At 37.3% G+C, this 144,179-nt stretch overlaps 5 protein-coding genes across 7 annotated transcripts; 3 read left to right on the plus strand and 2 right to left on the minus strand.

Annotated features, from left to right (window-relative positions):
• The first annotated feature begins 4,228 nt into the window (after positions 1–4,228).
• On the plus strand, positions 4,229–17,549 carry LOC592919 (DDB1- and CUL4-associated factor 5). Its single transcript, XM_792417.4, has 8 exons — positions 4,229–4,617; positions 7,633–7,813; positions 8,642–8,781; positions 9,541–9,670; positions 12,034–12,247; positions 13,358–13,424; positions 14,085–14,203; positions 14,766–17,549. The coding sequence occupies exons 1-8, from the start codon at positions 4,389–4,391 to the stop codon at positions 16,242–16,244; spliced, it is 2,559 nt and encodes an 852-aa protein (XP_797510.4). The 5' UTR covers positions 4,229–4,388; the 3' UTR covers positions 16,245–17,549.
• A 12,673-nt stretch (positions 17,550–30,222) lies between these two features.
• Positions 30,223–87,999, plus strand: LOC592971 (alpha-actinin). Of its 3 annotated transcripts, none has more exons than XM_003728008.3 (21): positions 30,223–30,506; positions 56,516–56,750; positions 57,570–57,656; positions 60,850–60,937; positions 65,901–65,979; positions 72,169–72,250; positions 73,196–73,281; positions 74,878–74,970; positions 75,525–75,602; positions 77,021–77,176; positions 77,728–77,804; positions 78,168–78,294; positions 78,809–78,900; positions 79,233–79,341; positions 80,029–80,169; positions 80,863–81,018; positions 81,454–81,538; positions 82,080–82,333; positions 82,915–83,061; positions 83,378–83,617; positions 84,504–84,859. In XM_003728008.3, exons 1-21 carry the CDS (start codon positions 30,393–30,395, stop codon positions 84,660–84,662), a joined length of 2,685 nt encoding a protein of 894 aa, XP_003728056.1. In that variant the 5' UTR covers positions 30,223–30,392; the 3' UTR covers positions 84,663–84,859. The 3 variants fall into 3 exon arrangements, with proteins under 3 accessions (XP_003728056.1, XP_011684038.1, XP_797562.1); XM_011685736.2 differs by lacking the exon at positions 30,223–30,506 and adding an exon at positions 35,475–35,733 and having other exon boundaries at positions 84,504–87,999; XM_792469.5 differs by lacking the exons at positions 30,223–30,506; positions 60,850–60,937 and adding exons at positions 35,475–35,733; positions 60,416–60,503.
• A 5,040-nt stretch (positions 88,000–93,039) lies between these two features.
• LOC100890135 lies at positions 93,040–102,122 on the minus strand. Its single transcript, XM_003728009.3, has 3 exons — positions 100,292–102,122; positions 96,015–96,191; positions 93,040–95,600 (listed from the first exon to the last, which is right to left on the minus strand). Exons 1-3 carry the CDS (start codon positions 101,147–101,149, stop codon positions 94,683–94,685), a joined length of 1,953 nt encoding a protein of 650 aa, XP_003728057.2. The 5' UTR covers positions 101,150–102,122; the 3' UTR covers positions 93,040–94,682.
• A 6,320-nt stretch (positions 102,123–108,442) lies between these two features.
• LOC754241 (SRA stem-loop-interacting RNA-binding protein, mitochondrial-like) lies at positions 108,443–112,970 on the plus strand. Its single transcript, XM_030998337.1, has 4 exons — positions 108,443–108,593; positions 110,057–110,115; positions 110,786–110,893; positions 112,150–112,970. The coding sequence occupies exons 1-4, from the start codon at positions 108,533–108,535 to the stop codon at positions 112,228–112,230; spliced, it is 309 nt and encodes a 102-aa protein (XP_030854197.1). The 5' UTR covers positions 108,443–108,532; the 3' UTR covers positions 112,231–112,970.
• A 4,087-nt stretch (positions 112,971–117,057) lies between these two features.
• Positions 117,058–135,013, minus strand: LOC590359 (SNW domain-containing protein 1). The gene is made up of 14 exons (XM_789965.5): positions 134,874–135,013; positions 130,290–130,350; positions 128,940–129,017; positions 126,973–127,137; positions 126,209–126,304; positions 125,460–125,566; positions 124,755–124,859; positions 122,982–123,051; positions 122,551–122,616; positions 121,586–121,702; positions 120,461–120,596; positions 118,871–119,094; positions 117,981–118,144; positions 117,058–117,486 (listed from the first exon to the last, which is right to left on the minus strand). Exons 1-14 carry the CDS (start codon positions 134,987–134,989, stop codon positions 117,273–117,275), a joined length of 1,719 nt encoding a protein of 572 aa, XP_795058.4. The 5' UTR covers positions 134,990–135,013; the 3' UTR covers positions 117,058–117,272.
• Between the last annotated feature and the right edge of the window lie 9,166 nt (positions 135,014–144,179).

Consider the following 144,179-nt stretch of genomic DNA (forward strand, 5'->3'; position numbering starts at 1 on the left):
AGAGGGCGGTATTCAATTTGATGACATCATCTGTGAACAACTCTCCATGCCTTTTGTACATAAAATTTTACAATTTTGTTGTTTTCTTCGTATTTATTTGTGTTCTAGATCCGACTTCATAACATGTGAAGTAGAATATCATTTTGCATTCTATATTTTGCTATTAGGGGAGTACATTATCTCAATCACAAGAAAGAAGGAAAAACATTAAATTTGATGTACAAAAGGCATGGAGAGTTGTCCACAGATGATGTCATCAAATTGAATACCGCCCTCTAGTGACTAGTAATTTCAAAAAGCTCTTACTTCCTTATTCCTTGACCGATTTTGTTCAAATTTTCACCGGTATTTTTCAAATATCTTAAACTTTACAATAAAAGTAACTTAGTATGAAGGTTTTGGTTTCCTTTAAGTATAATTATACTTGTATATTGACTATGTATACGTGTGGACTAGAGTACGGACATTCGGTGCGGCAGGCGGACTATTTAGTGTGCAGGCACAGACCCTAATTTGACACTTTATCAAAAAATCATTGTGCCTTGAGAGAAGTCTAGCCCAGCTACCTACTGGTTGTGTACAGTACATGGCCTATGGTAGTCTTATAGTGCAGACTCACTTTTACGACTGACCAGGGTTTGTGCTTGCAGACTACGGACTATTGGTGCGAGACCTTTTCCGCACAGATTGTCCGTCAGAAATTTGAGACGCGCACGGAAAGTATGATTTTTGTATACATATCAAAGTAATATTTAGCACATTTAAGCTCAGTGTGTGTAATATCGAGGATGGGAAGTGCAAGAATGTCTCGTGATTCAGCTTTGATGGCAGCCAATAATTTATTTTAATAATCATTCTATCTGGTTATCTTTAAAAATTAAAAATAAATTTCTCTGCGAATATCAAATCGTCACTAAAGTTATGTTCGGTCATTTTGGGGGTGTGATATGATTCGAGTCTTCGATTGCGTATTGTCATTCAATTCAATTCAATTCAAATAATTTTATTTCATAACTCGATCAAAACATGTTGGCATAACCCTGAACATCCGGTGGCTTTGCCCCCTGGACCCCATCTAGGGCCCTAAGGCGGTCCTCTGGATGCTAATCTGATGGAAATTTAATGCCGAAAACCTCCAAGCTTCTGGGGGCTCTTTTGTCCTCTTTGTGCATGGCTGATTGTCAACGAAACGGAGTTAAGTCTTTTGTCAAGTCTGTTCGTTGCTATGGCAGGCAACCAGTAAAAACCAATTCGTTTCATCAAATTATGGAAATGCAAGCATTAATTTAAACAAACAGAACTTTGTTATTCCTGATTGAGGTGTCGTATTAAAGGGCAGAAAATAAACTTTCTAGAAATGTGATTTTCTCTTTGAAATTCAGATAACGCCCGCCAAATGACTTTTTGGTACGTACCCTCTCTTCAATTTGTTTTTAATCACTCGTGCGTGAAATATGCATCATATGAGTAACCTCAAATGAAAGAGGAGGATCTAAGCTTTACAAATATGTGTCATTTATTAATTATAATTGTGATTAATTCTCGGTTTCGCTTTTTCTGGGACGCACTGTATAGTAGGCCTACTTGCGATATGGGCACTTGGTCATTTTCCTCGACAACATAAATATATTACGATTTATTTCGTGAACTTATAGTCAGCATCGTAGCTACCAGAGGCGGTTCTCCCGGGGGGCAGGGGGGGCACAGTGCCCCCCCACTTTTTCAGATAGCCCAAAAGTGCCCCTTTTTACATAGGAAAAGTGCCCCTTTTATTTTGTAAGAAGTGCCCCTTTTACATAGGAAAAGTGCCCCTTTTACTTTGACAAGTGCCCCTATTACTAAATAAAAGTGCCCCTTCCCCCCTTTTCACCTCTGACGAGTGCCCTTTTTATTTTTGACACGTGCCCCTTTTCCTTCGACATGTTCCCATTTTCCTTTGCAATAAGTGTCCATTTTCCATTCTCATAAATCTTGAAATTATCTTTAATAAGTGCCCTTTTTAATCTCTAGTAAGTGCCTCTTTTCAGGTACGAGAAGTGCCTCTTTTCAGGTACGAGAAGTGCCCCTTTTCACTTTTGATAAGTGCCCCCTTCACCTCTCTGATAATTGCCCTATTCAAAACTGAGAGGTGCTCCTTTTACTTTGACAACTGCCCCTTTTTTCCTTTGTAACCTTTTAACATGTGCCCCTTTTATTTTCTAATAAGTGCCCCTTTTCCTTATGATAAGTGCCCCCATTAAAAAGAGAGAGCTCCTTCCCCTTCTCATAACTACCGCTTTCCCTTTCTAATAAGTGCCCCTTTTCCTTATGATAAGTGCCCCCATTAAAAAGAGAGAGCTCCTTCCCCTTCTCATAACTACCGCTTTCCCTTTCTAATAAGTGCCCCTTTTCCTTATGATAAGTGCCCCCATTAAAAAGAAAAAGCTCCCTCCCCTTCTCATAACGGCCCTTTTTTAAAATTTGAACGGTGCCCCCTTTTCATTCAACAAATGCACATTTTCCTTTATTATAAGTGCCCCTTTTACATTTTCATAAGTGCCCCTTTTCATATCTGGTCAGTGCCTCTTTTCACCTCTGATAATTCCCTTTTTAATAATGATACGTGCCCCTTTTCCTTTCTAATAAGGGACCTGTCCCCTTTTCACCTCTTATAAATGCCCCTATCAAAATCTGATGGGTGCCCTTTTTCCGTCAACAAATGCCTATTTCCCATTTTCGTAAACGCCTCTTTTTCATCAGGTGAGTGCCTCTTTTCAGGTGAAAAAAATGCCTCATGTTCACCTCTTATAATTATCCTTTGTACTTTGACACGTGCTCCTTTTCTTTTCTAATAAGTGTCTTATCCCTTTCGATAATTGTCCCCTTTTCATGAAATCATTAAACATGCCCCTTATTTAAAGCGACTAAGAGCAATTTCCCCCAAAGTTCGCTCGCTGCGCTCGCTCGCATTTAAAGATGATATAATTATGTTAGTTATCAAAGGTCTTTTCAGTCTTCCGTTATGAGAATGTGCTTATAACCCCATCACGATTGGCTTTTTTCCTCTTTATAAGATGTAATTTTTCGCACTGCGACCTCGCAGATCTTTAAAATTTTTCTCGCTCGCTTCGCTCGCTCGTAAATGCATATTCAGACATCCCACCCAACTGTAAAGTATGATGCTTAAGCGATATCTTGTATGATGTATGAAGAGAAACAAATATTGAAATCATCCCTGATAATGTAATCACAATGCAGGGGTATGTACCAATGTCTAAAAAATTGTATATTTTCGCTTTGAGATTTCCCACTGTAGGTGCCCTTTTTTCTTCAGAAAGTGCCCTTTTTTGTTGGTGCCCCCCCACTTTGGAAGTCGCTCGACCGCCCCTGGTAGCTACACCCGTACAAATTAGTGCTCACCACCCACCTCCCCCACCCCCCCCCCACTTATTCGCCGGCTAATTCGCGGATAAACTTTTTCTCACGAAAAAAATTTAAGTGCTCATTACACCCCTCGCAATGACTCACTCTCACCTCTGGCTCAAAAGTGGCAACCCTTGACCCACCGGGTCTTGCCCTATAGACCCCATGCAATTTTAAGCTCGATACGCTCTACCTGATCATTAATAATATACTTTAGCCCCCCCCCCCCTACTACGCGAATATGAGATACCAGAGCAGCTCTCCTTCTGCTCCCGCCCCCCCCCCCAAAAAAAAATGTTTTTGCTCACATTGTCCTTCGCATCAGTTGCCCCCCCCCCTCCCCCGGTCATGAAAAGAAATCGCCTCCCATGATTATAATAATTATTGACATTGTTATTATTGTTATTATTATTATTAATTCTATTATTAATATAATTATTTTTGTTTGTTTTTTGTGTGAGTATTTTTGTTCTTAATTGTTGGTAATAAATCCATACTCTAGATAACACTTTAAGAGTGTTATCTAGAGTATGGATTTATTCGTTTAAAAAAATCACACATTACTATGTTTATTTATTTTTTCATTATTATCATCATCATCATCATCATCATCCTCATGACCTCATCATCATCATCATCATCATCGGGAGAGAGGGGGTACGTGTACACCCCCACCGATCGTTCAGTGTCCCTCCCCCTGGCCTGAACTTCAAAGAAGCTCCTCCATTGATCTATGTAGTATACTGTCTTTGCATGCAATACCCGCTGGTTCTGTGTCGCGTTGCGCTGGCTCGGCGCGCGCGCGCTGCGCTGAATGCATGCTTCGTATATACTGGTACTCGTAAATAAACAAGAAACTTCGCTCCAGCATTGGAAAACGCAATTCAAGGACTGGAGTCTAGCATTGAGTGAAATTCTTTGTAAGACAAGCTGAGTAGTACCTACAGGACTTAATTCTCTCCTACTTACTGAGAAGTAAGGAAATAATGGAGGGATTTAACAAACACATCCTCAATGGAAAGGTGCCAGAGTTGCCACGAATGATATCTCATCGACAGCAGAATGGCTACACCAGTTTGCCGAGAATTATGTTAAATAGGCGCATCAATACATTGCACAGAAAAGAGCCCTTCTACCGACTGGATTTGTTGGGGCACTATGGCTGTGTCAATGCCATTGAGTTCAGCAACAGGGGTGGAGATTATTTAGCATCAGGTTAGAAAATTACAGTAGTAGTCAAAATAAGTCGTGGTATTGATAATTGTATGAAGGGGTGACCAAAGTTCGCGCACATTTTAGAACATATTACAAAATGTGATATTCGATCTATGATTTCTCACATTCTACACAACTTTATTTATTTCAAGTATTACCAAATGGACGGCAAAGTTTTTTACTACAGATTGGTTCAAAAAGAAAAATTTACCGTCGAAGGATTTCGGAGATATCGCGATCTAAAAATTCGATGTCCGATCGTGCGTGCGCGCTGCATCTAAAAAAGTCGTAAAAACAATGAGACCTAACTTCACGCACGGTGGTTTACAGTTGATTTATCAAAAAATGTGATCCATCAAAAATAAGGTAATAGGTCTATCATAATTTGCAAGACAAGATATCGTACAATCAGTTAGTACCACTCTTTACTTACAATTTTGAGGATTTCTGATCTCAAAATGAAGATTTCCAGACCCTTAATCGGTAAGTTGATAATTTTTCGGAATGGACGCAAATAACTGCAAAATTTGCCGATCTTTTGTCAATATTTTCACAATTTCGCAACCAATTCTAAAGAAAATTTCGTTTCTGGGTAATTTTATGACCCTCTTTCCATTGGTGATATCAGATTTTCGAAATCTTACCGACTTTTTGAGAAAGCGAACTTTGGTCACGCGCGAACTTTGGTCACACCGCCATACCCATTTCATGAATATAAATGTGGAGGTGTAGATCTACATACAGTAGTATTCCGATTGTAGATAGGATTTCCTAAACTAATGTCAACAATGAATAGGTCTAGGTAGTCTAGTTGAACTTGAAGTTTTGCTGAGACGAAAGAATGCAATGAATTGAGATGTCACAGTTGAGTTGTGTGATGTGTGGTACTGAATGAAATGGGGAGGTAATCGTATTATCTGTTAAAAACAGTATTATCTGTTAGAAACACTAACAAATACTTGCTTGAAAGACCACATTTAGAATACTGTTCATGTGTATGGAAAGAACTCTCAAAGAGAGATGCAAGAAAGTTTGAGTCTGTTCAAAGAACAGCTAGCTACCAATTCCAAGTTTTTGAAGTGAGGTCATTTCCATATTCTGAAAGACTTTGAAAGCATATTATAGGAATTCCATCACTGGAGTATAGGCATGAATGAGCAGATATACCGTAGTTCAGGTTTTTAAGTTGTTGAATGATTTGGGAGACTACGATCCAGCTGCACTCTTTGTTCTTAACGATCAAATCACTCAAGTACACAAGTTTAAGTTCTATAAGAGGAGATGTCGCACAAGCAAAAATGTTCCATTCTTTTAGTTTTAGTCAAAGGGCAGTTGTTTCTTAGAATGTCCTTCTGTTGAGGCATCATCAGTCAATGTTTTCAAGTCCAAGCTCAATGACCAAGTACTGGAAGCAGAACTCTAGAAGTGAAATAAGTTTGAAATAAATTTTTGCAAAAAATATGCATGTCTATTTTAGTAAGTCAGATGCTTGGTGCTTGGGATCACCTTTGTGGCACTGCATTGAATACTCTCAACCATTCTCTGTTCTCCAAGTGTATGGGGTGACCATACTGCTCAAATGGCAGATTGGTCAAATTAGACCTTCGTATAGTAGGTTGAACGTTACTATGTCTAGGTATGAGAATGACCTTCAAATAACTCCAAGCAGTCTGTTTGTCGTGGAGATAGTTTGTGAGATGTGTTCATTAATATTCAGATGATAGTATACAAGTACAAATATATCCTTAACAACCTTTGTATCTGTCAGTGAAATATGTTCATCTTGTTTTCTAATGACACATTTATGGTTTGAGGCCGAGAGTGAACGCCTAGCTTTAAGTAATGTGCACGTGTACGGGTGGAACTTCTTAGATCATCTGCCATTTATAACCCAGTCTTGCAAATTGTCTAGGTCTTGTCTGTGCACCTTGTTTTCTCAGTCACGACGGATTTATGGTTCGAGGCCTAGAGTGAAGGCCTAACTATAAGTACTATGCACTTGTACGGGTGGAACTTCAACGATCATCTGCCATTAGCCCAGTCTTGCAAATTGTCTAGGTCTTGTCTGAGTCTGTCTCATCATCATTTTGAGTATTAGTTAAAGAACTAAATATGTACACAAGTTGATAGTGATTGCTTTATGTAACCTCCATATTAAAAAAGAAAAGAAGATGGAAAGAAAAAAAGATGGAAAGAAAATGAGGAAAAGAAGAAGACAGGGACGAGGAAACTATGAGTTAATTTTACTCGGCTTAGTCTCACCAGATTCAAGATGAAATGTAAATAATTTAAATTGAATCATACACCAGTGTGTCTTTTCTTTCGATTAGCAAACATAATTTTATTATTAGACTTTCTAAAGTAAAGAAGAGCCACCGGATGATTAAGTGTTATCCATGTTGAAATAATTTGAAAAATTGAACTTCACAACTTGATATCAAAACAAACTCATCCCTACTAATTCTTGCTCCTTGAACGTAACTCTCACTAAAATCCAGATTTCTAACAACTTGGTGGGTAGATAATGCATGCAAGAACTGAAATAGTGTGTTTACTACTGCTTAAAGGAATCGTTTAACAATGTTAAATCTGAGATACACGGTCCTACATGTTACCAGTGTATGTGATATGGTGTAATATTGAAGCCCTAAAAAAATTGCGCTTCAAAATGATCAAGAAGTGCCTCAAAAAAGTAAAAATCTTTGAGTGACCGGTTTTACCATACTCGTTTTCCCCAATAGAATGTAGTGTTATGAAAACCGTTCAGTGAACAGTTTTCAAAATTTGTAATTCCAATCATTAATATCTTGATAATCAGACAGGCAATCGGCTTGTAAAAGAGTTCCTGGCTGACCTAAAGGTTTATAATTATCATTGCAGCATGAGCTAAATCAAGGATTATTTCTAAAGGATCTAAGACTAAGTTACTGGATCCCTTTAATGTGTATAGTGATCTTTAAATTAGTTTGAATTTATGAATGTTATTTATGCTGTATATGATAATTTTTTTCTCAGGTGGTGATGACAGACGTATTCTTCTGTGGAATGTGGACGAAGCTCTCCATTCTAAATATGAACCAAGAATCATGAAAGGCGAGCACCATTCAAACATATTCTGCTTGGCTTTTGATAATGAAAATGGGAAGATTTACTCAGGAGGCAATGATGATCAAGTCATAGTCCATGATGCCAGACGGTAAGCTCTCCATTTTTTTTTTTTTTTTGGGGGGGGGGATGGGATGAGGGGATACGTCGCCAGACTGTCGATCACAAGGTCAAGTCACGCCACAGCACTAATGATCTTTGGCAAGACATTGACCTACATTTGCCACACTCAACCCAGGTGATGTACTTGGGTACCTGGCAGGAATTAATTCCTTGAAATGCTGGAGTGCCGGAATGGCAGCTAGGCTCAAGCCGGGGTAACAATAAATTCGCCTCAGAATAGAATTTCTAGATAGACAGCGCTATAGAAATGCCTATTATTATTATAATGTGACACTGGTCGACTCTGGCAGCCCAGTGTTTGTTCCATTAGTTGACTGGACCAGGTAAAGAGTGCAGTACACTAGCAGTAAATATTGGTTATTTTTTCTAGCATTACATGATGCTCTGGGGAAGAAGAAATGTAAAAACAGGCAGTTGTTGGACACATGCTCTGGTGATGCGTGCTCTGGTGATGCGTGCTCTGGCAACAATTGCTCCTCATTAATGGTGTACATGTACACCAAATTCTAAATCAATCCTGAACCTACAGTCAACACTACGGCATACCTAATTCTAGCCCATCCCTAACTGTAAATCTAACCTAACACCCAGTTATAACCCTAATCCCTCCCTAACCTTTGAACCCCTAACCCTTACCCTAAATGTGTATGTTTGATGAAATAAAGTCAGGAGCAATTGTTACTGGAGCATATTGCCTGTTGAAGGCCAGAAGGGTGTTAAGGCCTGCTCCTATACTTCTAGTAACCAAGTAAATGAGTAAATTTGATTGGATTGTTTTTTATTTTCTCTCTCTCAGAGGAGATGCATTAGATGTGTTCTTACATGAGGATGCTGTGTATGGATTAGCAGTAGATCCAAGGAATGATAATATCTATGCCAGCGCCTGTGCAGATGGAAGGGTTCTTCTCTGGGACATTCGAGCACCAAGTCATCAAGGTAATATATTTTAGAGTTATCAAACTTAATATAGAAAAGGTTAGCGTCTGGTAAAGATGAACATCTGTGAGTTTCTTCATTTTTCTGTGTCCTTTTGGAAGACAGTAGATATGTCTCCTTAAAACTCAAAAGGATTGATTACTCTCAAAAATGTTTGGACCAGACACTTCTGTGAAGTCCCATATACCCAATTCTGTGTGCTGTATTGTCCAAGAGATCTTCAGCAGTCGAGTTCCTTTCATTTCAACATTTCAAAATTGTATCTGAAATACATGATCAACCTTTTCCAATCATGGCTTCCAGATGGTTTCTTTTACAATGTAATCACACGATCAGTACTAAACTTTTATGTTTAATCGCAATTTGCTGTGAAATCAATAATACAAATCAGAGTAAGAGATTGATGAAAGTGAACAAAATCAGACAAACAACAAGCAGAAAACAGGACAGTAAGGCCAGACTGTAATCTCTGTTGTTTTCTTGCTCCTATTTATACTTGGGATGTTTGGACTGAAATTGCATCTATAAAAAGCAAAAAGGTAACAAATGCAAGTTTGAATATTTTAATTTCGATGCTCAAACGCTGTAATGGCAGCCATGTTAATACCAGGGTATTAATGATAGAGCTTCAAAAGTGGCAATGTGCCAGACATGACGGCTATACAAAACTCCACTATTATTATAGTGGTAGTAATATCATATTTTTTGTTTTTGTTGTGTCTATTTTTGTTCTTCACCCATTACCGTTTGTTATTACAGAACCATTTGTGCTAGCCAACTATGTGACAGCATTCCATGCAGTTGTGTATCACCCTCAAGAGCCTAGGTTTCTAGCTACGGCCAATGCCAAAGAAGGCATTGCTCTGTGGGATGTCAGAGCACCTAAAAGGTAATCATTTTCCCGTAAAGCCAGATTTTGAAATGTCATATTTTGATTATATTAGGGTCAACGATGTCGTCATAACAAACTCAAATAAGAAAGACACAGAATTAACACTACTCATCGATGCTTGCACAGATGTCTCTTAGCTAAAGCTTTATGTGAATGCAGCCGGATTCTTATAGACATTCAAGCAATGGGTTGTCCTAAGTTTTATTTGTTATGACAATTAACATTGTTTTACTAACATAAAAGATTAAATCCATAATACCACCCCTGGACATTAGGGCTCTGCATGATTAAAAAGTTGTGATTGATTCTAATTGATAGCCACTTTAAATCAATAGCAACTATTTTCCAAAGAGATATGAGATACAGTAGTAAATTGTTACTGGTAATTGAATTGAGGACTTGCAATCGCAACTCTTTATAAGACAGGGCCCAAGTTTTCAATAATCTGGAATCTGGCATCAGACAAGTACACTTGTACATTACATGCTGGACAATTGCTCTGTAGTCATTTTCTAATACCATCTGAACTCTCAAGTTCAAATCTGGACACAACGCTATACATTAAGCTAACCCTAAAGTTGAAGGTCAAGACCAGTATTGGAAACGCCCCAATTTCAAAAAATGAAATGGAAGCTCTTATTACCAATCATGTGAAAGAATATGTTTTGAATATTACATGATGATAAAAATTTTGACGGAAAACCGCCTACTAATTGATATATTTGGTAAATTAGTGTATCTCTCGCCTGTTGAGAGATATGAAATGCATGTGTCGCGCACGTGTGTGTAGTCCCATATACATCTTTCTGTGTACAGTGCTTCTAACTTTATGAAGACTTGGCCAAATTTCTTATCATTTTGATGATTCCAGAACCTTGCAGTACATCTATGCTAGATGATCAACCTTTTCTGATCGATTTCACAACGTTTCTTTCACAATGCAATCGCTTGACCAGAATTCAACTTCATCTTTAACCTAACCCTAAACTTAAAGGCTCATAGTAGTGGGTTCTCTAGGGATTGGACACCATTCATTCAGGTGTTTACCCATTAAAAGGCGTTGTCAATCACCGAGAATGGACTTCACTTTTACGACGAAAACAGGTCTTGTGTAATGCATTGTGCCCTGAACCTACCGCCATTAGGAATTCTCATCATGATAAAACTTCTCTCACACTTGAGATGTGAAGGCAAGCTGGAGTACTTTCTAGTGGGACAATGGGTTTGCTGCCTGGGAGACAGGTTCACACATGAATTTTTAATTCAACCAAATCTGGTGTCAGCAAATATTTATGCAGTACACATGGACACTGACTACTATGTGGCTTAAATCCAATCATATCCTTATCTAAAGTCATATCTTTGATCAAATAAAGCTGGGAGCAAATGTTGTTGGAGCCTATGTTGGGTCACCAGGTCACACCTGAATTTGCATGTTTTCCCCTCTTAAAGGTAAAGACCAGTTATGGTCATGCGATTGCGTTGTGAAAGAAACGTTGTGGAATCGATCAGAAAAGGTTGATCATCTAGCATATAAGTATTGGTGTTACTGCAAGGTTCTGGAATCATCAAAATGATAAGAAATATGGCCCAGTCTTCGTAAAGTTACAAGCACTGTACACAGAAAGATGTATATGGGACTATATGCACACGTGCACGACACATGCGTTTATCTCTCACAGACCATGTAGATAAACTAATTTACCAAATATATAAATTAGTAGGCGGTTTCCCGGCAAAATTGTTATCATCATGTATTAGTCAAAACATATTCTTTCACATGATTGGTAATAAGAGCTTCCATTTCATTTTTTGAAATTGGGGCGTTTCCAATACTGGTCTTTACCTCTAAACTCGAATATTCAACTATGTGATCATAGTAACCCTATCTTGAATCATTAACTATTGATTACTTGAGGTATTCACTTTAAATCATATCAGCCTTAACACTTAAAGCCACACTGTCCTACTTGTAGCTACTTGCTCCCTGTATATAGAAACCAATGCCTAATCAGTGACCATTGGTCCCCCATGATCCTCTTTTTCTTATGTCATTTGAGAGCTGAGTTGATGAGATGATCACCTGCACAGTGACCTTGCAGGGTGCTCTAATCCCTCCTTTAAACTAGTACCGGTAAGCTTTAAGTCAGTATAACTATAAACTATGTTATATTTTATGTTAGTAAAAGTATATTATTTGTCATGACAATGATAGCTGTCTATTCTGCACAGTTTCAATTTGTTTTGACAACTATTAAACATACTTTTACTAACATAAAAGCTAAGACATTTTATAGAACAGCCTTTGGATTCAGAATGATAAATTGTCTTCTCTTCTTTTAATTTATTTATATTCTCAGTTGCCTTTTAAGATACGGAAGTGCCTACACCCAGATGAACGCAATGAGTGTGCGTTTCAATCAAAGTGGTAGCCAGCTACTTGCGTTGCGTAGAAGGTTACCAGCAGTTCTTTATGATATCCATAGTTCCGTGCCATCTGTAGAGTTCAACCATGATGGTTATTATAACTCTTGTACTATGAAGAGCTGTTGCTTTGGAGGTGACAAGGATCAGGTTAGTTTCCGCACGTAGGTGTTACACGTGTGTCACTACAAGTGCAGGTCACCGTTGTTAGAATTAACATTGCAGTTATTCTTTTAATATTATTTTCTACTTGACATTTGTTTAATATTTCACTTGGGAATAACAAAATTCACAACAGCTTAGTATTACTAGTATCTTTCTTTTTATCATCTAAAATCAAAGAAAGTTGACAATTTTTTTTGAGGGCTTACCAAAACTGTACATGACCTTTAAGCTTTTGTTCAAAATCAGGTTTAACAACAAAGGAAGTCAGTGTGACGTCTAAGCTTTCCGTTCTTAAATGTGATCTTAGACGTAGGGTCAGGTTCAACAGAATTAGTATGGACCAAAGTATTTTTTTTTAATGTGGGCAAGTACAAGCTATTTTGTCCCATGTGTTACAGACCACATCTAAGTTTTCAGTATAACAGATACCTGTGTAAGGCTAACAGCCTTTCTAGAGCTTGAATCAGACAAAACATCACATGAAATGATATTGTTATGTCCATTTATGTTCACATTTCCTTGGACTTGCCTTTATAAGGGTTTTCCTGCAAATTTCATGTGAAATTGAACCATCTATCATATTTCAGATTATTTTTGTTTTGCTTTTACTTGGCTTCATTTGTTTTGGCTTTTGGGTTTCTTTAAAAAAAAATGATACTGGACAATTTTGTGCCAAATGCTTTGTATTTGATATGATTATAGAGGGTAGTGCGCTCTTGATGTTTTCTATGTCTGCGTGGCAGAATGAACAGCATCAGACTCATGTTTTGTTTTTCTCTTACCCATAAAAATTTAATTTTAATATTAATTTGATTTCTGTGATTTATCTATTTGTAGCATTATGGTGTTATGGATTATTATTATTATTATTTTTGTTTTGTTTTGTTTTTTGTTTTGTTTGGGTGGGGTGGGGGGGTTGAAAGACTGACCATTCTAATTGATGAACTACAATCAGGATTGAGTTTTCTTCAACTAGGTTGTTCATCATTAAAGTGTGATTGTAACTACCGGTATGATGATTTTAGATAATTGACCAAAACATAGACCAAGGTACTTGTTATATTTAACAGGGATATTTTGTTTTGTGTTTTTCAGTTTGTCTTATCTGGTTCAGATGATTTCAACCTTTATATTTGGAGGGTTCCAGATCCATGTGAAGGAAGTAAGTTTTATTCATTTATTTATTCATATATATATATTTTTACAGGATACACAAGATTAGTATGTTACTTGAAAATGAGACATTGATTTCATGATGACATGATTTGTATTTGTACATTAGATATTGATATGATATTGATATGATATGATATGATATGATATGATATTTTACAGGATGAGAGGTTGACACTTTGCTCTCCATAAATCAATAAATATATAAACTGACTCAACTTTGTCACGACCTTTGCATGTTAAGAACCCACTAGACTATTCATATAAGAGTAAGGGGAAACCCGAGTGCAGTGGCCCACCTGCACATCCCCAATCAGTTCTACCGGGAGGAGAGACCCGAGGGTGATTCAGTTCGCCTTTCCCCTCCCAGGCACAGGCGATACCAAATACTTAATTATAAGAGTTTATGCCTGATTACAGTTAGTTTGATTTTGAGAATACTGGCCTTTGCATATAATTTGTGAAAATTATCATTCACTGAAAATATAAAATACTCACAATATCACCATGAAATGTGTCTCTCACTTCAAGTCTCTTGAAGTGCCATTGTCACCATCTCAAATAAATAATACCTATGGCTATGTCCATATTGAGCTATGAATCTTTAATTTTTTTTCTTACAATGTTGATCTTTGATCCCCTCTCACAGTTCAACAAGTGAATCAAGCATTTCAGGTTTTGAAAGGACATCGTCAGATCGTCAATCAAGTCAGGTTTAGCTCACGAAGTTTCCTCATTGCATCATCTGGAGTGGAAAAGGTCATCAAGGTATGTATCTATCAAACTTACCAGGAAAAAAAACTTATCTTGAAAACAGAATATATAATCAAAGTTTGCGCAGTAATAACTTTGGATAAAAAGTCCTGTCCTCTTCATGTCATGCCGCAAGAAAGATATGAAATTCAATTAATAGATATGATGAATACTTGATAAGATGATATTTCATATATTGTACATTGTGTGCCATTAATTTATAGGCATCTATTGTGATGTTCATAATATTCTTATTTCCAAATGGAAATTTCTTCTAGAAGGTCATTCCGTAAGAACTAATGTTTCCGATGTGTTGCAAATAATATGCTACCGGGTACTTATTTTTTTACTTCAATTGCCCACTCTTTGACAATTTATGAATGAAGTCTTTTGCCTTAAGAGCTTTGTTTCCACACAATGCTAAAAGAATAAACTGCCTGGAAGAGAAATACCGCAGGGTGCCCTCACTTGTCATTTAGTTACATATAAAGTATTTTTATTTTCCTGGTTTTTTTCTTCCAGTTTATGTCATGCCTGCATGAGGCTTTAATCCAGTGTTATTTCTTTATATTGGCAGCTTTGGAGTGCAACTAAGTTGCCTGGGATGTCTGACGGCAATGAATCTCCAAGAAAGATGTTCACCCGTCAGCAATACTTCAACCTGATGATTAGCTCAGGATCAGCTCTCTCACATGACTACTCGGACAAATCTAAAGATGAGGATCCAAGGATGCTGGCGTTCTTTGATTCCTTTATTCAGCGGGAGGTGGACCACAGTTTTAGTAGCGATTCCTCGGACAATAGTGCATTGAGCCCAGACAGCTTGTATCTCCACTTTGTACGTGATCATAGCGATGATGCAAACAGCTCTGACAGAGATGGCTTCGTCATGCCTTCATTGTTGCCTCCGGAACTTGGGATGATCAGTGACAGTGACAGTACTCACAATGCCCATCCTAGAAACGGTCGGTCAAATGCTGTCAAGGTGAAACCAAAGACTAATGGTGATGAGAGGAATGTGAGTACTAGTAGTGATACGGCTGGACTCAGTGTGGAAGGGGCATCGGTACAAAAGAGTGATAATCAAGAAAAGAGTAGGATAAGTACATCAGATGCTGTAGAGAAAGGTAGCACAAGTCAGGCTAGTCATGAATCCAGTGAGAGCAGAAGAAGAGGAAGACAAAGCAGGAGCTCTAGTGATTCCTCTAGTAGTAGTGATGAATCAGAGGACTTCTTGGTGATGAGATACCGCAGTCGTCTTCTGCGACGCATAATGCGTCAGAAGGGTAAGAAAGGGAAGGACGGTTCTTCGTCAGGTCAATCCATGGGCAATTCCCCATCACAGGTGGAAAAAGATAGACTATCCAGCTTACATCAGCGCTTGGCCTTCAGTCGTGTTATGAAAGAACGGATTACATTAGTGAGCGATAGTGATTCTAGCATGTCGGATGATAACGAACAGTTTCTTGCAATTGTTGGTCAGCTTAGACAAAGGACAGACTCTGCCCGGCAGCGAGCTGCCTCACTGCGCCGCCATAGGATGAGAGCTCTAGAGGAGATCTCTAGTTTAACAGGTGGTTTCAATAGATCAACAGCTTCCTCATCTCTGCCTTCATCCAGGAGTCCTCAGAGGGATTCTTCTACAGCTTCAAGCACAGTAATGAATAGATTAGCACCGTCCACCGCCTCCTCTCCTTCAAACTCACCCAAGAGAGTCACCAAGGGACGTGCTACCACCACAGGCTCCGTTGCATCCCGTGTTTCAAAAACCAATCCCAAACCAGCTTCCACTTCACAAAAAACCAAGAATAAACCACCAAAGTCAAAATCGAGTAAAAACTTAACAAACACAAACTTAGCAAGCACATCCAATGGAAGTAATCACTCTAATAATGTAGAAGCAGCTGGATGTAGCAAAGACAATGAAGCATCAAGTCATGCCAAAGATGGAAGTAAGAATGGTTTCAAGAAGTTCAAAGTGAACAGTTCTGGTAAAAAGAGACATTATCGCAGCACAAACTGTTACTCAAGACAGAAGGACAGTGATTCTGATTAGAAAGTCATCAAAGTATTACTGTAAGGTTCTTCATGATATTAGATACTTCATCCATTCTTGTATCTTTTGATAAACTGCTGGTCTTTTTTTGTTTTTGTTGGAGGAAATTATTAACGTGCCTTCATGGTCCTATTCCTATTACAAGCCATTGCAATTATATTGCACATGCAGGCTTCTTGAAAGCTGATTGAAATTTAGCCTTTGCAGCATCAATGAGACAGGGTTTGATTGTGAGGGGGGGGGGGGTCAATTTTTGTACAGCTTCGAAGTGAAACCCAATGCCTATTGGGGGTAAATATTTTCGAGGTCGATTTGATACATTCTAGCTGTACACATTTTTTTTTTTTTTTTTTTTTATGATTGGTACTCTTTAAAGCTAATCTCAAGCTCTGGTATGGGAATCATAATTATGTCGAGGGAACATGGCTATAATTCATTCTGGATTGTTTATCCTGCAGTAGATTGATTGTTTGAACCAATAAAATAAAAACAACCTCATGAAAGCTTGCTAGAAATCAACTTCAATAAAAACCACAACTCTCATTTGCACATAGCACATGGTGTCGGGCCTACTTACCTTGATTTCCTTATCCTTCTATGCTCATTACTCAGCCCCTATACATTTTATACCAAAATCGTTTGGCACATGTCATTTATTTGTAACCTGAACATTCAGTATAACTTTTGCTGGATTCTGTAAGAAAATTTGTTTATATCATTAGCAGAACTCAAGCTTATCTTTAAACATGAAGTGCAGTCTAGCCCCTAGTGCATACCTGCCAACCCTTCCAAATAATCCGGAATATTCTGATTTTCTGGATTTTTAGGACCTAAAAATTTGGAATATTCCGATTTAAAAAAATATATATATTTTTGGGGCGCTAAAGCCAAACTAAGCTTTTTTATCATGTGCCGCAATTTGAGAGTTCACATACTGCGTGCGTTTAATGGCTGCATTATCGAGTGCTAGCGAATTTGTATTCGCTTTTTTTGTACAGCTTTACTGCGTATTGCCAATTACACTGCTGCTGCATGTGCGAACGCGTACTAAGGGTACAGATTTCTAATTTTCTAAGGCATTCCGTGCTAGAAATTCCTAATTCTTATTTTCAAATGTTGGCATTTAAGTTAGTGTTCTAACTGATATACGCTGGCTGGTCTTATTGTTTTGTGTACAAACACCTACCATTTTTTGTTGTTATTTTTTTTCTCAAATGTCCAGAACATTATAGAGTCAAAGGTCATTGTGTAGGGATATCCATACAAATGTTGTCCAGTGTACTAATTAGATAAGGAAATATAATTTTTTGTACACAACAACTTACCACTACTCAATTTTTTTTATACAGATTCTTTCAAATTTTGTATTGGAAATATGACAGACGTAAAAATGAAAATTAAAGATTGTATTTTTATTGTAGGGAGGGTTATGCTTTCAATGTTAATAATCATCTGGATTTATATAGCACTTAATACTAAATACTGTCTCTAAGCACTTTACAGGTATTATTACACTGGTCATCGGATTATTCATGCACAATGTGCACCATCTCCACTCCGTGGGGAGTATTCCTACCATATGGTCACCGTGAGGGCATATGGCAATTACTAACACAAAGGCTTTCATCATCCTACCAGGTCCCCATTTCTCTCTTGGGTATGGAGTGGCAAATGTAGATAAATGCCTTGCCAAAGGACATAATGCTGTGTCGAGATCGAACCTCCGACCTTTGCATTTCAAGTCAAGTGCTTAAACCACTCTACTGTTACACCTCTGGTGTTATGTTAAAGATAAAGTTGAATGCTGGTCACAGAATTACATTGGGGAAAAACTGTGGAAACAATTGGAATAGGTTGCTTATGTAGTACATAGGGATCTTTGGTTACTGTTAGGTTTTGGAATCATCAAATTAATATTAGAGATTTATTCTTTCTTGCTGAAATGAAAATCACATGCACTGTACCCATAAATGGGTATGTGGGACTATGCACATGTACCATAAATGTTTGGTCTAAACCTTTCAGCTATTTCTTGTCATATTTCGAAGGGCAGTCTTTCTTTTTAAAGGCATCGTTTAACAATGTTAAATCTGAAATGCACGGCCCTACGAGTTATCAGTGTCTGTGATATGGTGTAATATTGAAGCCCTAAAAAAATTGTGCTCCAAAATGATCATGAAGTGCCTCAAAAAAGTAAAATTCTTTGAGTGACCGGTTTTACCATACCATACTCATTTTTCCCCAATAGACTGTAGTGTTATGAAAACAGTTAGGAAAACGCAAAATTTTGTTTAGATTTCCAATCATAAATATCTTGATAATCAGACAGGCTTGTAAAAGTCATGGGGTTCCTGACTGATATAAAAGTTTATAATTATCATTGCAGCATGTGCTAAGTCCAGGATTTTGTTTCAGAATCTGAGACAAAGTTACTGGATCCCTTTAAAGGTCCTTTTTCTACGATGTTCTTCCATACTGACATTAAAAGTCTGAGTTAGCTCACAACTTATCTTTCATCTTTACTAGAATTTCACCATCTCTTTAAATATTTTTATGATTCTTGTTCATTTCTCCTCTACAGGAGCATTTTTTTTTTTGAAATATATTTGTACTGCATAGACAGCATAGTAATGAATTCTTACTTTTTATTATGAGTAATGAGATTTAAATGGGGTTTCTCTGCCCAAAACTTAACACTGAAATATCAAAATACAAAATAGTTGTTTTCTACTTAATATAGTGAGGTTACGGTACACAGATACCTCTAACAAGGAAATGGTGTTCACCTTTTTCAAAATGCAGATTTCTAAGTAAAATGTCATGCTAAAAATGATGCCATTGAGTGATTTTTGAACATTGGCACCCAAGCTGCTCAAGTTTTATGTTTTAGGGACTCACCAGTGGTATGCATTTCAGAACAAATATTTTGGCTGAAAATGTTCCTTAAGTGTAGCAAACCCACTATGAACAATACAATGAAATATGGTATACGTTAAGGCCCACACTATTAAGATATTGTTAATGTAATATTTGTTTGATATGATTTGTGCAGGAACAACTTTTTATAATTTGTTAGTTCAAAATAATTTTCACTTTAATACAGTGACCAATAGGCCATTTTCATAATTTAATCATTTTAAAAACATGTCTTTGTTCAGTACCACATTACGAATTATTTCATTCACTTGTTACTAACAATCGTATTCAATATTTAGAATGCATATCGCATACATTACATGTTGCTAGGTAGGGTAATCCATAATTTTTGTTCGACCTAGCAACAATTTGCAATTTGCGTTCTGGCTGTTGACATATATGATGTATATAGATGAATGCCATAACCCCTCGCTAGGCAGAACCTTAGCACAACATACTCAAATTTGTTTCACTTATTATATTGTCCATTTATATTATGATTATATTGATTAGCCATCAAGTTGGTTTTTTACCAATTACCAATGCAATATAATTTTTAATTTTTTATTTGGGGATTGTGTTCTTTTGTATGACTGCTCTGTTTTTTTTTCTTTGAAAATGATGAGAACTTTGGAATTTATCATACATGTTGCTTGCCCTGTGGTCTACTTAAAACTGCACATGTTGGTATCTTACGTTTGCAGTCAACTCCGCCATGGTTCGGGGGTAGTTCCGATGTCTTAAAAGAATGATGTAAAGATGAGCAATTTAAATGCTGGTCACAATATTGAGTGGTTTATTAAATACAATGGTTGAAATACAGAGAAAATGATGTCCACCTTTCCTGTTCAAGACTTTTTTGAACATTCTAATTTGTTACTCTTATCTCAAAATCCAGTTTCGTTATCCATGATGTACCATGAAGAAAAAAAAAACACCTGTTTCATTATGAAAATAGGGAAATGATATTAATGTTTGCATTCTCCCAGTTTGATGTATCCGAATTGCCAAGATGAGTAATTCCCCCTATTAAAATGTCTACTTTTTAAATTCTTACATGTAGCTGTCTCTTCTTTATCGTTTTCCTTATTTTCTGATTATATTTGTGCCGATAGTCTAAATTGACAATTAATAAAGAGAAAGTGCAGAGAATAGGTATTATCAGGCACGTAGCCACACGGGGGGGGGGGCACGTGCCCCCCAATTTTTGTCTCGCCTGCGTAGCAAAAAGCGAGACATAGGCGCCGCTTTTCCGGTGACGGCGGCGGCGACGGCGACGGCGACGGCGACGGCGTCAACATCAAAAACTTAACCTAAGGTTAAGTTTTTGAATTTTTGGTATAATTTTTAAAGTATAAGTTCTTAGTCAATGAAACTTTGACTATAGGGTAATCAAGTATCCCCAATCATGTGAGTAGAATTTCAGATCACAAAGTCAAGGTCAAAGGTCATTTCAGGTCAACAGACTTGGACTATGTTGTAGCATCATCATCGAAAACTTAACCTAAGGTTAAGTTTTTGAATTTTTGATATAATTTTGAAAGTATAAGTTCTTAGTCAATGAAACTTGAACTATAGGGTTATCAAGTCTCCCCAATCATGTGAGTAGAATTTCAGGTCACTAAGTTAAGGTCAAAGGCCATTTAAGGTCAACAAACTTAGACTTTGTTGTGGCATCAACATTAAGATTTTCAAAATGCTTCTTCTTCGTTATTTTTCAACCGATTTTGATTCTGATTGTTTCATATGATAGGGCTAGGAGGGGATTTAAAATTTCTACACAGAATCGTGAAATTCATTATCTATGCTAATTTATGCAAATTTATTCGAAATCACAAAAAAGGCTTCTTCTCCTTCATTTCTCAACAGATTTTGATTTGGTTTGCTTTATATCGTAGAGCTAACTTTGGTACACTAAACTTTTACACAGAATTTTGAAATTGTTCTCCATTAATTAATTATGGTAATTTATGCAAATTTATTCCAAAAATAACAAAAATTGCTTCTTTTCCCTCATTTCTTGACCGATTTTGCCTTATCTGGTAGATTTAAATTTGGAACAATAAACTTCTACACAGAATTGTGAGATTTTGCTCCATTGATTATTTATGGTACTTTATGCAAATGAAATGGAATTACAGTGTATGTCCCTTCCAGGGCATCAAATTTCTATTTTTTGACCAGTTCAAAAGTGTACCACATAAAATTTACGATATTTGTTGTTGTGAGATGCGGATGAGCGCTACGTCATTGACGTTCTGGTTTATCATATTGAATTGCGTTATGCAGGCGAGACCGCCGAGAGCGTTTCCCTTGTTTTCCAAGATTGGTTGAACTTTTTTAGCCCTTTTTTTTTACCTTGATCGATTACATGTATGTGCCCCCCCCCCCCGCAAAAAAAACAAAAAAAACATCAAACTCTGGCTACGTGCCTGGGTATTATTAAAGGGGAAGTCCACCTTAATAACTGGTACTGAATTTTGTCATCAGTGAAACACAAATTGGGAACCCTGTGACCAGGCGCGGATCCGGGGGGGGGGGCCGAGCGGGCCTTGGCCCCCCCCCCCCCCAACCCCCGCGAAAAAAAAAAAAGGAGAGAGAGAGAAGGAAAGAAGGGAAAGGGAAAGAGGAAGAAGAAAAGAAAAGAGGGAAAGATCGGGGGGGGGGCAAAAGGACTTGCCTCCCAGGCTGTTGCCCCCCCCCCCCCCCCCCCCCATTCAAAAAATAAAAGAGAAGGAAGGAAAGGGAAAGAAAAAAGGAAAAGAGGAGATACAGGGAAGGAAAAAAGAGGAAGAAGAAAAAAAAAGAAGTGGGATATCAGTTGCAATTTTCCCGCCAACAACTTGTGGATCGGGGGCGGGGGGGGGGGGGCAAAAGGAAGGAAGAGAACGTAGGAAAAAAAACTGAATTTAGACAAAGATTAAGAGTCGATAACGACACAACAAATCGTCTTCTTTCTCTAATGATTTAATGAAACGTAAGCTTCCGCTTAGCGCGGGAGGGGGGAAACTAAATTCAGACGATTATTATTATTGGGAACGGTACAACAAATCGTCTTTTTTCTCTAATAATTTATTGAAATGTCAAAGCTTCCGCGTTTCGCTGAGGAGGGAGGGGGAAACTCGCCTCTCCCTGCACCCACCAACCCCCAATTACGTCACTGCTGGTCACCATTACGAACCAATATTTGGCTCGCATAATTTCAAATTTTGCCCCCCCCCCCCCTAAGAAAACCCTGGATCCGCGCCTGATGTATATACAACGGCAACAGTTTAAATATAAAATGTAAGTTCTTCTTACATAAATCATTGGTCTGGAAACAATTATTTGCCCATTGTTGTGTATTGTATTACATTTTCACTGACAATGAATTCACATTGTAATGCAATTTTCAAGTTTCCCAGGCTTATTTAGGAGAACAGAAGATTGATATTGTTAAGTTGTACGATAACATCACTCAGTTTGATTTGATTGGAGATATTATCTCATTAAAAACAGAGTAAAGGCTATACAGTATCAAACAAACCTACACCATTAAACTTCAAGCTCACTCACACATGATTTATTGCGATACTTTCAAGGCTAGTTATTATTTCAAGTTCGTGTACAAAGGGCAACAGCTTCAATATTAAACGTAATTAAATCATTGGTCTGGAAAATGTCATGCCCATTGTTGTATATTATACAACATTTTCCATAACGATGAATATACATTGTATAATCATAATGCAATTTTCAGGAAAACCATACTTGTCATTATTGTTATATTTGTTAAATATGATACTAAAGCAAATCGTTTCGCTTATCGATAAGATAAATAAATGTGAAGTACGTGTCAAATAATGAAATCATTACGTGCTATTTTTAACCGGACTAGACATTTGAAATGTATAAAAAAAATGTATACACTATTGACAGCAAGTAAGTTGTTTAAACAAAAAATTCAGAAATTGAACAACATTGCACATTTTAGTCTACACGGCATGCTCTACACCCTTAGTTGGACTGTAAACAGTTGTCTTCTTAAGTCTTCCATATAAATATAAATTTTAAGGAGGTCAATAATCATTATGAAAACACCACTTTCGTATTTGACACATCAATATATATTGTGCACACATGTAACAATGTGATAATATTTTTTCTTGGGGGGGGGGGGGCGGGAGGAGGGCAATCCAAAAAGGGACTGATATGTGAACATTAATATTGATAGGTCGCTTCACAAAAGTCATATTATCCATGTTTTCAGGCTTCCTAAACTAAGATTAGCAACATTATTAGGCCTACAAATTGCACATAATATGTGCTAATTGGATTGTAATGCTAATTTGGCAAATTATACTATACCCACATGAAATTAATGTGTCGTCTTTCAAAAGTGATTAACAATGATGCATTGCACCATTTTCAGGCTTTATAGATAAACAATGACAATGAAGTCCATAATTGAACATATCCTAATTAGCTCATTATGCTAATTATGATATTTAAGACAATTGCATTACTTAAAAATAAAAACTGGTGTCATAAATGAATTCCTCGTCATAGAAAACCCTTGAAAAGTCGTATTATCCATGTTTTCAGGCTTTCTGGATTGAGATTAGCAACATTATTACATATTGCACATATGATAATTAGATGATTATGCTAATTAGGCTATACAAAAAAGTTGCTCAAGGTTGCCCAAGGTTGCCAAGCTGGCAACCAAGCTGAATTTACTTCAATACCCATCTAGAACACGAATCAACAAAAAAACCTTGTACTTATAAACTTTTCCAGGTCAGGTACCGTCTACTGGACTATTTAATGAAACGTCATAGCTTCCGCGCTTTGCGGAGGAGGGAGGGGAAACTCGCCCCTCCCTACATCCCCCTGCATTATGTCACTGCTGGTCACCATTACGTACCAATATTTGGCTCGCATAATTTCAAATTTGGGCCCCCCCCCCCCTAAGAAATCCTGGATCCGCGCCTGCCTGTGACAGTTCTTGCGAGGTCCTCTTCAATTTGTTCTCTACAGAAATTGCATAATATTTCATTTTCTTATTAATTGGTGATGGAATAAATGTTTCATACAAGGGTAGCATAAAAAAATATTTGCAATAATTATGTATAGGGTGCATGAATGATCGAACATTTTCTTTCGGGAAAATAGACATGTCTGCATTTTTAGTACATGTACAAAGCAAATGGGAGGGAACCTCGCAAAATACATCACAGAGTTACCAATTTGTGTTTGATTGATCGCAACTCAACAATTCATAGCTTTCTAATGTTTATTCGAATTTTGCTCAAACTTTGACTGGTCTGTTCCTCTAATTTTCCAGCTTCTATTTAAATTTACTTAGTATCAGGGTGTACTTCAAGTGTAATGTTTAAAAGGAACGAAAAGAAGAAGGGAAAGGGTGATTTGCCTATTCTATACGATCGTTTTCGGTGTAAGATTCTGTCCGACTTTGCTGACATCTATCCCCGACAAGTAGGGAAAGATCACGTAAAGTTTCATACTATGTTAATTATTAAATATAGACTAGTTTAGGGACAACGCTACAACTTCTTTCATGTATTTTGAATTGCAAAATGCCCACATTTTATGTTTTAGGGCAGAGTTGTTCAATCTTTTATTTATAGTCACCGCACCCTTTTAAGAAATAAACAGATTCGCGTCATCTCAATCCCAAATTCATCACTGAAGATTCATTTTGCATCATTCTGGCACTCGCGTATATACGTCCACATTTTGCCTCTAAAAATTAAAAAAATATATGAGTGTAATGCACTTTTTTTTACAGAGGAAAAGTGCCCCTTTTACTTAGACATATGCCCCTATTAATTTGTAAAAGTGCCCCTTCCCCCTGCTTTTCACCTCTGTTAAGCGCACCTTCTATTTTGACATGTGCCCCTTTTCAAGTTTGATAAGTGCCCCTTCACCTCTGATAATGGTCCTATTCAAATCTGAGAGGTGCCCATCTTAATTTGTAAGAAGTGCCTCTTCCCCTTTAAATAACTACCCCCTTTTAAACTCGGATTATGTTTTCACATGTGCACCTTTCCCTTTACATGTAGGCCTATAATAAGTGCCCCTTTCCCTAATGATAAGTGCCCCCATTAAAAAAGAGCCCCTTACCCTTCTCATAAATGCCCTTTTTTTCTCTGTTGAGTGCCTTGTTTTGTAGGAGTCAGAAGTGTCCCATTTTCACCTCTGATAATTACACTTTGTCCTTTAATTGACACGTGCTCCTTTTCTCCTTTTCTAATAAGATTGTTATTCCTTCCGATCAGTGTCCCCTTTTCCTTTAAACGCTACCTTAATGTCAAGCAACTAAGAACAAGTTCCTCCAAAGCTCGCTTGTTCGCATTTATAGATGATATAGATCATATAATTATGTTACTTATCAAACGTCTTTCAGTCTTCCGTTATGAGAATATGCTTATAATCCCATCAGGATTGGGCTTTTTCCTCTTTATAAGTTGCAATTTTCGCATTGTGCGACCTCACAAATCTCGCTCGCAAATGAATTTTCAGACCATCACTCCCAACTGCAAAGTATGATGCTTAAGCAATATCTTGTATGTTATATAAAGAGAAACAATTATTGAAATCACCCCTGATGTTCGCAATGTAGGGGTAGATACCAATGTCTAAAAAAAAAAGAAGGTGTATTTTCGCTTTGAGATTTCCCTTTGTATAGGTGCCCTTTTTTGTTGGTGCCCCCCCCCCCCTCAACAAGTCACTCCGCCGCCCATGTATGTATTATAATAGCAAGAATAAAGCTATATTTACAGTAAATTTCAATAAATAAGATTTCTCTCAAAAACGTATAGATAATTGATAATAATAATTATGATAACTATAGGCATTTCTATAGCGCCGTCTATCTAGAAATTCTATTCAGAAGCGCACTTATTGTCCCGTCTTTAGCCTATAGCTGCCATTACAGCGCTCCAGCATTTCAATTTCATTTCATTTCAAGGAATTAATTCCTGCCAGGTACCCTTTTTCCTCACCTGGGCCGAGTGTGGCAAATGAAGATTAATGTCTTGCCAAAGGATATTAGTGCATTATCGGGGATCGAACCACGACCTTTAAATTTCAAGTCAAGTGCTAAAACCACTCGACTAAGACACTTCTACATGTCTTCTATATCTAATATAAGTTTAATAAAACAACCAACCCCTCCACCACGTTAATCTCTCCTATGCTTAAAAATACACACCGTTGAAGATTCCATTCATTATCACTAATTAAACCAGGATTCAGAAAGAACAATAATGAGATGCAAGGGTGGCTGAAAGAAGAAATAACTATTTCAATATTTTAAGGTTTTCTTAAGTTATCAAGTTATCCTGTAATGCCCTCAATGAATCAAGTTGAATATTTTCAATACCTTCACGGTAAAAATTTGCCGTTTACACAAACTGAACCAGATATTAAACATTTACTAAGAACAAATAACAATCAACAGCACAAAAATATATGTATAAGGGTGGGGGGGGGGGAATACCCAGTTTTCAAGTAGAACAAAGATTGAAACAGAAATGATTATTCAAATGAAGAGAACAAGGTCAGGATAAGGTCAGGAGTAGTTTAGATAATATTATAGTGCAACCAAGTTACACATTAGTATCTACTTTTGAGGCAACAATCAATGCAATTAAACATTACATTTTTTCATGACTGCTTCTTTTTCCACTGTCTTCTTCTTCGTTCGTTACAATTTGGGCTACAGATTTCCCCTCGGCTGAAGGTGTGAGAACATGAACACTCGCAAGACCAGACTTGACAATGCATCTTCATATTATTTGCGAGCTTTTGGAAGAATTTGATTTCTTACAGTTAAATCTTCTGCAATGGAGATTCATGACTCATTCATTTGTTTTTCTGTTTTGAATATTCTCTTTCATTTCGTGGTAAGATGTGAGTTTCACTATAATAATAATGATCTATGATTTGACTTCCTAACAGGTTGGTTCCCGGCTGTATGTAGATGATTCTTTCTGTTGTTAGGGATGTTTCCCGGTGCGATGCGATCGGTCAATATCCTTCTCTGGGTCCAGGGCAACACATCATTCATCTCTAATAATTTCTGTCATAATTTTGTTTGTGTTTTCTCCTTTCTTTCCTTCTTTTCCAAACGTTCTGATGCATGATCTACGAGAATACTGTTCCAGGCCGTTGAGGGCATTATCCAAGGCGGATATTTCCTTTGGTATGGCGCTTCCCGGGGGGCGTTATTTTTTTATGCGGCACAGATTGGGGTTAGTTGCGTGTTGAGCCTATGGGAAAATTTAGGGTTAGGGTTAGGGTTAAATCAAGACCTCTTTAAAAAAAAAAAACCCAATCTGTGCCGCAGAAGAAAATGACGCTTCCCGGGGGTATGTTATTGTAGGCTGAAGCTTCTAAATTTCCCCATACAATTGTATTCCTTTGTTGCTTTGCAGGCCAAAGACATCATCTTGCAATAATCTAGATAAAGGTCATTTGTACCAAAAAGGTAAAACCCACAGAGATGAATACTGGATAATTATGCGCTCATGAAAGTTATGTTACATCATGCACCAACGGTACACTCTATGATACGCAAGTGGAAGTATTCTTTTCAAGAGGGCAAACAAAAGGTATTCATGAAGCACATCTAGGACTTTGGCAGTTATTATTCTAAGATGCTCAAAGTGGAACTTCTCCATGTGTAAAAAATCTGTAGATATTTGGGGTCATTTTGTACCATACTCCCTTATGTTGCTAGCTGCTGTAGCTTTTCGGGTTTCTTTTCAATTGCATTGTTAACTGTATTGAATCAAGTAGACTTATCATTTCAGAATTCATCAGCAAGTCTTTCATCACCTGACTAGTTATGGCTGCTGTTTGTAATGTGTTTAACGAGGCGTCAGATCTAGAGATCTGTCATTTTAATTTGAATCACAAACGTTAAATTTGAATCACAATGATGTAAATTGGTTACACCAGAAATAGAGATTCTGTTCATAATAGTGGAAGAGCAACACAATCATGAACATGAACTTTATTGGAATCCCTTATGGCCCCGTAGGGGCAAATAGAGGCTTTAACGAACAAACAAACAAAAATAGAAAAACATGAATATAAAATCTAATTTTACAACATAATTAGTTATTATACATACGATTGTCGATAAGTTTGTTAACACTTTTTCCTTATATCTAGTTCAAAAAGATAGAGAAGGAAAAAATAGGAGTGATAAGAAAGTGAGATATCCTTTAAAAATATATAAATAGATCATATAGGCCTAAGTCAATAATACCCAAAAGATATTTTTCTTACCCTAGACAATGACTGTATAATAACTTCTTTATCATTCTATTAACATTAGTTTTGGAGGAAGGGGGCTGAGGGGAGAGCTAAGACTTAAATTCCACAATGATCATAGAGTAACCCACCAAAGTATTCGGCCGATCATAATAGTAACGAGGTAGAATTCAGCCCCGTGACTGAGTCTTAAAAAAGATGCATTCAAAGAGAGCATGAAAGGCATCACAAATCCTTTCACTTTTAAAGGGACTTTGTAACAATGTTAAGATGAGAGATAGGGGTGCTAAGGTAGTGACTTCAATGCTAGATGTACAATTAAAGATAATCTGAAAATTTGAGTGAAAACAGATAATTATTCATGGTACAAATTGGGAAAAACTGTTCTGATTGATTCCTTAATTCTCCCAACTATATTATTCTACTTCTATTCTGCTACTTGTCAAAGCCTGTTCAGCATCAAGACAAGGACAATTTAATTACATTTTAGGTGAATGTAAATTGTCACAAAGCAATAAAATGGCTCTACATTCCATTCCAGACAGTTAAGTGTTGACAGATTTTTATAGCCTGTTTTATGTATTTTTCTCATGGAAAAACGGTTGGGAAAATTCAAAAATGGTTGGGAGAATTTACTGTTAATCACTGTTAGAGGGTGCCTCACATCGACGCCTTCAAAGAAAACCATAGATATCTTTGTGGTTTGAGAATTTGTTCAGGATTTTTTTTCATGTCAGAGGGTTAGTATAGTAGAAGGAATATAGTAAGTAACATTTTATACAAAAATTAAGCAATTTTTTTCATCAACCTTCAACAATGTTACCGAGTCACTTTAAAACGTCGTGTACGAAATCTTTCATCTTTCTTTCTTTCATCTTTCATCTTTGGGGACCCCATTGGAAATAATCTCTCGAGCTTTCGTGGGTTATCCTGTTCAAGCTGACTTATTTTTGATCTGTTATTATTGTATATTGTTTTATGTTGGAAGTTTGTCGATTAAAAGTCAATCAATCAATCAATCAAAACTTAAATAACAAAATCTTCCTAGCCTCATCGGGAAAAGAGTATTGCCCAGTCTAAATTTTGTCAGAGTCGCCTGACCCAGTGTGGATAGGCACAGACAGAGAACTGACCACTGAGTGAACGTGTCTCTAGAGTCGCCAGTTCACATCTCACAGCACTCTCAAAATAAGTATTAATAATTCATGATGCAGGCAGCAACAACACCTGATTTATGACTACAACCACTCATTGCATAAAGCAGCGAATTATTGTTTAAAGGAAAATCACTATGTTTAATCGACAGACAACATTGCCAGTTTTGAGATAATGATCTCGCATTTCAAGCATTCATAACTTTCTCATTATTGGTCCGATTTTTTTCAAACTTTCGCCATTCGAATCTGTTTCTCTGATAAATGTATGCTTTCATTCACTTAAACTTATTACAAGGGTTAGAATGCCCTTTAATACTCGAGCATCCATTTTTGTTTCCCTCAAATGTACGGGTAGAACTCTGGAGAAGTTCGATTAGCTGCGAAAGCAGAATGGATCGAATCGGCGGGTAAATATTCCGTCGATTGGTTCCGGGTAACTAATCGTTCGTGACACCGGTAATCTTCACTACAGAACCTCATTAGCATACGGATTTTGATTGGCTTTTATAGCACAGGGGCGCGGTTGACTTATAATTATGCGCACTAGTACTACTACATGTAAACCGTACCCACCTGTTAATTTACTATACTAGAACAGTTCCAGTGACCGCCGTTGCGCGCGCAAAGAAGGTGGTACCGTGGTAGTATAAGGAAGCTAACAAGCTGTCTAGTATAGTACATACATTGGATTTGGATGTCGATGTTGTTCTGGTTACGGTTAACGAATTAACCAACCAATTTTCCGTAATCGTAGCCCGGTGGGGCGAAAATTACACACATTACGTGCAAAATGGCGGAATACGACAACGGCGAAAATAATGATGGTCGAGAATATATGAAGCAGGAAGAGGAGTGGGACCATAAAGGTCTTCTGGATCCGGATTGGGAAAGACAGCAAAAAAAGGTATGGTAATTGGTAGGCGTTTTCTTAATCCGCGCACAGCCACTGATTGTAACATAACACCGAACCGTGCCGGTGAACTCACCTATCGTGATCGTGGCGTGGGTAGAAAAGTTACTTCTGTTTTGATAGAATTGCAAGTTACGTATTGCTGATAAGATACCCTCCTACACGCCTATTTACCGTACCGGTAGCCTTATTTTAGACCTCTACATGTGTAATTAAGTAACAAATATACGGATACAGTAGACAGTCTAGTTTCAATTATTAATTAAGTTTAGATCTAGGCCTAGATACAAGTTTGACCCTTTTTTTTTTTTACTCTGGTAGGTCTAGATTCTAGCTACCGCTTTGGTCAGGGAGCTCAGCTCCTCCTTTGCCAAAATCGGCACTTGATCTTGACCGTCTCGACGGCAAGCGGTGTCGGGGGATTTCCCCGGAGTGAAGATCTAGGCAGTGCAGTGTCAGTAGAAAACTAATACACTCGCACGTATCCAAGGTTAATCTAGGCCTATATAGGTCTAGTCAACAGTCTTCAATTTTGGAGTTTTGTGAACTGCTCACAAACTTCTCAATCTAGGTAACTTCTTCCTTCTTCACTTTATCTGCTCTTATCAGAGATCTGCGGCTACCATGAGTGACTATGACTGTTACATGAGTTCTCGTTCAGACATTATGCATCAAAACTGCAGCATTTTTTTTAATGATGATGTGAAATGTAATACACTTCACATTTTTGTATCTTTTAACACAGAGCTCAGTGAATATTAGACAGAAATAACCGTCTGATATGGGTCATTTCTTTAATAAAACTGACATTTGTTGACATTCCCCTCTATAATCGGAGGTCTAGTGGAGCCAGACGTAGTCTCAGTGGAACAACCGACGATATAGCGAGACTGAAGCTTTTGGTCTAAGTGAATATGTGCAAGTCCGTTGTATGCTGTTACCATTCATTTACACATTTTTAAAAAAAATGCAACAATGTCTTTTTGCCATTTCTTTTGCTTTTAATCTCGCCATATTCAAGATTCAAGATAATTTATTTTCTGATTTAAAATACAGAAATTCTTCCTCCACTGGCGAGTGACGTACATATACAAGCAACATAAACGATATATGCACTCGAGGATACAAAGAACATACAACAATAATAGTAACAATAATAGCAATAACAAAACTGGCATTAAAAATTGAATCCCAACAATTGCAACCATGCACAGAATGCATGAAATAAATGAGCATGAGGAAAAAATGAGACAAGAACAAATAAGAGAGAGAGAGATGAGTCAAATGGAGTAGAGAAGAAAGAGGAAATGTGAGGGAGAGAGAGAAGGTGAAAGAAAACGAAGAGCTCTTGGAGGGAAGAGGTAAAATAGAGTACATGCTTTAACAGTGACTGTTCATGGTAAATAAAGACAAACAACGAGTCATGGACATTGCAAGCTAGAGATGGACCTTGTGATGTTGAATATTGTATAATTTATTCTCTCGTTTATTATGTGACCAAGGCTTAGGATGTGCAAGTTGTGTAGGTGTTGATGTCTCCCTCCTTCAGCTATATTGGTAATTTTGTTTCAAGAAACTGGCATGTGTTCAGTTTGCGACATCCCATTAAAACACTTTTTAGTAAATGCGTTTCAATGAGATGTCGGTGAACTTGTACTTTTGAGGGTTTCGTAAAATGATGCCCAAGATCCCACCCGCAAGCCCGTCCATATGTGGGGCTGTGTTAAAGAATCATAATAATACAATATTTTGTAGACATATATTTACACAATTTCTTTATGAAATAAATAATAGATCATTTCATCAGCAACCAAGAAACAAAGAAATTTATGAAAATGTCAAGGAGAGATAAAACTGAAAGGTTACATCTCAGATTTGCTAATTTGATTGATTACAAATTTAAAATTTCATAACTTTATTAATTTTTGTCAGATATTCCACAAACTTTCACTGATCTGTTTCTCTAATTTTGTAGATATGAATAAATTAAAAAAAAAAGAAGATAAATATTCAACCACCATAAGGTCAGGCGTTTCAGGATGACTTTCCCTCAAAAATTCCTATTTCACACAACAGAAAGGTCTAGACTAAAGTAAGGAAATATATGTACTGTAGACTAGATAATATAGCAATTAAAGGATTGTTTGACCAATTTTGAATTATTTATATTTCATTCCACCTCCCTTTGATATACAATGTTGTAGGTGATTATTTTTAGATGCAAAAATATGATTAAGCAATAAGCAAGGAATGTCAGACAGACAGTCCACTGTTTGTATACTACTGGTACCGGTATGTTGACTTTCCTACCTAATTCTCAATAGGCCACTGATAATCCTTACACAATGGGGGCGTTACAGAATATAGACTGCTTGTATAGAAGCATACCGTTAGATGAAATCACAGAATATAGACTGCTTGTATAGAAGCATACCGTTAGATCAGATCACAGAATATAGACTGCTTGTATAGAAGCATACCGTTAGATGAAATCACAGAATATAGACTGCTTGTATAGAAGCATACCGTTAGATCAGATCACAGAATAAGCCAACGGCTTTTTATAAGTTTTTCCACCAGTTGTAAATGTTATTTGAATTTGTTGTAACGGTTTTTCAAATCGTCTTTTCCGGAATGTAAATGGGCCTAGGTTAAAGAAGGCGCTCTATCCTATTGTAGTAAGTCACTCGAGTACAGCAGCTGGGTGTTTCCTAGATATTCTTTGTATGTGCTATGCCTCGTTCAGGAAGTGGTAGTGCCTTTACCAGTTTAAAAATCACTTCATTTTTGACGATGTACTTTAAATAATGTACATATGTATAAGGCAGTCATATAGTTTTCAGTTCAAATTACTGATGTATAATCATTTTGTGAAAGAGTTACCAATCTTTCTATTATTAACAAAAAGGTTTGTAGACATCCCATTCATAAAACTAAAAGGGATGTTAAGACTTGCGACAGTTTTGTTAATTCTGTGAATTATGGTAAGCTGTCTAAAGCTACCTCGCTCTTGATTCTCATTTTTGTTCTTATCATTATTAGTACCTGTAGTATTTTTTTAATTTTCGCAACCACAATATGTTCTAAAGTCTGTGCTAGTACAAGCAGATTTGAAGACCAAATTGTTAATGACAAATCATGCATTTAAATGAAATTGAAACCTTTGTCAAAGTTAATTGATTGAAACAATTATTTGAAGAAAAAAACTTTTTGAAAGATTTGAAATGCTTAAACTTGAATGAGGTTTAATAATCTTGTTACCAGACATGTTTTTAAGATGATCTTTGTCTTGTCAATAGTCTGTCAATGATTAGGTTATTTATTCAGGCAAATATATTTTGTCCAAGTACAACCTGAACTTATGCATGGTGGTTTTGTCCCGGTTTTGTCACATGAAGGTAGATATATATTCCTCATGATCATCCTTATAATATTGACCTGTGCAACTTCCCGACAATGGTCAGGCTGTGAACTGCAGCTGGCGCTATATCTAAAGTTCAAAACCATCATAGCGGACACAGAGCTAGAGAGATAGGTGTGACACCCGTGAGCGCTCTAACTAAAGTTAATTCATCTGGAGTCGCATCGTATTGCCTTTGACAATGAAATTGACCTGTGAATGTGCGACTTCCGGTGACTTAACTACTTACCTCTACCAGCTATCGTGCCTGAAGCCGCCAGCGCTAGCGTTCGCCATGTGGAGGAGCGACTCCGCCCACTCCTGATCTTGCATGTAATACTACCTACTCTTTCTTCACCGATCGCTTTACATGAATATGAATATAAATAAACATGTTTGATATGATAGAGAAAGTGCGTTCATAATAAAAATGAATTAAATTGTCACCATATGCTATTGTCTTCTGTCATTTGGGATTTTATCTTTTTTCTAAGGGGGGGGGGGTGAATTGGAGGAAAGGAAATTGATTAAAAGATCATATCCTTCTCATAGGATGGTACTCTTAGAGTTTGAAATAGATGGTTTTCTTTCGATACATAGTTGATAATAATTGATTTAGAGTTCTCCCGCCATTGGTCAACCCACTATAGTGTGAAATCTAAATTTCTAATTATATTAATTATGTGGAACTTTCTTACTGGAAGATGTGAGTTTTGTTAACGAAGACCAGGGCCGCATCGCTGGTTACACGACCAGCTAGCCTATCGTGCTAGCCGCATTCCTGCCGGGGTGTACTATGAAAGGTTCGGAATGCGAAGCCAGTACGGTTAATACACACACTTGGCTTACACGATAAAGCGGGCTTGCCAAATATGGCTCTTGAATTACATATTAACGGAGTGCGGTGAGGTTGGGAGAATTTATTGCCGTTCGGTTTGTTTATGCACTGATCGATGGAGTACTACATGCATGTAGAAGACGGACTCGTCCACTATAGTATTCCTATTTGTTTCCTCTATAGATTATTAATCGCTAGTGAAATAATCATTAGTTCAGTTATTTAAATTGTTAGACCACTCTCTTGTGAGAGATTTGGAGGTGCATGTAGACAATAACGTGGTGTGTAGTTAGTTAACAAAATTTACGCAGACTAGACCTATGACAAAAGCTTATAATTGTTTTTATCCTTTTATCAATCTATCCCCAAAACTTTCCCCTCTTACAACCGTCGATTTCGGCATACAATTTTTAGCTAAAAAGATGTGTTTCATATCTTTACTTATTTAAGGTACACCTTTTGAATTGAAAAAAATTGGCATTCATCGGATCAGCAAAGTTTAAACACAATTCACAGCTGAGGCTAAAATTTTATTTAGTTGACAATAATAAAATGGTAATGATTGTTTATATAGATCTCCGTAGAGGTCTACTTTAACCGGTACTAATATTTCGAAGATATTTTTATCTACGGAAGCCTACATCTGATCACTCGTAAATTCTCTTTACATACTTCCGGGTCACATGGTACATGTAGCGGGGCCGGGTCGACTTGAATACTTACTGTGTGACCTTTGGCAATCGAAAATCAACGACCGTCGACCGACCTGGTCCGCGCTCGTAGACGTAGGACGATCACCGAATTTTGTCCAAACTTTAGTTCTGTAGAGGGGAAATCTTGTAACCACCGGCAAAATGGCGTACTATGGCAATCAAGATGCCTATGCCTATGATGACGACGATGAAGACGATTATATGAAACAGGAGGACGAATGGAATCGTGATGAAGTTTTGGACCCAGCTTGGGAAAGACAACAGCGAAAGGTATGTACTAGGTGTACGCCCCGGGGACCTTCTCCGTGCATGCCCAGTGATAAGTCCGCTGAGTCATTGCAGCTGCAGTCTACGAATAATTGTTGACCGTGAAAAAGTATATATCAAAAATAAGAGTAGATCTATTCATATGCTTTCAAAATGTCTTCCTTATTTCAACACAAAACGGGAAAATTGTTTCATTGCCATTTTGACATGTACGCATAATTTTTCAGATATTCTTTGAAGTTGGAAGATAGTGAGTTATGAATGTTAGTTGTTACTCTTACTTATTTCGAACATAATTTTCAACTATTTGTAGTGCTTGTGGGACAAAGTTTTGGTTGATTTGAACAAGACTATGTTAAAGTAGAACTAAAAATAAGTAGATGTTAAACCTAGGAAGTCTACGAATGTATGGAACTTGGAAGTAGACTAGACTAATATAGTCTAGTCTGAGTTTAAATCGTGTAGTATGTACGATATAGCAATTGAACAGGGGTAGGGCACCCTAAATGTCTGATTAACATTATAACAAAGGATGAAAACACATTTTGGGAGCATCCTTATTGTGTGGTGACCAAATAAAACATCACTACATGTAGACTAGATCTAGGTCTACATGTATTGGAAAGTGATCAGCTCCTGAATTACAAACAGTGTTCTTTATCAAATGAACAAACCTCTGGAAATTATGTTTGATTGTCTTGTATTAAGTGTCAGGGCGTAACGGTAGAGGGCCGCAAATAATTATTAATACAATTGATATGTTTGTTTTAAGAGTATCATATATTGGATAAGTGATTTTTTTTGTAATGTGCTAAATTTCTGTGTGGAAACTTCAAGACCAAGTTGTGAGAAAGTTCATATCTGGTCAATTGCTTCTTACATATTTAGAAAATAACACAGTGTCTGTTAATAATTCTTTATTAGTGGTGGGCACATATTCCTATACAAGGTACATGTACATGCCAGGGTTACCTTGTACAATATAAGGCGATACTGGATAGATATGGGCTGCATTCAATAGGCAAGCTTACAATAAAAGTCTTTGCCAGTGTATACTCGCACTGTCACCAGGCGTGCGTCATTCCATCACACTCATTGGTTTTCTCTTCATTCCCACTCCATATAATCTACACATAACTTGCGAGTGACATAATGAAGCAGGCCTGATGTGGTAGTGCATTAGCGCCTAAAATTCAATGTTAAATTCTAATGAGCAATGTTGCCACCTACCAGAGAACAATTATCAAACTTGAACGGCCCCTTGATATTGGACCGCTAACGATTGGAACATCTTATTTTTTTAAGAGGAGGGTTTTTTTGAAAATTATTTTACTGGTCACCCATGCACAGTTTTTCGATGATAATGGATTGGAATGGAATTCTTTTATTCTTAAAACTGCACAAATTTTAAATAATTTTGCTGAATTTTTATTAAGAAAGTATTAGGGCAGACGCGTAATCTTCTACAACATTACTTGTAATTAAGCTATGTACAAGTTTGCTCCTGGAAATATTTTTTCGCAGTCTACAAATGGTTCTGAAATTTGAGCGCAAGCTAAGGTATGACAGGCATGACAGGTATAGCTGATAAGCTATACATACCATACCTTTACAGTAAAGCTTATCTACTATATTTCGCTTTGCTTACCGATTTGATTGCCATTCTAACGTCAATTAGAATTGCCCTGGTAGCTGAAAAAAGTTCTTTGAACCTTTTGTTTCCCCAGCTGGGAAACCCCTCACACAATCCCCTACGTATACAGTATATGACCATGCCCATGTGAATACTTTTTTTTTGTCTGCCAGACATGAATATCAGTTCTTCCCCAAGGAAGGACTGAAAAGCTGTGGTAATTTACCAATAAGTTACCTTTTGCTCACACTTTGCGGCCCTGATCAGAGGCAGACAGCAGCACTCTCCTCGGGAGCAAGAGGGCTAACATTACCAAGGTCCCATCGCCGCCCCTCCCCCCTCCGATAAGGGAAATAAGATGGAGGAAAGCCCCAAATTAGTGCAGTAGTGTTGTTTCTCAAACCCAGGCCATCATCAGGTAAACCTAAGTCTATAGATTCCTCAGCAGCCGTTGGCTCGACAGCGGATGCATCCCTGATGCTCCAGCTGCGTTAATATCGGTCCTGCCTGCTGTGCCGGCATAAGCGAGATACACAACTAAAGAATACCCAATGTCCACTCCAATAAGCTCTAATCCTGCCGCTAAGCATGGCTACAAAAACCGAACAATTTTCCTTTGCAGGCACGGCAAACGACCCTGCTAAGGCAAAACCAGCAAAGTGTCTGGGGTGGGCAATTCTAAAGGACCCCGTAATCCAGCGCCAGGGAGGGGGCGGTCCTGCTCCCGCTGACTTGGCTGCTAGCAGACAATCCTGTAGCGCATACGGGAAAAAGCCTTTTCGTAATACCAAGAGAAGGACGAGATCACTGTCTGCACATAGTGTCTCGAGCAAGAAATTGGACTGATAATAACAGTTTTATCTCTCGGGGTCCGGCTGGATCAGGAAATAAAGAAAGCGTTACTAGTGATGTTTTCTATACAGAGAGACTGAAAACCGAGCAGTGAGCAAGTTGATGGAGTAGTTGCGGCTTAGTTAAGCCTCGGTCACAAATGCCATTACGAGCGATTGTCAGACCATGGATATATTCAGGAAGACCATGGAAAAATACGGAGGTTTGTAGGAACGCATCGTTCGTACGAACCTTTGTGACCGTAGCTTTACCGATTTAGTACTACCCTCTGTTGATGGCTGAACCCCCCTCTGCGGACTGGAATCTATAGCAAAGCAAAGCCCATATTTTGTCTTGACTCAGTGTTATCCGCCTGTGCTGAGAGAGCTTGCGCAGTAAAAATTGACACACCTGTGCAATCAAACCCTGAATATCCTGCTGCAATTCTGTTAACAAATCAGTCTTGTAGCCCCTCACATACCAGGAAAGGACATCTTGATGGTGCGTTTCCCATCAGAGTGGCAACTCAATCCAAATACTATCAGATAGATCTTCAAGGCTTCTGGCAATGGATGCCCTCTCAATATCTTGGAGAAATATCCTAGTGTACTTATGTTCCCCTATTCGTGCTTCATGAGTGCTACAGAAGGTTTAGGAAGACAAAGCAAACTTCCCATCGATGGGGCCATGGCGGCCAAAGTGGCCTTGGTTTCCAACTCTGCAGGACAATTGCCTCGCAGACGGGCCTTTCTTACAGAGCTGCCGGGCGATTCCAAACAAATTCCTCAGATCAACAAGAAGGAACTCATAGGATTTTAGACTGCAGTCTGTTTTTATTTGATGCAATGAGAGACTGGTTGGTCCATCCTCACCACGTGAAGGCAGAATTGCAGATTTTCTCATACACCTGTTTGAAAAGAACCTTGCTACCTCAACTATCAAAGGGTACAGATCAGCAATCTCAACCATCCATAAAGGTTTTCCAAGGTGGAGAAACAGTAAGTTCCTCCAAGCACCTTACACAAAGCTTAGAATCAAATATCTCTTTCTCTTTGGAGCCCACATAAAAGATGTTAGGTCCAGCCTGCATTTGGAGTCTTGCATGCCCTAACCTTTCCACCCTTTGAGCCCATGCATAGTAGCTCTTTCAGATCTAAAATTGAAAATTGTCTTTCTGCTAGCAGTAGCCTCTGGGACAAGATGTAGCTTTTTGCGTGCCCTCACAACGGGCCACATCCGTTTGAAAACTAATGTGGTAAGACTCGTCCCCCTTGCTAAGTTTATAGCAAAGAACTCCTCCTCGAGTGAGGTATCTTGTATTTTGAGTCAAACTATGGTGTCCAGTGCAGGCCCTGAAATGGTACTTGCACGAGACAAAGGTCATGCATGCACCTCAGTTCTGGTCTTTGTCAGTTCTCAATCCCCCATGGGTCAGTTTCTCCATATATCAGGCCATTAAGGCTGGAGATGACTAGACCATCCTACCCCATCATCTTCGAGCGAATTGCCGTTGTAGCCTTGCCTGTGCCCTCTTCCCGGGAACTTCTCTTAAAGACATTTTGAAGACCGTTTTACTGGCATAATCCTATCGCAGCTACTATATGAATATTCCGGTACGCTAATACAAAGTATCATATTATTACACCGGCTGTAGCTGAGCTGCCATTTAATAAGACGCTAAAGGAATTTCTTCCTACCTGTACCCATGTACTTCACCTGTGTTGAGAGTGACTTTGATAGGAGGAAATATTCACACAGGTATGGTCATGGGTTTGGGTTTGGGGTTTCCCAGCTGGGGCAACAAAGATTTAAAGAACTTTTTTTTTCTTCCTGCTACCGGGGCAATTCTAATTGGCATTTGAATTACAAATTATGAAATGGATTGGTAGTAAAGCTCACTCGTAGATAAGAAAAAAACATACTTAGCTTCTTAATGCCCTTGATAATGTCCATGATAAAGGGGAAGGGGGGGGGGGAGGGTTGAATCAACACTTACATGTTAAAGCATATGTATCCACTATCCATCCGCTTTATACATGGTATACTCAAAATTCAGGCATGGATAGGACTACCGGTAGGTCCATTTTGTATGATATCACTAAAGTCTTGTTGTTCAGTGGAGAAGGCCTAATTCACTGAACCTCACAACAGAGTGAATATGAGAGTTAAACTAGGCACCGGTATTCCTTATTGTTACTGTTGGCTTTCACCCTCCAAGGTTCTCTCAGGCTCAAAGCATGCTTTAATAGTGTGAAAGTCGATGCCAGGATGTAAATTCATTTCCATGATGTTCTTCTCTAACAGATGGGAGTAATATCAGTAGCGTAGCAGTGGTAAAATCATCATAGGACCCCCAGGCTTGTCAATGCATTCATCCAGCTTTAAGAAAAATCAGAAATTAATGAATGGTATTGGCCATTAGGAATGGAGAGGAGGGTAAACTCATTAGTAGCAGGAATTCTGCACAGATTCATCCAAAGCCTTGGGCTTTGTCCATGTACTCGCTATGAGATCCAACTTCTTTCTCTCTCTTATTAAGTGCTGCAATCAAATTTGCTTTTTGAAATTCAAGCTAGAATTGCATAAATTGTAAATTGCCCTAGGATTACTGCAGGGTCTATCTCTTTGTGCATCATTCTAGAGAAAGGGTACTGTAGGCTACTCTCTTTTCATTATCTAACAGAGCTATGCTAAGTGGGTTTTGTTGTAAACATGTTCTGGTTGAATTTGACATGGTCATCTCTTCTGTGTTTGGTTTTAGGTTAGATTAAGTTCCACAGTCAGTTCAGGGTGAAAGTTCAGAATTTGGTTTGTGTAGGTACTGGGATAGTGACCATTGGTATAGTTTTGTATCCAGATCTTACGCTCTTTTAAAATAAAGATATGTGTACATGGAGGCCTTTTTGTAGAATGGAGTTGTAGCACTGTAGGCCTAATTATGTACTGTATTTCTGTAAAGTATTTGGAAGGAGTGGCATTTAGGGTTTAGGAGGAATGTTTTGGTAGACAGAATAACATTAATGTCTTCCTGAACATTTATTAATGCTTTGCTGCTCCAAAATTATGTATAAGACAAACATGTACAGGATATGAGACTATTTTGTTGAAATGATTAACTAAAAAAGTTCACCTGATTTCCCCAACTGTTTTTGTGTTCTGTAGTAGGACCTACACACAGACAATCAATGTACCCTACCATGAAGAAAAAGTAATTTGAATTTTTGAATAATTCAGCCCTAAACTTGCGTTTCCCTCTCTTGGACACCCTGTATAAAAGTGGAATGTAAATGAAGGTCTGTTGATGATTTGGAATAAGAACCAATGGGTGTGTGTGTGTGTAGGTGGATATGAGAGCCTTCCCTTGGTGAAGCCATACTATGCAGGTCATGACCCCAGACAGGAATCTTAGGAAGTGAAATGTCAAAGAGGCATTGCTACCAAGTAAATAACACTCCCTGGACCCCCCCCTTTTATTTTTTCCCCCGGCCAGATAGCTAGAGCAAAAAAACATCCCTCTCTAGTCTCTACTGTGTTGCCCTGGCCCTTTGATGACATGCAGCCAGTTTGCAGTCCTGGCTTGGACTTTATCATTTCCGTTGAGCAAGTGGTTCATAACTAGCTAATTGATGGGAAAAAAAGAATGACTTGGATCACCGAGAGGAAATATTGGTGGTCACTGACCTAAAATGGTATCCAGTCAGTTGGTCGTCGAGGCATCCCAGATATTTAGTCTCGACGAGTCCATGTACGCACTTGGCATGTTCTTTCAATGTACTTGTGTGTTGTTAGACCGGGCAACCAGAGAAGGCTTCTGGAATGCCCCCGCTGAGCTAGCAAGTAGAAACTCAGCTAGAGCAGAGATAGGAAGGAGTAATATGAGAATGGGGTATAGTGTAGGTCCATATGGATCTCATTTTGAGGTTAGTTGTTAGGTTCACTCGAAAGTCTGTTAACTTAAAAGTTTAGGTCATGGTTTTAGACATGAACGTTATCTTGTAGGGACCCTGCGGACGCACCCTTTTACAAACAGTGAGCAATATTACTGTTAGCAAAATAACTACTAGTAGCATGGGGTCCTGAATCAAAGTTGCGTATATGTGCCTTGCGAAAGCAATTGATGTCACTTTGAGGTTATGCCAGCTTGTAGTGAAAGTGAATGCTTTCAAGGGTTGTAGTTTAAAACTTTGAATATTTATTATTTAATTTCCATTTGAACCCTCATCATTGTCCGTGGATTGTGTTTCTAACTTTTAGATTACACAAAATTAAAGTTTATAAAGTATGATACCTTGCAACCATACATGTAGCTACTGACTGTTGAGTGCTGGTGGCCATGCAGTTATATTGTGAAAGGAACTGTCTAGAAATTTAGTTATCTGAGTGGTTGATAGAAAGGAACTATTGTGTACTAAAATTGTCACACATATTAACAAATTGGTTAAACTAGTGTTGTAATCTAGAGCCTTTAAATCCCATCTTGGAACCATCCCGTTGGTGGCACACCCCGGGGCCTAGCCAGCTCACTACCATGTAGGTTTCCTGATCGTCACAGTTCACCTAAGTCTGCAAGTGCTGATTGAATTTACATCGAAGTCACTGTATACAATACAGTAACTGCCCTACAAATCCATTAAAAGTTTTAAGTAGAATTTATGTCATGAAGGATCAAATTTTTGTAGCTCAAAAGAGGGCGAATCCAGTGACAACATTTTCAATGCTTTAAAAATGCGTCCTTTCGATTTCATGTCTAGTCATTTTTATCACTCATTTAATTCATATATTTGTGAACGAACGTGAACACATCCCATCATGCTCAACATAATTGCATTAAAAATGAGTCTTAGAGCAACAAATAATACCATGTCCTCGACTAAAAACAAGGCAATATTACCACATTACTTGAGAGATATTTTATTTGTGCAAGCAACTCGAAAGTGTGTCAGGAAGTGTGTACTACATTGCCTGGATGTAATGTAGTTCACTGCTATTTTATATAGCTCCCTGCTTATAGGAATTACAGAGAAAGAAGAGCAACAGCGAATACGTAGATCAAGCTATCATTCCCTCATTAGATAAGTGGTGAAATCCTTCATTTCCACATGTAATTGAAAGAGAGTTATTTGTAGAAACAGCAAGATAAAAACACCCAACAGGTGCCCATGCCAGCTAGCATGGAGTATTAATCAACAATCAAATCATGGATTTCCTACACCTGCCTGTCGGGTTGCCATGGGAACTACAATTACTGTGATGTCAGAAGATCAAGCATCAAGCATTCATGCAAACTATTCAAAAGACGTTTATTATCAGCTATTTGTGACTAAGGCCATACATTCTACAGTAATACAATACTACTTCAGTTAAAGCCTGTCTTTTAATAGTCTCTTAGTGCATAGAGATGCAATGCATGCACTGTGGCCATCCCTATATTTGTATAAACGTCACTTTGTCTATTATGTTGGTAACTCGCCATGTTCAGACTAGCAAAATTCATTGTAAAGCTAGACGGAATCATTTAGCCATCGTATAACTTTTTTAAAATGTATATATTTTGCTTATATAATTATGAAGATGACTTGAACCTAACCTTTTGATATCATTCTTAGGCAAACCAAGATACAACACATGTACATGTATTTACCGGTATGTTCTTTTTATGCTTCCCCTCACCAAAGGTGGTGCCTGAGATATGTTTTTGGGTTGTCCGTCCGTCCCGCTTTCTCGTTAAAACAATATCTCAAGAACCACATGAGATATGAACTTCAAACTTGATGGTAGTATGTATCACCAAAAGAAGACAATCTGATTAGATTTGTGAGTAACTAGGTCAAAGGTCACAGAGGTCAACTTATGAATTTTCCAGGCATTGGCCTCTTTACTGCGATCTCCTAAGTAACCCTAGAGATATGAGGCTTAAACTTAATGATAATATACAACACCATAGAAAGACAATCTGATTAGATTTTTGAGTAACTAGGTCAAAGGTCACAGAGGTCAACTTATGACATTACAGGTTTTAGCCTTGCTTTGTGATATCTCAAGAACCACAAAAGATAGGCTTTTTGTTTTCATTGTGATACATGTGTATGTTATGAATAATTCCATCCATTTCCTATACTGACTTCAGGGCGTGGTCATTTAGGAGACGAGTCACAATTGTCTTGTTTTTCAATCAATTTTAAAATTGAAAACAAAATTTGAAGGCATGATCATAACTGACTTTTCCATATCTGCCTTACCAGAACTCAATGTTTACTGTAAGGAAACGAAAGACTTGAAAGTTTGTGATTGTGTGATGAGCTCATCTTTAAGGAAACGTTCATTGATTACTTCCTGACTCATGCACAGTTTATTGGGGAATCTCAAGTGAGTCACCATATGCAGTGTACAGTATGGAGGAAAGGGTTCTGGTAATGTGGCACATGCACTAACCTAATCATACTAGACATGAATCATGCATATTCAAAGCATCATAATTGATTTTGGATATTATAGTCTTTCTTAATCTGGTCATAAAAATTGGTCATTAAGGGAAAGAACAGATATGCCAGATTTCTGCCTGGATTTGGGCTTTGATACCTTTTTGTTTGAGGCATTTTCAGGCTTTTTATTTTCATTCTTCGTTGTCACTTTTCAGTCTATAATATTAAGTAAAATAAACTGATAGCCCTAAGAGAAACATGAACATGGTCCTTGTTCATTGTGTTATTAAAAGCATAGGAAAAGATACACCTCAGTAGTTCGGAGAGTGAATTATATTTTTGAACTTGTGTACCGGTATTTAATTATTTATCATTAACATTATGATTGGATTATCTTATTATTTCAAGAATTATCTAAACACTTCTACAGAAAACTATAAATCATGAAATAGACTTTGAATTGAGAATAGTGAATTAATTTTCTATTTTGAGTTTTCTATTTGGTATGAGTTCTCTCTCTCTCTCTCTCTCTCTCTCTCTCTCTCTTAAATACAGTTGACTATTTGTTTATTTATTATTCATATTTGTATTATCAAAAAATTAATTAAGTAATTCCCAGGTTCGCCCCAACATACACATGTGTGTCCCTATTCACTCTGTTTTTATGGTATCAGCTCTTCTTATGCCAGTAATTCTTTTATGATGTGTTAGAGATACATGTACATGTACAGTTGTACTCACTGTAGAATGAAAGGAGGAACTAGAAGAAAATGTACCCACTCGTTATATTTACTGTAATTAATAAACGTGCTTTCTAATATGAAGAGGGTGATAGAAACTATGACTTGATGTCTACAAAGATACAATAATGAAAATGTGCATGTTATGATGTGATTCAATTAATTACCTGCATGCTTGAAGCAATTAACACAAATATTGTACTGCAGTTTCAGTTTCTGTATGAACACTGTACATGTAGGCTGGAAGCTCATTCGTTGCTAATTAAAAAAGTGGAGATTTTTTTTCCTTCTAAATCTAAACTAAAATGATTTGAGTTGTTTTTCTTTCAAATATGTAATTCATTTTGTGAGACTGAATTATTTTATTTGTAGGACTTTTAATTTTGTTTTCACTTGAGAATATGATAGACTGCCATTTCTAAAAGTCAATTGTATAATATGTGAAATATCTGATAATTGTTTACTCCTTAATACTTCTTTTAAGCATTTAGGTTATATATCTTGCCATTGAAATAACATGCATCATTCAATGGAGTTCTCAGCAAGTGACGGTCACAGACCAGGCCTGGGAACTGTTTTGACTCGGGCCTAGTTTGCAGTACATACAGGTACTGTACAGTATGTAGGCTTAGAAAAGTTAGAAGAATGTGTACTCTTTTAACATCCAATTTGAAGTACATACATGTATGTAGGGACTATAACACAGATAAATCTTTCTCTATGTAATCTAAAAGAAATCAATGTGGGAATGAGTTTCAGTTACTTACATGTAATTGTACTTGTTTTATATTGATTTTTCAGATAGGACTGGCTCATTACCATTGAGCCCATGGTATAAGAAGAAGAGCATAGGCCAAGGCAATTTGAATGTGCTCATTCATGTCTGTGTATATGTACATGTTGCAATCGTTCATTTCATACTCTGATCCTTTGTTTGCATTGGCAAAGGAATGAAAGGAATGCAAGGCTATGATGGCATGTTGAAAGCACAGCATGGTAGAGGAATTATACTTCACTAAATCCCAAGGCGTGCTTTATTCAACTGTGACCAACCACAATGGGATGACACACCTTTGCCAAGCAATTGACAATCTCTATAGTTATAGCCTCTTCACACTGGGAAATTTATACAAAACTGGTTTAAAGAAACATCAAGTTACAGACTAGAGAAAAGCATCATGTATAGAAATATATGAAAGAAACTAGTTTTGACCTGGTCAGTTGACATAAAGGCTGGCCTGCCTGGCCAGTCATCAGTGCATGCTCACAATAACCCCCTTCCAGTTCTATGGTTTTTATAGGATAATATTCAGACTAGAACGGAATGTTGATTCTTTATCAAGTTTCTGTTCTAAACGAAGCTCAGTCTAATGAACTGTTCGCTATGAAATGTACAGTATTGTTATACAATTATTTTTTTATACTTCCAGACTAGGACAAAATTATATGTATCACATAGCTATACAATGAATTCAGACAGTCTAAACAGGGTCAGAATCATTGCATGAAGTCATTTGAATACAAGGGGTGGAAGAGACACAAAATGGCTGAATTTGCAATTCGTGATTAAACCCGGATGTTCTTCTATGAATGTTCTACTAGGCTACATGTACTTTTATGTGGGCATAATAATTAACTGGAGATTTTCTTACTGTCTGTGCAAGAGCAATGAACGTGTCTTATCTTGCCAATTGATTATTTATTTTGCACAACTGGGCAGGTGACAATATTCAAGTAGATAATAAGCATATTGAAGTATAGCTATGAAATGTAGGCCTGGATCTAGAAGCTCTTTACCAATTACGTCCATGTAGTACTAGTGGGAGGCCATGCTGTGTAGAGTGGCTGTAATGCATACTCCGTCTGCATTAGTACAAGCAATATGATTTTCTCATCACGTAATGGGAGAGGGCGACACAGACACGGTGTTAATTCAATAATGGGGCAACTAATAAGTGAAGTTGAAGAACATGATGAAAGCTCTGTTGAAAGATACACTCACTGTGCAGCACAAACCCTTGGTAGTCATTATGCATGTCACTTGTCAGTGTCTGCACTACATGTAATTGTAAGGATTGACGTATATAGGCTCTGCTCAAGGCTCTAGGAATCTAGAGTCTGTGCTTGCAGACAAGGTCCAAATACATGGTCTGACACATAAACCCTCGATTTGGATATTTTGGTGTTCTTTTTTAGTATTCTCTATATTGTTTTTGTCTTTCTTTTTTTTTGCCTGGTAGTGATGAATAGACTCATTCATAGTTGGTAAATGGTGCAGATATCCACTAATGTTTTAAATATGCTGAGAGGTGCCATTGCGCGGTTGAGAAATATCTCTAGCAAATTGATGTGGGTACTTCAGGAATAGCTTTTATTCCCCCAACCCCCCTTTTGAAAAGAATACTTCTCTCATTGTAGCATGGAATGCATGGTTGTTGTTGACTAATAAATATTGATTACAAACCTTCATGAGTGTGTATTCTAGTACTTGTCTCTTCTGGTACTTATATAAGGCTGATTCGTGTCTTGGATCTACATGTACCGGCTTGAATTTACAGCCTTGGTGATGTTATTCAACAAAGCTTCCTGCAAAACCAGAAACTTTACCAAAATGAACTTTGGTGTATTGTACAGTACATGACAGCCATTCTTGCAGCAGCAGCAAACTTTGTACCCTGGTAGTTGGAAGGAAAAAAAATCATTGTATTGTCAGCGGTTATTATTTTGCAGAAAAAAAAGTATAAAACTTTTTCGAAACTAAAATCGCTTTTTGCAAACTTTATGAAAGTTTTATGCACAGGAAAGTTTCTTGTTTTGCATTATCTGTCGATCAGTTTTGCTCTCTAGTAAAATGTTAGAATGCCTATTGCCAGGGTGTTTTAAAAGAACAGCTATGATACCTATCTGTGTTCACTTCAATAGGGACTACATGTAGGTCGACTCCCATTAGAGAACCCAACCTGCTGCGTTCACTGCTCTCATATTTGCTCAGCAGATAGAAGGAATTCTTTGTGTGGCTCAAAGGTTATTTACAGTGTGACATCCCTGGTATTCACTTACCCTGCCTGCCTGCATTCAGACAACCAGCTTTCAGCGTATAGCTAGCTATATATGCAAGTCTAAAAGCCTAACGATATTTCCCTAGTCTGAACTTTGTATCAAGAAATAACGAAACGTATAACGAAACGCTTGTTTGAGCATCATTTCGAGCAAAAACTCAAAGAATGATGGTCCTGCTCTAGTGTGAATATTTTATCGTTACCAAACATTGTATAACTAGGCGGGGCTTACGGTGAGCATGCACTGGTGATTGGCCAGCCATAATGTCAACTGAACTCGTCAAAATTAGTTTTTTCATACTATGTTGTTTCCTAGTCTGTATGCTCCTTTTGCTATACAAATACAATGATTCTTTATACGACATATATCATTATACAAATGTCATATAAATTTTATCTGGGCTGAACAGCCTATTAGTGGGACCATGGAGGTTCATGATAGGGCTGCTATCACTTAACACAACTGCTGCACACTATATCAATTGTTCATGCACACAATGTAATCTTTGTGTGACCTAAATCATCGGACTTGAATCTTATTATTTGGTAGATATCATTATTGACATCCTGAACACAAATGTTGAAAATATTTCTCCGATTTGGTTTATTTTTATTCTGCTAGAACAACTTTTTAGTGATACTTCTTTCACTATGACTGTTTTGATGGAATCAAAGTCCATTTTGATTGCAAAACAAAAATTTTTTTTTGGTTACATTTTGTCTGTGTGTGTTGATATTGATAACAAATTAGAAGTTTGAATGAAGTTCAGAATGGAGCTTGTATGTCAAATGGGAAAGGTTAGAAAATTGTATGAGCGACTATTTTCACTGTTTCATTTTTGTTATAACTGTGGATTATATTATAGAATCACAAATTTAACAATACAGAAATGTGCTGGCAGTACGATTCCATGACATTTGCTCCGGCGACAATTGCTCCGCTGTAAATTTCATACACTAATCGAATGGCTAACTTCAACCCTGGATTCAACACTATACCCTACCCTAAACCTAACCCTAAACCTAACATAAAACCCTATTGAAACCCTAACCCTAACCCTACATCTTAGACGAAATAAAGCCCGGAGCAATTGTCGCAGGAGCAAATGTCGTGTCACCGGCAGTACATATGGGAACATGTATTGTGATTAACCTGTATTGATTATCCTGAGAACAGCAACTTGTGAAAATGTCTGTATCTCTGTCGTCCACATTTAGTACATGTACATGTATGTGCGTATACAGTACTTAGAGCTGAATGTAGCTTTGGATTATACAATGGTTGCCGGAAACATTGAAATTTCTTCACATGATCAATACTGCAATTCAAATTAAATTTGCCATCAATGAAACCAGTACAAACTACGTTGTTTTTCCAATTATTTTAGATTTGAATTTCAGATAGGGGTATTGGGGCTTCTTCACCATGTTGTTTGCTGTTCTTGTTTGCATGTATTATCTGGGTCATAATCTTTAGACTGCTGTATTGACATAATAACCTGGTTGGGTTCAGGTTTACCTTGCTCATTGGTAGTGTCATCAAAGAGAAAGATATTCATTAGACCCATGAATTTACACAGCCAAAAATACATTGAAAAGCATGGAAATAAGGAGAGTCACATGACCACAAAACGGAATCATTCACCAATGATTCAAGAGCAAGCATTTACACTGCAAAATTCAAATTATTTTGAGGCATGAAACTCGTGAATGTGAACCGCTCGCAAAATTCACAAACATTTCATGCCTGCAAAAGTTTCTGGATTTACAGTGCAGAAGTGTAGCTACTGTATACATGTGTTAAATCCAATGAGACATTGATGTGATGAAGCCATGCATGGTAGAATGTTGTCATTTATTATCCCTTACAGACAGACTGTGGTAGCTAGCACACTGCAGTCTAACCTAGTATTCACCACCATCAACAGGAAGTGAAAGGTTTCCTCATCATGTGCCATCTATTTCAAGCTTGACAATGTTCAGTATGAATCATGCAACCTTGTCAACTCTACTGTCATGCAAGCCACTGGTGGATTGAGGAGGGGGAGGGGGGGGGGGGGGGGGGGGCAACATTACACCCTGCCCACATGAAACCCTAATGGCATACATAATGTACATGTATGTAGTGGTTCACACAAGTCCAAGAATGTAACCCCTCCCTTCTTTTGAGGTGATGTTTATTTTTATATTTTTTAGATTTTCAGAGTAAAAAGAAAAGCAACCCCAAAAAAGGTCATCTTTTCCTGATGCTGCACCCTTTTCTACTATGATGGCTGGCCAATCATTAGTGAGCACTCACGATAAGTCCCGCCCAGTTACTAGATGTTCTTACAATCAATACGACATTCAGACCACAGCAGGACCCTGATACTTTATTGAGTTTTTGTACGAAACAGTGCTTAAACAGGTTTCGCTTTACACCGTTTCTTTATACGACGTTCAGTCTAATTACTTATTGTATAGTAATACAACAAATGATGGTACAGTCTGAAAGCAGAATTAGTGCCTGCTGCTACTGTCTGTAACATGGCTGTACACTGTTTCACTTTTGGTGACACTACAGTACCGTACTCATGAAAATAACTACAACAACTCGGAAGTTGGAACCTCCCCATAATCTAGACTGTAAGAGCACCCTCAACATATCATCAAATGTGATCATTTTAGTAATGGTTCCCGCTGTGCATTTGTATTCAAGTGTGATAATAATAAGAATGTTATGCTTTTGATAGAACTCTCATTCAGTCTGTCTGCTCTTGCGTAGTCTGATATACGACTCACTTTGGGGTGAATGAGAGACTTGTTTATTATGTCTACTTCTAGTTTGCATAGAAATTTTCTGTAGAAGCTCTGAATGAGCATTCCAAAGATGAAGAGACTGAATTTAGATGGAGAACAGAAATTAATTCCCATGTAATGTATGATAATGAAGCTTAATTGCTTCTCTGGTAGTTACGCTCACACCTCAGCCACACTGCCAATCCGACTGCACTCTGAACAATTCTTGGCAATTCGGTTTAATAAATGTCATTTTTCATGCTATCTTTTGTAGCAATGCTTGACGACACAATACAAATGCTTACAAGTATTATTATTATTTTCATTGATTCTCTTGTTGATCTTTAATCGGTCTCGTCACTGTGACTAGGTTATTATTATGTTCAGTCATGGCTGAATGGAGAGGGCTGGGCATATTGATGTTGTGTACTAATTTAGTCATAGCAGGATGTGGTAGTAAAGAACTGATTCTAGCACTCTCCATGCTGCAATCCTTTGTGTCCATATATGGTAGTGCTCAGGCATGTACTTTGCATATAAATATGATAAATGACGCAATACAAAGTAGAGAAATACAAGTACTCAACATGCCATATATGTCAAGAGTCCTCTCAGATTTAGCAATATCATTAGGCCTATATAGCTGTCACATACATGTACATGTAGAATCAGTTTCTGTTGCATGTTTAGGGTTACGATGATTGTCTCACAACTGCTCATAAGAGCAATCTTATTTCATTTTCTCACAATTATTCAGTTCTAGTTAGTTATATTTACCCCAGCGTACAAGAAGTAACAAAGCAAGAAACGTTAACATTTCAATTTGAAAAAGGTCTAATGCGGAACACAACTGAAATGGTCCCATCCAATTACCCTAATCTAATCCATTTAACCTCTCTGTCAGTCCAAGGGTGCATAATGAATGGGATTTTGCCACTTTGCTCCAAGCTTAAAAGCTTTTAAATCAGTGACGTTTAACAGGATTTTGCTTTTAAACTGCTAAATGTACACACATAGATGTAGATATAGTCCTAACATAGCAGTCTTACATGCCAAATGGGTGGGAAGACATCTAATATGAAAGGGAAAATGTTTCAATCTCTGCCCCCCCCCCTCCTCTCCCCCTTTTGCCCTCTTCTCCCCCTTTTCCCCTCTCTCCCCTCTCTCCCCTCTCTCCCCTCTCTCCCCTCTCTCCCCTCGCTCTCCCTTCCCCTCCTCTCTCTCTTCCCTCCCCCTCCTCTCTCTCTCCCCTTCCCCTCTCCCCTCCTTATCTCTCTCCCCCTCCCTATCTATCTCCCCCTCCCTATCTCTCTCCCCCTCCCTATCTCTCTCCCCCTCCCTATCTCTTTTCCCTCCCCCTCTCTCTCCCTTTCCACCTCTCTTTCTCTCTCTCCTTTACTAGATAATAGATCCTAAATTGATACAGATATACTTGATATTAGATTAATACTGGTAGCTGATATCTTGATTCGTATACTGTAGAAATCTACACATGTAATTGTGCCCACTTGAAGGGTGGATGAAGCCTAGGCCTCCTGCTGCTTCATAGCCATATGATGCTGTTGTTTATGGATGCACTTCAGTGATAACCTTAGGCATGTGGTTTTGGTTTCTCCCCTCCCCCCCCCCCCCTATTTAGTAGGGTTACTGCATTTGAATGTGTCAACAAGGTTTATCCACATTATATTCAGACTAAATATAAGATTTCAGGTATTTCAAAAAATTTGCACTGAAATTTTGCAACTCAGAAGTGAAGATATATACAATTCACAAACTGAATTTCAATTTAATTCAAGATACCGTTTATGCTGTAGAAATAAATGGACATCATTTCAGATGACCTTTGCCATGGCTCTAAAATGGAGGTTGCGGAAGAAGTTTCGCAGTACAGGGGGTGTTCAGATATGGAAGTCAAAATATGACTTACCGACGATGAAGAAAGTTACCATAGGACCCCACACAGGACCAAAATGCTGATCAGACTATCAAAATTACAATGTTCATGAAGTAGGCATTAATTGTCAAAAATATCCACAACATTATTGTTTATGCAAAGAGTATGGGGTTGTGACTGAAGCCTTGCTTAAAGAATAACAATATGCTAAATGTTTGTATTACATTACATTGGGACAAGGCTACCAGGGAGGGATGTCAGATAACTTGATACCTTACCAGCATATTTAGGACAAGGGAAAAAGCAACTAGCCATGTTCACATTTTCAAGACTAGAGAAAAACTGTTTGAAGAATTAAAAGGCATTGCTAATGGAAAAAAAACGCAGAAACTCCACATTAATGAATTTCATGATTGTATCAGATTCGCAAAAGTTTTATGCCACAAAATAATTGAATAACAAATTGAATTTTAACTGACATAGCACTATGTATGTGTAGTTAATGATCAATAATAGGAACAAACCAATGCCTAGTGTGTGATCAATAGGAATACACCAAAGATGTGAATCCAGAGTAGCTATGTAATTACATCTTCTTCTTTTTCTGCGTGACTTCTCTTTATGTCTGCTCTGGTTAAAATACATGTACTGGTACACTAGAAATCAAAAGTTTTTTTTTAAATTGTGGTCTCATTCTATTCCTACTCTCTTATCACAATGTTCTAGTGTACAGTTCAAATTATATTGGTAACCACTATTTTTACTGCATTCTTCTTCGTAGATGAATTTCATAGAACACATTTAATTGCAATATACTGGATGTATTTGCTTGTAAGTAAAGAGGACTGTGAATAATTGATGTCGGCTTAATGATCATCATTCACAGTTGTACCATGGTTAGAGTTAATCAATAGGCTAAGCTGCTCAGTGCTTACTAAAAACGTAGAAAAACTGTGTACATGTACACGTAGGAGATTAAAACGAGCGCCATGTGAGATAATTTACATTTATTTATTCAGCTCGTATTAAAGATTTTGAATAAATTTCACCGATTCGGCTCATTAGCACGCGCGTGTGGAGCTGTGACTGCATATTTCAAACGTATAGTGACTGACTGTTGTTAACAGACACATGTAGCTAGGTAGAATTATTCATGAAGTTCTTATGCAATGTTCTATGAATAACACCTTGGCTATTTACATTTTCAATATGAATGATGAAAATGTTGAAATTGGACAAGTATGGAGGATAACAAGAAAAAATCAAAAATCTCTAGGAAGTCATCATTACAAATGTAGAGGGTTCATAGCTGCTTGTTCATATATAGCATTGTAAACCACCGCAAAAACCCTGGTTTTTAATGCGAAAATGAATGGCATCAGCGCTTAAGAAATACTTAGTAACCAAGCTCTGTGTTAGAAGATAAAAGAAATGTGAATCGTATTACACTTTACATCATTTAAAAACGCTTTTGCTTCTGAACAAGTCTTTACAGAACCAGCTTATGCACTTAGCAGTGGAAAGACTATGAAGTTCAACATCTGTGTATTGATGCATGTTAACAACTGCGAGCAAATCATTATGCAAATTGCCCATATTGTGACATCACTAGAGATAAGAACAATTTCATCAGTGTATTCAGCACTGTGTTTCTCTTGAAATGTGATCTTTTAATGTGCCTGTTGTGGTCGAATGGATACGTCGCCGGACTGTCGATCACAAGGTCCGCGGTTTGAGTCCCGCTGCCGCACTAATGTCCTTTGGCAAGACATTGATCTACAATTGCCACACTCCACCCAGGTGAAGTAAATGGGTACCTGGTAGGAATTTATTCCTTGAAACGCAGCGCGCGTAACAGCTGCACTGCTAAAGCCAGGGTAATTATGCTGCATTATTGTAGAGCGCTAGAGACTTCTGATAAAGTAAGTGTTAGGCGCTATATAAGCATTGATACTTATTATTATTCTCTTTATTGGTTTCACTGCTTTGAATACAAAAATTGCTTGTAGTTTTTGTTTAATTACTGCAATGTACAGGCATAGGTATGTATCCAAAGAAGTGCTAGTATACTTTCCCCATGAAACATTGTATCTTTCTACTACCAGTATAACTATATAAATGTAGTTGTAACTTCTCAGTCAAAGCTGTCAGAATTTTGTTTGTTTTATAACCAAGTGTAAAAGTTTGTGCCGTGTGGGAGCTCAATAAGTGACATTCCTTTCTCTGTAGTGATCTAGTGTGGGGTGAAAAGAACAATAGTTCCAAACAATGCATATAAGTCAGCCTATTGTGACAGGATGTTAGTGACAGTGAAGCTAAGCCAATATTTCCTGTGCTAGTCAGAGGAAAAGAAGCATTTCAGTTGTGAGGTGCCATGACGTGACTGAGAAAAAAACTAATCAGGGGAGAGAGAGATAGCCTTGTCAATGACCAGGAGAGACACAAATTATGACAAGGCTTTCCCTGCAGTGTCATTAGACTCAGCTGTAGAGCCTTGATTTGAGCATAATCTGTGTATTATTTTGAATAATGAGTGTGAAAGATTGTACTGACATGACCATTCTAAAAGAGTAAAACAAATACATTCTCACATGTATTGATATTTATGTTCTTCTGAATTCAGATTGCAGTCTGATATGCACTTTATGCGCTAGGCTTGCTTGACATTCATCATGAAATTGAAAATATTGAGAATATTTCTAGAAGGGGCGTGTTCTGGAAAGGGTCCTGTTTTTGTAAAAACATTTCCATGGTTATGTTACTGGTAACTAAATGGATGAATGCATACATTATGTTTCCGCATACTACTGAAACTATATATAATTGTAATGATATTTCCCTCTTTTGAAGAAAGAGCATGAATCACCACGTCCTTGTTATTCCCCTGTCCAAACATTGAAATTGTTAGTGGTTAAAACCAATTCTATATTTGTGAAGTATGGAATGCCAAGGTCAGACTCCATTGGGTGAAACCCAGCTTGAATTAGGAGTGAAAAATAAGTCATGTCTAACCGTGTTTAGAATGGCTTCATGTAGAAATATATTGTACCATGCTATTACACTGAATCTCTCGGGCCAATACTATGAATGGCACAATTAAAACCTTAGTGTCAGTACTCCTCTGTGAAGAGTTGTAGTATTTCCTTTAGCCATGCCCATTGAGATTTGACCCTTGATATATCCTTGTACAATATACTCATACATGTATATATATATTTCATATCAAATAACCAGGTTTCTGGTTGAAGTGATTATCCTGGAAGTTTATAAGGGAATTTTTTTCCTTAACAAATCATGGAATTTTATTTTTAATGTAATGGTGTGAACCTTGATAAATCACATCAAATAGAAACTGTTGAAATAGAATCTACATGTTTTTATCCACTATTACATCTCATCTTTTCTTGATATCTCTCTTTTGAATACAGACATTTACAGCATGGTGCAACTCCCACTTGAGGAAGGCCAATGCAAATATCGAAGAGATCTCATCAGACTTCTGCAATGGTCTCAAACTTATGATGCTCCTTGAGGTGATTTCAAGTGAAAAGCTCCCACCCCCAGAGCGTGGGAAAATGCGCTTCCACAAGATCGCCAATGTGAACAAGGCCCTGGACTTCATCACATCTAAAGGAGTGAGGCTTGTATCCATTGGTGCAGAAGGTATGGTTCCAAACTTTGATTTCTTTTGTATTCTACCCAAACTACTAGAACCAGCTCTGCTGTATTGCCATGTTGCACCAACTTGATTAGAATGCAATTATTACATGTATATAGTTCTGTACATTTGAAGATGACCACCCTCCCACCCGCCCGCCCCCCGTAGGTACAGGTAGAGTTCCATCTTTCCATAGGACCAGCAGCAAGGATGAGCAATTTTTTTTTTTTAACATTAGAGGGAGCTATAGCACATATTCTTGTTAACTGCTTTAACTCAACTGAAATAGCATTATCAGTCCCAACAATTAATTGAATTAGAAATTGAATAACCAAAATAGAATAGATGAGGGATCAGGTTTTAGGAGATGTTTATTGAATTTGTTATGAATCAGAGCAATTTTAAGCACCTGGGGCTGGAGGGGCATATTGCCATTGTCAGCTTTAATCAAATTTGGATGGTAGTAAAATCAATGAAAGAATTTAACTTTCCTCTACATCTTATTCAGTATAAAATAAATCCCTCTCTTTCTTTTCTATCTCCCCCTCCTATCAACTACTTTTATCTGGAACATTCTACGGTAATCTTATCAGTAGTAGTAGTTGTAGTAGTACTGAAATTTTGTATCATTAATTCTCTCTCTCTCTCTTTCTCCGTTCCTTTCCTTTCCTTTCCTTTCTTTTCATTTTTGTTTTCTTCCTTTCATTCCTATTTTCTTCCTTTCCTTTCATTCCTGTTTTCTTACTATATGCTTAGAAACATGGTGTTAAGTACTTTTTAGATGTTGCATACTATACCACATATTTTGATGTTTTCAATACCAGAAATCGTTGACATGAACCTGAAGATGATCTTGGGTATGATCTGGACCATCATTCTACGATTTGCCATCCAGGACATCTCAATAGAAGGTGAGAAAAGACATCCATCTCCCCCCCCCCCCCCCCTCCCACCCCTTCACCCTTCCCCTCCTGTGATACACTGTATCCATCAAAGTACAAATCTCTGTTCATAAATGATGTGCTAAACTGCCCAGAAACGCTTCAGCGACATGAAAACCATTTCACCTCTTGAATGAATCTCATATAAAGGTGAAACGAGCAGCAGTGTTCAACACTGCTTTTTCCCTCCCCCCCCCCCCTCCTTCCCCCTTTCTTTTTTGGCTAATTATGTATATATTTTTTTCTTCTAATTTGATTTTAGGAAGTTTTCCTCAACATTTTTGAACAGGGCTTTAGGAGATGATTATCTGTAACACAAACACCAATACATATTTATAGCTCTATTGTTTACATGAATTTCAAATGAAGAGAAATTAGTTAATAATATTGAATGAATTTAGATATTGATCTAAAAATCATGAAAAGAGATTATGCTATTTTGAATAAGTAAATTTTGTACCATTTACATGTTAACTCTCGTACCCTATGACGCCAAATTGTAAAGCGTCTTTGCATCAAGAAAAGTGAGATCATTTGACTTTCACTGTTACTTTCAAAAGCTATCTTTAAAGCTATCGTTAATAGGAAGGAGAAATCAATTTGTCTTTGCATGTCATTGCATGGTTTCTTCTGAAACTGGATACTAATTAAAACAATGATTTTATGGACTGTAGAACTGCTTGCATGTCATATATTACCCAATTAATGACCAAGTGAGACTTCTTGAAGATGACACCAAAGTTTCAGTAACCATTTAATATTATTAGCTCTTGAGAAGATAACTTTGGATGAAGAATGGGATATATATGACATGGGAAAGGAAATGCATCGACTCCGTTCTTTAAAGCATTAATAACACGTTAATATTTTTCAAAAGAAAGGAAAAACAAAGGGTACATAATATATACATGTATTGCCTTTCAAAAAATTTGTTTTAAATGGCACAATCTTTGCTATTGGTATTCACAGTATCAAATCAAAGAGTAATTTTCCCTGAAATACATTTTATTTTATAAAATGCATTTGTTAGTAATGTAAATGAATGGCATGATGTTTGTGTCATTGTAGACTTCTGTAATGTATGCTTGTTTGAAAAATATTAAGCTTTATTTTCTTCACAAACTTTTTCCAGGCTTGTATATTAAAATCATTATGATGTTTTCAACAATTATTTTTGCTTGCTTTCATACCCTGGAGAGAAAAAAAAATGAAAGGTCCATGTACTATTTGAAATCCATTTACAACCAGTGATTGACCTTTACTATTTGACCTTTTCCTTTTCATAAGTTGATAGTACCCCTGTCACACCAACCAGACTGACACCAGGGGGGTGTTTCACAAAGATTCTAAGTTGGACTTAAAAATTATGGAAAGCAGTTAGCATCTTTGAAAATATTTTGTAAAAGTTATTTTGAAAGGCATAAAATGTTGATTCAAATCATTCATATTTTCTATCATCAAGGAGATTTCATGTTCTTGGTGTGGAATTTATTAAAAAAAAAGTCTAAAATACTTGAATTTTTGCTTTTGAATATATTTCATTTTAAGGCTCCAATGGCTGTCCATAATTTTTAAGTCCAACTTAGTGTTAAGTTCTACTTAGGATCTTTGTGAAACACCCCCAGACCGATTAAAACGTTTCATTAGCCTGAAAATGGCCCCAAATGAGTTGGTTTGGAATGAGTGTGATGGTGTGGCTGAGGTATCACTCTTATGAGGAAGAGGCTGTATTTGTTGGTAGTTGTTTTAGTATTGCATGTTGCTCATATCTTACCCGTATCGTTCACACATTCATCTTATTACGCTTCCACAATATTATTTGTTTATATTATTTTCATCACCATCCACTTCCTATATTTTGAGAGATGGACATTAAAAAGAAAGAGGAGATCCCGATAGTTACATATGTTGGCGGACATTTAGAGTAGATCAAAGTTTTCACACATACACACAATGAGACCGTTGCAACTAAATTTGTTGTACTATTGCTGGTAATGCATTGTACCTTGACATAATTGTCAACTACATTTCAATTCATCTTAGCAAACCCTAGACATATCATGGTATCCTAATAGGAATTAAATGAACAGAGAAGACCATTTCATGTTTTACATGTTTGCAAAGATGTTCTAGAATTGTTAAATGTCTTGTATTGTGTGCTTGCCTAGGAGTACACTTTCTAGGGATCTGACTATTAAACTCTGCATTGACATTTTGATTGACCAAATTGGCACTTAAGTGCCCCAAAATTGCACCAAATATAGATGGCTTGATTGATGAATGCAATTCAAAGTTTTAACAAAAGTAAATAAAAATTGTCGCTTTAGACTAACCTTTGTGGTAGATCCTAAACATCCATTGGAGTGATGGGTTGATGTGTGAATCTAATCTTCTAACCTTGTGATCCGCGTTTCATTGACTAACCTATCTAGTCATCTTGACTAACCTATCTCAAATTGATTTCTCTCCGACAATTCTGTACTTGCCATCTTGTCTTGTAGTGGCTGTTACATTACAGCCATTTACTCTGGACAGGATATAGTCCACTTGTCAAGTCCATTTCTTTTATCTGACTAACTGTTCTAATGTGTCCTAGTCATCTTGACCAGGCAATCTTCTATTGATCTGACTAGTCTATCCTAGTCGGATCCTCTTTTCTGACCACTAGTCTCTTCTATCACACACAACCCATGCCCACTCTTGCCCCGTATGCTGCTCCCGCAATCTAGATCACTCTGCCAAGGAAGGCCTTTTGCTGTGGTGTCAGCGCAAGACTGCCCCCTACAGAAACGTCAACATCCAGAACTTCCACAATAGGTAAACAAATTGTTGCTGTAAACAACAATAGAAGTACATGAGTCAGGTAAACGGTATTGTTGTGTTATTAACATAAAACATTGTTTTTTCAGGTTTCTTTCTTTGTGAACATACCCACACAGCATACGCATCATATTTGTCAATCTCTCATTCTACTGCATGTCACCTTTTCTTACCTGTATGTGTTTTTAACCTCTCATCAAACCCCCATCCCATTTTTCATGCGGCATATTTTTTTTCTCCATTAGTACGCTGGCACAACTAGGAAAGTGCTTGATTAATGCATGGCATGGCTCGTTTGTTCCCTCAATGTTGGATTTTCAAGTTTGTGTTGTCTCTTGCACAGATAATACTGCAAAAGCTGGTCTCTTACTATGGTGTCAACGTAAGACCGCTCCCTACAACAACGTCAACATCAAGGACTTTCATATGAGGTGACTGAAACGATATCAAACAAAACAAAGCTATTTTTTAATCAGAACTTAAGCTCTAAAGAAAGAAAGAAAGTCTTCAGGATAGAATTTCTGCCACACAATGTTATTGCATATGTTTATTTGATATCCTGAATTAATCTTCTCAATTGAAATTCTATCAGTTCTGATTTTTAAATTTTGTTACTTTTTAATCAATCTTGATGAGAACACATTGACCATACACGCTGAACTCGCCCTCTCATGTGTTCCATAAGTCGTCTCTACCAACATCTATTGATCCTTATTTGCACATTGTGCAGTAAAAAATTAAAAATTATATAACTAAAGTGGCAAAATAAACCTTTGGGTGATATTGGTTCATGCAACTAATGTCCCGACACTTGTTTGATTTTATTTTGTCCCATTTTTAAAGGGTGGTTTACTGTGCCATGTGTAACTGAAGCCCTTCAGTGTTATCAACAATAGAACATGAACTAATAAAGACCACAACAGGTAGTGATGGTCCTTCACTTGCTCCAGTAACATTGTCCTAGAAATCCATGTAGTCAGACCATGATTTCTCTGTGTATAGATATGTAATGTTTCATAATAGGACTCATGTCTTACTTAGTTACTAGTCTTGTCAAAGTCGAGCTTGTTCCTGGTCCAGGGTAGTCCTGGAACTCATTTCAAAGAGAATTTTTGTTTTCCCTTTCATTCACCTAGGATTAGTTTTGACAAAAACATCATTATGATATTTATTTTCAATGACTTACATTTTCTGTAGTTACTAGCGAGAGATCTTTAGAATTTTGTTTATGGACAGAAGAAGTGGCATAATTTAAACAGAATTGTGATAAGTTTTACTCATGAAGTGTTTTCACAGTTGGTGCTCTTTACCCTGGTGAAGTAAGTGGGTACCTAGTAGGGAAAAATTCCTTGAAAGCTTCAGTGCCTTATGGTAACCCAACTGAATTTAGGTGAAAGGAGTGTAAGCATTATGTTTCTCAAGAAAGAAAACAACTTAATAAATCAAATTGTCATCATTACTACTATTATTTAGATTGTTATGGGTAGGAAAAACAAATTTTATATAGGTACAAGTCAATGTTCATAATGTCTTTTAGGAGTGTAAGCATAATGTTTCTCAAGAAAGAAAACAACTTAATAAATCAAATTGTCATCATTACTACTATTATCTAGATTGTTATGGGTAGGAAAAACAATTTTATATAGGTACAAGTCAAATGTTCATAATGTCTTTTAGGAGTGTAAGCATAATGATTCTCAAGAAAGAAAAAAACTTAATAAATCAAATTTTCATCATTACTACTATTTTCTAGATTGTTATTGATAATGTCTTGTAAAATGAATGTTGTTTATTCTAGATCCTTGCATCCTGTAATTTAATATGCGAGTGAATTTTTTTTTCTCTGACACTGAAGGGTAGGTCCAACCTTGACAGATAAAGATAACTAGAATTTTGAATTGTTCTCAAATTGGTTTCTTGCGGTCAATGTGGAAAAGGTATTGGATATTGTTCCTGTGATGTTACAGATCTTAGAAAATGATTTATATGATCATGAATTAGTGAGGTTGAGCCTACAACTTCTATCCAATACCCTTTTCATGTAAATGTTTTGACAACCAATATAGGAGTGATTTATTGTTCTAGTTATCATAATCATTGTGGATCAGGTTTGACCAGCCCTGGAACGCATGAAGCTTTGTTGTGATCGTTATGCAACGGATCGGTTTTGAAACCAGGCATACACATTCATATTAGGATTGACTAACGGAATGATCTGTCTCTTTACCATATCAAATATTCCCTCGTTATACTCTTTCATTCTCATGGCATGCCTATTTGTCAAATGAAAATATTTCTCAAAATTTTGCTGAAAAATCCATCAAATTTGGCATATTTATGGATATCGTGCATGAATATGACATTGTACATTTCATATAGACTGAACAGATCAGTATTGTATATTGTCATGCATAACTTTAGTAATAGCACTTTTTGTTAGATCAGGTAAATAATAACATTGGCTAAGTAAAATGCAATGTATTTCAATGATCACCCAACATTTCTACTACCAGGGTATTTTTATTTTCTATTTAATCATTTATTTTATTTTCGTTTTTAATTTGTTTTACTTTTTTGAGGGATAGGGGGTCTAGAAAGTCGATATTAAGCAAAGTACTATACATCAGCAAGTATTTATGATAGTCAAATTAGCCCTTTTGGGTGCATGCATGAAACATTCGTTTGCCATGTGTGGTTAAAGGAAACCTTACCCCAAGAAATAACTTTACTAACTGAAAAATTTATTGTATTCTTACCAATATATTTACAAGATTCCCCACCAAAGTGAATGAGAGAGGTATAATGCAAGAATAATGAGCATTTTCTTAGCACGACATGCATCGCCATTTTCTTGATATTGTGACAAATGTGAAGTAAATGTATATTCAAATTTGTGGATGCTTTCTTCCCAGGTGTGATGGTGATGAAGTATATCATTCACCTGTATTATCGTTTTTTTACTACAATTGTCAGAACCTATATTGCATAAATAGGTTAATGCTCTTCTCGGTGAAGCTTTTACATAAATAAGTTATCAACTGCTATAATATAAAATACTATATTATAAAAAAATTCAAATAAATTAGTTACAATTGTTATTGTGTTGTTATTGATTAAAAAAAGTCTTTCCACCTAAAGCATGGTGCATGATAATACATTTCTAACTGGTACGTCACATTATCAAGGAAATGGCTGCGCCCATTTATATATCTCATGTACAATTTGCTAAGGAGTATTGTACATCAAAGGATAGAAGTACATCCCATCTTCCACCATACCTACACTTATTCTTTGGGGTGAGGTTTCCTTTAAGCACCCATAAATTAGTTAACGATCAGCAAATGGTATGTAATTGGGGAAATAAAATCTAGGTTTATTGGACTTGGGAAGTTTATAGCCCATCTCAAATAGGGGCTAATTCCCTCAGAACTCAATAACTTCAATGATTAGGGTGTAAAAGAGGAACTATTCCTCAAAAAAAAAGTATTGTACATATATATATACATGTGTAAGCGTCCAGGTATAGGTAATGTAAGGGGAAGTCACATGTCACAGCTGATATACTAATGAAAGAAACCAAAGAAGGAAGGAAGGAAATGTGAGAAAACTTATCGACCTCTTGGAGCCAGAAAGTCATTTATCTCCTAAGAGATGATAGTCCAAAAGAACAATTCAAAAAAAAAAGTAATTTGTGTAATGCAAAAAATGAGGCATTAACTGTTAGGGAATAGAGTCCATGTTGGAACCATTGTAAATTGAGAAGGGAAAAACGACACTTCTTTGTTGGTATCATGTTTTAAGAGCCATGTTAAGAGCAGGAACTAGGAGAAGAAAGACTATCCAGAGGTACTGGTATGGGGCTCTCATACATCAATCATATTCTAGATTCAGTTCCTCCTGCAAGTCAAAGTCAAAGTCAGCCATCTTTTAACAAGATACCGGAAAATCATTGAAGCTATTATACTATGAATTGTTGGAACAAATATACAATTATCAACTAAATTGTTCATCTTCCTTCTTGGGGGGAGTGGGGATTTTTCGTAACTCAAGAATGAAAGGGGAATGGTTTAATAAGGGCCTTTGTTAAAAACTATTAGATGAAAGCTCTGATAAGTTGTAGTCTCAAGAAACATAAAGTGGGATTTGGTAAGGGTCCGAATAATTAAGTTTTTAACTGTACATGTAAAAGAAAACATGTGCTCTTAACCTCACATTGATGAAATAAAAACAATCAGACTTGGTAATAAAGGAAAAATGTAAGTTGTCTGTTAAACTGATAGATAAAGACACAGGATACATGTGGTCTGATGGGGGGGGGGGGGGGGCCTGTATGGGATTAAACTGAAGTATAAAAGTTGATGCCCTTCTGGTTTCAAACTGATGTATGTCTTCTGATATTTTCTGTTAGTGTAGCTGCTATGATATCTTGTAAGAAATATATACACATTTTATCTATGTGTTAACAGCATCCAAACTCAAAGCCATTATAGTAGTTTGTTTATCTTAGATATTCCTGTGTGGGCTACATATATGTTGATTGTCTACTCGACTCTTAATTCAAATTGAAGTGTACTTGCTTGTTTACTAAAAAGAATATCAAATTGATTATATTTTCTAGCAGAATAATAATTGTAGGACAATTTTTTCTTTTGAGTAATTCCTTCATACAAAACAATCTTTTTATATAAGCTTATATTGTTTGGTTTTGAAGAGCAAGCAACAGTGTTGTCACACATAAACAATTTCCTATTTTAGAGTATTAGCAACACTGCTAAAAATGGTGTTTGTGAAAGGCAATAAGAGGGATGTGAATAATGAAAAACTTTGTTTAAAAATCAATGTAGATTGTCATACATGTCATAAGTTTAATAATTGATTGAGAAAGCTATATGTGCAGTTATCAACTCTACAAAGTTTATTTCATATTTTACATTGAAATGTTTGTTTCAGTTTACTCACTTTCTTTTTATTCCATTTTCCCATTTATTTCCTCCTCATTTGGACTGTATCCAAAATGTCTATATTTCTTCTCTCTTTCGTCTCTTTTTCCCCCTCTTTTTGTCCCTCATTTCTCTTCCACTTCTCTCTCATCTTCTATGTCTCCTCCACTTCTGTGTCTGCCTCACTATCTCATTTCTTATGCCCTTTTTGCTACTCTTTCCTTATTCTTTTACTCATCATCTCTATCACCTTCTGTCCCAACCCCTCCCCACCCCTCCCCACCCCACCCCTCCCCACCCTCACCCACCCAACCCCTCCTCACCCCACTCCAACCCTTCCCCACCCCTCATCCACCCCACCCCTCCCCACCTCACTCCACCCCGCCCCACCTCACTCCACCCTGCCACACCCTCTATTGCTCCCATGATTGCCTGCCTGCCTGTCTGTCTACAGCTGGAAGGATGGCCTGGGTTTCTGTGCCCTGATCCATAGGCATCGCCCAGATCTTCTGGACTACAGCAAACTAAAGAAGGTATGTAGGATATCTGTCCCTCATCGGCCTAACTCTCTCTACAGCTCTCCTCTCCTACAAACTACAAGTCTGGCAACACTTCTCTCCTGTGAACTCTAATCATATCATGTCCCCAGGCTTTAGCTCCTGTTCAACTTATACTTTTTTTCCTTCAGTTTTCGTAACAATCTGAAGTGATGTACCCAAAATTTTACTCCAGTTCAACTCAGAGATTACGCTTGAAATCTGTTCTCTAACCAATGATTAAGAACTCGGTCAAACAATTTGTTGCTTTGATTAAAATAGGAAAAATCAGGGGAAAAAACCCAAACAATGAAATAGAAAGTATTAGGAAAATCGGCATACTTTTAAAAATTCTGCAAATTTTTCATGACATGAACATGACTTTGTAATTGAGACCAAAGGGCATATTTCCATAAGGACTTTATGATTTTACTTCTTCAAGTCATTCTGTGCTCAGAGGTAGCCCTTTGAAATGACTGTTAAGCAATTGTCCATGAAATGTTGGTATATGACTTTGGGTTTTACTGGTAAATTGTTTTGGGAAGGATCCTCCACTACTGATGGGATGGGATGGTATGGTTAGAGCTAAACAGTCTTTCCTCGATGTTGCCAATTTGGCACATTGTATAAGGAGAGTTTTATAATGAGAAGTATTGCTTGACTTGGTAGAGGGAGAGAAGAGCTCAAATTTGGCTGATCCACATCCTATCTCTACCACATTATCCTGCTTATGTTCCTGAACTACAGAGTGCAGCATCAAATTCATTCCATAGCTTATTAAGAGAGGCAGTTGTGACTCTACATACATCCTCAAAGGTCAATTCATGGAGCTCCAAATAGTTGCCTCCCACACACAATCTCTATGGGAGGCAACTGTTTCCGTGCCCTATGAGTTTGACTTCTTAAGGAAAGCAACTTCCATTGACGTATCTGTCTAGAGTTGTATTAATGGTCTGGCAATTCTATTCAAATAAGGGGAATTCCCCTGCTGCACTCTGCTTGGCTCTTGAATTTGTAAATCTCACATTGGTATCTCGGTTCTGTCATCTTTTGCTCTATTTTCCAGCTTTTATGGAGCTGAGAAATTCATGAAGCACAAACAACGATACACACCTCATGTTTGAGGTTTTTTTTTCATTTTCATCATGCTTTCATCATCTCAATGCTGCACATACATTTAATACTCTTTCAAATCTAATTGATTAACACGTTCATGGAGGGATATTTGTAGGAAATATGGCTAATACTTTCTTTCTCTGTCAAATCTATTGATTTACATTAAGATATATTTGGGGTCATTTAGGAATATGGCTAATATTTTCTGACTCATCATCCATAACTATTTTTTGGCAATTTGTTAATATAAATTGGAATCAGAATTCACAATTTTATAACTGTCCTCTAATCCATTAATCTGATTTTTACATAGTTTTCACATAGGGCTCAAACATACATACTGTAAAAAAAACAGGACCCTCTTTAAAAAAGGTTAATGTGGAGCTCTTCGTTAGTCATGAATTCATCATAGATATTAGGTTAAAAAGTGATGGTTGTCAGCCAAACTACATATGGTTTTATCAAAGTTTTAATCTTTAATACATTTTGAAGAAGAAGAAAAGAATACTTTTTCAATATCGACACTTTACAATATTATATATAACATCAAGGGAAAATGCAAATTTGCAAAATATCAACAAACTTAGCATGACAATGCATCAGTTTGCATGGCAGTCATATAATGTAATGTGTGTAATATAGCCTCCATTGTAATTGCATAAACCAATATATATTCTTGTTAGACCGTATAGGAAGCCTGTATGTTTCTTTCATTCTATGTTTCTGTCATTATACATACATTCATTTCATTTCTATTTTGACTTATGAGATACCAATGGGTTTATAGAAGGAGGATGTTATAGAGATAAGGTGTGTAGTGCCTGTATGATATGAAGCATGATGAGGCATGGACATCTTACTTGGTCGTCTTTAGGATGTGGAGTCCCATTCGTTATAACATTGGATGAAGGTAACATCCAGTATAGGTAACATACTTTGTCTTTCGTCTTTGAATACTATGAAGTTGCATGTAGGCCCTCTATACATAGGCCTTTGATTTATATATATACTTGTTTGATAATGGATGATATTCATCATATTTGGCCATCAACAAGAATTATTTGTATTTTTGGCTACCGTAATAATTATAAACAAATTTAAAGTATTGATCAAGGACATGGGAGAAAAAATCATAAAGTTTGTATGTTGCACATTTGCATTTTGTCCTAAACTTGAATTTCCTGAAAGGAAAAAAAAATGGGGAAGAAATGGAAGAAGGGTATGATGAGCTGGTACATGGAGTGCAGTTTTATTTGTGGTAGAAGATGAATGGTCCAAGATGTCTCTAGTCCTGTTCCCAACAGGTTCTTATGAGCTTATGAGTTGAATGAATATGTGGACTATAGCATGTTTGGAGCTCCTGTAGTCTACAGTTGCTGGGCCTGTTTGGAATGTCTGGAATTCAACATGCTCTAGCTGTGCTGTGCATTGCTATCACTGATCAATGCTGTACCCCATTATATGTGCATGTTGGCACATTTGTGTATATGTGTGTATGAGGTAGAGAGATCGTATTCATTGCCATTGATATTTCTAAAGCTATTTTTATATCTAACCCTCCCTGTCCATTGGGATCTATCGGTATGACAGACGCCGGTGTTAAAGGGTTTAGAACCTCCGGCATTAAGGAGTGCAAGATCGGTTACACAGGGAAGGGTATTAGAACCAGTGGTGTTAAGGTTAAGTTCAGTGTCCATTCCAAGAAGAGAGGGGTATTTCAAGCTCTGATGTTCAGGTTTTAGGGACCATTTTAAGAGGGGTTGGGCATTACAAGGGGAAGGAGTATTTGTACCGTTATTGGAGAAACATCTTGATCTTTGGTGTTTAAAGAGGTGGAACAAACAGGTTATTCAAAGTATTTTGATGGTCACCCCCCCCCCCCCCCCTACTGTAAATAATGTGTAGTCATGCAAGAAAGAAAGAGAAAAAAAAAGTCTTGATTGATAGACAATATCATGTATTGCATTCATACTGAAAAGAGTCCAATTATATAAGAAGAGGAAAGAAGGATACTCTTAGATTGGATCCACTGTATAACCCATTGAGCATGTAGAAGGCCCTGTCATTGTTGAAATTAATTGATGACATTGGTCTTTGAGTCAGATGCATGCCAAGATTTCCCAGAATAGCCAGGGCAGCCAGGGCATTCATTCACTGAATGTAAAGGTTAAAGTGGGATGGATTTGAGATGATAGCAGCTGCTAGAGTGTTAGTACACATGGCATGGTGAAGGTTAGTCTTCTCATGTGTCCTCTACATATACAAAGCCTATAATATGATAAATGATTTTTTTTTTTGATGGAGTTGGGGGGGGGGGGGGGTCATTGTTTTGAGTTAGCACCTTCCCCAGCTCCTATTGCCCCCTCCTAAGACACTTTTCCCACTTAGCCACTATGCTTCCTCATACATTGGGTCTCTTGAAAAGAAATCACTCTCCCAAGAATACAGATGGTGGTACATTTAATTCTCTCAATGGAGTAATAAGTGTTTAGAAAAATTGCATATTTGGCAGTTGTTGTTGGGTGGGGGTGGGGGGGGGGGGATCATATGGTTATTTGTAACAAATTATCTTGTACTTATATCTTTCCTTTTTGCTGCCAAATCTATGCATGGGCTTTAATTAAAGTAAAGAATTATCATTATCCACTGGTATCTATTAAGCGCAAAGACGTCTTTGAAACTGTTTGTTGTCAGTGATTAATATAATGGATAAAGAATGTTAGATCAAGTGTAATGATGAGGGGTACTGGGTGTTAGGCACTAGGGTCATGATGAGGGGTACTGGGTGTTAGGCACTAGGGTCATGATGAGGGGTACTGGGTGTTAGGCACTAGGGTCATGATGAGGGGTACTGGGTGTTAGGCACTAGGGTCATGATGAGGGGTACTGGGTGTTAGGCACTAGGGTCATGATGAGGGGTACTGAATGTTAGGCACTAGGGTCATGATGAGGGGTACTGGGTGTTAGGCACTAGGGTCATGATGAGGGGTACTGGGTGTTAGGCACTAGGGTAATGATGAGGGGTACTGGGTGTTAGGCACTAGGGTCATGATGAGGGGTACTGGGTGTTAGGCACTAGGGTCATGATGAGGGGTACTGAATGTTAGGCACTAGGGTCATGATGAGGGGTACTGGGTGTTAGGCACTAGGGTTATGATGAGGGGTACTGGGTGTTAGGCACTAGGGTCATGATGAGGGGTACTGGGTGTTAGGCACTAGGGTCATGATGAGGGGTACTGGGTTTTAGGCACTAGGGTTATGATGAGGGATACTGAATGTTAGGCACTAGGGTCATGATGAGGGGTACTGGGTGTTAGGCACTAGGGTCATGATGAGGGGTACTGGGTGTTAGGCACTAGGGTCATGATGAGGGGTACTGAATGTTAGGCACTAGGGTCATGATGAGGGGTACTGGGTGTTAGGCACTAGGGTCATGATGAGGGGTACTGGGTGTTAGGCACTAGGGTAATGATGAGGGGTACTGGGTGTTAGGCACTAGGGTCATGATGAGGGGTACTGGGTGTTAGGCACTAGGGTAATGATGAGGGGTACTGGGTGTTAGGCACTAGGGTCATGATGAGGGGTACTGGGTGTTAGGCACTAGGGTCATGATGAGGGGTACTGAATGTTAGGCACTAGGGTCATGATGAGGGGTACTGGGTGTTAGGCACTAGGGTTATGATGAGGGGTACTGGGTGTTAGGCACTAGGGTCATGATGAGGGGTACTGGGTGTTAGGCACTAGGGTCATGATGAGGGGTACTGGGTTTTAGGCACTAGGGTTATGATGAGGGATACTGAATGTTAGGCACTAGGGTCATGATGAGGGGTACTGGGTGTTAGGCACTAGGGTCATGATGAGGGGTACTGGGTGTTAGGCACTAGGGTCATGATGAGGGGTACTGAATGTTAGGCACTAGGGTCATGATGAGGGGTACTGGGTGTTAGGCACTAGGGTCATGATGAGGGGTACTGGGTGTTAGGCACTAGGGTAATGATGAGGGGTACTGGGTGTTAGGCACTAGGGTCATGATGAGGGGTACTGGGTGTTAGGTACTAGGGTCATGATGAGGGGTACTGAATGTTAGGCACTAGGGTTATGATGAGGGGTACTGGGTGTTAGGCACTAGGGTCATGATGAGGGGTACTGGGTGTAAGGCACTAGGGTCATGATGAGGGGTACTGGGTGTTAGGCACTAGGGTCATGATGAGGGGTACTGGGTGTTAGGCACTAGGGTCATGATGAGGGGTACTGGGTGTTAGGCACTAGGGTTATGTTACCATTCCTTGCATTCTTTATTGTGTTACCCGGTTACATTATGCACCAAGGAGCTACATCCCAAATCCAGGCTTCCTATTTCAGTGCATTCATCCATCAAGATTATTATTTTTGTGGGTTTAATATGGACTAAAAATATTGGCTTGATGAAGGTCTGAAGCAAACGACTAGATTATGTGTGTAGAATGTACTATTCCCTGGTGAAGTATGATGGGGAGGGCATGTTGTAAAAACAACATGGTAGGCATCGTTTGATTGGCCCTATGTGGTAAACTTGTGTTGTCCATGTCTGCCTTATGTGACAATTGTGTGTGGGCCATGTCTGCCCTTTATAGCAGTGGCATGATGAACATGTCTGCCATTTGCGGGCAATGTTGTGTTCAGCCCTATGTGGCAATTTTGTATGTGGCCCCTTGTGGGCAGTGCTGTTGGCCCTATATGACATGTTGTATGTGGCCCCTTGTGGGCAATGTTTTACGTGGTCCCTTTGTGGGCAATGTTGTGCGTGGCCCTTTGTGGGCAATGTTGTGCGTGGCCCTTTGTGGGCAATGTTGTGCGTGGCCCTTTGTGGGCAATGTTGTGCGTGGCTCTTTGTGGGCAATGTTGTGCGTGGCCCTTTGTGGGCAATGTTGTATGTGGTCCCTTTGTGGGCAATGTTGTGCGTGGCTCTTTGTGGGCAATGTTGTGCGTGGCCCTTTGTGGGCAATGTTGTGCGTGGCCCTTTGTGGGCAATGTTGTGCGTGGCTCTTTGTGGGCAATGTTGTGTTGACTATGTTTTTCCTACCCATATAGGATGACCCAGCCACCAACCTGGAGCTTGCCTTCTCTGTGGCCGAGAAGCACCTTGACATCCCCAGGATGTTGGATGCAGAGGGTGAGTTCTTTCATCAGTGCTTCCACATTTGCTCCGGCAACGATTCCTTGGTCTTTATTTCGTCAAAGGGAATTTCCGTTCAATGCGTCCCATACGACATATGACTTTTATCCATTTATTTCATCCAAAAATGTCTTGATGTGACATTTGACTAATTGTTCTTTTGGTTTCACTTCCATCTGTCAGTGGTTGTATCCTAAGATTTTGAATGAAATAAATCAGAAAAAACAATATCTCCCATACAGAACACATTGCATGGAATCGCCAAAAAGATACAGGGTTAGGGTTAGGGTTAGTGTTTGGTTTTAGGTTAGGGTTAGGTATAGTGTTCTATTGGGGGATGAAATTAATTCAAGTGGTATTGACCGTGGAGCATTTGTAGCCGGAGCTTGTGTTGTACAACCCTTTCATGGTCATCCTGATTAATGAAACAAACAAAAAAGACATTTGATTCTTATTATATATGAAATTAACAAGAATCCTACAGAGATCATACTATGAACAGACTTGATAAAGGGGAATAATTGTGTGTAAATGTGAGAATAGCTGTCGTGAGCAATTAGTGGAAGTGACTGGTTTCAAGGTAGTCTTACAAGCTATAGAGTCCAAACCATCTCGGGTGCATTTAAACTTGCAATACTCATTTCCTTACACAGTGGATATTTGATGCTGTTACCTGCATGGAAACTTAAACATACATGTTTTAAATAGTCATTTTGGTGGAAACAATTGTGAATTTATTGGGGTAGAGTAAATCCGATAAAATAAGACTATTGTACTTTGTTACAACAAATATTGGTTTCCAGTTCTTAACAAATTGATTCAACTTATCAGACATATAATTTCAAATAACTTGAACTTGCCATAAATGGGATGTCCGTCCCATGTTTTTGGTTTGTCTTGCAGCAGACTATATTGATGTGACTTTTCTTCTTTATTGTACAGACTTGATGAACACCGCAAGGCCTGATGACAAGTCCATCATGACGTATGTCTCTGCATATTACCATGCTTTCTCTGGGGCACAGAAGGTAAGCTGAAGTGTTTCAGACATTCTCATTCATACATGGCCTCATGGGATATAATTCCTGTTTTTGTGTACATATTTAGCAATATTGCTAGAGTACTGTTAATCCAGAGCAGTAGATTGTCATCTTTTCGTGACTTTATCTTTTGATCCAGAATGCTAGGAATTACACATAAGCAGAAAGACCAAAAATCACAATGTTTTAAATATGTTTCTAATGCAGTACATTTATAAGAACGATTAAATTGTCACTAATCATCAGTAAAGTCTGTAAATTGGCAATGTGATTTAGAATATAAAAATCACAATATATGGCCATTTTCTTTCACATTTATTTCTTTATTTCAAAATAAAAATGTTTTAATTTTGAAGAAGTAAAAAATATGATTAAGGGTTGCCAAAACTGATTAATTTAGAGAAAACTGAACTGCTATCAGTTAACCTGTACACAATATTTGAAGTTACTTCATAGAATGATGACATTGCAAACATGATTTTTAATGGTTTCATGATGATAGGACTCTATTATGTTTATTCATGCTAATAGATAATATTTTAATGCCTGAATAGTTCACCCCCCCCCCCCAAAAAAAAAAAAAATCACCCAGAAGTAGAGATTGAAGCAGTAAATCGTTAAAATTGGTGCATGTGAAATGGTCTATGCAATTCTTTAACTTCGTTCACACTCAAGGTGGTAAACTTTTAAAAACTGCGGAAGCAAAATAAGTCTATTTGACATGTAGATAAATGGCAAGTAGGGATGAAAATAAAGGCCACTAAGTTTCCTTTTCTGTGTCTTATCTACAGAAAAAGAAATGTAAAGCACACTATACTGACATTATTTGTACAGCGTTTAAAATGCATTTTTCTAGGAAGTTATGTTTACCGGTAATAGTTGTGTGAATGAGCTCTCTTTGAAGTTAGTGAAGGAAGATGCAGCACGTTAGTTGGCACCGATGTGAACGATGCACTGATGCTTAATGGTCCAAAAAAATTGTGATTAGGTTTTCACACCTATCTGCTCTTAGCTGCAGCTGATCACAAACTAATAACTCTCTGCATGTGGTATAATTGCAAGCAATACAAGTAATCCATTCCACCATCTACACTTCGGGATATAGCATCAAACAGTATTGCTCTCCTTGTGAAAGTGGATTATAAAGGAATTTCAAGATTAATTTATATTTACATTGAACCGAAGAAGATTTGGATACTAGACTTGATGAGAACCTATTTAGCCATTACAGGGAGTGTGTGATGCTCTCTATGTGAAATGTGGAGCATTTTATGTCCATTTTAAAGCAAAATTTATGTTCAAAATGTAAGTATTTGTTATTTGTCAGGACTTCAAATTGCCTCTGTGATGCCATACCCTCTGTTCAGAACAAGAAGAGCGTCAAATCAAAAGTATTTTAGATTAACGGCCTTCTGGCTCTGAACAGACGATACTGGTTTGTTGTACAGCCAACATGTGTGCATAGAATGGATCTAAACTAGGGACATTCTCTGAATGACATGAGATATTCTCCACCACTAACCACACCATTAGGGAGTAAATACCTGCAATGTCTTACTCTTTTTGATTGTGTTTGGGTTGCAGGCGGAGACAGCAGCTGGGCGTATCAACAAGGTTCTTGGTCTCAACATGGAGAATCAGCGTCTCATGGACGAGTATGAGAAACTAGCTAGTGATGTAAGTAGAAATGCTGCAGATGGAGACATGAACAAGTCTTGATTTAATCCATGACTCATTGAGAAAGATGATCTTCCTTGGCTGACCTTAGCTAAATCAGCTTTAATCGTTTTACGTACATGAGAGTTTTTGTTTTAGGCATTTGTACTTTACTTGGCCACATCAGGCAAGTAGGTGAATTCCCACACATTTCAGGTTCATCAAAATCAAAAATATTATTAGAATATGAACTGAACACATGTCCAGACTAATTGAAAATCAGTGTCTTATTAAAGCACTGTACTACTATTATGTATTATGAACATTCTGTTAATTGACATTGCTTGAAACTCATCAATGACTTTATCATACAGATACATGTTGTAAAGATAATATAAATAATGGATGATGTATTCATGGTCCACAAAGTGATATGTTTACTTTCCACAAGCATTCAGGAAATTGATATTGAACAGTGAAAGAGATGCATTATAACACACATGAACATTATTATGTATTAATTTTGTAATTGAATTTTGAATTGATTTTGTCTTGTTTTTGCTGTAATTGTTTAGTTGCTTGAATGGATCAGGAGAAAGAAACCTTGGCTGGAAGACAGGACTCTCCAAGAAAGCACTCTAGATGCGATGCAGGTTAGTTCTTTTATCTTCCTAACTCACTCCAGAAGGGGTGTCATGATCTAGTGGGTAAATCACTGGACTGTGGTTCCATTCCTGGTCATGACACTAGCGTCCTATGGCAGGGCACTCATCTATACTTGCCACTCTCCACCCTGGTGAGTTTAGTGGGTGTCCAGTAGGAAAATATTCCTTGAATGCCTAATCATGGTAGCACTGTATAATCCTGATAATAATTATTATATTTCTGTTTTTCCCCTCATATGACGTACGTGAAGGTGGATAAGCTCTCTACAAATTGTTTATATTGCATTCATAGATAGTTCTTTCATGTAAGATAAGGTTTTTAAAACTTTACAGTTGTATGTAGACTTTGAAGATAATGAAGGACATGTATATAGAAATAATCATGCGAATTGTTACATAAAACTGAAACATTGTTGTTACCATTGTTCATCTGCCGATTTGTTCCTCATTCTTATTACTTGTCCAATATGACATCGACTGGGTATGAATAATCTTTTGTTAAACTGTTTAGTTTGATGTTATTAAATTATGCCATGGTGTAGTGATGCAAGTATGTATTTAGAAATGTCCCCTAACATAAACTGTGTACTTCCTCTTACTATCCCTTTGATAGAGATGAAGAAAATTATTCATATAGCCCTTGGTCTTACAAACATTTCTACTGTGTCTTTGTATTCAATGGTAAAATTTGGGTCAAAAGATTAACATTTCTGTGAGCAGAATTCATCCCATAAGAGATGTAAACCTGTAATCCTATTTCCTGAGTATACTAACCATATATAGTTCAATCTTTTGATTCAGTTTATTGTAATAACTTAAGTTCTTCAGTGGTATCAAGTCTCTATGATATAGATTTGTCTGTAAATCATTCAGTTGTAGATGCATTGTGCTCTCAGTTTTCTAGTAAATACTGTATAAGCAGTTATTTTTGCAAATTTTGCAAATTACTTATTGATCACGAATCAAAAATCATCCAAAAATATTTTCAGCAAGTAATGACATATGTCAAAATCATTAAAGTAAGCCCATTGCATGTTGCACACAGCGTCTATATATAACAAGCCATCATTGGTTCATTCAGCTTAGATCGAGACCACACTGATCATAATGGGGAATTTCAATTGATTTTTTTAATTTATTTCTCCCAAAATTATTCTGATATTATAATGATTGTGATACTCAGTAATGAGTTCATGATCCATGGAAATAGAATGATTGTTATTGGAAAGTATATAATTGGAAGTGGTTGTGGCTTTACATTAATTTAGCAACTCACAAATTCGTCCTGGAACACTTGATCCGCAAAAATACCTTTACGCTAAAATATTGGCTTTATAAATACAGTAGTAGATGGCATAGTTGTAAACATGTGATAATTGTTTTCCATGTCATGATGTGATGAACAGAAAAAGCTTGATGAGTTCCGCACGTACCGTGGCAAAGAAAAGCCTCCCAAGACTGAAGACAAAGCCCGTCTGGAGACAAACTTCAACACACTTCAAACCAAACTTCAGCTCACCAACCGACCAGCGTATAGGCCAAGTGAAGGCAAACTTGTTTCGGTAAGCTTACATTTATTCTACTGGTTCTAAACTAGCAAAGGTTGATTTAGACATGTGATGATAAAGATGGGAAGGTTGATTTGGCCAGTAAAGATTCTTTGATAGATGTAAAACATTATTACATTTTTTCACGCAAAGCTTTACCAGCAAAAAATAGGAGATCACCCAAATGAATGAACCCTAATTTTATGTTTGCAACTAGGAGATCTTGGGAATTAAAGCAAGTCAGTTGGCCCATGCTGTTGTGTAAGGTATTAATCCTTAATTGCCTAGTCTCTTGAATATGGAGAAAAGCTGTAGGTCCCTTGGTTGTTTTCCTACTTCTTAATTTGTATTATCTACCTGCAATGCTGTCCCATGTACACATCTGTGTGGGTGGTTTTCATTGTATCAGGTTGTCAGCAAGTTGATGCTATTTTGTTTACAATCAGCTGGCCTTAATACCATAGCATATTAATACTTTATGATGTAAAATTACAATGACTTATGGATACATTCACTGCAAAGGGTTTAGTTATTTAAAATTTGTTTTAATTTATTTTCCAATTCAGGACATTGCCAAAGCCTGGAAGGGACTGGAAACCTCTGAGAAAGGCTTTGAAGATTGGCTGCTGGCTGAGATGAGGAGGTAATTACTGCACACATACATATGCAAACATAGCATATTGAGATAGAAAGTTGTGACATGCACTTGCATATATATGTACTTTACGGTCAATTCATGGAGCTGGGAGTAGTAACCTCCCACTTACTGCCTCTATGGGATGAACAAGCGCAACTTCCTGTGATGTACAATGTAATCATCTCAAAGATTCACAAATAGAAGTATGGAACCCCCTTTTCATTGTTGGTTCAAGGTTCCTAAGTTTGGCAGTGATAAGTTCTGTAAGTACTGTCGAAAGATGCTCCCTTCGAGGAAAGTTGAGATCCGATTTGGGCAAGGTTATTGAAGGAAACGCTGTTGTTAATATTCTCCATAATGTTATTTTAGATTGGAGAGACTGGATCATTTGGCCAAGAAATTCCGACACAAGTGTGATATCCATGAAGCTTGGGCTGCAGGCAAAGAAGAAATTCTTAGGGAAGACTTTTCAGGAATGAGACTTAATGATCTGAAGGTAAGCAACAAATTTCTCTTTATCCCACGTAATCATTCTCATATAGTTCTTTGTAATCCTTTAAAACAAGTTGGAGCCCTTTGTCGGCAAAGCAAAGCAAATTGCATGAATACAATAGTTCATAGAAAAAATGTGTTGGAAGAGCCTTTCTACAAGTGCAAGAACTCCATAACTGTTTGTTCAATAATTGATGGTTCGATTTCTATAGAGTAGTTGTGCTTGTTGTAGGCAAGTAGCTACATATTATTATGGGACAACAAGCATAATACCCGTGATCTGAAGCAAAATCAATACCATTAATATATTTTTGTTTTGGAAATTAATGGTTTATGTAACAAAATTTAAAAAATACTTTCTTGAAATTAAGCATTGTATTTGATATGTTGTACAATCTACAGTACAATTTAAATCTGTTGATTGATTACTTTCTTATTGTAATTGTTGATGATTAATACATTAAATTTCTCTTTATCTATTGAGTCACTTTCTGATTTGTGTTTAATTGTGATTGCAGGCTAAGTGTAGGAAACACGAAGCGTTTGAGAGTGACTTAGCAGCTCACCAGGATCGAGTCGAGCAGATTGCAGCCATCGCTCAGGAAATGAAGTAAATCTATATTTGATCTTCATCTTTCCATAATAATAATAATAATAATAATAATGATGATGATAGCCAGCACTTTATAGTTTACAATAGTACATTGTCCATAGTACAACTACCTCACAGTTTTACAAAATAAGTAATACCTGATATTGAAATTAAGCATTTTATTTTATTTGCTGTACAATGAACGGACTACGATACATGCTCTACATAGTACAACGCTATTACAGGGCTTACGAAATATAAAAAATACATGATATTGATAAATAAACACGTGTTGAATGGCTTTAATTAGTTTAGAAACTGATTTTGTTTTAAATTTTTTTTTTCCCCAGTGATTTGGAGTACCATGCTATCGGGCCTATCAACCAGCGATGTCAGACGATCTGTGACCAATGGGATACCTTGGGCTCCCTCTCCATGGGACGATCAGAAGCCCTTGCTGTATGTATCATGTGCACACACATTAATCATGTTCATGCGTGGGTATATAGTCGTTCGTGAAGGAGGCAACTTGGCGATCACTACATAACACTGATCCAACGGGTATTACGCTCCTGTGCGTATTTCCCTGTGCTGCCCTCTATATACCCACGCATGAGTAACTTTAATGTATGTTACTGCTTTATAACCTTTAGAAAAGCAGGAAATGCTTCGAGCCCGACTCAAACAGAGTAAAGTTTATACTTAAAGGTCATGTATAGACTTGGTAAACTCTCAGAATCATTTGCTTTTAAATGATAAATAGCAAGATACTAGCCAAATAAAGATGCTGTGAAGATTGTTCTCCTTAAATGGAATATTTAATAAATGCTAGGGATAAATTATATTATATATATATATAGCCTGGGACCTATCATAAATTGTGTGGTCAATCTGTGTTGTACACACATGTAAAAACTACGGAGAGTGAAGCACATTTGTTGTTAATTGATTAAAAATGTGATTTCTCTTTTTATTACATTATCATAATGTAGTACATCATCATTCTCTTTGATAAAGGAAGGAAGTTTGAGAATTTGTAAGCATGAATTTCTATTCGTCTTTGCTTGGTTTTATCTCTACATAAAGGGTTGCATTTTATTATGCACTCTCTAAATGTTACATTGTTACTATTTTTTCTTTGTACAGAAAGCGGTGATGATCCTGGAATCGATTGACTCCAGGCAGCTAGATTTTGCAAAGAAAGCAGCACCATTCAACAACTGGTTAGATGGAGCTAGGGAAGACTTGATGGATATGTTCATTGTTCATACACTGGAGGAAATCTCAGTAAGTTCTCATTCAAATACATGACGCCATGCTAAAAGACGTACTTGTTTTCCTTAACTCTTCTTTAACTCTCTCTTAGAAATTAAGTATGTCAAGCCCACTATGCTTCTTTCATTTTATTTTGGCACAGCAGATATTGTAGGTGGTTTGTCGCATCATGCATGAACATAGTGTTACAAGAATATGTGTTGTTTATCTGTAGATCACAGAAAAGGATACTAAAAAAAAATCAAATTGGCAGTACAATAGTTGTGAGAGATGTATATATTAATGCAAATGTAAAACTGGTATTCAGATAATTGATTTATTTGTGTCATTATAGTATCTGAATTTGAAAGTTTTAAGTAAATGATTGATACATCTGTATAGTTCTGTATTTGTATAATTCTGATATAGGTGTGGTAAATTACCATTAATTGTATATCCTTCAAATTAATTGGTATCTCCTTTAATCGGTTGTAACTTACGATTAATGTTACAAATTATTAAGATACGATGGATTGCAGCGAGACTTGAGATATATACATTTTTTACAATTGATGATAAGTCGATTTTTGTGCTCCATGGCCTTAATGTAAAACTGATACATAAATGTATTTGTATAATTTTAGTATATGATTTGAAACCTTTACGTAAAACAATTGTTATTTTTGTTCAGGTGTTTGAAAGTGTAAATATTTGCTTTGTTTGTAGGAATTGCTTGATGCTCATGAGGTTTTCAAGAATAATTTGGGAGCAGCTGAGGAGGAGTTCAACTCTTTGGCCGCACTGGCTAATGAGATCAACAAGACTATTGAGATGAATAACGTCGGCATCAAAGAGAACCCATACACAACCCTCACAGTACAAGTGAGTAGTCATAATAACAATCATGATTATGATCATGTATGAGCTAAAACATGAAGTACCATGGCACTTACAAAAGCACAGAATTTGAAGTAAACTATAAAATACATGGACTCGTTGTCACATTAAGGTACTGAGGGAAGATTATGTTATAAAGGAGTTTTTGAAAGCGGCAAAACGGATGGAAAGTGGGATGTTGTTCATGTTTTTGAAACAGCCAATGGTAAACGTTTTTATGTAGATAAGATCAATGATATGGGAATAACTACTGGTAGGTTATATTTGTCAGCTGTTGAGCAAAGATTACAAGCTGGTGTATATATTTGGAGATTGTTAATAAGGTATTCAGTCTTATAGCCCATGCACAATCTCTTTAGATTGTGAGAGACTAGATGGTGTGAACTAATCAATGTAATGATGTACTTTTATCTTCCTCAGGTTGTAGTTGAGAAATGGAGAGATCTATGTGAACTGGTGCCCAAGAGAGATGAGGCCTTGTCAAATGAGTTACGGAGACAACAATGTATCCTTTACAACAATCAAGTTTTATTCTCTTTTCTTGTTTCTGAGCATTGCTCATGCATATTGTCTAATGATTGAATCAGTGAACATTTGATTGGCCATGTTCAAATTCACCGCCACTTATTTTGTGATACCCCAACCAGAAACATCTTTTTCATGGTCGTTTTATTATTTTTCCCCTTCACCTTCTTTTGCTTCTTCATCTATCTTCACCTTCTTCTGCATACAGTGTTTCCAGCCATTTAGTCTTCAAACTTTTGCCCTGCAATTTGTTTTCAATGAATTCAAACTGGATTAAAGATGCTATAAGTAAATGTAATGTACAGACCACATTTTTGTAAAGTATTCTGAACAAAAGCCCACTAGCCCACTAGTGCTGTCTTTTATTATTATTTTGTTTCCTTTTCTTTTCTCTATTTGTCTTGAAGAGGTCAAAATCTGGGTTCTGTGATACTCATGCGCAGTTTTTAAACATGTAATCAGGTAGGATTGTATTTATAAATGGAGTATAGGTCGTTTTCCTTGACACTAGCCCTCTTTAGCCAATGAGCAGATGCGTGTACGATTTGCACAGTTGGCCAACCAAGTTGGTCCTTGGATTGAGAAGCAGATGGCTGCAACCATGAACATCGCCATCGGACTGAACGTGCCTCTAGAGAGCCAACTACACAAACTGCAAGACTATGAACACACTGTGCTGCAATATAAGAGTAATGTGGATGACCTGGAGAGTTGCAACAAGTCCGTACAAGAAGCCATGATCTTTGAGAACCCACACACACAATACACTATGGAGGTAAACAGAACCCCAACACAGACTTAGCTATTCCATCCTCTTGCCATCTGATTCTCAAAGAAACGGCCATTGTATTAGATATGGAAGAAAAAACAAACATCATCTCTCTGAATAATGATAAGAATACTAAGAAAAGTAATTTTAGTAATTGTAAGCTTTTCAGTCAAAATGAAAGCTGAATCGGCTTCAAACAATCACACTACTGGAACAAAATCGTTACAGTTCTGGTGCTCCAAGTTCCTCCAAGGAAGCTAGGATTCCCTTGAAATTTAGATTTTATCAATGAGCATAAATATTCATGATATGGCAAGTACACAAAGGCAGCTTTACTGACCCCACCCACAAGCATGCTAGTCTCCTCCTGACAGTCTTTGTTTCTGGTATGTGGAAAGCCTTGTCGAAAGACTTTATGATACAATATTGTCTGTTGAGAGCAACACGGGCGTTATTCACTCTGTGTTACAGCATATGAGTTAATGCCCTTCTTGCTCCTAACAGATGATGTGTTTCATTTCCGATTATTGTTTTCTAGTATTTCTAAAGGATGATTAATGTGGTTGATTGATGTTTATTTACTGCAGACGATACGCGTAGGATGGGAGCAGCTGCTTACAGCTATCAGGAGGTACATCAACGAGATCGAGAATAACATCCTGACTAGAGACACTAAGGGCATCACGGAGGAACAACTCAATGAGTTCAGAGCATCCTTCAATCACTTTGACAAGGTAGGTCTTATATAACAACCAATCTTGCATTGGTTGGAAAGTAAATTTGCTTGATTCATTTATTTGTTATAGTACTTGTGTGACTCCCCCCAGTTTTTGAGTGATCATAAATTTAGCAGTACAAAGATCTAGATATGTAACTGGTTATTGTCCCTGGGGGAGGGGGTAGTTTTCCTGGGTGTGATTGTCCAGGGGGTAATAGTCCTGATACGGTTGTATCCAATAATCTAATTTGAACCCTCATAGAATGCTATGGCTTGATGTATTGAGTAGAGGCATTGGTTGACAGGAAGCTTTTTGTTGTTGAATGTTTCAGAACCGTACCCAACGCCTGGAACCCCTCGAGTTCCGTTCATGCCTGGTGAGTTTAGGCTACGATCTGAGGGAGGACAAGAAGAGTGACATTGAGTTCCAGCGTATCATGGCTCTGGTGGATCCTAGCGGCACCGGCAAAGTGTCCTTCCAATCCTTCTTAGACTTCATGACTAGGGAAATGAGTGATGCAGACACCGTAGAACAGGTCGTCGATTCATTCAAGGTCTTGGCTAACGGCAAGGTGAGTTGCACAGCAAGTTTAATAATAATAATAATAATAATACATGAGATTTATATAGTGCCATTATCCATTCTAAGGAAATACTCAAGATGCTTCAAAATATTAGGGAACACATGACATCATGACAATGGAATCGTGTACATTTACTTGTGGTTTCCTTGTGGTGTGACATGGTTCATGCGTTTGACTCTCACTCAATCCAAGGGCCAAGAGTTCAAATTCTAGCCGGCACTATAGTCCTTTGGCAAGGTATTGATCCACATTTGCCACTCTTCACCCAGGTGTAAATGGGTACCCAACATGCTATGACCAGGATAATAATGTTGGAATGCTAGAAGCTTCATAGCATGAGTGACATGTGCACTATATAAGAAGCCACCTCTATCATTATTATTATAACCACTTTTTAGGCCAAGCTCTCTATGGGTTCTTGGAGATTGCTTTGTCCTATATCAGGGATGAGATTCCTCTGCTGATCAGCGCATTTCAAGACAGGGATAAACAAAAATACCTCTCTCATCCAAAGAATGTTACAGAGTCGCTTTAAGCAAGATGGGGTAACATATATTTCTCAAATGTATCATTTAAATGCAAGGAAAAAGTGTCCTTGACATAAATATATTCTAAAGTTTTCTGCAGAAAGACCCTCGTAAGGGGCCGCTGCCCTCTTAACCCCCGCCACCCCCATTTAATCTTCCTCCTTTTGTGGGAATTTCTCTGTCTCATCCCTGCTATATATACATCCATAGGTTTTAGACCGGAAATAAATTGCTGTGTGGAAGAGAAAAATCAAAGTATGATCAAGTAATTCCAAAAGAGTGATTGACTGGCATGTGATGTATCACTTGAAGCATGTATTACAAAGCTTTTGTGTTTGTGTTTGCAGGCTTATATCCTACCTGATGAGCTTCGTATGGAACTTCCTCCCGAGCAAGCAGAGTACTGCATCGCTCGTATGGCACCATTCAATGGTACTGGTGCTGCACCAGGTGCCCTAGACTACATGTCCTTCTCATCAGCTCTCTACGGCCAGAGTGAGCTTTAAACAACAAAACCGCTCGCCCTTTTAGCAGAATTTTATTTAGAAATTGTGAGAATTATGTAAGAGCAGATTAGAAAAATTATATATCTACCAACAAAAAAAAGTGGAAAAAAAATCTTCATGGAATATTTGATGTGACTGGCAACTTTTTTGTTATAAGCAATTAAAGTAGACATTTATTTTATTTTGTTCATTTTTTTTTTAAATCCTTTGTCAACATTTTGTCCTATGCTGTCTGTCTATCTGGATTTTTTTTTTTTTAATTATTAATTTTTTCTTTAGTTATTTTACTTAACTTTCTAACTTGGCCCCATGTAAGACCAATGCGCCCTTGTATGTTAACATGTTTAAGATGCATAGAGACTGGTCAACAGTTGTTTTTCCCTTTCAGTCTCTCTCTTTCTCTCTCTTTCAACTTGTGGATTGCTTTTGCCGTGCATTTTTCTTCGGTTTCCCAGAAAAGCTTGTTGTCTGTGAGGACCTATGCTGCAAGCAATTCAGCTACTTCCTAACAGATTAAATAAAGGAAAAGTGGTGGTTCAAAGAATCATTAGAAATCGGTATTTGGTTTGAGCTAAATAGTTGTACTTCATCATAGTTTGTTCTGTATTTCGTTGCTCTGTACTGTTGTTAATTGTAAATATATCCTCGTGTTGAAGCTTTTGCAGCATTCACGTCAATTTGCCCTCTAAAATTGTATATTGCAGTTGACATAGCAGCCAAAATTGAAGCGATCATGTAGAGCTTGAAAGAAACGCAAATAAAGATAAAGTAGTGTACCATTGAGATTATTGAGTAACTTCTGGTTGGTATGATATCTTTACCAAAATGCCACTGTCTGCTGTTAAATGCAGGTGCTTTGATCAAGTCCATACATGATTCAAACCAAACAGAAACCAATTTTGTGCCTTGCAGTAATGTTAGGTACGCTCACTCTATAAAGGCATATTTTCATAGATTTTTTGAGGTTTTGAAGAAAGGATTTTGGATGATGTCTGTCTATGTAATATACAGTTGTAATTGATGTGTTGTAGAAAGCAATAATTTAATCATGTGATTAGAGGTCTGTTTCCTTATGCAAAAATCAATTTAATTTTCATATCGTAGAGAAGAAACGGTTAAACAATTTTATAACATACATTTGTGTTAGGTTAAGTACAAACATTATGGTTTCAAATTGTTTTTTCTTTCTTTTTGAAAAAGCTTTTATACATGTCAAGCCAGAATACTTTTCAAGTGTTGATATTTGAAAGCCATCGCGCAAAGTGTGATGTGATACGTTAATGGTACTAACGGCCGGCAGCCAGTCATACATTCTTCAGCTCTATTTCATTCACACTATAACTCATTAGTACAATTAGTGATATGTATCATGTTTATTACCACAAGTTAAACCCTCAGAAAATATTCCTAATAATTTACTCAAGTTATTGTTTCAATCTCTGTTCTAAGCTTGTATCATCCTCACCAGGCTCGTGTCATTTCGAACCTTATATACTGGTTTATCTCTCAATATCGTTTTGTATATTTTCATATTTTCTTATGGTGTGAAGAACAAGCTATGTACAAAACATAAAATTTATCTAACAATTCAAGAAAAGTTGCACTTACGATCAGTTTATCCAGCTTTTTGACAAGGAATATGCTAAGATGCGTATATTATCTGGTTCATTGTAAATTGAAACCTTATTCTTTCAAGTGCACATTTGAAAGAGAGTCATTTTTAAGGTATGGTACTGAAATGTTTTATGCAGACCTTTAATTGTATAGTTATTTTTTTGTTATATGAACAGAGAAGATGAATGATGTCTATTTGTATTTAATGCTTCCAAGTCAGTTAAGTCAAAGTTGTGAATGTTTCAGCTCTTCTTTTGATCTTTATTTTGATTGTGGGTATATGTATGTATGGTTTTGAGCATAGTGGAATATGTGGAAGATTGTTACTGCAGTCCTTGTCTTAATACTCAGTTGTAGTACTTTTCATGTGCATTCATGAATTCACCTGTGTTGGTTAGTTTGATATGGATAGAGAGAAGAAGTAGTAGGTAAAATACAAGGGGATAAACCCGTAATTGGAATTGATCGAGCTTGTCACGTCGGAAAGCTTTTCATTTTCAAGGAGGGAGCAAGTCATCAAAAGAAAGCACACAATGATTCATCTTTCTTGCAAAGATATAAAGAAAATTGTAACCTTTGAGTATTGATGATGTTCAATTAGTTTTACCGAATAGCTGGAATGTGAGGATATCACTTTCATCAGCATTACAGATATTGAGGAAATAGATAGTACATGTGTGTAATGTGTTTGTTTGTTTGAGTACATGTATGTAAGGTGTTTGTCTGTTTGTAGGATATATACAATTAATTTTTTAAGACATTGGATTTATATTCTCTGCAAAGTTGTCCAATTTAACCATCCAATGTCCTCAATTTTCAAAGAACTAATGACAGATATTTCTTTTCTTAGTCTAATTATTAGTCATATTGTATCATTAGATGGACAATTTTCTTACTTTATCCACCTATTTGTGTGTACATAATACAAATCAATATTCATGTAACAGAGTTGATGTATTTTAGGGGTAAGTGGGAATAACCCAAGCAATGCACTAATTCACTATCCAAGTACTTTTCAAGGTGGTGGTTATTAGTTTGGTTTAGATTGGAATTATGGTAAAAATTGTCGCTTTTATTATTGTTTGCGTTTGTACATGTTAGTGTGGAGACAAAGTAGAAACATAGATGCTCATTATGTTGGTAGCCAAACATTTCTCCTTTTTCAAATTTTTTTCCTCAAATGATTAATTGAAATTTGCACCGAATGCAGGAAATTTATTAAAATTATCAAATTTTAAATTTTTGTGTTCAATTCAAAGTTTTAATGAATTTTACTTGCAACAGGTTATTACTTCTCAATCAAATTGTCGAATTTATGTAAAAAAAAAAAATCATAGAAAATTGTCTGTACTTCAAAATATTACAATGTCTCCTTAGTTAGCTTTTTGTATCTTAAACATATGATAACCATCAGATGAATTAGCCTCAATCCACCATTGTGGATTATTCTGTAAAACATAACTACCTAAGGAGAAGAAAAGGAACCTTTTTTAAAGTTGCAAACATTGAGATATTGGTGCATAGCTGTATTAAGTGCTATATGGGACGTACAAGAGAAAGAAAGAATGGCTTCAAGAAGAATCCACATGATCTTTAAACCAGTAACCAGTTATTAACGATATCAATGACTCTGACGAAAATTGATCTATGGGTGTTTCTTCTGTTGACGAGCCTCCTAGCCTATGCAATTTGGGAACATTAAAACATCTTGCAGTCCCCCTCATATCTCTTCTTTTGAGTTTTTCTTGTGAGTGTATTGTTTGATCAGGGAGGTGTGATGAAAAAGCAAATGTAATGCCATAGTCCCAACTCATGTAATCCCACTCTCTCTCAGCCCCCCCCCCTCTTTATTCTCTCTCTCTCTCTCTCTCTCTCTCTCTCTCTCTCTCTCTCTCACACACACACTCATACACATAACCTTTGTAGTTTACAATTCTTTCCTTATTCTCATTTCCTTGCTAAAAATATGTATGAAAAAAGGATGAAATACAAGAGGATTATTTTACAAATAATACACAGCAGTAAGGGCATTAGTAAGATTTACTCACAAGCCCACATCTCCACACCATACGGAAGAGAAAAATTCCGGACAAAAATGAGCTACAATTATTGTAAAAATTCTCAATTTGTACATGGGATGGAACGGGGGGTTAAGGAGTTTTTGTTATACACTTGCATGGCAGGATGATTCCAGGTGTGATGATTTTAAAGCCCCACTGTCCTACTTGTAGCTTCTTGCTCCCTCTATATAGAAAATTTCCCCAATCGGTTCCTGTTGGTCCCCCATGATCCTCTTTTTTTTTTATGTTAGTTGAGAGCTGAGTTAATGAGATAGCCACCTGTCAGTGACCTCGCTGTGTGGTCTAATCCCTTCTGGCCCAGTAGTATTGACGGTCTTTAATATAAAGATCTCCACCAAAGCTGGGGACTAGTTCCCTGAAGAGCTGGAGTAGAATATATGTAAGTCTGTTAAATGAAAAGAGGAAAAGTTCAAGGAAATAAGTAGAGTAGCATGATCCTGAAAATATAAAGGTAGACAGACTACACGGATCTCCGAAAGATTATACTCCACTCAAACTCACCCTACTGATCTTATCATACCATCGTAGAACGAATTTCTTGCATTGATTCTTAACGAAAATATAAAATAATTCTTTAGAAAAATATCGGAATAATATTTATTTCATATTGTATTTTGTATCTATGTCTCTTCCTTGTATCAGATTTCAAATGACAGTAAACTCTGACAGAGAAACAGAGCGGAATTATAATTATGCCTCTTCCCTCAGTTTATAAACAAAACAAAAAAATCAATAGATCTGTAGGCCTACCTGTCTATTACTCTTTCAAATATTCAGTAGGACTCCCCACTTCATATGGCAATCCTAACAGTTGTGTGATGTGAAATAATACATTTAGTCGTGAGTTACAGTCTTTCTGTGTCCATCTGAGAACAAAGCCAACATGATACGAATAATAATAAGAAGCTATTCATACTCAATTATTTCTCAGTGTTACCTTTCAACAATATATCTAGGTTTTAGTCTCAAGACTTAATACAAAGCCCCTACCCCTTGCCCCAATCGTGCCTGCTTTGCCCCTTTTCCACACTCCTCTCTAGGGGCCAAAGTAAGACCAATTACTTGCTTTGGTAATATATTGCAAGCACGGGTCTTGAAGAATAATCTTTTGGGGAGGTGGGGTTTCTGGTATTTATTTTTACAACTGCCTCACTTAAATTCATTTATAATCAAGAAGAATGAGGCTGTACATATTTTTTTTTTTTTTGGGGGGGGGGGAGGCAGGGGTTCATATGCAGGAAAATTTGCTTTGAGTAAACAATACGGTTGCAAACCTTTAATAAAATATAAACACAAGTATTAACAACTGCACACGTACCGATTGAAAACGTTAGCCTCTCAATCAGGCGCGAACGCAGGGGGGGGGGGGGGGGGGTACCCCCCACCTTTAACTTTTGTTATGTGTGTGTGTTTTGGGGGAAAACCCTCCCCTTCATTTTTTTTTTAATTTAAAAAATAATAATAATAATTTAAAAAAATGTGGTAATGGGTGACCCCAAAGAGCCGACCTGCGCCCCCCCAACGAAATTTGGGACACACACAAAAAAAATGTGCTCTTAAACCCCCCCCCCCCCCTTGAAAAAAATCCTGCGTACGCTACTGCTCTCAGTATTGTACATGTATTGTAATATCAATTGGATGTCGACATTTTAAATAATTTAGTATACTCATGGTATCAAAGTGAAGAGCAATATGACCACGAAAGGTGATCATAATAAGCGGTATAATGTTTATCCTCCAATGGTCTTAGTTTTCGGCCGAATGAAAAGAAAGAATAAAAGAGAAGGGGAAGATTACGTGTCTTCTATCCTCCCCCGGAGACATCAAGTCAATTAATTCAATAATCTTGGAGCCCCTGTAAACAGGTTGCAAAAACATCGTTTGACAACAAGAATGTCATTAATACTAATATTCTTCTAGTCGAGCAGAAGTAATATCGACGGCAACACTAGTAGGCATCAAAAGAGAGTTCATGGATGAAATAGATGCATGGTTGATGCCAGAGATTCTTTATTTTCATCATGCTTCTTCATTTTAGAGAGGGAGAGAGAGCAGGAGCGAGATAGCGAGAGAGGAAGAGAGAGAGAGAGAGAGACTAAACAAGATAATTTGAATTAGCAGTCACATTTTTTTGTCTTTGAGTAGTAAATGGTTAGAGATTCATTTTCAGTGTATAAAATAGTGACCAAATACTATTTGAAGAAAATGTGTTACGTTTGAAAATAGTTACTAAGCCTTAATAAAAAAAAAAAAAGAGGCCAATTTGATGTTCATTTTCACAGAGAGGGGGAGCCAGTGAAATTTCATACAATAGTGATAGGAAATTGAGTTATGTATGTCATTAAATTAGGTTTCTTATAATGATATGAAAATGTCTAAATACTAAACCAGTGTCGATCTGCTATCTTATTCTCAATTTCAATGGCTTAGCGTATAGGCCTATCCTCCCCCTTCTCCGTTTTCTCTTATATATATTCTCTGAGAGAGATGTATTTCGAAAACAACGTTTAATTAACGAGTGCTATTCTTTTTACAGCTATTACCATGAGTACTGACATGAATGCATACCTGTCAATATGATATTAAATGGACAAACATAATAGATGTGAAGCGGGCTGTTCATAATATTTGATACTATACCAAGCCCTGAACATTTTGATTCGTTTATTTGTAGTCAGCTAGCTAGTATAACTGTTTTTGAAGCGTGATCATGGTAGAAGAACATTCTACTAACAATGTTCGACAGTCCACAGTGAAGAGTTTATAGCATGGTGGCTGGATCAAGGTCTCTCGACTTTCATTTTTCATTCTTTTGTTGACCACCGTGGAGTGAATTCAGGTTAATAAGCCCTGTCAACCCCTGCCGTATGATTATCAACCTACGTCCTCAGTCCTCACCCAGACTGTCAGGCAATTATAAATATAGAGGGGGAAATAGAAGTCGGGGGCTACAAGCAATTCTTTTTGAAGTTGCAAGTACTTTTGCTGGTAATTTTGCATGTGATTGTCTCTAGGACTTTGAAAAGGATCTACTAAAATGAATGGTTCGAGCGATATTTCAGCGTAGCCCATTTTCTGTAAACATGTAATTTGGAGTCAATTAAATTTAGTCGCTTTGAATAGGAGCACATGCTATGGAGAAAGGCAAAGGGGAAGGGGCTCTTATTAAAAAGTAAAAGGGGCACTTATCAGTGGTGAAAAGGAGCAGTTATCAAAAGGGGAAGGGGTGCTTATTACAGAGTTTAAAGGGGCACTTGTCATATTAAAAGGGACACTTATCAGAGGTGAAAAGGGGCACTTATTAAAAGAGGACGGGAACCTTCTTACAGAGGAAACGGGGGCACTTATCAGAGGTGGTAATGGGCTCCTATTAGAATGTGAGACGAGCACGTATTAAAAAGAAACAAACAGGGGCACTTAACTGAGATAAAAGGTGGCACTTTTCCTATGTAAAAAGGGGCACTTTGGGGTTACTTGAAAAACTTGGTCATAAATTATAGATTATATTTTATATAATTATACCTTCTTTGTCACAAAATTGTCACAAAGAAGTTATTTTTGTATGTCCTTGGGTTATTTTCTTTGTGATGATTGTACCATTGTATGTCATCTCTATGTGTTTGAATAGAACGTGATATGTCATCACTGAAAGGTTTTCAGAAGTTTTAGAAGAGAAATGGTCAAGTTTGTTAATTTGTGGAATGATCAGCTCATTTATGGCGACTGGCATCGGTAGAAACGAAGTCAATACTCAAGTTTCTTTTGAGCAATTCGATAATTCTCGACTTTCAAACAGTGTTCGATATTAGCGATTGGTTATTACTGAGAATTTACAGGTGTATCATGGGTTGATAGTTACAATTAATTCAAAGAGAAATGAATCACCCGAGTGTAAATGGATAAAACCCAGTTGATTAGGGGTGCGTCGCTGCATGTAGGTGTTCTCTCTCTCTCTCTCTCTCTCTCACTCTCTCTCTCTCTCTCTCTCTCTCTCTCTCTCTCTCTTTCTGTCTATCTCTCTCTCTCTCTCTCCCCCTCTCTCTCTCTGGATTTACAACCCTTTTTGTCATTCTCAAACTTCACGATAGCCACGTATGTAATTTCCTAAAATAATATTAACATAATGCATACGTCTTTGTTACGTACCTCCTTACGAATAATTGTATTTCAATACTCAGAATTCTAACTGCATACATTACGTGTTTTTGGTCGGGCAAGCCACAATTTGTTTCCGACCTAGCAACAACTAACGTGTGTAATTTGCATCTGACCATTGATATACATAACTGGTGAATGTAATAGCTCGTGCCTGGTAAACGTTATAAACTTGACGTTTTGAAAACTGTCTATAATTAATATTTAACTTTGCCAGAAGTTTGGTAGCTTTTTATTTCTTGCTGATCACTCCTTGGTAGTATTAGTAGTATCTCTTTTTCCCGATACATTAAAATGAAAAGTACATAAATAATATGAATATATACAAAGAGTGCGACTAGATTGCCCATATTCAGCCGGGCCAGGCATGACATGGCTGGTCTTCCATGGTGTCCAAGAATATACAAACAGAAAAAAATTAAATGTAAACAATTAACAAAAAAAGTGAAACATAATTGAAGACAAACAAACACGCCATTCTATAAATGTGCATTTTATTTATTATGCATACTTCATTTTCATTAATCATTTAAATTTTTTAAAAATATAGAACTACTCTATAAAAATAAAATTAAACAAAAAAATATTTCCAATGGAAAATTTTGGAAAGTTATTCATTTATGGCACAAACTACATAATCTCATTTTCAAAAAGACTATTAACAATTTAATTAAGTTACAGTTCAATTGAATTTTATTATGTGACATACGTTTAACGAATTAGTTTAACTCTTACCTGTAATGAATCAAAATCAATACAAAATATAGCTTGTACAATTTAATTTCAAATCAAACATATCTTTAAAGTTTTATTTTATCTGATTAAATTTTAATTGGTTTAATTTATACAACTCAAACCGATCTATCTGAACTACTATAAAGAGGCAACTGATCCAAGTCAGTCCCAAATGACCACAAATCAATGGATCTTGCGATTAATTCAGTTCAAGTACCTCATTTCATATAAGAATGTGCCCTGATATATTTGAATTTAATTAGACCTTAATATATTACAATAAACTTAAAAGATATGTAATAATGGTTTGGTCCAATCTTTGCGACACAATGAACAGTACGTAACTATTGCTGGCACTATATATTACAACTGGCATGTTATAGTGTACAATAAAGGGCGTTGCAGGGATTTGCACGGTAAATATCTCAACAATTTAATCTACATTTGCCACTCTCCACCCAGGTGTAGTGAATGGGTACACAGTAGGAAAACATTCTTTGAATGATTGAGCGCCTGATCCGGCTCGGCTATAAAGCTGAAGTAACGATGATTACAGGGCCCGCGAGGAGAACAGTATGAACACTGAAGAGGCTACTCTGGGTAAACGAGACAATTTATTATTACTGTTATTGTTATTATTATCATTATAATTATCATTATTACTATTACTAATATTCCATTACTATTTACTGTAATACTATTTTAAGCTTAAATTTCCATTCCTGTAAATGGAGGGAGTATGGAGTCACAAGTTTCCTTATAATTTTGATGTCATTTTGATATATATATAACGTACAGATCTGTCTCTAACGAAGCGTCATTTCCATTGCGTTATTACCTGCGCTTATATAGAGCATAAGAAGAAAACTTGGTACATACACCTGTAATACAAAACATGTTCGCTCTGTTTATTGTTTATTCACCTCTTGTACGATGTTACCCTAACGGGGTGTGGCATAGACCGCATCATTTACTGACGGAGTCTTGCGTCAGTGACACCTCGTATGCATCGGGCCCATTGGAACGGTCATGTAATCAAGGTACTACGGCAGTCGTAATTACATCAACGTAACCTTATTTCTGACGCCTTGTACATGCAAATTACTAACCAGTCCTTACGAATAACGGTGGAAAATTAAAACATAAATGATCTCAATGCATCATTGCCTGTGCTAATCGAGCACGCGAAGGTTATTGAATTGGGAACATACACAGTCAAGTAATTGAAATGAATGTTGGCACTGTTCATTTCTTAAAATCCACTTTGAGTAGAGTGATACCTTGCAAGACAAGACGAAGAGCACTATAGAGTCCTACATCACTCAGCAAGTGACGCCTAGTATGCACCGCTGTCGTAATGGACAAACGAAATGAACGTCAAGAGAAATGGAACCCATTATTGCCTATAGTCTTGTACATTCGTTGGGATGATAGATCATAATGACTCTATAAAGACGAGTGGTTCAGCATCATGGCTCCATCTTACATTCTGATGTGGTAAGACAAAGTTTAGTCCAGAATCTTGAAAGGCCAGCTGCTCCTCTGAAAGATCCAGCTCCTGTCCCTGATACATGACACGAGACACGAGGCACTGACCCAGATTCACTCGCAATACACAGTCGCTGTTTATTGACACGTGTTGAAGCTGGGAACACCCGAAGAGGTTCAGATACCTGAGGAGGGGTGCGTGCTTAGGTACTGACACTGCCTTGGTGTTTCGACACTTCTCCAAGCTGAGATGCGTTATGTTCGGACACGCATTCAGCATACACTTGAGTGTGTAGTCTCCAATCATACATCGATACAAGATGAGGATAGATATACATGGAGATGACAGGACCATGGTCGCAATGGCACAATCAAACAGGCGAACCTTTCCTACAAATCTCGACGCTTGGATCACACATGACCTTAGGAAGACCCTCTCATCACTGCACATGTTGAACTCGAGTTCATCCAGACTTTCACATTGTACCAGTATGTTATGAAGAACGGGGCACCCTGTTAGGCAGATGTCTTTGAGCTGATCCGCAACTACAATGAGCTGCCTCAAAGACAACAGTTCCATCTCATCTTCCGTCTGGAGGTACTGCAGGGTTGGACACCGGATCGTGAGGACATCACTGCTAAAGCCATGTAAGAGACACACGATGCGGATACTGGGACATCTTTGCGAATCAAGCAGCAACTCTGGTGTTGAGACATTACCCATCAGTAGGGTAGCTATAGTGGGATTCTCTGACAACAGGTTGTAGAGGCTACGAGAGTCCAGGACGTCACAGTTACGAAGTTGTAATGTGGTGAGACGGTTACTCTGTACATTGATACTCCTCAAAACTCCAGCACCGTCTATCTACAAAGGACAGATTGAAAAATCAGATAGCTATATAAATAAATCATTAAACATGTCATCTTCTTGTGCATGATTTAACGGACAATATAATTATAACCTTAATTTTGACAGGACTGGTGTGAATAGTGAGATCATTTGGGTGTCAGTAGGAAATCTGAAGGGAAGGGAAATCTGATCGCCAAAACTGCAGAGATAAAAGAGATACGAATCACATTTTGACAAATTCCTCGTTTGACAGTTTTGCAATAACTTATTTTTGGCACAAATTATTCTTTCATGGTATATGATAATAGCATGGTGCCGATAAATACTTTCTACTTGTGGTGGTGATGCCGGTGATGGGGATGGTGGTGGTGTTATCTCTCATGGGCTAGTGTTTTTGGTTTAACTGTGTCGAATATAATTAAGACAAACCTCTAGAACCTTCAGCTTCCCAGCAAAGATCTCCACATGTTCGTTTGATTCAAGTCCATCATCTAAATGAAGCATACGCAGTGAAGGTGCAGTGATGCTGACGAAAAGCGCTGACCAGAGGTTGAAGAAAATGATTTTCTGAAGAGATGAGGAATGGATTCGCACACCATGTAGTCTCTATACCATGACGTTAAGGAGAAAGAGAGCGAAAGAGATTGTAGGGGAGGGGAGGAGGGATATATATAAATATGAAAGAGGGAGTGGAGGGGACAGGGATGTAAGATGGAGATGGGGAGGAGGGAGACAGAGACAGAGAGTGTTTGTGTGAAGATGAAAAGAATAAGATGTAATGGGTAGATTGACAGGATCGAAGTTAACCAAGGGGAAAAGAGAAAAGAGCACATTCAAAATAGAAACAGAGGAAGGTGAAATGGATATGTGAGTGAGAGAAAAAGAGAGAGATTATGTTATTATTTCTATATTGGTCAATTTAAAAAGTTTTAACGTTGATCTTGTCACTTAGTCCGTGCAAGTCTTTGTCCATTTGTGGGCGATGGGCCAGCACCACGCGTTAAGTTTCAAGAAGGGACAACATTAATCTAACAATAAGCTCCATTTTTACTGCAATAGGAGAATATTAAACACGGCATACATAATAATTGTATTTCACATGAATGTGCAATATTGTAAGCAACGTTTATTAAGAACGAAAGCCTTCAACAATCCTGATTGTTTGAAGTCAGCAATCGCGTGCGACCAGAATTACATGCAAACAACGGACAAGCTGCAATGTGTACACCACCTGGTTTGATCCTATTCGATCGTCGGCACACATATAGTTGGCGTTCTTTTTTCTTTATAATATATTTCCATGCGAACTTCCTTTTCCGAAAAAGTGATTTGCTGTTAGACTGACGTCAATAAGCCAAAACATTAATGTGTAATTATATCACGAGCATTTGTTTTTGTGGCGGCATTCTCTAGTGTAAACTGATCAACGGTGATGGATGTATATCATTCTTTATGCAGTATCAATCTATTCTGAATATAGAGGGGAGTATGAATAGCTTAATGACGGTATTTATTTCCCTACAATTTGGGGAAGCTTAAGTGTTCGTCATTGTTGAGACAGGGAGTGAGACACATTTGGCGATTTTATACCACACCTCCATGTACTGTCAAGATCGTGCTGAATATTTTTATTGAGGGCTATCGAATTTGCTTACTAAAAAAAATAAAAATTATCAAGCAAGGTCTGAGCTCGCACATTGAATATTATGCAATGGTGACTAATTGCCCACCTCTAACTAAGGCCTATACGAAGTTTCCTTCAAGCTGAAGTAAAGTGTGTTTCAAAATACCTTCCTTATTCCTTACATCAACTGCCGACAGAGCTAAGTGGAATGTACACAATTTAATCTGCTTTAACACGTTACGTGACCGAGTTCGGAGTATGATTAACATGAATCGCTATCGTGATGATTCACCGGGGTTTGGTTTCACAAAACCGTCACATAAGTACAAGTTCGACGGCATAAAACGCGTTTGATAAAATTAACACGTGTTTCAGTGGCATGTCGGTGAACATGTATTTATGACGGTTTCATGAAACGCTGCTCAAGTCACCAGATGATCATCACGGTGTAATCATAAAAGGGAATTATTTCACTGGGGTTTTGAGATTGCAAAATAATGTATCATCATCATAAACTACGGTTTTAAGATTGTGCAAGAAAAACATTTTTGTCGTTCTACCCAGGAGAGCCTCATCATCATCATTGATCATCTACCTGAGGGACTTGTAATGAGTATTATCCCAGCAACTGCTATGTACCCATTTACTCTTGGGTAGAGAGTGGCTAATGTAGATTAATGTCTCGCCAAAGTACGTTTGTGCCGGGCTGGGATTGGAACCCTTAACCCTGGAATTAAGCGTCAAGTTGATGATCCACTATCACACGACACCCTCAAATCCAATCTTCATTAGATATGAACGAAGTTTTGTTCACCCTGTTTTAAGACTTATAAGATTATATCATCATCTGACAGCACCTATAGATAGGAAGAAGGCTGGTGTTCCACTTGAGTTTTAAGATTGTAGAAGATTGCATCATGATAATGAAAAATAAATGTTTCACTCAGATTTTAAGAATTACCATTTTTCTTTGGACCCAATGTGTTTTTCACTAATACCGTTAAAATTCATTTGCATTTGCTGCTACCCGTAGGGTCCCCGGTTAGTTCCCAATTTACCACATAATCGTCACATAATCCGTATCGGCAACGCTTTCTTTTCTCAGCTTACCTTGAGCAGAGATAATTAAGAGGTTTTATTGGGTGGAGCAGGCGTACGAAAAACAAGTCTGAGGGATCTATTTATACCCATATTCCCTGAATCAACAAGCCAGCATCCCGCTCAATCTATCAATTGATCTCAAAGAGCAAACATTCTCCCTAGTCTACGATATCAAACACCTACTGTACGACATTCTCATTAGTCCGTCAAGTATCATTTATGTCATGAAGACAGAATGTGTTTGTGAAAATCACTCAACTGATAAAGCACTTCTGCAGCTGTTTGAGACTGATCGGGAACATAATGTTTGCCTGAAATTAAGGTAGATTTGCTGACAAATTAAGCAAGTGATTATTATCGTGCAAATGTATACCAATAATTTTACTGGTTCTTTTAAACATTTTCCTTGTTTATTTCTCGAACATGCATTACTTGTTAGATTTAAGATACTACACAAGTCATGTAGTCAAAATAGTTTTTATTTCATGATGAATAATAATAACCCTCTAAAATAATAGATACACACATAAATCTTTTCTGAAAGTAAATATGGAAAAAATATCATGGTATGTTGTTATAATTTGTTGGCCTCTATATTGGATCAGCAAACTGCACGTTTAGTTTTAGTTTTTTTCATCACTACTTCCTTGGTCCCAGTTTTTGTCGTTATATTACACAAGAACCATGTCGACATCATTCCAAATGACGCTAATGCAATCTAGATCTCAACTCCCGTAGACATTTATTCTCAAAATAAATGTCTTTCTCAGAATGTCTCGGTGGTAATTATAGCGTCTGTAATGGTAGACTATGTATACCCAGAAATAGACTATGACGTCAAATCCGCGGAAATAGCACCATGAAATACGTGGGCACAAGATGCTTTTACGTCAATCGAAACCGTGTGGGGGGGGGGGGGACACAAAAATGATATGCAGCCGCCTTGCTCGCGCGATAACAGAGAAACGTCTTATTCCTAGCTCAATATCAGAATACCAAAACCATCGCTGTTCATCAAAGATTGATCAACCTTATCTTATATCAAAATCAAGCGAAAAGAATGCATTATTTTGGCTAACTGCCTTTTAATGTATATTCTTCTAAATAACCCTATTTTTGTATCATCCATGTTTTCCCCCGAAATATGGCCTTCACATAAGCGGCATACGTATCACCTCGTTCTGATGCCTACGTAATTCTATTCTCATTTTCTTTCTTTTTCGCCATTACCTATCTTCTCTTCTCTTCACGCCTCGTCTCTCTTTCTCGACGTTAATAATCTACATTCACTAATAGCCATTTAATGTTGTCTTTTTGTGTTATTCTCTCCTATGTTTTTATTTAATTCTTAAGTTATGCTTAGCATAAGTCACGGCAGTATTATATACAAACAAAAATCATGTTCACTTATTATGACTTATGATCAGTTATTGTTGACACCTCTTTACGAGTGAAGGGATAATGGAAGACTGTTTAATGGTGGCTTTACTTGTAATAGGCCGATATTGAAGTTAATTAAGCCTCACCGACTCGCCGATTTAATTTAATTTCATTCATTTTAGTAGATAAACAGCGATAAGCATAATTCTAAGGAGATAATGTTAATAAGGCGTATATTAAAACGAGATGATGTGGCCTCGTGGATACGTCACCTGACAGTACTCTCGCGGTTTGCGGTTCGAGTCTCGCCATGGCAGTAATGTCCTTTGACAAGACAAGACATTCATTTACGTTTGCCACTCTCCACCCCGGTGTAGTATATAGGTACCTGGTAAGAATTTACTCATTGAATTTTTGGGGCAGCTGGGCTAAATTAAGCCAGAATAATAATGAGATTGTGTAGGCGCTCGTGAGGATCCTCTTGGATGAATATGTGCACATTATAAATATAGCTATTATCACTTTAATTGTAATTATCATAAGCCTAATTAATAGATCTGAAAACGGAACAAAGGAAAATTGATCTGCTGGCTATACATACCTCACAATTGGCCACAACCAGTTTCTTGAGCCTTGGTAGCGCATTGACAACAGCCCAGAGTTCATCCATCTCTAACGCGAGGAAGCTCAAGCTTAAGGATGTGATGGCTGCACCTCTGACACCTTCCTCAAGATGTCGGGTTAGTTGGTTACCACGTAACATCGCTTGCTCGCTGCGGATATCACTGATAGGCAAACCTGCATTGATCTTTAGCTTGCATCGTATCAGGTTCGGAAGAGCCTCAAGGAACACTTCAATGCCCTTGTAGGTGATCAACCAACACGCGTTCAAGGTCACGTCACGAAGGGCAGGGAAGTTACAAGCTGCTGCAATCAGATCTTCGTCGTTCAGCTCGAAGGCGCCATTGATCTGAAGTTCTTCAAGATTGATGAGAGGTGAAAAGGTATCTACTACACCACGGTTCCAAATGATGGGCAGTCTTAGCACTGTCAAGGATGCCAGATTAGGGATAAGAAGGAAGACCGATTCATAAACTCGTGTGCCAGGCATCCATGTCAACTTCTGAACATGGTTACCATAGACGGTAAATATGGTACAAAGAGTTGCGTAATGTTTCGGACGGTAGTCATCAGGCTCAATGTTGAGTTCTCGCCAGAGGGTTGAGGCTTCGAGGAGCACCTTGCGCCACTTACGACAAACTCCTGCAAAGAGTGGCAGGCCATCATTGACAGGATGCAGGAAACTAAATATCCGTACAAGAAGTTCCTCAGGCAACCGATGAAAGTGGCATCCCGCCTGTTCGACAGTAGGCACCTCATAATCAGAGAAACTAGACGACTCTGTGCGAGTTCGCTGCCGCACCATGGCGTTCTTGACAGCTGTCAACGTCACTTCCATCTCTGTTTACCCCTAACTATAGAGTCGCAGGAACGTGTTATCTGTGTGGATATATCATATCAGCTGCGGGTACAGTCAGCGAGAACACATGGCAGTTCTAGCTTGCGGCGTGCAATAATGGCCGATCTATGCATTCCATCACGTGGAAAGAGAGACTCATTTACATCTAACGTAGAAAGCAGCTGTACATGTATAGGTTACTTGACTCTCAGTTGCCAGTCGAAACATGCATGTGTTTTACAAACCATTGTTGAAATACATAGTCTGTCATGCTGATGTGTCTTTCCAAATGCCTCTTCAGATATAGGTCAAAGTATCACAGCAATTGGATGGGGAGGCAAAGCGGTGTTGCGTGCATGGGTAATGCTTGGTAAGGCATTACAATACGCCAACCACTTGCACGCCACCGGTCGAATGCTTGCACTAAGAGCTCCCGAGGAGAAGATGAAATACTGTCTCCATGGCAACGAGAGAATGACGTCAAATGCAGAGGACCATATGTTGAGTGTCTCACGCCTCTTTTGAATGGAGTGTTGTGTCGGATGTACTTTGAACTTCGCTCTAGATAAACCATCGTGTTTAAAGTGACACGTTTTGCTTTTATATTCGATTAAAACGTGATGTAATGTCGTGACTCAGAATTTGGTGTGATTCCTGTCTGTGCATACGGTATAACATTAACATATTTTTTGTTCTAAATTACATATCATTTTCTTTCGGTACAATCATCTATTATTTATGATTATAAACATGGAATATGCCATATTAGCCTAACACGTAAAGATAGAAGAATAAAGACGATGCAGCCTATACGTAAAAAGCTTCTATTAGGAAGCTAACTTACTGAGACTGGATAAAGAAAAACAATACACAATAAAGAACAGATCATGGATGAGAATGGCATTCTGATATATTCTGTCAAACCTTTGAGTCTTTTATGCCATTGTAATTATTTTGTACGACGGTAAAACTAACATCATTATCGTGATTATGGACTATCATAATGCGCTATATTATAAAAAGTCGTTACTACTACCACTATTTACATGTATAATTATTATATATATATATTATTATTACTACTATTTTTGCTGTTATTATTATCATTATCATTATTATTGATATCATTACTATTATTATTATCACCATCATCATTGACACGATCACAACTACTTTTGACAAATCAATTAGGCCTACCGTTCAAGATTCAAGATTTTATTGTCCATAATATAATACAGAAATTTGTTTTCCATTGGTATAACATGTAATACATAAAACATAAGACAAAAACATGGTGTCGTGTGTTGAAAGCCAGAAGGGCGTCAAGACTCTATAAGAAAAGGTCTATGATGGGTTAGGGCAATTTTGATGGCCTTGTATAATCATCTTTTGAAACGTGCGAACATTACGACGGGATTTACGTGAGAATGAGAAGGGCCGAGTAAACATTAGACTTCAAGCCTTTCTCATTCTCACCTGCCGTTTTACGTATTCCGAATATGATGTATTTATTTATTAATTGAAAATATCCCTCAGTATATTTTTCGAAAGAAGTTTCGAACGTGTTCATTATATTTCATGGTGAGACATGAAAATAAATTGGCAGAATCATGCATCAAACAAAATGAAATGCGGAGAACAAATTGAGGATACATAACAGGACACTTAAATTAATTAAGATGGAAGAATTTAAAGCATAAATTGCAGTCTCATAATTCTTATCAAAAAAATAAGAGACAACCAATTACCCGACGTTCAAAGTAGGATGGCATTAAGTCGTACATGACTGTGAACGAAATATGACAGAAGATATAAATCGTATATCACTATGAATATGTCGGACAAAGAAAGCGGACAAAATATACAGTTCCTCGGGTATTATGTAAAAAGGTGAATATGCATGTACACCTGTTCTACACATTTTTACATAATAGCAGTGAAGAGATGATCCTTTGTCTACCTGCGGAACTGTAAATTTTGTCCGCTTTCTTTGTCAGTCATATTCATAGTGTATGTATCATCACATGAACTTTGTTTCCGATGATCCATGTGCATAACGTTGTTTTAAATGAAGATTTGTTTTCCTTTGTAAAATGATTGTTTGAGGGAGGGGAGGGGGGAAATGGGAGTAGCAGTAAAATAACCTCCAATTTTTCTAATGTTATGTTATATAAGTGAATAACTATGTACAATTGACTTATAAATTATCTTTATGTACCTCAAGTTTACTTTCAATTGTTGCTCAGAAACTGTACTGCAAATGAGTTTTTGTTTAATTATATTTATGTATAAGCAATAAATATTGAAAACGTTTAATTATTTTTTTCAATTGTATTGTTGTATTACACATTTGGAGGAATAAAACAAAAGTACTATAAAAAATTTAAAAAATAAACACAAAAAATTTCCAATTTTAGAATAAGTCACTTGAAGATTAGAGTGGTCAACTTGTGTGACGTCATTTTTAGAGTTTCCAAATTTGAACTTCATTTTTTTCCGAAAGAGCATCAAAAATGATGTCCAAATGTCGAAGAAAAAAAAACTAATAAAATATGTAAAAGATAATACAAAGTTTTAGTATGGAGTCATGAATTTGGTTCAAAAGAACATATTGCAGGGGCGGATCTAGCTTTTTTGCTAAGGGGAGGATTTGACCCATTGACGCATGATGCGGAGGTAGCGGCGAGGCGGTTTTTTTTTTTTTTTTTTTTTTTTTGGGGGGGGGGGGGGTTGCTATTTTGAACCCCCGTAAGTGATCATTTCCAAGGAGGAGGGGGGGGGGTTAAACCCCCTACCCCCCCCCCGTAGATCCGCCACTGTATTGGAAGCATATGTGATCCTACAATATCATCGTTGAAATCGAGTCTAAAGTGATGAAATTGTGAATAATAAACTCTTTTTGTTGTATAAGTCCCTCTCAAGAATGATATTAATTTAGCTTCAAAACCATGTTTTTTGACTAAATTCGACCTATTTTCTATTGCCGTTTGGAAATTTTATATCAGAACTGCATATTCTGAGATTTTTATGGTCGCATCTTCCATTGTATGGCCGTAGGTGCCATTTTGAATATATCAGAAGTACCGATAAATTTGAGATTTTTTATTTCTCGAAATCTTAAGCATTTTATAGCTCAATTTTTTCTAATTTGTTTATTCTAACACTAAGTTTCAAAATGATAATGCAAATTTTAAATCTCATAATCCAAACCTGTTAAGATATTACCAATACTTTGTATTACCTTTAAGCGGGCTAGCGGATCCAGGATTTCCAATGGGGGGGGGGGGGGGCGGAAATGTGAAAATCGCGCAGTCCGTTATTTCAACTCAACATACCAATACTGACATCGTCATTATTAGAAGCACCGTATTTACCAGTACCTACAAGCGGGCACAATTTTTGAAAGGAGGCAGGCTCAGCTAGGTCACATCTCTTGTCCTATATCAACATTTCCTGATTTTAAGTTATGCTCGCGCGCAAAGCGAGTATAGGGGGTTATTTATCACCATAAGATACAAAAAATGCATAGCCGGTAATTTTTTAATTTTCGGGGAAAGAGAGGCTGCAACCTCATCTCGCATTAACTGCAGGTATTATGAAATGAAATTTGAATCCTTGTGGAGTATAGAAACAGCTCGTGTTACAACCATGATTTGGAATTCAGAACAATTAAACTCCTTTGGTACTATGTGTTTCATGACTGTCAAAATGTATGAAACACTTTCTTTATATCTGTACATAACATTCATGAATGACTTTATCACTCTCGTTTGCTTACAAAATACCAACGTGCTTATATTACTCCGTATTCCATACGAGTACAATATAATTACATAAATTTCTTTTTTTACAAACCACTATAAGAAGCAAAGCCGTCGACTCTTTTTCATTAATTGTTGGGGTCTGGGGATGACTTATCTTAGTTAAAAACGTATAGGATACACAGCCCAGATATTATCAGAGGCCACTGCCCAAGATACCATTCTGACCGAGACCCTATTCGAATCGTATTTCTTTAAAGGGAAAATATATGAAAAATCATGTGAGAGCACACAATTATGTTGGTAGAAATGAAAAGCAAAATACAGGATCTATCAAAGCTACTATAGTACACTTTCACTTCGAAGTATCTGCATGTTAATATTATGAGGGAATCTAAAATAAATACAAACATCTATTTCAATTACCTTCCAGTTGTCTTATAATGGAGAATATACTGTAGTAAATACTGAATATTGCTTGGCTGAAAGCTATCGTGACGACATGTAGCAGACGTATATAGTACACCCGAAGAATCAAAAGTGTTTTGAATTGATGCAAAATTCATATCATTGCGAAGGGGAAGCCTTACTGATCAAAATACAACTTCCCTCTTTAAAATAGGCCTATATGTTTGGGGCTCGCAGTAATCATCTCTCAAAAATGTTAATTTTGAGATCCAGATGTTCTGCCTTCAACGGTCCTCCGTATTGATAGAGCGTCAAGATTAATGACGTCACACGCGAAACACAGCTAGCCAAAAAATTGCATTTTACGCCTTTCAATGATATTTTTATGATTTTTCAGCAAATTATTCGTGTGTTTCAAGAGAAAATCTTTTCATCCATATATAATTTGTCCATAATTATCAGTTGTCGTGAATTTTCTTCGGGTGACTACTTTAACCAAGTCCTTTTCAGCGACCGTTTGTATTTGCTTTTACTGAAACAGACTAGGCAATTCTGGACAGGAGTTGCAAGGTTGCAAGAGTGCTATACTCAGCAAATAATTCAAAACCAGTTTGAGTAAAGCCCCGTTTGAATACAAGACGGTTTACCACGTCATGTCTGACCGGGTCTTGGAATTATGAATATGATATCTCGAGTAAACTGCGCCGCGATGCCATCGGCCATTTAACTTCAAAGGGCATTTGAGAGAAAATGTGTAATCCATGCTATAATCCTGCATACTTGCAATTTATAGGCCATCATGATTTGTGACTATAAGTTAGGGGGAAGAGAGAGAGTGGGGAATAGGAGCAGTGAAAATCACTAGATGATGATTTGGATGGCGGATTTTGCATAACAAGGAAAAGGGGCACTCACCTGAGAAGAATAGGGGCGCTTGTGAGAATGGAGAGGGGCACTTGTCAGGCGCGGATCCATGGGGGGGGGGGGCTGGTAAAAAAAAGTATACAAAAAAGACGGGCCCCTACCCCTGACCAATTAGAAAAATTAGAAAATCTTGGATCCGCCACTGGCACCAGTGGCGGATCCAGGGGGGGGGGCCGGCCCCCTCTCCCCTGGCAAAAAAAAGGAAGAAAAAAAGAAGGAAAAAAAATAGGAAAAAAAAAAAGGAAATAAAAGGGGAAAGATATCAAATGTATCAGAATATGCTCATCTGACCGTAATAAATACCTAAAACCCCTCAACTTCCGGTGGCTCTGCCCCCTGGACCCCACCTAGGGCCCTAAGGCGGACGGCTGGATGCTAATCTGACGGTAATTTAATGCTTAAAACCCCTGAGCTTCTGATGTCTCGGCCCCCTGGACCTCACGCCAATTAGTGTCCTGCCAGTGTCACAAATAAGGCATCAAAATATGTTCATCTGACCGTCATGAAATGCCTAAAACCCCTAAGTTTCCGCGGCTCCATCCCCCTCGACCCCACCAGGGGCCCTAAGGCAGGCCCCTGCATGCTTGTCTGACCGTTTCTGACTAAAATGCTGGGGGCTCCGCCCCCTAGACCCCACGCCAGTGTCACAAATAACGTATAAAATTATGCTCATCTGACAGTAATTTGATGTATAAATCCCCTGAGCTTCTTGGGGCTCCGCCCTCTGGTCCCAACACCAATTTGTGTCCTGCCAGTGTCACAAATAGATATAAAAATATGCTCATCTACACCGTTATTTATCGCCCAATACCCCTGAGCTTCCGGGGCTCCGCCCCCTTGACCCCACACCAATTCGTGACTTGTCAGTGTCACAAAATATGCTCATCTAATGATAATTTAATGTATAAAACCCCTGAGCTTCTTGGGGCTCCGCCCCTGGACCCCACGCCAATTTGTGTCCTGCCAGTGTCACAAATAGATATAAAAATATGCTCATCTGACCGTTATATTTTGCCCCAAACCCCTGAGCTTCCGGGGGCTTCGCCCCCTGGACCCCACGCAAATTCGTGACCTGCCATGCAGTGTCACAAATAAATTATAAAATATGCATATCCGACGTAATTTAATGTAAGGTAAAGAGCACATATTTATTTTTTTCTTCCTGAAAATCGGAAAATTATGCCGAACGATATTTCGTTCAGTGGAGGGGGGGGGGGGGGGGTAAGGTCAATCTTTTTCTCACCCTTTAGCCCTTTAAAAAAGTTTTTTTTTTTGTGTTTTTAAAAACTTTTGACAAAAAGTGAGGGGGGGGGTATCCTCCGATACCCACACATTAACACAAATTGAGGGGGGGGGGGGGGTTAACCCCAAAACCCCCCGTCTGCATACGCGCCTGGTCATCGCTCTATTTGCAAAGCTTCTACCAGGGATAACTCACATACCCTGCTTCTACTGAACTTTGGAACAAACTACCTTTAAATGTAAAAACACTGTCAAACTGTTAACCAATTATTCAAAATTGTTTTTGTTCATATTGATGTGTATTTCATATGTATTGTAATTTGTAGGCTTATTTGCACTTGTTTTGTTTTGTTTAATATGTTATTGATATATAAGCAGTCCAATCAGTCTATTTTGTTTGTTAAAGCGTTTAGAGACTTCGGCGCGGCGGTAAGCGCTTTATAAGCAACGTTTTTTAAAATTATTATTATTAATTAAATCCGTCTAAAGAAAACTAGAGGGTCAATGCTAATGATAATGCTAATGCGTATTGACCTTCAGCGCTGCACTACGTGCTAAGAGGCAGCAATTGCACACATGAATAGTCAACACACACAGTGCACACAAATGCACACTACGCGATGTACCGGTATATTTGACCGGAAAGTTATACTCACAAAAAAAACAAAAAAAAATTATTCTTTCTAACATTGATAAGTTTTAATAAAAATTCTGCTACTTAGGTGTCATCAATTGTCACTACAGTACCGATTTTGAGTGAAAGTAGTTAAGTTTTGTACAGTGGTGTTTGAAATGTTGAGAATTAATAGACCAATTTTTTAATACACAGCCAGGATAGTATTGCAGCTATGGTTCTAAACCATAGAGAGATATATATTTATTAAGTATAAATCTCTATTAAAACCCCATCCTTGATTCTCGGCACAGTCGTGTACTATGCATTTTCCTCTTTTTATTTGCTTATTTAACGACACCTTATCGTTACCCAATTTCGCAAACACGTTTTTGTTTGAACTTGAAGCTTATCGACAAGACAGAAATCTACAAAATGGCAGCAAGAAAGGGACTAGAAGTGTTTGTGTCTAGATTACCATGGACCATCGGTATCCGTAAGTTAATAGAAACTAAACTTAATCACCCCTTCCGCAATTCGCGCACCCGACGAACATTGCACAAAACAATCATAAAGGCAGTAGACCCTAGATCTAACTCGCACACATACATGTACTATGCAGGCCCGCCTGCGCAATTTTTTTTTACACGCTAGCCTGGCCATTTCTATGATAAACACCATGGAAACGACTAATATTAGTCTAGCAGCCTACATGCGAGGTGCATGATGATACACATGTAAATCATGCATGACAATCATCAGATAAAGACATCGCTGGCCCTTGTAAATGAGACGGTCGTCGCAGCCATCGGGCGATGGAATTCAAAAACTTAATTTATTTTAATTTAATTTAGGAACTTTACATTAATCTTGATCTAAGGAGACACGAACGAACGAACGTTCAGCTAGAGAGCAACTCTCATCATATCCCTGTAGCAACCAAAGTTAAACTGCTGTAGTGCGTGCCTATGTGTAGGCTTTACCACCAGCGCACTTCTACGAGTATTACGGCGAAACTGGCCAGGCTAGCGTGTAAAAAAAATATTCGCGGCCCGCCTAGGTGGATTACTATCCTGGCTGTGTATTGAAAGCTGTGCTTTTGATTCTCAACATGCACATTTCAAACACCACTGTACAAGACTCAACTGATTTCACTCAAAATCGGTACTGTAGTGACAATTGATGACACCTAAGTGGTCCTTGAGAAAAAAATCATGTAAAATCACGTGATTTTTACCTTTTTTGGGGTTGGGCCCCCCCCCCCCTGGCGCTCAAGGGGGGGGTGCAAATTGAAATTTTTTTGAGGATCAACAACAAAAAAAAAAATGTGCTCACTACCCCCCCCCCCCCCCCCCCCCCCCCCCCCCCCCCCCCCCCCCCCCCCCCCCCCCCCCTACTGAGCGAATTTTTGGCCGGCGCGTTTTTCAAATTTTCGGGATTTTAGGGATTTTCGGCAAAAAAAAAAAAAAGTTGGGCCCCCTCCCCTAAGAAATCCTGGATCCGCGCCTGGTCCTAAGTATACAATACAAATGCAGTCTAGATCTAGGCAATATTGTTGTGTGGTGTGTATATTGTCGGCCATCTTGTGATATAAGCCACTGGGGACCTAATCGAGCACCTACCTAAATTCACGGGCGCTAGTGTAGTTCCGTATCCATTTTTTTAGCAGCTTAATATCCATTCTTGGCAAAGGAGTTTTAGCCCAATTTTGTACTCATTTTAATCATAATCATATATCGCATTTTCCACCTGAATTTGGATCACATCACATTGGGCCCGTCTTCTTTTATTTCTTCAAAAAAGATTAAATTTACCTGTTTTGGGGGCCAGGGTGAGGGGCCAGAAGCTAGATCTGTAACTGGATTAATGTTGGCTGGGCTTGATGTGATATAGGGTTCTACAGAGAAGCAAAGATGGATGATGTTTCTAGTCTTTTCTTTTTCACTTTCTATCTTACAGAAGAGCTGCGATCCTACTTTACTCAGTTTGGGCCTGTGAGGAATTGCAGAATAGCTTTTGTAAGTATTTTTAAGTTACCGGTAATTATTTTCAAGGGATCTATGTATACTCCCTTATGTGTTGTGAAATACAAAAGTGCGATGTGCACTAGTTTATATTTTTCTTCAGCATTTTGAGGCAGTTTATGCCATTTAAGGTGAGAATGGCTATATTTCAACATAGGTTAATTATTTCTTATGCCACATTAACAATTTCCCTGTGCTGCATTCAATTGATCATAGGATATGGGTTAGGTACATGTATACCAAATGCTTCAAGATTAATTGTTTGCAGTACAAGCTTAATCTATACCATTGTTAAATGGGTTGTCAAGGATCTAATCCAGACCAGAAATGGGTCATTTTACAAAGCTGTTGTGTTGCACAAAGCAACCCAGGTGAACCTCGCCATCATCACAATTTTCTCGCGAGAAGGGTGTTGCCAATAGCTGCGCAGGTTGTAATCATGATGTCATAGTTTATGCTAGCTTTAACAGATTTGATTGGTTTTTAAAAAAAATTGCTGCCAGGCGGCACAAAATATGATTTGTACCACTACCTTTTTTTTTGTTTACTTCATAATTGCCATTCATTTATACACCAACAAATGTGGGTTTGCCGCTGCATATCTGAACAAGATCAATTGGAAACTAAGCTTGCCTTGTCTTCTCATCTTGTTGTTTTTGTTTAGGATGATTCCACAGGGTTCTCTAAAGGGTTTGGTTTTGTGAGCTTTGGTAATACATCAGGGATGCAATCTGCTCTCAAGAGAGAACAGCATCTCCTTGATGGACACAAGGTATGTGTGAGTCTACTTTATCAGCTCAATTCCAAGCATTACAGAATCATATTTCCAGAGAATTTTCTATTTTGAATAAAGAATGGACATTTTAATAAAAGTCTGTAAATTAATGATATGATCATGATGTATTTACATGTACCTATAAGGTACTTTAACAACATTTGGGTTTCCTTTCAACCATTTATCAAATTTATAAAATATAGAGTTTTATATAGGTTTGTTATGGAATGACATAGAAGGTCATTTTGTTCATTCTGCTACACAGCTGTTTAGATTTCAATATTTTGTTAATCTGATGAATCGTTGATAGGAAAGGCAACTGTTGTCAAAGTACATGTACTTCATAATGGTAGATTGTCTTAATAGAAGCAGAAAAATAAGGAACAGGCCAATGAAAGTATGAGCAAATTCCTATTAGAAATAAGAAAGTTATGAATTTCTGAAGTTGTGGTTAATCAAACACTAATTTGCTACTCTGTAAGTTACGTATCTTGCGAGCTCCTCTCCAAATTTGCTCTGTATATTCTTTGTTATTGATGACAGAATATATTTTTTCCATACAGGGGTTGAATAGAAACAAACATGTTTTTCGCAATAATTGTATTTAGATTGCATGTATGATTGACCATTTTCTTAATGGAAAATAAAATTTCTGACTATTTTTAGTACAGAAGGGAGTTTGCAAGATACGTCACAGAGTTGCCATCTTGTGTTTGATTCATCGCAACTTTTAAAATTGCATAACTTTCTAATCTTTAATCAGAAATTGCCCAAACTGTCACTGACCTGTTCCTCTCACTTCTCTGCTTCTATTAAAACCAACTTGATATTAGAGTGGACTTCCCCTTTAAGGAGTATGAAGAAAATAAATAATAAAATGAAACTGTGCACACAGAACTGAAGTCGGATTTGGGTTCATTGTGGGCCCTAGTTCATTGGAGCATGTTGATGCATCAAACAGTCTACTCACAAGTTAATTTTTTGTTTGTTAATTCAGAGAGTATTTCAGCTCGCAAATCTCTTACCAGAAGTAATATATGAGGCTCATATTTTGATTATAGTATTGCAACATGGAACTACTAACAAACAAAACAAAATATTGATTAGTTATCGGTACACTTAAAATGTTAAGCCAAAGAATACCGATTATGTATTTTCGTTTGGGGAGGGGGGGGGGGGGCGCCAATTAAATTTAAATTCAACTAAACCTTATACTGATATTTCTTTTATCTATGTTTTCTTGTTACTGCCAGGTGAATGTGCAAGCCAAGCAGAGCACCTCTCCAGCTGTGAAGAAACTACAAATATCAGAAGTGATGGAAAATGGACATTGATTTTAAGGAGATCATTGGATGAACTCATTTGAATATTTATGAGAAACTCATTTGAATATTTATGAAGAAACAGTGCTCAGATGCAAGGCCACGGCATCTTTCACTCCTTGAATCTTTCTTCCAGAATCATTTATAGACTTGAATACCTACCGTTATGAGACAGTGATATAACAAGGAACAAACTGCTTCTGAAATAGGGCCTCTTGCATAGATTTCAAGATTGAATAGAAGATGTGTGTAAAGATGAGTAAGTAGCATTTGAAACTCCGCCCATGATAATGATAATCCTCTTAACTTAAAAATTTACCTTGACCTCTAAAGCCCACAGCACACCATATGATCCTAATATTTGATTTCAAAACAAATGGCAATTGCAGTTAACTCTGCACAATTAAAATCTGTTGGAAATACAAAACTCAACTTGAGGAAAATTAACCCTGTCGAGTCTGTACACATTGCTCACCAAAATATCTTGTGAAAAGGGTATTTTTCGCTGGTTAGAGCAACTGACACATTTAGGGTGTCAAATGGGCAAAAAGGTTATGTTTGTTGAGTTTGATGAAAAGCATTTAGGATATCCCTTTTCTCATTCTTTTGTAATTGGTTAAATTGCATGAGGTTTGCATTGTATTTTTCTCTACAGTGATTTTCAGGTATTTCCAATAATATATTATTGTATTAATTGACATGTTTTTTGTCAGGTAACAGAAAATTAAATTACATGTTATTATCACACAAGAGTTCCACTTGTAATGTGTTCCTTTTTCTTGTCAGAATCTTTCTGTTCACCATATCTTAGTTTCAGCCAAATGGAAAGTCACAGGTATTCATTGCATAAATCTTCTAATTGTGCATTAATTGCTAAAGCATTTGTATGAACATGTGAAGCATTTTATGTACAAAATACTATAAATATTAACAAATCTCTACTCCTTATTCTTGCTGGATGAGAGGGCATGTGTTGAACAGACAGAAGACATTGAAACATAATCTGTTTACTTCTGTGTTAATGATTAGCAACAGTGTTTTAGCATGGACCTATTACGGATGGACATTTATCGTTTGGTTAACGAATTCATTGTGATTGTCTCCATCAATGTCTTCTCAATAACATTCCGTACATTTTTCTTCACTTTGATCTCATGAGGTCCACTGCCAATACGCCGGCACAGAATCAAGATAGTGATTTTACACATGTTAATCTACATGTGCAGAAGATAATAAATCGTTTAAATCATGGAAAATTGATTTGCAGTTTTGGTTAATAATCAGAAATTGTTCTGAATACAGTGTTTTTGTTTGAAAAACATGTTGATATTACCAGATAGAGTTCATATTTGGATTGTTTGCAATTTAAAATCCTGTTTCCCACAATTTCCTCATAATATTCCAGAGTTACAACGCAAAGGGCTTATAAAGATCATGGCCTTCTAATTGTTTTATAATGTCATTGGTGCGTGCGAATCAGTATTAATCAATTTCATATCACTAAAATCGTCTGCTTTTCAACTTTGCTGCTCCCCATTGGTAATGTTTTTATTTAAGACTCACTCTTACAGAGCACACCATCCAAGCAAAACCAAGAGAGGGAAACTGCTCCTTTTACAATGACCGAAAGAGCTTTACGCAGTCATTATTGTTAAAACAGCTGAATGTTCTCATTAAGATGAACATAATCAGAAGGCGGCGGATCTCATTGGATCAAAGAAAGAATCACATCGAATGTCCATCCGTAATAGGTCCATGGTTTTTAGTGAGGCCCAAGACCAATGCATTGACCAACAGCTATTGAAACATGGGGAAAACTCTTCTTTTCTGTGTGAGCCTTAATCTTTGTATGCTCTTTTACGGATAAAGGTTCACACAAAAAAAGACAAATCTACATAATGGGTGTTTCTATTCCAAACAATCTGTACTACACACTTCATGTTTTTTATTTGGAGGCCTTTTATGTTAAAGATAAACTCCAGTACTGGTAAAAAATAAAAAATAATTCTCACAGAATCAAACGAAACTTACACTGAATGTTCAAGATTACAAATAAATGACATATGCCAAACAATTTTGGAAGAAAATGTATACTGGCTGAGGAATGAGCATAGAAATACAAGGAAATCAAGGTAGTACTAGCCCCAACACCATGTGTGTTGTCCCATATATAGCTTTCTATGTGAGTGCTTGTTACTTTACCAAGACTCGGTCAAATTTATTATGATTTTGATGACTCCAGAACCTTGCAGTGCTCACCAATACTTTCATGCTACATGATCAACTGTTTCTGATCCTTTCCACACCTTTTCTTTCACAATGCAATCGCATTACCAGTACTCAAGTTTATCTTAAAGCTACAATTTGTGACGGCTTCATAACATAGCGTTATCACACAAAGCAACCAAACCATTTTAAACATTTCCTTGAAGAAGAAAAAAATGAACTTATTAATGCCTTGAAAATGCCATGAATTTTCCTGGAAAATGTCAAGGCTTTCAACCCTTGAGACCAAACACAAAAACAAGTTTTAAAATTTGCATATGTGGATTGTATGAAACACTTTATTTGTCTACATGTCTACAATGTACAAATAGCAATCTCACATTGTGCGTCTACATACATTGACATGCTGTCATTGATTCATTTACTTGAAAAACAGAAAAAATGAATAAAACATGATGAATGTGACTACATCTCCCCCATGACTCTGCTTATACTGTTTTGCATTGAATGGTCATATATAGTTCAAACAAAGATCAAAGTTCTTAATGTGGAGATTCTTGACCCATCACATGTACCTTATTACACCAATCTAATCCTTTCAAATCTTCAATTCCCCATGAGCAACTAATAAATTATCAACTGACCGTTTACCAATTTGTTGCCTCAATTTGTTCCAAAGATATCATCATTAGATGGCAGTATGGACAAAAGAACAAAATAAAACGCAAACCAAATGCCTCTTGCATTGCTTTTGTGGCAAGAGCATGTAAGTGAATTTAAATGGTAACAATAAAAACATATCTATGTCTTCAAGATAGATCCAATATACATGTTTACTTGCATGTTTCTCTTCATAAGCCCTGGTTACCAATTATTGAATTCACCTGAATAATAGCACCGCTATGGATGGAATTCGCTGTTCATACATTGATTGATTGTTGCTATGGAAAACTTATGTTGTCGCAGAAATTTGTTGTTAAAGAAGCATGTATGAAATTAGTAAACAGATCTATTGAGCAAAACCTGTATGCCAATTTTGTATCGTAATCATTTCAATGCATAAAAGTTTACGCAGAGCATTGGTGGGACATTGCACTTACAGCAAGTGGGTATTTACACATGTATGAATAAATTAGTTTAATTGTTCTTATCAAAAGCCTATTAACATGCATTGAAACTGGAAACACAAAACCCCTGTGGTGGCTTGAGGAGGCACTGCCCCCTCGACCCCTTGCCATTGTGAAGTCCAGGAAATTTTATTACTCTCTGTGGCATCTCTGATTTTAATTCAATTTGAAAATTGTGTAATCCTGGTAACCTTGAATACACTCCGGGCCATAACATGAAAATAGTGACTGGTATTCCCCCCCCCCCCCCTCCCACCAACAAACAAAAAAGGTCAGGGGCCTTAATATAATGGTATCAAAAATATGACACAGATCAAACTACTCTGTTCTAAAAAATTAAAAAAACTGGAAATACAAAGTGCTTGACAAAATATGAACTAATTTACAGAATTCTTCTGCACAAAATACAAAAAAGTCCCTAATAAATGAGTGTAGTAAGACAGTACACATGTCTATTTCATTCAATATAAAATTGGTTGTGAAAGATGGATTAAAATCATTATTCAGATTTCAAATAAAAACAGAAAGTAGTTTGAAATGATAGCAAATTATTGACGTTGAGAAATCAATCAGACGAATTTTGTAAATCACAATAATTTATGAATTCATCCACTCTTAAGTCTACTCTAAAAGAATACCCCCAAATTATTCGCTTTGATTTGGTTTCAATGTTAGGAGTGACAATGAACTGTGCAATATGACACCATAGGGCCAACTATTTGTTATTGACACTAATTTGACAAGACATTAAATTTACTTCTTGATTTCTGTACCCATCAAACAAATATGGATCTTGGCAGGATACAAAATGACATTTACCCAATGCCCTTATGACTACCACTTGGTAAGAATACTCCAAGGAGAGGAGATGGTGCACACAATGTGTATCATTAATTGTCACACACCATAGATTGAGAGAATATAATTTACTGATAAACAAAGCCATATCATCATTATTACATACCCGATGCTCAATAAATATTGGGGAACCTCATCATATAGAACACTTTTCTAACAAACTTCCATTATGACAAGATAATAAGCTGGTCACACATCTTGTCTTTTGTATTGAGCTCTGGTATAATGAGATTTCAACATAAGATAATTTCATTGGTCTTATGCATTTGGATATAACGACGTTCCACAACATTGTGTTTTCATAGGTCTGTGCAACAAGGTTTTCTTTGCAGTTCTGGTTTTGCTTGAGGACATAAATGAGCAACAGATTTACACGTTTAAAAATGTCAAAATAGCATGCACTTTTAAAAAACGGACAATTAAAAAATATCCAATAAAGATAAACATTACTGATTCATTCACATAAAGCCGTGGAAACTGTGGTGGTATTTTTTTTCAACATGTATATGAATGGCGATTGGCGTTTGGAAAGAAGTATCTGCGTATAACACAGGCCTGTAAGTGGAGTCTCTTATCTATGTTACTTCAATTTGTCACATCATACTTCTTCTTCATGGGGGGGGGGGGGGGGGGTAGTTAATCACGTCACATAGGAATGAGCAGGGCTTGTCACTTAGGCGCCCGGGACACATGGGCGAATTTAAGTCCGGACCCAAAAAACTTATTTTACAAAGGGCTTGTAAATACAGAATCTAAACAATTCAACCCCCCAAAAGAGGTAGCATGGAGCCCACGGAAGGTGGCTTCATAGGATTATAGAGGGAAGATTTATAGAATGTGAAGCTAGTAGTCCTTTCTTCTCTTGCTACTGCTGCTACTTCCCCTCTCATAATCATCTCTGTTCCTCTCATCTGCCTGCCTCTTATCTGCTTTCTTCACAGTCTTAAAGAAGTTATCCAGACCAAACACATCTTCTTCCTCTTCTCTCTCAAACTGGACGGGACCATCACGACGTCTAGAGCTGTCTGCTCCAGCAAACCCTTTGTCAGGAACAAACCTATAGGGATAAAACAGATGAAAAGTAAGGAACAGAAACCAACCTCTCAGGGAAACCACACTCTCTTCAATTTTATTGAATGAGCCATCATTTTTTATTCACATTGGCTATCTTTAATAATTCAAATAACGGATTTCACACTAGAAAAAGATTACATGAAAAATAAAGTGTCAACGTATAGTTTCTGATAACATTAACCCGGGTATGAGAGTAAAATCTTATACACTGTCCTTCAATTGTAGAGGTGTCATGGTCTAGTGGCTACGTCACTGGACTGTGGACCACGTTTTGAGTCCTGCAGTAGCGCTAATGTTGCAGCACTGATAAAGATACATTTTACTTTAGAGGAGCTATTTGGATTTGCTACAGGACAAGTAAGATTTTGTCGATGGTTTTAATGCATTCAATTTTTTTTTCACAGCTCTTTGTCAGTTTTCTAGAACAAACTCTCTCACCACTCCCAAGATTTTTTTCCACTTGCTATTATTACTTACTTTTTATTCTTGATTAGATTATCCAGGTCATCACCATAGACATCCTTGTCAGCATTCCTGCTGGGTCGGTAGAGGTTGCTAGCAACATTCTGATCTTTTCTCCAGGGTTCACTGTATACATTATAGCTCTCATCCTCTCCTCCTCCAAAGCCACTGTTCAATCCCTGGCAAATTGATAGAGGCAAAATAACAGCATTGTTACATCAATGTCAATCCATAAACAAACACAAAACAGACAAGGATTGTTACTCAAGAATAAGGTCCAGTTCTGGGTGAAGGTGAAACATTATTTGTGAGCTTATGACAGTTTGGAAGAATACTATTATAGAAGCTTCCACTAAAAATTGCTCTGCAATTAATTATAATAATAATAATAATGGTGGCTTCTTATAGCGCACATGTCTGTCATGTGGCGCTCCTGGCACTGCCCTGATTATTACCCTGGCTTTAGTCGAAATATCTTAAAATGGATCACACATTTTGTACTGTACACCCATACACATTTCTGTGTGCAGTGCAGTGCCTGTGATTTTTAGCAAGATTGAGTCAACTTCTTAACCAATTGATGATTCCAAAACATCAGTGTACACAAATTCTTAATAACTACATAATCAACCATTCTCAACCTTTCAAAACGCCATTGCATGAAGAGAACTCAATTATCTTTAAGTGTAACCTTATACTTACACACAATAAATAACTGAGAACTGTAAACGGTTTGGGGATTTGAATTCCATTTAATCTGGAAAATCTGTATATAACAAAGTCAAGACCATACAAATGTGCTCCTTGTTTCACGCTTCTTTCTCTGTAAAAGCTCTGTAAAGGATCTAAAGAGTATACCCAACAATATATAACAAAAGCCTAATTGTCATGACAACTGTTCTTACCTTTGACTGATTGAATAACCTTTGATCAAACTGTGCATCATCTGATCTGCCTGCTCCAGCGTTAGGTAGACCAAGGGCTATCTTCTCACTTACATCACGTTCTCTCTGTTTCTCTAGGCGTGATCTCTTATCAGGAGCTGCACGGGCAAAGTTCCTCTCCCTCTGTCTATCACGATGACGCTCGTCTCTTATCTTGTCTCGCTCTCTCACATCGTCATCATTGTCTGGAAGTAAAACATGGATAAAGACATCATCATAATCATCAACGGCATCATCACCATCATCATCTGGAAATAAAATCTTGAAAGAACATTACAAAGTAGATGGAATTTCGACTGCGCGCAGTCGAAAATGATGCCTCCATCATATAGCAATTTTACAGACCAAAACAGAAGCAATTTTTCAAGGTTAAGTTCGATTGTAATCCGTTGACAGGTTCTCAGAATATTGTGATTACAAGCTATTTCTGATATACATGTATGACCCTTTGATCTTTGACCTCATGACCCCAACATCTACTCAGTTCATTGGCTCTGCAATAAACATACATATCTTGAGTTTGATGGTAATCCATCCCTCGGTTCTAATGATAATGTGATCATAAGCTATTTTTGCATACATAATGAGCCCCATGACCTTTGAACTTGACCTCATGACCCCAAAATCTATTCAGTTCATTGCCTCAGCAAGACACATACATGTCCTGAGTTTCATGGTAATCTGTCTAACTGTTCTAATGATAATGTGATCACAAGCTATTTTTGCATACATAATGAGCCCTGTGACCTTTGACCTATGAACTATTGACCCCAAATTCTGATCAATTAATTGGCTCTGCAAGATACATACATGACCTAAGTAGGGCAGGAATCCATCAATCAGTTCTTGAGATAACGCGATCACAGGCTATTTTTGCTTTCATGATGAGCTCCGAGACCTATGACCTTTTATCCCCAAAATCTAATCAATTAATTGGCTCTGCAAGATACATACATGACCTAAGTAGGGCAGGAATCCATCAATCAGTTCTTGAGATAACGCGATCACAAGCTATTTTTGCCTACATAATGAGCCGTGACCTTTGACCTTTTATTCCCAAAATCTAATCAATTCATTGGCTCTGCAAGATACACACATGACCTAAGTAGGGCAGGAATCCATCAATCAATTCTTGAGATAACACGATCACAAGCTATTTTTGCCTACATAATGAGCCATGTGACCTTTGACCTCGTGACCCCAAAATCTAATCAATTCATTGGCTCTGCAAGTTAAATACATGACCAAAGTTTGGCAGGAATCGATCTGTCGGTTCTTGAGATAACGCGATCACAAGAACGGGACGTACGTATGGACGGACAACCCGAAAACATAATGCCTTCGGATACTTCGTAACGGAGGCATAAAAATCATCATCAGTATAAACTGATAAAACACTAAAATCAAAATCATTGACAAGGCTTTCATATGGTCACATTACATTTCCAGTGAGAGACAAAGAGAGAAGTTCCTTTACAAAATGTGTTATACAGCACAAAACATAGTAAAAATGAGTTGATTAGTTGATTATATGAGTGAAATGAACCATACCCATAGCTGATTTGATGCCTGCTCTGTCTTCACGTGCCTTAGCAGCAATAGCCCTTAGTTGTTCTTCATGTTTCTCTTTCTCTCTCTGTGCCACCTTACGCTCCATACCAGCACGCATCTCTACAGCTTCACGGGCCTACAATACAAACAATCATATACAATTCAGCTTTCTCAGACTCAAACACTTCAAACAAATCTTAATTTGTATTGAAAGTATCCCCTCGTCTAAAAATTTGAAGTATATTGATTCAAGTTGAAAAGCTTTATTGTATTACTTTAAAAATAAAAAATAATAGGAATAATTTAGAAAAAGAAACAGAATTAAATAGCTTGATTTTAATGTGTCCAACTTACAGAACTTCTCTGAGATCTTAGATAATAATGTATAGTAATTTAGGTTTGTATCTATGTTAACTAATTTTTGTTCATGTACACATAGCTTCATGTCAACGTGATGATCTGTAAGTGAATAGAAATGTTTAAGTAATGTATAACACAAACTTTCACAGAATGAAACCTAAGCAAATTTGGTAAACCAGCCACAGCAAGAAGCTTTTGCAAATAAAAACATTCTGAGTAAAGTCAGCTGAGACACAATCAATCTTGTGGCATGAAACTTTAAAGTCTGAACCACACAAGAAATTCATGAATGTTAAACGGAAGCGCAAGATGCTAGTTTTACAACAGTAAAATATGAAAACATTATATAGCTACCATATATCATTATATATCATAAGCTGATTGTTAATATCCAGTATGACAAAGGAAGATATCTATTGTGACAAAAAACATTATAATACTGATTGAACTGATAATACTGTCATCGAGTCCATTTATGGATAACCACAATGGATATATTATAAACAGGTTGTACCACACATACTGCTGTGACAATAACTCTGCATCAATTTCCTACACTAATTGAATTCTCGACCCTAATCCTGGACACAACACTATACCTAAGCCTAGCCCTAATCCTAAATCTAACCTCAAACCAAATTGCAACCGTAGCCACAACCATATACCTTTAAGAAATAAAGCCTGGAGCATTTCTTGCCAAAGCAAACATCGGATCCCCCATATATATAGTATTCAAAAGGCAATACACAGTGATAAATACTTTACCTTCCTGTCGGCAATGTAGAGAGCTTCAGCCAGCTTGGCAAAGTTCTCATTGATTTGTGGGTTCTGTAGTCCTCTGCCATCGGCTGCAAGACGCTTGTCTAGTGGTATAGTGTAACCCTAGCAAAAACAAGAAATGCTTCATTACAAACTAGTTAATATGCTACATGCTCGTTGACAGATAAAGTTGGAACATCTAAAGAATATCCAATCACAGCCCCAATGCAAACCTCAGGGTCAGCTTTAAAGCCATCATTTAACAATGTTAAATCTGAGATGCATGGCCCTACATGTACATGTTATCAGTGTCTGTGATACGTTGTAATACTGAGTCACTTTAACAGTAGCCCTATTCCTAACCCTCACCATAATATCATAAAACAGGTTCTAGTTGTAGCCAATCTAAGCAGTCAATCATGCCTTCGGAGCATGTGTGTTTCTGATGCGTACAACATTGGCCTTTTTCTGAAGCTCCTGTGCTAAGTATGAGAACCCTGACAAAGGGTCCAGCATCTTATACTTTGCATGTCAAAACATTCACTGTATTACAGGTCATGTTAGTGAACATAGTATCGAATCAAACAAAAGACGTGATAAAGTTCTTAGATCTTGACATGTCAGCACTTGTACAGACAAGTAAATCATAGTATAAACACAGTGACAACTTGGTACATTTGACACAATTTTTCTATTTCTTAATTTATATGGCCTGTTTTTATATAACAAAATTGAACCCAACACAAGGACTAATGGCATATTAAAAAGGAATAACTTCGACTTCCTTTAAGTTTCTTTGTTAAACTCAATTTAGATAGATCTCAAACCAATACACTTTGCAGCCCTCTTTTTCCAGTTACAATTTCATTAGAAGCACTTGGTGACAAGATATGATAATTTGTTCATCTTTACTGGTTCCTCCATGCTATAAAAAAATCACAACCTATTCTCTTACACAATGCTCCCTTTACCTTTTGATTTTTCCAATTTGAGATACAGGGTGGGATCTTCCATTCCTGCTGTTCTTTGACTGTAACCTGTATAGGAAAATAAAAGGTGAAGGAAAAGAAATAACATTACAAGCATTTCTGAACACATTGATTTCATTTTAAGTCCACGACCTAGTGCCTAAGAAAACCGTTCAAGAACTCTTCCCTACTCAACATCACTACAAAAAGAGCATACGATTGACATATAACACAATGTCAAAATGAATTTCATAAAATAATTTTTTTTAGAAAAGAGGTTCATATATTTATTGTCAACTATTTCCATTCAATACTACAAATGAATATGCTCTACACCAATTTATTTACAAATTTAAAACTATCATTAAAAAGAACTACATTTTGTGGAGGGGATAATTTAGGCACATTTTGAGGAGAGAGAGGTGATAAGATACCTTTCTTGTTGGTGAATGCATGACAGGAGCCGGTGGTGAAGGAGGACCTCGCGGTATCTTCTTGTTTGTTCTGTGCAGAAATAATAACAAATCATTTAAATATCAACAACTTTTCTCAACAGCATTTACAACACATATAAATACACATGTACATATTTTCTTTTTCTATGCAAACTCCATTAATAATCAGATTAATGTAAGTTACTTTTATATAGGATTGAAGAAATAAAGGAGGGAAAAAACAAAAATAAATTGCCTGCTGAAGATATGAGTTCCTATTCTCCATTTAGAATCATTCATTAAAGGGATAGTTGAGTTCTGTTGCAGAGGGCGCTACACAAAATAATTTTGTTGTGAGATAATGAAAAACTGAGTGTCAAATTTGAAAGAACATCATATTTAAATGACAAAATCATCTTTGTTTGATCAAAATCAGTTCAGAGACGGCTGAAATATAACGATTTCTAATACTTGTGTACCACCACAAATATTAGATATTTTGAAAAATTCGAAAAAACCGCTGAAAAAAAAAAATAACGCCTTTTACGTCGTATTTCAGCCAATGCCGATGTTGGCTTTTTTGTTGGCATTTTCGTGTTGCTTATATTACCCACAATTAGCCAGCTCATGAATTGATATTTTTAATTAAACAATTAATTAACGGTCACAGTGTTTTTTTAAAAGTGGAGCTGAATTGGTATGATCGTATTGGCTAAATTTCACACATTTTGGGGTCTTAAATTACCTTCATAGCAATTTTAAGTTTTAAAAGGGCAGTATAAATGTCATAGATAAGAATAAGAGCAATAACCACACACTTTGAAGGCATTTGCGGTCTGAAAACAGAACTCAACTATCCCTTTAATAGCTAAAAAAGACAATGGAGAATGTGTTTTCAACATCTTCTGTCCCATTACTCTAAATAATATGTCATTAATATAAACTATTGCTTGGAGTCAAAGCGGTATATGTACAAGAAACCTTTCAGTTTGGGTCCAGTCCCAGGCCAGTCCTGTTCAGAAGTTGAAATTTGTATTTTTAAAATTTTTTGGTGTTGTTGGTTGAGGCGGTTCAAGACTTATTCAGATATGCCGCGATAAACCACCGCAAAAAGTAGATAAATGGCAACCGTGCAACATAGGTAGATGTATTCACTGTACTCAAGAGACAGAAATGTGAAGCATATATTACACTTACGCCATCATAATATAAAATACTGGGGTTTATTATACAAATATACGATGCTGTGAGAAAGAATAGTGGAAATTATTTATCTGAGGAGGGACTGGCAAAGTACTATTGCAGTCCCTCCGAAGATATATAATTTCCACCATTCTTACGAACTAAATGCTTCATATATTTGTTTTAATGATTGGGTGGCATATGGTTTTTAACTTTATTTTTATGTCAACCACATTTGGGCCGGGTATTGGAGAAGTTTACAATCAGTTTGAATTTGTCAATTTAACCTGCACACAATTATATTAACGCGCATTTAATGAGACGCGCTAATTGCGCATTATTTTTGACTGAACATGATGTGATGTCACAATGCTTTTCTACCTGAAAATCTCATAGAGCATGCGCAGTTTCGCCCATGAAAAAATAGTGGAAAATATTTGGAGCTCTGGCAGAGATTTGTGTCAAATAGTGAAATTATATTTTATCACATGACCACCAATTGACCAATCATGTATTTAGAAAACACATGAATATTCATAGAAGGGATATAATGCATCATATCTGAAGTAGACTCTAGGTTGTACTACTTACTTGAATCTGGGTGGTTCCATAGGATCTTTCTGTGCCTCTACCATCCTAATCACTCTCTGCTTAGCTCCAGAGTTGAAGGCAAGACCTTGTTGTGATGGTGTGTATCTATACAAATAGCAATAATTGGAGTAGAAAATACATTTACATTGAACAAATAATTTTTCATAAACCTTGTAAATTTGATGTTTTTGTTGTTTTTCGTAACTCAAGAATGAAAGGTGGCCTGTGTTGAATTATTTTTGATGTAAGCTTTAATTTGTTATATTCTCAAGCAACGAAAAAGCGAGAAAAATCAATCTTTCACATAGGGTACTTTAAAAAAATAAAAACTTGGTAAGGGTAGGAATAATTCAGTTGTTAACTGAAATATATTGTTGAATATAAAGAATAATCACAGTACAAACACAAATATAAACGCAAATATATTTGATTCTGGAAAAGCTAGATGATTTTGGTGATCTGACAGCAAGGGGAGAGATGGTTAGGGGCATGTAAAATGTGTCCTTTTGGGAGCTGTGATGAAATATACTTGACAGGGGCTCCAAGGGCCCACCTCCCCCTCACAAGTGATAAGGTAGGGATTAAAATCTATATCATTGCGATCCATAGAACAATGCCATATCCTCTAAGACCCCAACAACTCTACAGATGTATAGAGGGAATGACATGTATCAATAGGCACTTATTGTGCAGATGCTAACCTACCTGATATATTGTGCAGGTGCGGTTTTCTCAGCATGGCGAACAGGAAGAGCTGCAGATATTTTGGACTGGACGATCTTCTCCAATGCTGATCTAGTCTTCTCAGCAGTCTGAAATAAAAACAAGGTCATTTACATCATAGATAGATGTATGTCAATAAACATGGCGTAGGCACAATCATTTGCTAGTAACAAGAATCATTTTGCCACCTAACTAATTCTGCAAGAAAGAGATGTTACCATGAAACTTTTCTATAAAAAGTGACATAACCAAATTATGTCAAGCATTGGTACAACAATGCCAGAAACCTAACATATCAATAAAGACACTCTTTCCTTGATTTTGATTAATCTATAATCCAATAATGTTTGACTTGGAAGAAAATGGCCATACCATGCTTAATGTTTCACTTATTGTAAAAAGACAAAACAAGCAAACACATCTTACAGACTTGTTGTCACATGATAGGATAAACTGATTAAAACAACCGATGTATAAGGCAAAATAAAACCCTTTTCCATGTGTGCCAATGGAAAACAGTGTAAGAAGAGACTGCAATTTACAAAGGCTCATATACACACTGTAATCTGTGTGTTATAGAAAGAGCAATGTGAAATACACTCCATTTATATCACCCAGTTTTGCCACTTAGTTTTTAATGTTTTTTTTTAAAGGCAGTTTAGTGTAATATGTGTAGACTAGAATTAACATAAGTATAGTCATATCATGTTTGATAAAATTGTTTGACTTACTTCTTCAATGGACTCTTCATCTGGTTTCTGAAGATCTGGATCATCATCATCTCCCATTACTCTAGGAAGTAGGTCTTGAGGCCTTGAGTGTACAACCTGAAAGAATCATTAGAAAGAATATTATCATTACCGGTATACACTATGAATACGACTGACAAAGAAAGCGGACAAAATATACAGTTCCTCAGGTAGACAAAGGAACATCCCTTCACTGCTATTATGTAAAAATTTGTAGAACAGGTGTCACATGCATATTCACCTTTTTACATAATAGCAGTGAAAGGATGTTCCTTTGTCTACCTGAGGAACTGTATATTTTTTCCGCTTTCTTTGTCTGTCATGTTCATAGTGATATAACATCAAATCACTTTAATCTATGACATCAACATATGATGGATATATCACAATCTGAGGCTAATTTAAGATAATGGCGGCCATCTTGGACGCCATTTTAAAAATAGCCATCAACATCATACCTAAAAAAAAAAATAGTTGGCATCAGTTATTATTAGTATTACTGACCTGATAAATACTATTACGAGAATCCCATGGCGGACAGCAGTCTTGTCGTTTGAAAATATAATTCCAAATCAAATCTGATGGGTTTAACATGTTCAACTAAAATTAAGGATTGGTATGTATGAATAGCAGGATTGGTTTTCATGATAGAACTTATTATGTTCTCTCAGGAGCACCGTTTCCATTGCTCTTAATCACGATAGGAAATCTTAGTTAAAATTTAGATTTGTATACACTATACATACCTTGTCCTTGCCATGTCCAATCCTAGCAAGGGCATCATATCGAACCTTGCCTTCTGCATCCACTGTCTTAGCTACAGCATTAGATTGATTGGTCTTTGTACGACCCATGTCCAGTGGATACTGGGCAATATGGATCTCTGGATATGCTCCTCCATCTCCATAATCCTATACATCCAGCAAAAAATGTAACAAATATCGTGAATCCAATGCAAACTGTAGAATACTCCATCAACTTAGTCTTGTCCCTACCCCCGACCTTAGGGGCCTATTCATAGAATATGAAAGGGTCCCCTCACAAATTTGAGAACCAAACTCCATGACCCATTTTCTTCTGGGTTACGGCATCCAGAAGGGTACAAATACAACACCTATTGTCAGTTCAAACTGGAAAGCTGTCAAGGCCAGCCACGCAAAGCTCACACCCATTATCAATTTCTGTGACTTTCCATGACTTATGGAGCTTTTTTCAGTTTCCGGGACTTTCAAAAAGAATGTATTTTTTCATGACTTTCCAGGTTTTTCCATGACCGTGGGAACCCTGATGTAGAGAAATACATGTTCTTGTAACGGGTCAATTTGTCAGCTGCTCCCAAGAAGGCCTTTACACTGACAGTACATAGCTCTTATTGCCTTCTTGTGGGCAGGTGATGACAAGTGATTCCCACACGCATACAATCACTATGTGAGGGAACTATTTTGGTGCTCCAAGAGTTTCATTCAAGAATGAGGGTGACTTCTGGTGACCTAACTATCTCTACTTTACTAGCGTTGCTATGGCAAACTGCCGACCATAATCCTAGCCTTTAGCCTGACATGATCCTAACCAAAATACATTTGACTGATGCACAATGGAATATTCTGCAGATAGGCCAAAGAAAGAGAAATTCATGATCACCTTGTGTATCTCTTTAAAAAATAACCTCTCGCTACTTTACACTTGAGGTATGATATTCTGGGCTGGTATTCTGAGCAGACTTTATCTCTAAAATATTTGATTTTATCTGTATTAAAGAAAAAAGAATTCTGAGAATACTCTATATTTCAGATTTTATCTTTCATTCTAACTTAATCTCTTACTTCTCACGTGCCCATTCCAGTTATACACATGATATACGAGTGACTTAAGCACTAACAGCCATCTCATTTCTATTATAGATAATATTAAAATTGAAATAGGGTGGGGGCTAATTTATCGCTTAGATGCACGTTAAGTGCGACATGTATTTTAGAGTATGCTGCTAGTTGTGTAATCAAAATTAAACAAAGAAATAATGAATACAAACTACATTTCTCAAGCAACAATTTCTTAAGGTTATCAAGTTGTATTTCACGATTTTTGCAGACGAATGGTCACACTTGAAATGATCCTTGTCATGGAGTTCAAAAGCCTCTAAAAACACTTCAGTAATTTTTCAAGGAAAAAAAAGTACAAAAATTATGCATTTGCGCTATCTTGCACAATAGATTGGCCAGCAAAATGAGATTCTATTGGCTGAACATGAAGGGAGTGAAACCAATAACATTTCTTATTGGCTATTGCATCACAATTTTCTTAGTGGCTATTGCATCACAAATGGTATTATTAGATAAAATCTTGCTAAATTGATTCTCAGAATACAGATTCAAATATTAAGTATTCCCTCGTTACACATGACTTACACCCAGTGGCAGGCTAAACTGAATTAGTAGAACATTGTGTTCAAAATAAATTGACTGCCCCACACTCTTCAGTGAAGTGACACAAATGTGGAATTTGAAATACAGTACATACAACGATAGATATCACCATAGCGTCAAATTCAAATATAATTGCAATATTCTCTGTAATTTTACCAAAGCATATTCATCACTGGTTTATCATGTACTTATGTACATTATGCCTGACTAGTAGAATGACTGAATAAATAATGGCATCCTCCCTTCAGATTGGGGTTCGGGGGGGGGGGGGGGGGGGGGGTAATACTTACAGCCAAAGACCTAGGGACCCATCCCTTGCGATGACCATATGGTGGAGCTGCATTCCTTGATACTGAAACCACACGCAACTGACAGAGAAAGAAAAAGAAAGACAAAATGAGGAGGTGAGTTGGCTCAGTCGGTAAAGCATCTGCCCGTCTATCAAAGGAGCTTTAAGAGCAGGGGGGTGTTTCATAAAGAGTTTGTAAAGTTACGCATGACTTTACGAATGACTTGTATATGAAATGCCAGATAGGATGCCCAAATGTTTTTCTGATATTTCCAATAACCTCAATTAAATTATGGCAAAAAAAATACTTTGCATTAAAAATATTTGTTATAATAAGAATGTTAATCTACATCTGCACAGTTCAACTTAATAAATAAAAATCAATAATAATTAAGCATCCCATTTGGCTTTTCATATACTAGTCGTTCGTAAAGTCATGCGTAACTTTACGAACAGCTTTATGAAACACCCCCCACTGGAGTCGTATCTAGCTCATTTTCTTTGTACCATCTTTGATGCCGCCAGGAGAAAATAGACATGTCAGGCATGTGCTTAACTGGATCTTCCTTGCAGATACATAGACAAAAGATTCCTGCCTAGCTGCAAACTAACGAGCCACTTTCTCAGGAAAATATGCTAATTACTTTTCGCTACCACTCGTCTGATAATACGAGCCATACACAGTGTTTACCTTTATAGGAGGCAAGCAAAAGGAAATGGAGCAAAATTTCCTGAAACACTAATCAAACTTACTCGACTGGGCATGTGTGGGCATTAATCTGACATACACATGTATAACATCATAAAGAAATTCACTTTTTATTTTTGTGTGCTGGAAGTAATCAGAAAAGTGTCAAATTGCAGGCTTTAGGACTGTAAATTTGTTAAATTTTCCCCAAATTTAAACTGCTATTTTACAATGTAAGCAAATAAATTGAAACAATTAGGCTTCCGTATTCATATTTTATCATCTGTTCGATTTTTCCCTTGTCAGTTCACATAACAGATGAAATATTAAAGGAAATGCAAAGTTCTTAAAACTCCTTGGTCTAATCAAATATCATGGGTTTCCAACAGAGGCAGATGACACACGCCTTCATTGTGTTTTCATGCCATTAACAAGCTCTTAACCTTCTCTGATTTTTAAACATGTTTTTATATGCTCTTTCAGATTTTTACTAATTTTCAAATTGATTTTTCTCTTTGTTTGAAAGCAAGTTATTCTTGGACAGAACTTGCACATTTAAGGACACATCTGTTCAAGAGTATGAGGCTAAATACCACTTCCATCTCGAAGAGCTCTGATAAAATACGTAAAATCAATAATTTATACAAGAGTTTCTTTCCTGACCTCTTTTGCTCTTAGGTCCACCTCATCTTCTTGTATCCATTGCTTGGGTCTGGGCAGGATACTGTGGATAGAATAACATACATTTCACAGTCAGTTGCAAGTATCTAACATGACTCTACATAAATATCATAAAGGATAATTACCCTTTATATCATTATCATACAACATAAGTCTTACAAGATTCTTAACTACCGGTACTACATGTAAACCTCTTACCAATAACCAATTTAAATCAACCTGTCCGGACACACAACAAGATCTGGGTTAGACCAAAAGCTTCATTCTTTTTGATGACAGCTGTTCCACTGAGACTATGTCTGACTCCACTAACCACATCTATACCGAGACTGAAGTGCGTTGTACGGCATAGTTCGGGGGAGATCAGGCAATACAATTAGTGTATATTGCTGATCTCATCGCAGGTAATTTCTTAATATTTCGAAGTTTTTACATTCATTGATCTTCACGGTTATTTCCATATATGAAAATTATGTCTATTCCCTTTTACAATGCATTTTTCTAAATCAAACCCCAAGGTCTACCCACGGAGTTTGCTGAATTTAGCTATTAATGTATAAAATTGGCAATGCAAAAAATAGTTTTTGAAGTAAACACTGTATGTGCAAATCAGCCTTTCAGGCAGAACCAACAACGCAAACTCTCGACTCAGACTAGAGGTTAGCATATTTGTAATGTAAATGACATGTTACCTCATTATGTCAGGAACACGTGGAAGGTAAGCAAAATGGCTATCACTCCGGTATCAATTTTTCACATTTTTATTAAATCTCGACCGATTTCACAGTGCTTTGTATGAGAAGAAAGAAGAGTTCGATAGCGAACTCCGAAAGCCAGTTTGCAAGGTCCAGGTCTGTCGGTTGCAGGAAGGGGTGATTACAAAAACGCATTTTAGGTTTTGTTTGTTTGTACATCAATCTTCACACAGTGGTATGGACTAAGGGTGCAAATTTAGGCTAGGCGATATCAATATCATATATTTCATATAATCACCTAGACCGAAAGCTTCAGTCTCTGATATCAACGGTTGTTCTGCTGAGACGTCTGGCTCTACTGACGGCCTCTATACATACATATGTATGGGGAAGGTTGACAAATGTCAGGTTTATTAAAGAATTACCCATACCGGACTAGCCTTAAGGGCTATATACATTTGCAAGTGATAATGTAAAATATGATATTGATATCACTTAGCTTTAACTGGCGCCCATACCCCTGACAAAATCTAAAATCTGTCTGAAATCACCTCTTTCCACACTAGAGGAATATCGCGGTGTCTTCAGAGATCGCTAGTGGATTCTTTCTTCTCATAATTAAAAGCACTTTGAAATTGGTCAAGTAATAAAGATAAAATATGAGATTTAGCTACCAGAGTCGTAGCGATTTGCTTACCTTCCGCGTGTTCCTGATGGTAATTATAAAAAGTGCCTTTTACATGACAAAAACGTTGACCTCTTTATAAGAGTTTGCGATGTTAGTTCCGGCTAAAAAATTTAAAGTTTGAACAATTCTCATTTTTGTTTTATTTAAGGTACAAACTGGAAATTTATTCTGAAATGTTTGTTGATTTTTATACCTGTGTGCAATTTCATGTGTGCGTCAGTTATGTGTGAAGTGCGTCACCTGTTTGAATTTTAATGTCAAAATCTCCATGGTAGGCACATTCATGGGGCACTAGAGGGCGCTTCCACACATACAGAAATCTGAATTACCTTCTTGTGGTGAGTCGGCACTAATCAGCCCACAGCTTGGATATGGCAGGGTGGAAGGATATATCTTTTTTTTTATAATGTTATCCGGTCTTACTTACCCCTAACCATCCTATGTTTAATGTATGTAAAAATAACATGCAAGTACGAGAAGAGAAACATCGGGCCCATTACTGATGCAACTTGTTAAATATTAACCTAGAAATGACCACCGAACGGAAATATTTGACACTTTTTTCCGACAAATCTACCAAGAGTCTGGGGTATAAAACAAGGGAAACGCTCTCGGCGGTCTCGCCTGCATAACGCAATTCAATATGATAAACCAGAATGTCAATGTGGAAGGGACATAATTTCATTTCATTTGCATAAAGTACCATAAATAATCAATGGAGCAAAATCTCACAATTCTGTGTAGAAGTTTATTGTTCCAAATTTAGCTCTACCAGATAAGGCAAAATCAGTCAAGAAATGAGGGAAAAGAAGCAATTTTTGTTATTTTTGGAATAAATTTGCATAAATTACCATAATTAATTAATGGAGAACAATTTCAAAATTCTGTGTAGAAGTTTAGGGTACCAAAGTTAGCTCTACGATATAAAGCAAACCAAATCAAAATCGGTCGAGAAATGAAGGAGAAGAAGCCTTTTTTGTGATTTCGAATAAATTTGCATAAATTAGCATAGATAATGAATTTCACGATTCTGTGTAGAAATTTTAAATCCCCTCCTAGCCCTATCATATGAAACAATCAGAATCAAAATCGGTTGAAAAATAACGAAGAAGAAGCATTTTGAAAATCTTAATGTTGATGCCACAACAAAGTCTAAATTTGTTGACCTTAAATGGCCTTTGACCTTAACTTAGTGACCTGAAATTCTACTCACATGATTGGGGAGACTTGATAACCCTATAGTCCAAATTTCATTGACTAAGAACTTATACTTTCAAAATTATATCAAAAATTCAAAAACTTAACCTTAGGTTAAGTTTTCGATGATGATGCTACAACATAGTCCAAGTCTGCTGACCTGAAATGACCTTTGACCTTGACTTTGTGATCTGAAATTCTACTCACATGATTGGGGATACTTGATTACCCTATAGTCAAAGTTTCATTGACTAAGAAATTATACTTTAAAAATTATACTAAAAATTCAAAAACTTAACCTTAGGTTAAGTTTTTGATGTTGACGCCGTCGCCGTCGCCGTCGCCGTCGCCGCCGCCGTCACCGGAAAAGCGGCGCCTATGTCTCGCTTTTTGCTACGCAGGCGAGACAAAAATGACAACTACTCAAGGTAATACAAATACGATTTTCAGAAAATTCAGGTGTAATTTTTAAAGATTCTTTCAAGTGTTTTTCTTCGATCGCAGCGCCAATTTTCTTCACTGCTCGAACATCACCCTTTAAATTTTTTTTTTGCACCGAATTTGATACAGGGTTCGCGAGTGTTCCCTGTTCCTTGCGTGTTGAAAGTTAGGTCATGCATAGATTGCATTAACTCGGGCATGAACAAATGGCTTGAAGGATTGAGAAAAACGAAATGTTAAATGGAGATATAAACAAGCAATTGTATAGTTATTAGAGATCTACCGTAGTGCAGTGCTAGAGGTCAATACGCATTAGCATTGACTCTATGCTTTGCTGGAGTGCCCGGTGCGAGTTGTCTGGGATACCGTCTGTGTATGGGGAATGTCAACAAATGTCAGTTTTATTAAAGAAATGACCCATATCAGACGGTTATTTCTGTCTACGAACTCCCTTGCACTTCGCAGTAGAATTCTAGCACGATTCACACTCCAGTAAAGCATAGCCAGCATAGAAAAACTGTGATTACGCCATTACGAACGTGTAGATGGCGCACAGTTTTTCCTTCATAATCATTTTTGCCTTCGGCGTAGACTAGAAGGGATGAGATTGACGGCAGCGAGAGTTTAATACGGCTTGCAAGATTTTCAACATGGATGTCGATTTTGACCCATAATTTCCTTAAAAGGGACCATTAAACGGATTATATCAATAAAGTTAGTAAGTGGAACCGATTTATTATAGCCTAGGCCTAATTCAAAATTGGATATACACAAGGTAAAATGACATTTCGGGGGATTTTGGGGGCATAACAATACGGCCGTGGCAAGTTTGTCATGTTTGTGGGAGGGGCCTAGCGGCTAAAATCTAGCCGAATATCTTCAACACAGGCTGGCATAGGCAGTCGTTCAGTCTCTATAACCGGAGGTCTAGTGGAGCCAGACGTAGTCTCAGTGGAACAACCGACGGTATAGAGACTGAAGCTTTCGGTATAGTTACGTACATGTTAATAGGCAGCATTTGAAATACATGAATAGTCAATACACTCATAACACAGAGATGCACACAATCTTGTCGATCTGTCTGGTCAGCAAGTTTGACAGTCACGGTGGACTCACAATTGAATTTGAATTTTTAAATTATTCTTTCTCTAAATAATGGTCTGATGCCTGGTCAATGGAAAGTTGACATTTTTTTAATTTTACTGCTATTTAGGTGTCATTAATCGTCACTAAAGTACTGATTTTTAGTGAAATCAGTCGAGTTTTGTACAGTGGTGTTTAAAATGTTGAGAATCAAGACAATAGCACAGGATAGTATTAAATGCAGCTAGAATCTAGATTCTAGACCTAAGAGTCGGACTAAGCTAAGTAAGTGGCGGTAGGCTATGTGTGTCTGATTCACTGTCCACGCACACAACGCAATGCCAATGGACAATGCACTTGCGTGCAAAGAAAGTGGACGTCCAAGATCAAGCCAGGCAAAAATGTGTTTCCTTATCTTTCTTAGGACAAAAACGAAACAAATCCTGTATCTTATTTACTCACTCTGCAAGCGACACCATCGTAAATTTGTTGATAATCTCGACTGATTGCAGAAACAGATGAGTTTGGTTCTTAAATATTCTCTCCACACACTGCACTGGCACACTGCGCCATATCATAAACCCCTACGATTTTGAGCTTTCTATGGATGAACGACAGAGGGCTGGGAGGGAGGTGTTATTTTTTTTTCTGCGGCATGGCACAAATTGGGTTAGGTGCGTGTTGAGCCTATGGGAAAGTTTAGGGTTAGGGTTAAATCAAGACCTCTTTTTTTTTTTTAAAAGGCCCAATTTGTGCCGCAAAAGAAAATGACGCGGCCGGGAGACGTGTGCGCATCTCTTCTGAGAGATTATAGACTAGAATCTCATCGAATCTCAACTATGAACTATGAAATGGTAAAAGTTAGAGATGTAAGTTAGAGTGCAAAAAATGTAAAGTAGAGTCGACAAGTAACTTAGAGCAGAGGCGGCGGAGCGTCTTTCAAAATGGCAGCAACAGCATAAAAAGGACACTTAATTTCTGGGGGGGGGGGGGGCGCGGGGGGAGTGCTGCCTACAAAAGGTAATCTCAACTTAGCGATAAATGACAATCTTTATGTATTGTATTTATAATTAATACATTATTCGGGAAAATATTCAAGGTTCTCTCTTTATGTACGTGGTCCAATAAAATGCTTCAGCACCATGATTTGCTGTTGTATGTGGTCTAAATATTCATTTGCTTACAGGTGGGCAAGCAAGCAAACACATTTGAGATCGCATATTAATTGCCTTCGATTAGTTCTAATTATTAGATGCAATAGTCGATTCGGACGGGGTTTTAAGCACTATCACATAATGATGGAATATAAATCGGACCTTCAGTTCATAAGCAAGCAAGTGGAAAATTTTGGGGAATTAATTGCTCTCAGTCGTAACTATCAATTAGCAGTCAATTAGCGGTAGATATTAGGCAGCTATCTAGGCTTTTGTTTCTGGGGAGATGAGATATACATGCTAAAAACTTATTTGGGAAGTTTTTCACATTTGGAAAGGGCATTTAAGCTAAGGGGCACTTATTAGAAAGGAAAAATGGACACTTATCCGAAGGGCTGAGCCCCAAAGCCATGTCCAATTTTTAAACTACATTCAAGAGTCCCTTATTGCCAGGTTGAACGAGTTTTTTTACATTTTCAGTACTACTTTCTTCCTATTATTCACTCTGTACACTCCCATGCAATCCTTTTCCAGTCTGTAAACAACTTTACAACATGAATTCAATGATGGGCAAGGTTTTACTTCTCATATGAAAGCGCCCAAACTTCGCGATAGGCAAACGCCTGGCACCTGGAAGGTATCGGGTTCGACTCACAGCTAGTGCTTTTTTTTTTATAAACCTTTGAAAAATAAAAACTGATGTTAAACCCATTTTTATCTCACTCAAAGAGTGATAAAATAATTATTGTTGGTAATGTTGATGTATGGGAAAGGGTTCCAAATCTCAATATGTCAATGGATTCCTCAAAAAAAATTGAAAAAAGGGCCTATGGTGAGGGGGGAGCAGCTGAGTGTAGGAAAAACTGTAAGGGAGCCCCTTTGGGGGTCTTTTTTTTTTTTTTTTTTTTGACGCGGTCATCAGCGTAGCCAGTGGCCGGTAGCGTTAGCCCCAAAGCCATGTCCAATTTTTAAACTACATTACTTTCTTCCTTTTATTCACTCTGTACACTCCCATGCTATCCTTTTCGAGTCTGTAAACAACTTTACAACATGAATTCAATGATGGGCAAGGTTTTACTTCTCATATGAAAGCGCCCAAACTTCGCGAGGTGATTCAAGCCCAATATGGGCTAACAACTGGCCTGCATACCCAAGCAGAATCATTTTGTGCTCGACAAAGACACATAGCCTTGGGTAAAGAGGTCCAATATTATTAATTTTTTTAGTTATATTTTTTCATTGACAGTATACTATTAAATATCAGGATTATTGGATGCTCTGTTTCAAATACAGTCCAGATTGCCGCGCAATGAATTATATCATGCTTCTTGTCCAAAAACCATATCTAACTGGTTTTTAAAACGGTATCATTTTAATCTATTTCCTCCTCAACAAAGGAGAAAATAACATTTGATACTCTTTCTTTAACAAGCGGCTCTCTGAATTAGTTAGAATACCTCTTTTGCTACATCTACAACAAGAAGTATTAATATGAAAAAAAATACATGGAGATGACCAGTGTGACACATTGGTCTAGTGGATAGGCAAACGCCTGGCATCTGGAAGGTATCGGGTTCGACTGCGAGCTAGTGCTTTTTTTTTTTTTTTTTTTTTATAAATCTTTGAAAAATAAAAACTGATGTTAAACCCATTTTTATCTCACTCAAAGAGTGATAAAATAATTATTGTTGGTAATGTTGATGTATGGGAAAGGGTTCCAAATCTCAATATGTCAATGGATTCCTCAAAAGAAATTGAAAAAAGGGCCTATAGTGAGGGGGGAGCAGCTGAGTGTAGGAAAAACTGTAAGGGAGCCACTTTGGGGGTCTTTTTTTTTGTTTTTTTGACGCGGTCGTCAGCGTAGTCAGTGGCCGGTAGCGTTAGCCCCAAAGCCATGTCCAATTTTTAAACTACATTACTTTCTTCCTTTTATTCACTCTGTACAGTCCCATGCTATCCTTTTCGAGTCTGTAAACAACTTTACAACATGAATTCAATGATGGGCAAGGTTTTACTTCTCATACGAAAGCGCCCAAACTTCGCGAGGTGATTCAAGCCCAATATGGGCTAACAACTGGCCTGCATACCCGAGCAGAATCATTTTGTGCTCGACAAAGACACACATCCTTGGGTAAAGAGGTCCGATATTATTAATTTTTTTAGTTATATTTTTTCATTGACAGTATACTATTAAATATCAGGAATATTGGATGCTCTGTTTCAAATACAGTCCAGATTGCCGCGCAATGAATTATCTCATGCTTCTTGTCCAAAAACCATATCTAACTGGTTTTTAAAACGGTATCATTTTAATTTCCATTTCCTCCTCAACAAAGGAGAAAATAACATTTGATACTCTTTCTTTAACAAGCGGCTCTCTGAATTAGTTAGAATACCTCTTTTGCTACATCTACAACAAGAAGTATTAATATGAAAAAAAATGCATGGAGATTACCAGTGTGACACATTGGTCTAGTGGACAGGCAAACGCCTGGCATCTGGAAGGTATCGGGTTCGACACCCAGCTAGTGCTTTTTTTTTTTTGCTTTTTTTTATTATAAATCTTTGAAAAACAAAAACTGATGTTAAACCCATTTTTATCTCACTCAAAGAGTGATAAAATAGTTATTGTTGGTAATGTTGATGTATGGGAAAGGGTTCCAAATCTCAATATGTCAATGGATTCCTCAAATGAAATTGAAAAAAGGGCCTATGGTGAGGGGGGAGCAGCTGAGTGTAGGAACAACTGTAAGGGAGCCCCTTTGGGGGTCTTTCTTTTTTGACTTTTTTGACGCGGTCGTCAGCTAGCTGGCGGTCGTCAGCGTAGCCAGTGGCCGGTAGCGTTAGCCCCAAAGCCATGTCCAATTTTTAAACTACATTACTTTTTTTCCTTTTATTCACTCTGTACAGTCCCATGCTATCCTTTTCGAGTCTGTAAACAACTTTACAACATGAATTCAATGATGGGCAAGGTTTTACTTCTCATACGAAAGCGCCCAAACTTCGCGAGGTGATTCAAGCCCAATATGGGCTAACAACTGGCCTGCATACCCGAGCAGAATCATTTTGTGCTCGACAAAGACACACATCCTTGGGTAAAGAGGTCCGATATTATTAATTTTTTTAGTTATATTTTTTCATTGACAGTATACTATTAAATATCAGGAATATTGGATGCTCTGTTTCAAATACAGTCCAGATTGCCGCGCAATGAATTATCTCATGCTTCTTGTCCAAAAACCATATCTAACTGGTTTTTAAAACGGTATCATTTTAATTTCCATTTCCTCCTCAACAAAGGAGAAAATAACATTTGATACTCTTTCTTTAACAAGCGGCTCTCTGAATTAGTTAGAATACCTCTTTTGCTACATCTACAACAAGAAGTATTAATATGAAAAAAAATGCATGGAGATTACCAGTGTGACACATTGGTCTAGTGGACAGGCAAACGCCTGGCATCTGGAAGGTATCGGGTTCGACACCCAGCTAGTGCTTTTTTTTTTTTTGCTTTTTTTTATTATAAATCTTTGAAAAACAAAAACTGATGTTAAACCCATTTTTATCTCACTCAAAGAGTGATAAAATAGTTATTGTTGGTAATGTTGATGTATGGGAAAGGGTTCCAAATCTCAATATGTCAATGGATCCCTCAAATGAAATTGAAAAAAGGGCCTATGGTGAGGGGGGAGCAGCTGAGTGTAGGAACAACTGTAAGGGAGCCCCTTTGGGGGTCTTTCTTTTTTTACTTTTTTGACGCGGTCGTCAGCTAGCTGGCGGTCGTCAGCGTAGCCAGTGGCCGGTAGCGTTAGCCCCAAAGCCATGTCCAATTTTTAAACTACATTACTTTCTTCCTTTTATTCACTCTGTACAGTCCCATGCTATCCTTTTCGAGTCTGTAAACAACTTTACAACATGAATTCAATGATGGGCAAGGTTTTACTTCTCATACGAAAGCGCCCAAACTTCGCGAGGTGATTCAAGCCCAATATGGGCTAACAACTGGCCTGCATACCCGAGCAGAATCATTTTGTGCTCGACAAAGACACACATCCTTGGGTAAAGAGGTCCGATATTATTAATTTTTTTAGTTATATTTTTTCATTGACAGTATACTATTAAATATCAGGAATATTGGATGCTCTGTTTCAAATACAGTCCAGATTGCCGCGCAATGAATTATCTCATGCTTCTTGTCCAAAAACCATATCTAACTGGTTTTTAAAACGGTATCATTTTAATTTCCATTTCCTCCTCAACAAAGGAGAAAATAACATTTGATACTCTTTCTTTAACAAGCGGCTCTCTGAATTAGTTAGAATACCTCTTTTGCTACATCTACAACAAGAAGTATTAATATGAAAAAAAATGCATGGAGATTACCAGTGTGACACATTGGTCTAGTGGACAGGCAAACGCCTGGCATCTGGAAGGTATCGGGTTCGACACCCAGCTAGTGCTTTTTTTTTTTTTTGCTTTTTTTTATTATAAATCTTTGAAAAACAAAAACTGATGTTAAACCCATTTTTATCTCACTCAAAGAGTGATAAAATAGTTATTGTTGGTAATGTTGATGTATGGGAAAGGGTTCCAAATCTCAATATGTCAATGGATTCCTCAAATGAAATTGAAAAAAGGGCCTATGGTGAGGGGGGAGCAGCTGAGTGTAGGAACAACTGTAAGGGAGCCCCTTTGGGGGTCTTTCTTTTTTGACTTTTTTGACGCGGTCGTCAGCTAGCTGGCGGTCGTCAGCGTAGCCAGTGGCCGGTAGCGTTAGCCCCAAAGCCATGTCCAATTTTTAAACTACATTACTTTTTTCCTTTTATTCACTCTGTACAGTCCCATGCTATCCTTTTCGAGTCTGTAAACAACTTTACAACATGAATTCAATGATGGGCAAGGTTTTACTTCTCATACGAAAGCGCCCAAACTTCGCGAGGTGATTCAAGCCCAATATGGGCTAACAACTGGCCTGCATACCCGAGCAGAATCATTTTGTGCTCGACAAAGACACACATCCTTGGGTAAAGAGGTCCGATATTATTAATTTTTTTAGTTATATTTTTTCATTGACAGTATACTATTAAATATCAGGAATATTGGATGCTCTGTTTCAAATACAGTCCAGATTGCCGCGCAATGAATTATCTCATGCTTCTTGTCCAAAAACCATATCTAACTGGTTTTTAAAACGGTATCATTTTAATTTCCATTTCCTCCTCAACAAAGGAGAAAATAACATTTGATACTCTTTCTTTAACAAGCGGCTCTCTGAATTAGTTAGAATACCTCTTTTGCTACATCTACAACAAGAAGTATTAATATGAAAAAAAATGCATGGAGATTACCAGTGTGACACATTGGTCTAGTGGACAGGCAAACGCCTGGCATCTGGAAGGTATCGGGTTCGACACCCAGCTAGTGCTTTTTTTTTTTTTGCTTTTTTTTATTATAAATCTTTGAAAAACAAAAACTGATGTTAAACCCATTTTTATCTCACTCAAAGAGTGATAAAATAGTTATTGTTGGTAATGTTGATGTATGGGAAAGGGTTCCAAATCTCAATATGTCAATGGATCCCTCAAATGAAATTGAAAAAAGGGCCTATGGTGAGGGGGGAGCAGCTGAGTGTAGGAACAACTGTAAGGGAGCCCCTTTGGGGGTCTTTCTTTTTTTACTTTTTTGACGCGGTCGTCAGCTAGCTGGCGGTCGTCAGCGTAGCCAGTGGCCGGTAGCGTTAGCCCCAAAGCCATGTCCAATTTTTAAACTACATTACTTTCTTCCTTTTATTCACTCTGTACAGTCCCATGCTATCCTTTTCGAGTCTGTAAACAACTTTACAACATGAATTCAATGATGGGCAAGGTTTTACTTCTCATACGAAAGCGCCCAAACTTCGCGAGGTGATTCAAGCCCAATATGGGCTAACAACTGGCCTGCATACCCGAGCAGAATCATTTTGTGCTCGACAAAGACACACATCCTTGGGTAAAGAGGTCCGATATTATTAATTTTTTTAGTTATATTTTTTCATTGACAGTATACTATTAAATATCAGGAATATTGGATGCTCTGTTTCAAATACAGTCCAGATTGCCGCGCAATGAATTATCTCATGCTTCTTGTCCAAAAACCATATCTAACTGGTTTTTAAAACGGTATCATTTTAATTTCCATTTCCTCCTCAACAAAGGAGAAAATAACATTTGATACTCTTTCTTTAACAAGCGGCTCTCTGAATTAGTTAGAATACCTCTTTTGCTACATCTACAACAAGAAGTATTAATATGAAAAAAAATGCATGGAGATTACCAGTGTGACACATTGGTCTAGTGGACAGGCAAACGCCTGGCATCTGGAAGGTATCGGGTTCGACACCCAGCTAGTGCTTTTTTTTTTGTTGCTTTTTTTATTATAAATCTTTGAAAAACAAAAACTGATGTTAAACCCATTTTTATCTCACTCAAAGAGTGATAAAATAGTTATTGTTGGTAATGTTGATGTATGGGAAAGGGTTCCAAATCTCAATATGTCAATGGATCCCTCAAATGAAATTGAAAAAAGGGCCTATGGTGAGGGGGGAGCAGCTGAGTGTAGGAACAACTGTAAGGGAGCCCCTTTGGGGGTCTTTCTTTTTTACTTTTTTGACGCGGTCGTCAGCTAGCTGGCGGTCGTCAGCGTAGCCAGTGGCCGGTAGCGTTAGCCCCAAAGCCATGTCCAATTTTTAAACTACATTACTTTCTTCCTTTTATTCACTCTGTACAGTCCCATGCTATCCTTTTCGAGTCTGTAAACAACTTTACAACATGAATTCAATGATGGGCAAGGTTTTACTTCTCATACGAAAGCGCCCAAACTTCGCGAGGTGATTCAAGCCCAATATGGGCTAACAACTGGCCTGCATACCCGAGCAGAATCATTTTGTGCTCGACAAAGACACACATCCTTGGATAAAGAGGTCCGATATTATTAATTTTTTTAGTTATATTTTTTCATTGACAGTATACTATTAAATATCAGGAATATTGGATGCTCTGTTTCAAACACAGTCCAGATTGCCGCGCAATGAATTATCTCATGCTTCTTGTCCAAAAACCATATCTAACTGGTTTTTAAAACGGTATCATTTTAATTTCCATTTCCTCCTCAACAAAGGAGAAAATAACATTTGATACTCTTTCTTTAACAAGCGGCTCTCTGAATTAGTTAGAATACCTCTTTTGCTACATCTACAACAAGAAGTATTAATATGAAAAAAAAATACATGGAGATTACCAGTGTGACACATTGGTCTAGTGGACAGGCAAACGCCTGGCATCTGGAAGGTATCGGGTTCGACACCCGGCTAGTGCTTTTTTTTTTTTTTTGCTTTTTTTTATTATAAATCTTTGAAAAATAAAAACTGATGTTAAACCCATTTTTATCTCACTCAAAGAGTGATAAAATAATTATTGTTGGTAATGTTGATGTATGGGAAAGGGTTCCAAATCTCATTATGTCAATGGATTCCTCAAATGAAATTGAAAAAAGGGCCTATGGTGAGGGGGGGGAGCAGCTGAGTGTAGGAACAACTGTAAGGGAGCCCCTTTGGGGGTCTTTTTTTTGGACTTTTTTGACGCGGTCGTCAGCTAGCTGGCGGTCGTCAGCGTAGCCAGTGGCCGGTAGCGTTAGCCCCAAAGCCATGTCCAATTTTTAAACTACATTACTTTCTTCCTTTTATTCACTCTGTACAGTCCCATGCTATCCTTTTCGAGTCTGTAAACAACTTTACAACATGAATTCAATGATGGGCAAGGTTTTACTTCTCATACGAAAGCGCCCAAACTTCGCGAGGTGATTCAAGCCCAATATGGGCTAACAACTGGCCTGCATACCCGAGCAGAATCATTTTGTGCTCGACAAAGACACACATCCTTGGGTAAAGAGGTCCGATATTATTAATTTTTTTAGTTATATTTTTTCATTGACAGTATACTATTAAATATCAGGAATATTGGATGCTCTGTTTCAAACACAGTCCAGATTGCCGCGCAATGAATTATCTCATGCTTCTTGTCCAAAAACCATATCTAACTGGTTTTTAAAACGGTATCATTTTAATTTCCATTTCCTCCTCAACAAAGGAGAAAATAACATTTGATACTCTTTCTTTAACAAGCGGCTCTCTGAATTAGTTAGAATACCTCTTTTGCTACATCTACAACAAGAAGTATTAATATGAAAAAAAATGCATGGAGATTACCAGTGTGACACATTGGTCTAGTGGACAGGCAAACGCCTGGCATCTGGAAGGTATCGGGTTCGACACCCAGCTAGTGCTTTTTTTTTTTTGCTTTTTTTTATTATAAATCTTTGAAAAACAAAAACTGATGTTAAACCCATTTTTATCTCACTCAAAGAGTGATAAAATAGTTATTATTGGTAATGTTGATGTATGGGAAAGGGTTCCAAATCTCAATATGTCAATGGATTCCTCAAATGAAATTGAAAAAAGGGCCTATGGTGAGGGGGGAGCAGCTGAGTGTAGGAACAACTGTAAGGGAGCCCCTTTGGGGGTCTTTCTTTTTTGACTTTTTTGACGCGGTCGTCAGCTAGCTGGCGGTCGTCAGCGTAG

Source organism: Strongylocentrotus purpuratus, unplaced genomic scaffold (genome assembly GCF_000002235.5).
Source record: "Strongylocentrotus purpuratus isolate Spur 01 unplaced genomic scaffold, Spur_5.0 spur5_scaffold_5, whole genome shotgun sequence".
NCBI lineage: Eukaryota > Metazoa > Echinodermata > Echinoidea > Camarodonta > Strongylocentrotidae > Strongylocentrotus > Strongylocentrotus purpuratus.

What these genes read in the sequence shown, in the direction of transcription:
- LOC592919 (XM_792417.4), top strand. Translation starts at nt 4,389, where the DNA reads ATGGAGGGATTTAACAAACACATCCTCAATGGAAAGGTGCCAGAGTTG. An exon ending in TCCAGATCCATGTGAAGGAA is followed by an intron (nt 13,425 to 14,084) that starts GTAAGTTTTATT and finishes CCCCTCTCACAG; the next exon opens with TTCAACAAGTGAATCAAGCA. An exon ending in GAGTGGAAAAGGTCATCAAG is followed by an intron (nt 14,204 to 14,765) that starts GTATGTATCTAT and finishes TTATATTGGCAG; the next exon opens with CTTTGGAGTGCAACTAAGTT.
- LOC592971 (XM_011685736.2), top strand. Translation starts at nt 35,605, where the DNA reads ATGGCGTACTATGGCAATCAAGATGCCTATGCCTATGATGACGACGAT. An exon ending in ATGAGAAACTAGCTAGTGAT is followed by an intron (nt 74,971 to 75,524) that starts GTAAGTAGAAAT and finishes GTAATTGTTTAG; the next exon opens with TTGCTTGAATGGATCAGGAG. An exon ending in TGAGACTTAATGATCTGAAG is followed by an intron (nt 78,295 to 78,808) that starts GTAAGCAACAAA and finishes TTGTGATTGCAG; the next exon opens with GCTAAGTGTAGGAAACACGA.
- LOC100890135 (XM_003728009.3), bottom strand. Translation starts at nt 101,149, where the DNA reads ATGGAAGTGACGTTGACAGCTGTCAAGAACGCCATGGTGCGGCAGCGA. An exon ending in TGGTTGTGGCCAATTGTGAG is followed by an intron (nt 96,192 to 100,291) that starts GTATGTATAGCC and finishes GTCATGGTATAG; the next exon opens with AGACTACATGGTGTGCGAAT. An exon ending in GGAAGCTGAAGGTTCTAGAG is followed by an intron (nt 95,601 to 96,014) that starts GTTTGTCTTAAT and finishes TGTCCTTTGTAG; the next exon opens with ATAGACGGTGCTGGAGTTTT.
- LOC754241 (XM_030998337.1), top strand. Translation starts at nt 108,533, where the DNA reads ATGGCAGCAAGAAAGGGACTAGAAGTGTTTGTGTCTAGATTACCATGG. An exon ending in ACCATGGACCATCGGTATCC is followed by an intron (nt 108,594 to 110,056) that starts GTAAGTTAATAG and finishes TCTATCTTACAG; the next exon opens with AAGAGCTGCGATCCTACTTT. An exon ending in GGAATTGCAGAATAGCTTTT is followed by an intron (nt 110,116 to 110,785) that starts GTAAGTATTTTT and finishes GTTTTTGTTTAG; the next exon opens with GATGATTCCACAGGGTTCTC.
- LOC590359 (XM_789965.5), bottom strand. Translation starts at nt 134,989, where the DNA reads ATGATATGGCGCAGTGTGCCAGTGCAGTGTGTGGAGAGAATATTTAAG. An exon ending in GCACCTGCACAATATATCAG is followed by an intron (nt 124,860 to 125,459) that starts GTAGGTTAGCAT and finishes CTATTTGTATAG; the next exon opens with ATACACACCATCACAACAAG. An exon ending in TCTACATTGCCGACAGGAAG is followed by an intron (nt 120,597 to 121,585) that starts GTAAAGTATTTA and finishes TTTGTATTGTAG; the next exon opens with GCCCGTGAAGCTGTAGAGAT.